The 144,179-nt window shown below is 40.0% G+C and overlaps 1 protein-coding gene across 1 annotated transcript; it reads left to right on the top strand.

The window, feature by feature from the left end:
- The first annotated feature begins 51,781 nt into the window (after nucleotides 1-51,781).
- TFAP2D (transcription factor AP-2 delta) lies at nucleotides 51,782-110,697 on the top strand. Its single transcript, XM_055574657.1, has 8 exons — nucleotides 51,782-51,820; nucleotides 52,845-53,342; nucleotides 56,807-56,867; nucleotides 67,393-67,558; nucleotides 67,894-68,012; nucleotides 84,703-84,844; nucleotides 89,405-89,518; nucleotides 110,370-110,697. The coding sequence occupies exons 1-8, from the start codon at nucleotides 51,782-51,784 to the stop codon at nucleotides 110,587-110,589; spliced, it is 1,359 nt and encodes a 452-aa protein (XP_055430632.1). The 3' UTR covers nucleotides 110,590-110,697.
- The last annotated feature ends 33,482 nt before the right edge of the window (nucleotides 110,698-144,179 follow it).

The following is a 144,179-nucleotide window of genomic DNA, read 5'->3' as shown; positions in this document are numbered from 1 at the left end:
CAAGTCTTCCACGCAGAGTCGGACATGACTGAGTGACTGAACTGAACTGAACTGATACCTGCTTTCTCTCATCTGCCTTTAAAAACGAAGCAAGAACATGCATCTCCAGAGTCTCAGCTCTACCACCAATTATGTGACATAAACCAAAGTAAATCACTTTTCCTGTTTTGGTCCTCATTTCTTTACCTGCTAAATTGAAACAATTATATTTTCTTTACCTCAAAGGATGGATGCAAAGATCAAATGACACAGTAGATGTCACAATGTTTATAACAGTAGAAAGTGTTATTTAAAAACAATATTAAAGCATATATGGACTTCCCTGGTGGCTCAGATGGAGTAAAGAATCTGCCTACAATACTGGAGACCCAGGTTCGATCCCTGTGTCTAGAAGATCCCCTGGAGAAGGGCATGGCAACCCACTCCAGTATTCTTTCCTGGGAAATCCCATGGACAGAGGAGCCTGGGGGCTACAGTCCATGGTGTCACATAGAATCGGATATGACTGAGTGGCTAACAAAGCATACATTCTAATGACAAAAAAGAATAAGACACAAAGTTTATCTAGATGCTTTGACGTAGGGTTATCACAATATTGAAAAGAATGGTTATACATTCAACCCACATCCATAAGCACTTCAACCTACTTAGTCTTTATCCAAAATGACTATGGAGTGTAGAATATCCTTTATTAAAGTACACACACGTGCATGTGGACATGCGCACATACACATACATATTTAAACACATTGTTGCCGCTGCTAAGTTAGTGGGCAGATTTTCCACTGTCTCTACTCTAGACATCACCAAATGATACAAGATAACAAATCTAGATATTTTTTTATTGTGGTGTAGTTTTCTTACAGTGTTGTGTTACTTGATGCGATACAAGAAAGTGAATCAGCCATATGTATACATGTATCACCTCCCTCTTGGACCTCCCTCCCACCTCCACCCCATCCCACACATCTAAGCCACCACAGAGCACGAGCTGAGCTCCCTGTGCCATATACTATCTGTTTTACAGGTGGTAGTGTACAGATAGGTTAACACTCAAGTACCCATTACTCTTACTGACACTCCTACCAACCCACCTGGGCATCCCCAGACCCCACAGTGGTTCCTTTCTCAAAGATAGGGACTTCTACCATCTTCTTCCACAGCAAAAAGTTTCTAAAATAATTGGTATGACAAAAGAGACTGACACCAAACGGGCACAGCTTGACTTCATGGCACACCACATGGAGTTTTTCTAACAATGAAGAAACTTTAGTATTTCCTTGTTATTTGAGGGTATAAAGCCATAAGCCTCCCATCTATCCCGTGTCGACTTTGAAATGAGCAGACTGGCTGGAAAACAAGAGGCAATTTGCATGTGAAAAATAAATAAACAGAACTCTGTGGCAAACCATGTTAAAAAAAAATTATGTCTTTGTTTAGAAAAGAGGAGCAGCAAAGTTTAAGATGGGGAGACAGTAAGTTAGTAACACAGCACCTTTCTCTTTCTGACTCCTAATACACAGTTTCAATAACCTGACTTGACCTCAATACAGCATCGATAATCTTCTTTCCCCACAGCTCCCTGATTCAAAGTTTTTCCCCACTCCAATGCATCAGACACACAACTTCAATTTTCTTCAATAGTGTTCTCAGTTCAGTTCAGTTCAGTCGCTCAGTCGTGTCTGACTCTTTGCGACCCTATGAATTGCAGCACGCCAGGTCTCCCTGTCCATCACCAACTCCCAGAGTTCACTCAAACTCACGTCCATCGAGTCGGTGATGCCACCCAGCCATCTCATCCTCTGTTGTCCCCTTCTCCTCCTGCCCCCAATCCCTCCCAGCATCAGAGTCTTTTCCAATGAGTCAACTCTTCGCATGAGGTGGCCAAAGTACTGGAGTTTCAGCTTCAGCATCAGTCCTTCCAATGAACACCCAGGACTGATCTCATTTAGAATGGACTGGTTGGATCTCCTTGCAGTCAAAGGGACTCTCAAGAGTCTTCTCCAACACCACAGTTCAAAAGCATCAATTCTTCAGTGCTCAGCTTTCTTCACAGTCCAACTCTCACATCCATACGTGACCACAGGAAAAACCATAGCCTTGACTAGATGGGCCTTTGTTGGCAAAGTAATCTCTGCTTTTGAATACGCTATCTAGGTTGGTCATAACTTTCCTTCCAAGGAGTAAGCGTCTTTTAATTTCATGGCTGCAGTCACCATCTGCAGTGATTTTGGAGTCCAAAAAAATAAAGTCTGACACTGTTTCCACTGTTTCCCCATCTATTTCCCATGAAGTGGTGGGACCGGGTGCCATGATCTTTGTTTTCTGAATGCTGAGCTTTAAGCCAACTTTTTCACTCTCTCTTTCACTTTCATCAAGAGGCTTTTTAGTTCCTCTTCACTTTCTGCCATAAGGGTGGTGTCATCTGCATATCTCCCAGCAATCTTGATTCCAGCTTATGCTTCTTCTAGCCCAGCATTTCTCATGATGTACTCTGCATATAAGTTAAATAAACAGGGTGACAATATACAGCCTTGACGTACTCCTTTTCCTATTTGGAACCAGTCTATAGTTCCATGTCCAGTTCTAACTGTTGCTTCCTGACCTGCATATAGGTTTCTCAGGAGGCAGGTCAGGTGGTCTGTTATTCCCATCTCTTGAAGAATTTTCCACAGTTTATTGTGATCCACACAGTCAAAGGCTTTGGCATAGTCAATAAAGCAGAAATAGATGTTTTTCTGGAACTCTCTTGCTTTTTCTATGATTGAGCAGATGTTGGCAATTTGATCTCTGGTTCCTCTGCCTTTTTTAAAACCAGCTTGAACATCTGGAAGCTCATGGTTTACGTACTGCTGAAACCTGGCTTGGAGAATTTTGAGCATTATTTTACTAGCATGTGAGATGAGTGCAGTCGTGCGGTAGTTTGAGCATTCTTTGGCATTGCCTTTCTTTGGGATTGGAATGAAAACTGACCTTTTCCAGTCCTATGGCCACTGCTGAGTTTTCCAAATTTGCTGGCATATTGAATGTAGCACTTTCACAGCATCATCTTTCAGGATTTGAAATAGCTCAACTGGAATTCCATCACCTCCACTAGCTTTGTTCATAGTGATGTTTTCTAAGGCCCACTTGACTTCACATTCCAGGATGTCTGGCTCTAGGTAAGTGATCACACCATCGTGATTATCTTGGTCGTAAAGATCTTTTTTGTACAGTTCTTCTATGTATTCTTGCCACCTCTTCTTAATATTTTCTGCTTCTGTTAGGTCCATACCATAATGTTCTCACCATCAATTAAATCAATTAATTTTTAATCAATTTATTTTTAATAGCATTGAGTTTATATTCCTCTATGTGGTATTCATTGCCCTCCATATAAACCTTTCCTCTGTCAAAGTTCCAATTATTCTTCCATTGGTATTTCATCTCCCCCTTACTCCATCCCTCAACCTACACCCATTCATATACATCCACCCATTTCAATAAGGCCAATATCTTCACTGTCTCCCAATTCAGGAATTCTCATCTCTGCTTCCTTGTTTCCTCTGATTTTTCAGATCAGTCTAAAAATATTTATTGAGATTCAGCTTAAATGACTTACAAAGCCCAGCAAGAAAACTGTCAAAAATGTTAAGACTTAAGGAGCTGGTCTCTAACATGGGTAACAAGACATGTATTCACACACACACACACACACACACACACACACACAAATACATACAGAAAAGACAGCCTATGTGATGGTTAAAATCCATTTTCTAGGGATTTCCTTGGTGGTTCAGCGGTTAGGATTCAATACTGTCACTGCTGTGGCCCAGGTTTGATCCTGGACAGGGAAATACGATCCCACCAAAAAAAAAAATCCATTTTCTATTTCTCTTGAGCAATAGCGTCTCTTGAGCTGGGACACTTACCTTCATGTCCCAGCCCTCCTTCACCAAAGTAAGACCACATGTCAGTTCTGGCCATGGGATTGGGATGAAAGGGACATATGTCTCTTGCAGGCCTGCCTCATAAAAGCTTATTATACTCATCAGCACTCTTTTTCTTCCTCTGTCTTTCACCAACTACAGAAGAACCAAGAGAACTCTGGAACAGTGCAATCTAATAGAAATTCAATATGGTCACACGTGGAATTTTAACACACACAAAAGTAAAATTAATTTTAATACTGTATTTTATTTAATTTAAAACATACCAAATATTGCCATTTTCACATGTAATCAGTAAAAAAAAGTACTAATTCGATTTTTATCACACTAAGTAAGTTTTCAAAATCCATGTGTATTTCACACTTGCAATACATCTCAGTTTATTAGTACATCATGTTTCAAATGCTTGATAGCCACATGCAGGCCCCTAATGACAGTTTTGGACAGCATGGCTCTAGGGGACAGTAGAGACCTAAGATGGAAGGAGTGGGGTCTCTGAGTCACTACATCAAAGGCCACTTCCAAAGTACTCTCTGTGAATTATTACATGAGCAAGACTAAACTACTTTGTAAAACTACTAAGATTTTGAGGTTGCTTATTACAATAATTAGTCTGTCATATTTAATACATTCATTCTTATTATATGAAAAGGAATGCATTATGATACTTTCAGATACTTTTACCATTATATCAATGGTACAGACAGAGGGCACTCTACAAGTCTAGAGGAGACAAGATCTCTGTAGACTTGGGTAACCCTGGGTGACTTCACAAAGGAAAATGGTATTGGAAAGAAGAAAAACTAAAATAAATAGGAAAAAACAAGGAAGGCATTCTAGAGATGAGTCAAGGGGGAAAAAGTCTGTGCATATAGAATTTAATTTCACAACAAACTAATCTAGCATAGTAAAGCGTTGTTTTAGGAGAATGATGAAATTATGGTAAAAGACATACTTTGAGACCTTATTGGTGCCATCTTCACAGAAAGACTGAGTAGATTTGAACTTTAATTTCCTAAAGTACATCTTATAATATTACTCTCTAACTCAAAAAATGTTTTAAATCCTATGCAGAGTAGTCTGGTAGAACTGTTTAAATGAATTAAACGAGAATGACTTTAAGCAGAGAAGTCCATTTGGAGAAAATTTCAGTAGTTTTGGCAGAAGAAAATAAAGTCTGAAGTAGGGAGTTTCAGAAACAAAAGTAAACAGGAAAACATTTAGGGAGTACCTATTATTCACCAAGTTCATTCACATATAATCCCCCTTTAAATGTTTTGGGAGTAATATCACCATTTTTACTAAAGTAAAAGTAGGCTTAGTGAAGTGAATTAACGTATCCAAGCTTTCACACTAGTCGAGGCTGCTGCTGCTGCTAAGTCGCTTCAGTCGTGTCCGACTCTGTGTGACCCCATAGACAGCAGCCCATCAGGCTCCCCCATCCCTGGGATTCTCCAGGCAAGAACACTGGAGTGGGTTGCCATTTCCTTCTCCAATGCATGAAAGTGAAAAGGGAAAGTGAAGTCGCTCAGTCGTTTCCGACCCTCAGCAACCCCATGGACTGCAGCCTTCCAGGCTCCTCCGTCCATGGGATTCTCCAGGCAAGAGTACTGGAGTGGGGTGCCATTGCCTTCTCCGAGTAGAGGCTAGACCTGGGATTTAAACGTATTTCACTTCTCTTTTCATCTTGGAGTCATTGTGGACTAATAAATCGTCTGTTAAGTGTACTCAATTAGCACTCAGAAGAGTAGTATAAAGTATGACAGGAGAGGAAACAGTCAGAAGTTTAAAAAAATAGAAGAGCAAAGTGTTACTAGAGTGAGAAGGAGAATGGAAGCAAAAAAATAACTTTAGGAACTGCCTTAGTGGTCTAGTGGCTAAGACTCAGTAATCCCAATGCAGGGGGCCTGGGTTTGATCCCTGGTCTTGGAACTAGATTCCACATGCTGCAACTAAACTCAAAAATCCTGCATGCTGCAACTAAGATCCAGCACAGCCAAATAAATAGAATAACTAAATAATTTTTAGAAAAATAATAAGACTTTAGTTAGTGGAGGTAAGAGGATAGAACACAGTTTTGTTGAAATAGAGAACAAATAGTGCTTATTTGTAGACAAGGAAATTAAGCAGAGGCCTGGACTGGTGATCTGTTAGGGAGAAGAAGAATAATCAAGGAAAACCTCTCTTACCTTGTTTAGTTTTTCTTGCTCTTGTTCTCCTCTAAACCCACAAAGAGCTCCATAGTTTATTCCAGGTTCAGTACAGTATTCATCTATCTTATAGTGGAAAGAGCAGAGAGGGAACATGTAACAAACATTTATATAAGACCAAGACAGCTGAGTGAGCTTGGTCAAGTTTCTTAACAGTGATAGTTTTTAGGGCTTATCACAGATATTCCAACTCTTTGTAGGCATAGGGTAGGATTTAACTTTCTTGCTCCCTTTGACGTGAGGCATGCCCATGTGACATAGGTTAGCACTGCAATATGAGCAAAGATAACAAAGATGCTTTAAGATCCTGCATGTGATTTACCACATTTTCTTCCTCTGTCAAATAAATCCTAAAAGCACGTGTTAAGATAAAGCTTCAATCAACTTTGGTTCTTGAATAGCAATTTTTTAAAGATCCTTCTTGCTAATCTAGAAGAGCAGCAAGGATAAGCAAAAAAATAAATCTTCACTATGTTAGGCCACTGAGATTGGGTTTTGTTTATTGTTACAGCATAATCAAACCTGTACTGATTGATATAATAAACATTCTCACATTCAATCTATGTCTCATGAGTAAGTGAGATGATTGGATAAGTTTAGTTTTTGTTTCCCATTTCTAAAGCCAAGTGAGACTGTTAAGATGAAATATTACTCACTATGAGTAATATATAATAGTAGAGGCACATTGATTAAAGCAGACAAGGGTGCCCAATCTGGTTTTATTGCTAATTTTTCTCTCTTTCTGCCGCCTTCTTGTTTGTGCGATTTTAAAAAAATAATAATTCTATTATATCCTCTTTCTTAGTTTATTGGCTATGACTTTTTAATCACTTTATAGTTTGCTTTAAATACTCATATTTTTAACTTATTACATCTTTATAGATCTTTAACTTGTCATAATCTACTTTCAGGTGAAAGTATACCATATGCAGTGTGAGAACGTCAGATTATTGGATTTCTGTTTGTTCACTTCCAACCCTTATGCTACTGCTGCCACACATCTCACCTTAATCCTGTTATAATCCCTCACAACACTGTGATTATTTGTGTTGAAATAGCCAATAGCCAGTTATCTTGTAAATTGATTTGAGTAACCAGAAGAAAAATTGTGTTTATCTATGTTGCTACCATTTTTTCATCCTTTTATGTTGATTCATATTTCCATCTGATAATCACTTTCCTTCTGCCTGGAGAACTTGCTGCAATATTGTGAAGGTCTATTGCTGATGAATTGTTCCACTTCTGTGTGTCTGACATATTCAGATACTCTAACACATTCTCAAATGGAACTTTGTAAAATTCCTTCTTGCTTTTGTCTATAATTTTAAGATTGATTGATGGTTTTTCTATTATAAATATTGCTCTTACATATCAAACCTTGATCCCCACCATCATCACAACCATTTACAGAGTACTTGCTGTTCTCTAAGAGTCACATGAGTACTGTAACATACATTGTCATTGAGTATTTGTACCTAGAATGAGGTATTGTTATCCTCACATAATCTGCAGGGAAACTAAATTCAGGCAGGTTGTCATTGCCCAAGGGTACTAAATCACTAAAACTCTTGATGACACAAAGGATGATATTATTTAGAAAAATACTGACATCGACAACCCTAGGTTTAAGTCATCCCAAGTAGACTAGATTTGGAGTGTAAAAAGACTTTAGAAACATCTTGAACAACTCATCTTGAATATATTTTTATATGTTGTATCTGAGTATGATAAAATATAAAATTTGTGTCTAAATAGATATCAAATTCTATTTTTGATAAATAGAAAATAAACATTTTAGTAATAAGAAACCATTGTATCATAAATGCTTAGCATTGTATTTTTCTTTCTTTATGGTACATGAAATAAAGGAGCGTCTTATATGGCAACCCACTCCAGTACTCTTGCCTGGAAAATTCCATGGATGGAGGAGCCTGGTGGGCTAAAATCCATGGAGTCGCAAAGAGTCGGACATGACTGAGAGACCACTTATAATCAAAAGACATTTTGGATACACTAAAATGTGGTATGTCACTGTCTTTTGATGTTTTTTCTTTAACAAGATATTTGTAGAATCAATGGTATCTCTGCACATTACAGCCCCTGCACACTTATAAAAAGGGCATAATTTCTCAGGATAAAGAATCAAGACTAGAATTAGACTGTGCTCTGTAGCTATAAAACATAGCAATGAAAACCAGCTATTTAAGATCCCTAAACTTATCCTCATTAGTTTTACATTCAGTTCAGTTCAGTCGCTTAGTCGTATCCGACTCTTGGTGACCCCGTGGACTACAGCACGCCAGGCTTCCCTGTCCATCACCAACTCCCGGAGCCAGTGCTTACATTAATCACTGGTAAAAGTCATTTTTTCCCCACATAAAAAAATTGCTTTACCAATTTTTTTGTTTTTATTTTATTCTTCCTTGTTGAACTTTAAAACAGAAATTAAAGTATAGATCAGACTACTTAAATTATTAGTAAATGGACTCCTTTCTTTACCAACATACCCCCTAAGCATGAAACTTTGGCAGGAAACAAACAAAAAACCAGAATGAGCAAAGGGGTGGGGGGGAACAGCTAAATGAAATTCCCTAAATAACATACCTAACGTGGAGTGCTATTAAAAGGGGACTTTTCTATTTGTCAAACAGTCATCTTCTCATTACTGAATTGACCTTCCAATGATATATTTCAATATCTCTTAAGAAATTAACTGTGTCAAGCTATCAGTAGTGTTCAAGGAAGAGTAGGGAGTTTGAATGATCTGCCCTGGATGCCAACAAGAAGAGATTGTGTTGTCTATAGAAAATCTTAAAACAGTGATAAAAAAAAAAAAAAAAAAACCAGCTAAAAGTTGATCTGCTTTTCTTTATTACCATGTACTTGATTCTGAACAATGTCAGTAATAGTCTTACTCCCTGCCAAAGTGGGCTGCTCCCACCTATGTTTTCCCTTTGGTTCCCAACTGGGTCATCAGATGCAAAAAAGAAAATAAGGTTAATATGGAGAAATATGGGACAAGATATTTGGGAAAACTAATACAATTATGTAAAGTTTAAAAATAAAATAAAATTTAAAAATAAAAATAAAGGCTACATGGAGAAGCTTGTCAATCTTTCCAGGTACCCTACAGGGGAGTTGACTGATTCCCAGTACATAGAAATTCAAATATTCACAGAGCTAAGGGCTTCATACAGAAGCTTTCTTTAAAGATTTTCCTACTCACACCCAATACACGAATAAGAAAATGATAACATTCAGCATTTGCATAATTAATGAATCAAATTAAAACTGGCAATGACACACTTCCTCCTTGTTCTTTTCTGTCATACACCACACCCTAAGGCAGGAGCAGATCGCACAGAGCAGCTTTCTCTGCAGCCTGGAGGACAGCTTGGCACCTGGATTATGAGGCAAAAGCACTAAATGCAAGGTTTCTGAAGCTATACAAATTGAAGAGTAGCAGAATCATTGGTCAGGAACCAAAAAAAGTGAAAAAAAATTGTGATTTTTGTACAGAACATGTGTGTTCCTCTGGCCCCTGGGGTTACATACACAGTAGACAATCCACGCTGACAAACTATCTTTTATAGACTTTGTGGGCTAGTTGCATAGGGCTTTATTTTTGTGGGTGTTTTTTTTTTTAATTTACCCCTCTGAAACCATGTGGGTAGACAGGTGTTAGGGTTAAAAATTCATATGGTATGTGATAGGATTTTGGTGAGGAAATGGAGCAGAAGGGATGGACATTTGAACAGCTTGTGAGGTTTTAGAAGTGAAAAGGGAAGGGGGAGAAGGATTTTTGCCTATTGAAAAAAAAATAACTGAAATATACAATTGTGCATATTGAAGAATCCAAAGGTCTAGCTCTAAAGTTAGAGAAGATATTTTATAATATATATCAGGACCAGGAATCTATGTACTGATAAAATGGGAATATTTTTTCCTCCAGAGATTTTCCTAATTAGCCCAAGGACACATTAATTCCATTATTAATCAATAAATCAATGTGAGACACAGAGAGAAAGAAGGAAGCAGGCTCCTGTTACAATTTTAGTTCTTAAGAGCCTGTCTGCATCTATTCATTTATTCAGCAAACATTTGTTGTACTCTTAATAAGTGCAAAAATTCTACTAGCAACTTTGGAGGATGTACAGATATTTTCTTTTTTTAATCAGTGACATTCCTTTTAATTTATAAATAGGAAATACTATTTAATAACAATAGTTATAGTATTTGTAATTCTCCATATGCATCTTTGGGAAGGTGTTTCATATGAATTATTTATAAACTGACAATAATGACACAGTGAGGCAGAGATTTTTTTTATTTCCATTTTATAGGGAATTCAGGATCAAAGATGACAGAAATGGTACATATGGAGTCAATATTTGAACTCAAATCTTTTTGTACTTTGCTATATGAAGAACAACAAGAGCACATGTAGGAAGCAGCAGCAACACAGTACAAAATAATTCAAAGGTAGAAGTGTAATTTCAGCCCTCTTCTCTCCGCATCCTTTATGTGTTTCAACATCTTAACATCAATTTCTATTTATTCAATAACTCATTAATGAATATTGATTGAGTTCCTAATGATATCTGGCACTATTCTAATGTTGGGTGGCAGAGGTAAATAAAACAAAATCTTTGCCCTTATGGAGCTTACCTTCTAATGTGGGAGTTAGGCAGAAAATAAACAAATAAGCAAGTATATATAAGCAGATAGTGAGAATTCCCTGGACCCAGCACATTGCCTGCCAAGGGTCTGGGTTCCATACCTGGTTGGGCAACAAAGATACTGCAAGCTGAGAGACACAACTGAAATATAAAAAATTAAATAAAAACAAATTAAAAACAGTATTAATGTCAGGTAGCCAAATGTGCCATGAAGAAAACTTAAGCAGCATAAGAATAGAGAAATGGTTCTATTATAGACCATTTACAAGAATCTTTCAAGAGAAACCTCTCTGGGGAAATGACATTGGAGGAACTGCGGTCAAGTGAGCCATGCAAATACCTGGAGATGGACGCTCTGAGTAGAGAGAAACACTATTGGACTAGAACGTATTTGAAGAATTCAGGGACAGCCAGGGTCCAGTGTGTGTGGCTACAGCAGAATGATGCAAAGATTCTGGTGGAGCATGAGGTCAAAGGTGATAAAGTATAAATCAGATACTGTAGATTCTTGGGGGTCATGAGATTCTCTGATTTTATTTAAAGTGTGATAAGGAGCTATTGGAGAATTTTCAGCATGGAAATAATATCATATGATGCATGATTTTTAAAAATCACCTTGATTGCTACCTGGAGAACTGACTCTATGGGGGGAAAATTGGGGGTGGGGGGGAAAGAGAGAGAGAGATTGTTTCATTTCTGTAAGGAAAGGATGATCTTTCAATACATGGCACTGGGACATGGATATCCATGTTACTAGTTTAAAAAAAAAGTGAATCTTAACCTCCTCTTTTTTTTTTTTTTTTTTAAGTTTTTGGCCATGCTGCACAGCATGTGGGATTTTAGTTCCCTGAGTAAGATCAGGGCCATACCCACCGCAGTGAAAACATGGAGTCTTAACCACTGGACAACCATGGAAGTGCAAATACTGATCTCTGATTCACATCTTACACAAAACTTAGTCTAAGAAGTCTTATAAATCTAAATGTAATGGATTGTGCACCTTTAGTACTAATAACTGTTGAATTTTGTCAAGGATCTTTTTTCTTGTCAAATGATAATATATTTATTCTCCTTAACTCTATCAATATTTTGAATTATATTACTGGTTTTCCTCTTGTTAAACTACCCTTGCACTCCTGAAGTAAACTTCACTAGGTCATGATGAATTTTTAAGGGTCCTCAGAATCTGTTTGCTAACATCTGATTTACAAGTTTGGCATTGATAAGCTATAGTTTTATTTTTGGTTCAATTTTTTTCAGGTTGTTATATCAGTTTATATTTGTTTCATTATAAGAATTATGGAGTTTTCCTTCTTTTACTATGACCAAAAGAAAAGTATAATTAGCTTTATGATAACCTTATCTTTATATATTTTGTAGAATTTTGTATTAATATCTTGCAACCCATACTTATACCTAGACTAGAAACTTGAGAGATGCGGTAGAAAAATATCATGATATTAGAATTTGCTGGCTACTCCAGTGAGGAATTACAAAAAGGGAGGCTCTTCAGGCTGATTCATCCCTTGAAAAGAAAGAAGGTAACAGTAAGAATCTTTTGTTGCAAGAGAACTTTTTTGCCAGGAGCGAGGAACCTAAAACTGCTAAGGGTTATATTAACCATGCATTTTCCAGCCCATTAGGCAGCTTTGAGTCAAATAAGGTACAAGCAAAAATTAGATGTGGGAGGGTAGAAAGTGGGGAAAATTAAGTTGTGATATGGGAAGAGCTAGAGAAAAGGGGGGTCAAGATCTGACAGGCCCCTCTAAACTCCAGCCATGTGCACCAGCCTGACAAAAGTAATACTTGTCTACATTATAAACACTGTCTATGCAGACAAAAAAAAATGATTGCATGATATCACTTATATGTGGATTCTAAAAAGCCAAATTCATAAAATCAGAGAGCAAAACAGTAGTTACCAGGGGTGAGGGTGGGGGCCAGAGATTAGGAGTAGGAGAGATGTTTAACGGTACGAACATGGAGCTAGTGAAACCGAGCAGGACCCTGTGGGGCTCCTGGGCAAAGAAGCCTTCCTGAGTCCCCCAGTGCTTGTTTGATAATGGGCTTCAGCCTCCAGGAGCTTCCCTGGGATCCAAAGGGTAGGTTCAAATAGTCATTACTCAGGGGAGAGAGAGGATGCAGTGAGAAAGGAGTGCAGTCAAGAAACAGGTTGCTGTTGTTCAGTTGCTCAGTCATGTCCGACTCTTTTCAGCTCCATGGACTGCAAAACACCAGGCTTCCCTGTCCTTCACCATTTGCTTAAGCTTGCTCAAACTCATGTTTGTGGAGTCTGTGATGCCATCCAACCATCTTGTCCTCTGTTTTCCCCTTCTCCTCCTGCTTTCTATGTTTCCCAGCATCAGGGTCTTCTCCAATAAGTAGGCTCTTTGCATCAGGTGACCAAAGTATTGGAGCTTCAGCATCAGTCCTTCCAATGAATATACAGGGTTGATTTCCTTTAGAATTGCTTCCTTGAAAGTCCAAGGAACTCTCAACAGTCTTCTCCAACACCACAGTTCAAAAGCATCAATTCTTTGGGCTTCAGCCTTCTATGTGGTCCAACTCTCATATCCGAACATGACTCCTGGAAAAACCATAGCTTTGACTACATGAACCTTTGTCGGCAAAGACCTTTGTCTCTGCTTTCATTTTTCCAACCAGTTATTATTTCCACACACACACACAAAATGATCATCCTGTGACATGATAGAGGTGCTAATGCTACAATGGCAATCATATTACAATATATAACTGTATCAAAGTAACATGCTATATACTTTAAACTTATTTAAGCCTTTGAGTCTGTGGATCACAACAAACTGTGAAAAATTCTTAAAGAGCTGGGAATAAAAGACAACTTTACTTGCCTCCTGAGAAACTTGAATGGAGGTCAAGAAGCAACAGTTTGAACAGGACATGGAACAACGGACTGGTTCAAAATTGGGAAAGGGGTAAGTCAAGGTTGTATATGGTCACCCTGCTTATTTAACTTATGTGCAGACTGTGTGTGTGTGTGTGTGTGATCACTCTGTCACTCAGTCATGTCCAATTCTTTGTGACCACATGAACTGTAGCTCGCCAGGCCTTTTTGTCCATGGAATTCTGCAGGTAAGAATAATAGAGTGGATTGCCATTCCCTTCTGCAAGGGATCTTTCTGACTCGGGGATTGAACCCAGGTCTCCTGTACTGCAGGCAGATTCTTTACCATCTGAGCCACCAGGGAAGCCCCTATATGCAGAGTACATCATGTAAAATGCCAGGCTAGATGAAGCACAAGCTGGATTCAAGATTGTTAGGAAAAATATCAATAATCTCAGATATGCAGATGATACTACCCTTATGGCAGAACATTAAGAGGAACTAAAGAGCCTCTTGATGAAGGTGAAAGAGAAAAGTAAAAAAGCTGGCTTAAAACTCATTTGAAAAACGAAGGTCATGGCATCTGGTCCCATCACTTCATGGCAAATAGATGGGGAAACCATGGAAATAGTGACAGTTTTATTTTCTTGGGCTCCAAAGTCACTGTGGACAGTGATTACAGCCATGAAATTAAAAGATGCTTGCTCCTTGGAAGAAAAGCTATGACCAACCTAGACAGCATATTAAAAAGTAGAGACATCACTTTTCTGACAAAGGTCTGTATAGTCAAAGCTATGGTTTTTCCAGTGGTCAGGTATGGATGTGAGAGTTGGCCCATAAAGAAGGCTGAGACCTGAAGAATTGATGCTTTCAAACTGTAGTGTTGGAGAAAACTCTTGAGAGTCCCTTGGACTGCAAGGAGATCCAACCAGTCAATCCTAAAGGAAATCAACCCTGTATATTCATTGGAAGGACTGATGCTTAAGCTGAAGCTCCAATACTTTGGCCACCTTATGCAAAGAACTGACTCATTGGAGTAGACCCTGATGCTGGGAAAGAAAAGAAGGAAGGAGGAGGAGATGACAGAGGATGAGATGGTTGGATGGCATCACCGACTCAATGGACATGAGTTTGAGCAAGCTCAAAAAGATGGTGAAGGACAGGGAAGCCTGGCATGCTGCAGTTCACAAAGAGTTGGACATGACTGAGAAACTGAACAACAACAATACCTTAAATTTATACAATGTTATATGCTAAATACATTTCATTTTGATAGGTAATTTTATTGATTTTAAACAACAATTTCTATATTCCTTCCATATAGAAAAAATCTGGGGAAGCCTATCCTTTCCTGTTGACCGAAGGAACAAGTCAAGATTAAAGCCAGTGTTAGAAAGATGAGAGAAATGGGCAGAATTCTGAAGCTGATTGCTAAGGAGGAGGAACTACAAAAGGAGACAAGGGTGAGGATTTTGATGGCAGTCTATATTCATGGACCACAACAAGATAAGAACACCCTGAACAACTGACAGAAAAGAATTTCAATAAAGTAGCAGTTGATCAGACTGGCAATACAGCATTTGCATTGCCAAAAAAAAAGAAAGTCCAAGTCTGACAAACAGAAGTTTGTCACCCATTTCCCATTCCTGGGCTTAAGGTAATTCATTCTCTATCTGTTGCCACACCACCAACAAACCACATGTTATAGAGATGAGAGTCTAAAGAGGTTCAGCTCCTACAAGAGAAATTCCTGTCTGTCTAGTTCTGCTGCAGTCCTGGAAAACAAGGAGCCAGGTAGAATCTTCTGTTGGACTCACCAAGAAGTCATCTCCCTTGCCAAGGCAGAGATGCCTTGTTCTTCCTGCCCAGGAGAATGTTAGAAAGAAAGAAAGAAAGATAGCACAAAGTTGTGTCTGACTCTTGTGATCCCATGAACCATAGCCCACCAGGTTCCTCTGTCCATGGGATTCTCCAGGCAAGAATACTGGAGTGGGCTGCCATTTCCTTCTCCAGGGAATCTTCCCAACCCAGAAATTGAACCCAGGTCTCCCGCATTGCAGGCAAATGCTTTATCGAGTGAGCTACACAGGAAGCCCAGGAGAGTGTTAGGGACAGTTAAATTTATATTTTATTCTTTGTCAAATCTTGAGAAGCCATATCTGGATCCACATCAAGGAAAACATATCCACTGGAATGAGGACTAGACATAGTAGCCAGAAGTGACAACATGTCTCCCACTGGGGAGGACTGAGTTCTTTTCTGTTTGCAACTGATAAGATTCTTAAAATCATAGCTGGGAAAAGCACACACACATGTGCCATTGCATGTATGTCCCAGTATGATGGGTTAGGAAACCACAGTGCAATGCTGTGTGTGCATGTCCGACTCTTTGCAACCCCATGGACTGTAGCCCACCAGTCTCCTCTGTTCATGCATTCTCAAGGCAAGCATATTGGAGTGGGTTGCCATGCCCTCCTCCTGAGGATCTTCCCTACCCAGAGATCAAACCCGTGTTTCTTACGTCTCCTGCGTTGTCAAGTAGGTTCTTTACCACTAGCACCACCTGGGAAGTCCCTCAAATACAGTAGACTGCTATTTTATCTGTTTAGCAACTCAATTCGTGGAAAAATTCCTCTTGTCCAATGGAAAATCTATTATGTATTGTTCAGATAGGGCCAGCCTCATTCCTCCCTAGCCTCTGTTCTGTGTACTATTCAGATATAGTGGTCAGCAAAATATTATTAGACCATATCCCTCTGCCTCTCGGAGCTCTCATTCTAGTCATTAGAGAACGTCAGTAAACATAAAATGTAATATATAAAAAATATGTCCAAAAATCATAAATGCTAAAAAGAATTAAGAAATATAATGGAGATGAAGCATATTGTTTAATGAGTCCATACATGATTTCAAAATAACATCTATTGGATTTTTATACATAATATGTTCCTTAATTTCGGAATAAGGAGAAACTCAAGTAGAAAACAATAATCACCTATGAGTAATGTTTGAAAATCTGTTTCCTTCTTGTTTTTCAAAAAAGTTCTTAAAGTTTTCTCCTACATCTCAAGCTTATCTAGTCAATACTGAAGATACTTTCAAGCTGATGTAATACAAGCACCAAAATATGCCTTTTATTTCATTTATGAGATGGTGATGAAATCTGCAAATACTCCCAAATTCACTTTTCTTTGTGTGGAACTGTCAAAGCAGAATCAGTGACTTTAAAGTATTTTAAATCCACCTCTGAGACTATTTCTACTTTTTCAAAAATATATCATTCATATGTAATCATTTGACTTTTTAAACCATGTGCAGAGGAAACAATAGAAGGAAAGGTTTGTCGTGTAATCATTTTTAAAGAATATATTTTAAACCATATTCCCCAAAATTCATGAAGCTTTAAGAAGAAAAGAAAGATTGTATGTCATCAGCTTAGCCATACCAAATAAGAAAACTCATGCATTAAACATCGCAAAAGGAAGTAATACAGCTTTAGTTCAATCTGTAATTTGTGAGCTATCACAGAGATTCTGTCTTGGCACCACTCAGAATTGTTCACTGAATGTCATTGTAAAGGTTTGAGAGGACTCTCCAAGGACCAATTAAAGGATGGAGAGCTAGGAAGATTGTTCACCAGGAGGAAAAGCAAGAATAATGGTGCAAGATGGATGTGGTTTTCCAATTTTCTTGTTCTGTTTACAACTAGAGAAACACAAACCAAAAATTAATAATAATAATAAATATCTCATTCAGCTATTTGTTTATGATCATTAAGATGAGGTTTTGGGAGACTTCCCTAGCAGGCCAGGGAGGACTCTGTGTTTCCGGGAATGCGTTCTATCCACAGTTAGGGAACTATGATCTCACATGCTGTGTGGTGTAGCAAAAAAAAGAACTCTTTAAGAAGGGGTTTTCATGCACTTCATGCTGACGTTGTCTCTTTAATTCCCAGCAGCTTCCACTGCGTGTGTGTATACATACATACATGTGTGTGTGTAAACACACATGGGCTTCCCCAGTGGCTCAGCAGTAAAAGAATCCACCTGCAATGCAGGACCCTGGGGTTCAATCCCCAGGTCGGGAAGATTCCTTGCAGAAGGAAATGGCAACCCATTCCAGTATTCTTGCCTGGGACATCCATGGGCAGAGCAGCCTAATGGGCTATAATCTACAGTGTTGCAAAAAGTCAGACATGACTTAGCAACTAAACAACAGCATATATACACAAACATACATATATATTTCCAACTTGTGTTCATTTTGTTATGACTCAAAAATAGAAATCAAAGATTCTTACCTAAGTGTAGAAACCAAAAATTTTAAGAGATATTTTTATCAACTTAGACTCATTATCAATCTTCAGTGCTCACGTTTTATGTATTCTATATTATGCATGGATAACTGATACATATACTCTAGCTTTTAAAACAGTTGAGCACCTATAATGGACACTCAAATGTTGATTTACTTGTTAAATAAATGTTGATTTAATTCTTTAATAATTAACTAATTGAGGAATTGGGCTGATTGGACTGTCATATGTACTTATTATGACCTTTAGGCTGAAAAAAAAAGTCTTCTTTTCTCTGGTGTATTTTTTACCTAAACCTAAAAAGCCTCTTGATAAAAGTGAAAGTGGAGAGTGAAAAAGTTGGCTTAAAGCTCAACATTCAGAAAAAGAAGATCATGGCATCTGGTCCCATCACTTCATGGGAAACAGATGGGGAAACAGTGGAAACAGTGTCAGACTTTATTTTTTGGGGCTCCAAAATCACTGCAGATGGTGACTGCAGCCATGAAATTAAAAGACGCTTACTCCTTGGAAGGAAAGTTATGACCAACTTAGATAGCATATTCAAAAGCAGAGACATTTCTTTGCCAACAAAGGTTCGTCTAGTCAAGGCTATGGTTTTTCCTGTGGTCATGTATGGATGTGAGAGTTGGACTGTGAAGAAGGCTGAGCACCAAAGAATTGATGCCTTTGAACTGTGGTGTTGGAGAAGACTCTTGAGAGTCCCTTGGACTGCAAGGAGATCCAACCAGTCCATTCTGAAGGAGATCAGCCCTGGGGTTTCTTTGGAAGGAATGATGCTAAAGCTGAAACTCCAGTACTTTGGCCACCTCATGCAAAGAGTTGACTCATTGGAAAAGACTCTGATGCTGGGAGGGATTGGGGGCAGGAGGAGAAGGGGACAACAGAGGATGAGATGGCCGGCTGGCATCACTGACTCAATGGACGTGAGTCTGGGTGAACTCCGGGAGTTGGTGATGGACAGGGAGGCCTGGCGTGCTGCGATTCATGGGGCCGCAAAGAGTCGGATATGACTGAGCGACTGAACTGAACTGAACTGATGTTTTCAGAGAGTTAAGAGAAAGTTACTGAGTTCATAACAGATAATGCTTCCTTTTACTTAGGAGTGTCTGTAAGGCTGGAGTATGAATGGAGAAATCTACAAAAGGAAGGAGGATGGAATGGAGGGATATGCAGGTTTGTTTGCTAAGCCCATGGATTTTAATTTTCTCAAAGGTGTCAATCTTCTGTATTTTTCTATATGCTCACAACACCTGATGAGATATCCTGAAATAATATGTGTTCTGTTGAGGAAAAGCAGAAATTTAGAAAAAATTTAAATCCCCTGTAATGACTCTGTCCTGAAGAGCTTCACACATTTTCTTTTGCCTCTTTTTCACTTCTGGGTTGCTTTCGTACTTTTCGAGTTTAATCTCTGAAGTAAACCACAGCAATTTCTGTTCTGAAACTATGAAAGAGTGGAAAGTCTTGCAAAGGAGAAAAGTTCAGTACCAAGTCCAGTTAGAACAAAACTGGATAGAATAAAAATTATTATAGTGCTTTGGGTTGAGTGAAGTCCTGATCTGGAGCTAGCAGGTGGTGAAACAGAAAGAGTCCTGGTTGAGAGTCACCAGGCTTGTCCTTTTAGGCAATTTGCTTTCCCTCTCTGAGATCCAGCTTCTTCATTTGTAAAACTAAGAGACTGAATCATATGTTTCAGTCCAACTCTGATTTTCTGTAACCCTAACAATTTCCCTAAATTTCCTTAAAGCATGTATTTTGCGACCATTTACAAATACCATAGATATGTTTTATACAGACATGCCAAATATCAAAGTGAATAAGCATTCTCTGAAGATCTTTTTTTTTTTTCATTTTGCTATGACCAATTGGTATGTAAACAACTGAGTTCCATTCAGTGTAAAGTAAGTCATGAGCACACTTTATATTACTATAATTACTATAGAAATTGTCCCAATATTTCTACTTTTTGGTGCTTTAGTCACTGAACCCTGTCCGACTCTTTGTGACCCTTTGGACTGTAGTCTGCCAGGCTCCTCTGTTCATGGAGTTTTCCAGGGAAGAATACTGGAGTGGGTTGCCATTCCCTTCTCTAGAGGAACTTCCCAACCCAAGGATGGAACAAACATCTCCTGCATTGCAGGCAGATTCTTTATTGTCTGAGCCACCAGGGAAATATCAGTTTAAAGGTCCTTCAAATTCAGTAGACTATGAGCTCCTCAGGGGTAGGTATGCCTGCCTAGTCGTTTTTATATCCCCAGTACATGACATTTAGCATGAAAAAATAACGTTTTAAATAATTGACCTGAACAGTGTATTCAGGCTGAAAAAAAAAAAGCCTGCTGACTTGATCTCACTTCCAGTGTATGACCACAAATCTCAAGCAGATTCTCCGTACTGCTTGGAGATTAAGTAAGTAAGTAAGGTTGCTCAGTCATGCCCAACGCTTTGCGACCCCGTGGACTGTAGCCCACCAGGCTCCTCTGTCCATGGGATTCTCCAGGCAAGAATACTGGGGTGGGTTGCCATTTCCATCTCCAGGGGAACTTCCCGACCCAGGGATGAAACTGGATCTCCCGCATTGGAGGCAGACGCTTTAACCTCTGAGATTATACTGTCTTTTCCTGGTTCATTCAAGCAACACTTGTAGATGTCTATTTCAGACTTTATGTTCTATCCTCAATCCTCCAACACCCCCTGCTTCATATTTGCTTCAAAAGAAAACATCCACAAGTTACCATACGCTTCCTATGAACACGTGTCCCCTTATGATATGTCTTCCTGCTACTATTAAGGATGAGCCATCTATGCTCCTGGGCAAGTCAACCCATCCACGTGCACAATATATCCTATCCTCTCTCACCAATGTGAAAATAATTGCTCCTTTGGTAACTTCCTTTGCTCTCTATTGAATCATCATGTCCTCCCTGTCTACTGGGTCTTTCCCATCAGTATATAAACATGTTATTACATCTCTCAGCCTAAAAAGAAAGCTTTACTTAACCCTACTTCTGCCTCTTCCTGCTGCTCTATTTCATTTTGGAATCCAATCAGATCTCTGTCTCTCTTTTTAAAGAAAATCTGCAGTTATCAAAATTACCAATGGCCTGCACCTGCTGTTACAGTTGGTACTTCTTAATCCTCCTCCTGGATCTGTCAGCGGCAACGGGCTTCCTTAAAACACTTTTCATATTTATCTTCTGAGACACACACTCCACTGGTTTTACTCCAGGCTCATTGCATTCCTTCTCAACCCCTTTTGGTCTCCCCTCCTTTTCCAAACTCTAGACAGTGGCGGATACCAAGACTCAGGTTTGACTTTCTTTTTTCCTATCTTTGTATTTACCTGAGCCATGTCTGTGGGTTTTAAAATGATCAAAATGTTGATCATTCCAAAATTTTATCAAATATACACCTTGAGCACCAACCTTCCTCCTAATATTAAATTGCCTCCTTTACACCTCCACTTTGAAGTCTGGCAGGCTTCTTAAACCCAGTTATTCCTGGAATCAAAGTTATAAACTTCTCCCTCAATCTGTTCCTCTCTTAAGCTTTCTATCATAATTCTCATTCAGTAATTCCAGTTATCATACCAAAATCTTTGGTGTCTTGCTTGATTTCTCTCTTTCTCCCCACCCCATTCTGTCATCAAGTCCTGTCAGCTTTAAAATATATCCTGAACCGGACCTTTTTTTTTTTTTTTTTTTTACCACTTTCACCATTCTTGGCCCAAGACACCATCATCACTCACCTGAATCATTGTAATAACTTTTCTCACCTGAGCTTTCCTAGAGAAAATACTCGGCACAGCAGCTGGAGTGAATCTATTAATACTATGTCACATGAGGTCAGAATTCTTCAATCTTATCATATCTCATTCAAAGTAAAACACAACGGGTAGGGGGCAGGGGCAGCCTCATCAAAATGATCAAGCCCATATAACTCCTCTCATCTCCTCCATTCCTCCTTGCTATCTTCCCAGCTGACACAATGGCCTCCTTGTTGTCTCTTGGAGGCTCCAGGTACACTCCTACTCAAATTTTTTTCTTGCTGTTTTCTCTGCCCACAACGTTCCTCTCCCAGGTGACTTGCTTCCTCACTTCCTTCAGGTCTCAATCACATGTCAGCTCAATAAAATCTCAATCCTCCCTACCTAACATTTCAGCCCCGCCCCACCAACCTCCAGCAGTCTCTAACCCCCCTTTTCTGCACGATTCTAGAACACAGTAAGATCCTGTTAAATATATATTTAATGAGTGAACCAAAAGAAAGGGAGCAACATTAACACAGAGTGTGTACTGGACACTTTTCCATTTTATCAAATATCTCAGATATCTCAAATATCTCCCTAATGGTCCAATGGTTAAGACACAACACTTCCACTGCAGGGGGCCCAGGTTTGATCCCTGGGGGATGGAACCAAGATCCTGTACGTCTCATGGTGTGGCAAACACACACACACACACACCTACATATCTCAGATTCATGAAGCATTGCCTAAGTTCTCTAAAGTCTTTCTATAATTAATAGATAGAGCTATTTGTAATTAGCACATAAGCCTTTTGAAAACCACTGGATGCTATTGGGCTTCCCTGGTGGCTCTTAACACCTTACTTAAAACAGTTTGAAAAATCATTTGGAGAAAAATGCTTCTTGAGAACAGATGCTGCTCATAGAGCTGAGATAGAAGGAAGGATTCCCTTTCTCCTCCACCTGTGGGCCTGAGTCACACTTGTTGGAGAGGTATGTTTGAGGGCCCTCAAAATCACACCGAGGTTCAGTGATTTGTGAGGACTCAAAGAACTCAGATGAGCTATTGTACTCAGGGTTACGGTTTATGAGAGTGAAAGAATATAGATTAAAAACAGCAAGGAAAGACGCACTAGGGCAGAGTCCAGGAAAGATAATTATCTTCTTGAGAATGAGAAATATTAACCAGTGAAAATTACCCAGAAAAAAATAATTGTTCATCTTTGCTGCACACTTAAGCTGGAATTCATTTTCTTTTTCTCTAAGAAGACCTAGTAATAGAAAGAAGAGGACAAAATTTAATTGTAATTTGAATTGGATCTTTATTCCACTAAAGAAAAAAAATTAAATAACACACCAAAACCTACAGTACCTACCTAGTACACTCATAGTAGGGAAAAAGCAAAAAGCACATCAAAATTCCCTTCCTCATTATTATTCTGTAAAGTATTTTTTATAATTTACCATTCAAACCATTTTTCAGATCATAACCACAGTATTTTCCAAAACAATTTAAAATATCTACCCCAATTATATAATTTTCTGCAAGAAACAGATTTGATCACTAAATAGAATAAAATTTAAGGCTTTCTTTTTTGCTTGTTTTACTGTTTTTTTAAGGAAGGATGTTATTACTTCGGCACTGCCTTCATGAATTACCTTATTTAATTACTACTGCAGATATTTTAAATATTGAAGGTTCTGAAAACTAAAAGTCATGAATACAAGTTGAATTTAAATTTTAAACCACACTCTGGATATTAAGGGGTGAAAGGGTGGCAACTTGGTTAGTAACTTATCATCATATAATGTAAGTGGACGTTAAATGAAAAGAAATGCAATCATTATTTTTTTGAGGGAAGATGATGTTTGGCCACCTTCAGATGATTTCTTAGCCTGGAGGGAAGCTTCTGAATATAAGCTGCTAGAATGACAGTGGAGAACTGAAGTTCAGCAAAATCTGGAGAGATTTAGGAAAACAAAGAAAAAGGGTTTAAAATAGAAAAATAAGTACGAAATTAGTTCTTAATCCAGAGGGCCAGACTCTCCTGGTTTCAAATGAGCTCTTGAACTGCCGTCAAGCTGCTCAAAATGGGGGTTGCTGATTGAAATTTGGGGGGAAGCGACTTGCTACTTCTGTTTGTTGGTGATTTACCCTTCCTCCGGACATTTTGTTATTTTCTTTCAAAGCTCCTGGTGAATCTATTGTTTAGTAGATGGTTTTTCATTTACCCATCAAAGCACCCTCCATCCTTCTTTTCAGAGTATTGTCCAGGGGTGCGTACAGGAAGATGAAAGGAAGGATATAAGGTCGATGGTCACAGGCAGAAATTAGCTACAGTTACAAAACTAAGTAGTGGATATCTAGTGGTTTAGACTTTCTTCTCTTTGAATGTCTCCCAGGAGAGATGGGGCAGGGAGAAGAACATCCCTTCAGTTCCTACAGTTTTCCTCTCTAGTTAGTCATAAACCTGAGTGACAGACAAAAGATACTGCAAGGCCCCTGCTGCTCCCAGGAAAAGAAATTCATACAAGAATGCTTTTACATAACCTTACACAGAAACCATCATTATGTGTACCACCTCTAGCTCCACCCAAAACCAATCCCAATTAAAGTGACAACAGGACTCAAAATCATGCTGAGAATCATTTCTCCAACCTCTGCAGCCCTCCTTTTTTTGGCACTGGTGGATGAGGTGAAAACCTTGAACTTCTGTACTTTTAGAGCCTCCACTCCAGGGCAAATTGCCGTATAATGATGGTCACATCCCCTATATTTTCATACAAGGTCATACGTCTTTCTTAAGATTATAAGAAATATAAAATGTAAACATTATATTAGCCATTAAGATGGGTGAAGACACTTCCCTGGCGGTCCAGTGGCTAAGACGCTGAGCCTCCAGTGCAGGGGACTCTGGTTTGATGCCTAGTCAGGGAGCTAGATCCTGCATGCCAGTAACTGAGAGCTTGCATGCTGTGACTGAAAGATCCCATAGGCTGCAACTAAGACCCAGTGCAGCCAAATAAATAAATAGTTTTTTTTAAAGATGGGTGAAAATTGATTTTTCAAACTTATTAGTCTGTTCTATTTGTGCTGTGATATGCCAAGAAAGGAGATGAAAAAAAAAAACCTATCTAGAGTGGTAATAATTGTCACATGACTAGTTTTGCACTCTCAGACCCTAAATCACAGGCTTGTGACAAGCTGAGCAAAGGGAATAATCATCTATGCATGCTCAGTAGCTTCAGTCAAATCCTACTCTTTGTGACCCCATGGACTGTAGCCCACCAGGCTCCTCTGTCCATGGGATTTTCCCAGCAAGAATATTGGAGTGGGTTGCCATGCCCGCGTCCAGGGGATCTTCCTGACCCAGAGAGTAAACTCATGTCTCCTCTGTCTCCTTCTTTGTAAGGAGATTCTTTAACACTGAGTCACCGGAGAAGCCCATAATCATCTATATTAGTAGTCTAATTGACAGGGAACACAGGCCAAGTATGGATGTGTGCATGTGTGAGTGTGTCTATGTGTATCTTGCTACTTTCTGCTGATATACTTTGGAAGATCTCGGTTCTGTTCAGTCACTCAGTCATGTCCGACTCTTTGAGACCCCATGGACTGCAGCACACCAGGCTTCCCTGTCCTTCACCAACTCCCAGAGCTTGCTCAAACTCATGTCCATTGAGTCAGTGATGCCATCCAACCATCTTATCCTCTGCCGTCCCCTTCTCCTCCTGCCTTCAATCTTTTCCAGTATCAGGGTCTTCTCCAATGAGTCAGTTCTTCGCATTAGGTGATCAAAGTATTGCAGCTTCAGCCTCAGCATCAGTCCTTCCAATGAATATTTGGAAGAACTGATTTCCTATAGGACTGACTGGTTTGATCTTGCTGTCCAAGGGACTCTCAAGAGTCTTCTCTAGCACCACATTTCAAAAGCATCAATCCTTCAGCGTCTACTTCATCCCTGTGTAAATTACAAACACATTTCCACGTGAAGCAATGGGAAACTAAATAAGTCATAATTAACACATTCCATCTTGAACCAGATCCCATCCCCACCCAATCTGTATACTGGATTTTACTCTGCTGTCAAATGTGCATAACTGCTTTCATGGGCCAGAGTAAACAGGACTCCCACCTGACTACCGACATGGTATTTGTGTGTCCTCCATTGTTTCTGTTCTGGCTGTTAAGATCGTAACCAAGCAGAAATACAACACTCTTCTCATTTTCACTCTACAACTTGCCATCCCCACCTAACATGGTGGTGGCAGGTTTAGTTGCTAAGTCGTGTCCGTCCAACTCTTGCAACCCGTAGACTGTAGCCTGCCAGACTCCTCTTTCTATGGGATTTCCCAGGCAAGAATACTGGGATGAGTTGTCATTTCCTTCTCCAGGGCATCTTCCCAACACAGTGATTGAACCAGCATCTCCTGCACTGCAGTTGTATTCTCGACAACTGAGCCACCAGAGAAGCCCCCTAACAAACATACACTTTGGCAAAGACATGCTTACAGTCCTCTTATTACAAGGCATTTGTAAAGAGTGTTTCAAAAGTACCTATAATATATATGAATACTCCCTCAATATTTGCATTATCAAGGCAACAAAACCATGCAATCTGGGCATCCTTACTACTAGAGAGAGAAAGTAACTCAAAATTGACTCACTGTCACTATAGAAGACTCTTGAGAGTCCCTTGGACTGCAAGGAGATCCAACCAGTCCATCCTAAAGGAGATCAGTCCTGGGTGTTCATTGGAAGGACTGATGCTAAAGCTGAAACTCCAGTACTTTGGCCACCTGATGCGAAGAGTTGATTCATTGGAAAAGACTCTGATGCTGGGAGGGATTGGGGGCCAGAGGAGAAGGGGATGACAGAGGATGAGATGGCTGGATGGCATCACCGACTCGATGGACATGAGTTTGGGTAAACTCCGGGAGTTGGTGATAGACAGGGAGGCCTGGTGTGGTGCGATTCATGGGGTCACAAAGAGTCGGACACAACTGAGTGACTGAACTGAACTGAACTATAGAGAACTTGTTTTAGGAAAAGAATAGTAACATTGGTGAAATATGGCCTAAGTGCTGCTGAGTATTTTGGAAAATCTAAAATGTACACATTCCTAAAGATGATAAGGGCAAAAGCTGAAGGTTCAGAATAATTCTGGAGATCTTCCAGAAGACAGTAGGAAACAAAAGCAAAAGTAGTAATTAACTCTAGTGCAAAATAAGGACTACTCCCTGAGAAAGGGTTTGGAGGAAATACAACCCAAGTAACTGAAGTAAGCAGGACATGGGAGAATCTCAGGAAAACAAAACTTGAGAAGGTGTGAAGGTTTGCAATTTATAGAAAGTTATGAGTAAGATTAATCAGACTTTGTCACCAAATTCAAAAATTTCAAAACCAGGACCTAAATCATGAAATTTGAAGGAGTTGTTTTTAGGATAAACCACTCACCACTGTGAGCAGTAAATCTATGATACAGATTTCATCAAGTACTGGCATAAACTAGAAGATTTATACGTTGGAAAGAGATAAAAATGATAAACCTACAGCTAGAGAAAAGAAATCAGGTTATATATCATTGAGGTTTCTTTTTTTTCCTGCTGAAAATAAATGAAGACCATGATGCTTTCACACAAAACACTATTTTATGTTCTTATCAGTGTGGTATCACTGGACATGCATAAAGAGATGTTTTACTAACCTAAAGAGATGTTCCCTTATTAGATCAATGTCAAGAGTAGGTCTTAATCCCACTTGCCTATTTGAATCCTAGATCCACCATTTAGGGCTTCCGTTGTGGCTTGGTTGGTAGGGAATCCACCTGCAATGCGGGAGACCTGGGTTCAATCCCTGGGTTGGAAAGATCCCCTGGAGAAGGGAAAGGCTACCCACTCCAGTATTCTGGCCTGGATAATTCCATGGACTGCACAGTTCATGGGGTCACAAAGCATTGGACATGACTGAGCAACTTTCACTTCACTTCACTGCCCCCATTTAACCAGCTAATGATTGTGGTAAAGTTACTAAACCTCTCTGTGCCTTCATTTTCTTAGCTCTAAAACAGTAATGACTTGGTCTACCTCTCAGAGTTATTGTGAAAATTAAATGAGATACTCCAGGAGACTTCCCTGACAGTCTAGTGGCTAAAACTCCACCTTCCTAACGCATGGGGCCCAGGTCTGATATCTGGTCAGAGAGCTAGGTCCCCATATTGCAACTAAGAGTTCTAATGTTGCAACTAAAAGATAGAAGGCTTTCCCAGATGTCGCTAGTGGTAAAGAACTTGTCTGCCAGTGAAGGAGACTTAAGAGATATAGGTTCGATCCCTGGGTCGGGAGGATCCCCTACAGGAGGGCATGGCGACCCACTCCAGTATTGAAGATCCCATGTACCCAACTAAGACCTGGCATGGCCAAATAAATAAACTCAGTGTTTTAAAAAACAATTTTTTGATAAATAAGGTACCCCATATAAAGGATCTAGTACAGTGCAGAATATATATTATAGTAAGTACTCGATTAGTTTTGAGCATCATCCACAATAAATAAAATAAGCAATTTACTCTCAAAATAATAAAGTGATAGTCCCAGTGTCACAACTCATGTATGCTCTGAGAATCCTTTTTCCTTGCCTTGATGTATCTGTCACAAAATGTTAGATCAATGATTTTACCCATCCGTATAATCAGCTATTGCCACAATAATGTTGAATAACAACTAATCGCATACTCTTAGTGTCTTATATCAACAAATACTTACCTTTCTTGTTCCTGGGAGTTGAAATTTTTTGCTGATCTCAGCCAGACTCAGCTGGGCTTGGCTTTAGGGCAAGGGCTAGGACAGACCTGTTCCATGGGTCAGATTTTGGGGTCAGGCTGAGGGTCAGCAGCCACCAGGACATCATGGTCATGGTGGAAGTACAGGAACAAAACAAAATTGTGAAAGCATATATTACACTTCCAGAACACTCTGCCGGCCAAAGCAAGTCACATGGCCAAAGTCAGTATTAAACAGGGCAGTAAAGCATCCTCCACCCTCAGTGAGAGGAGGGAATGAATGCATGTTGAACAATAATCCTGACTATCATGACAACTGATAGCGAAGGTGAGAATTTTAAAATAAAGAACAGTATGGAGAGGCAAGCCTGCCATTTGTGACAACATGGATGGACCTTGAGGGCATTATGCAAAGGAAGGCAGTATGCTATGCCAGACAAAGACAAATACGTAAATATGGAATCTAAAAGAGCCAAAGCTGTAAAACAGAGGGGGCTGGTGGTGGTCACTAGAGGCTGGGGGTTGGAGAATTCGGGTACAAACTGACAACTAGCTGATACATGAGTTCTGAAGATCGAATGCACAGCTCTGTCACGATAATCGACAATACCGCATTATAAACTTCAGAGTTGCTGAGAGGCTAGGCTTTGGGTCCTCACTGCAAAAAGAGGATAATTATGTGCTGCGATAGCAGTGTTAGCTAATGCTAGGATGGCAATTGTATTACAATGTATCAAAGTATCACACCAACAGATTGTGAAGCCAAATCCAACCTCTATACCCCAACATCTATTTAAATCTCAGAGACAGAGTTTTGCGGGAAGTCTAAAAGAATTGTTTTATTGCTTTGCAGGCAAAGGGGGCTACAGTGAGCTAATGGCCTCAAACCTATGTGTACTAACCTGGAGGGGGTAATGAGTGAGTTTTATTGTAATGATTCAAAGAGGGCATGATCAGCACATGGACATTCTTCTGATTAGTTGATGGGGAGGTGAATGGGTGTCAACATTATCAACCTTCTGGTTCTAACAAGGTCTGGGATCTACTTGCTTGTGGGCACTTACCATTAATTTCTCCCACCTAGTGGAGGTTTAGGTATCTGCCCAACAACTTAAAGATAATGCTATGTATAGTCCTTGAGGGAGAACCAGGACCTTAACCCCAAGGCTGCTCTATTGTTTCTTTTGACTGTTCCTTGTCTCAGCTTCCCTTCCCTTCTCTAATAAGCAACTATTTGAACCTGCCACATTTGAACTTAGGGAAGATCATGGAAGCCAAATGAAGCCCATCCTGTAATCAAGAAATGGGAGACACAGAAAGGCTTTTGTGCCCAGGAGCCCCACAGGGTTCTGTTTGATATCAATTATATGGCTTAAACTTAAACAATGTTATATTTCAATTATATCTCAATCAAAAATAGGGGAAAAAAAATAAAAGGAATCTGGAGAAAGATTCTCATTGTAAAGCAAATAGCCAGAAATCACACTCTAGATGCATTTTTCACTTTAAAATGAACAGAGTCAAATTTGACAAATATAGACAAAAAATATAATGGGAGCATTAAGCTATTCCCAAGGAAATCCAATAGACCCTAGCATCCAGAGCTTTCCAGAGGGAAAGTGGCATGATCTCAAAAGTACACATTCCATTGACAAGATGAAAATGGTAACATCATTATTCACTCAAGGAATATGCTCCATTCAATAGTGTGCTTATGTCTGTCAGCTAGTATTTATTAATGGAAGGATTTATGCTGTTCAAGAAATAACATGGAGCCTGTGGAACCATAGCATGGCTTCACTAATCTTTACTATAAAACACCTAGCTAGAGTTTGCACATCAGTAACAGCAGCAACACAAAACAACAATACATCTTTAGCCCCACTGTGAAAAAATGGGCTTCCCAGGTGGCTCAGTGGTAAAGAATCTGCCTGCCAAGCAAAAGACGCAGGAGACGCAAGTTCAATCCCTGTGTCGGAAAGATTCCCTGGAAAAGGAAATAGCAACCCACCCCAGTATCCTTGCCTGGGAAATCCCACGGACAGAGGAGCCTGGTGGGCTACAGTCCATGAGGTTGAAAGAGTCAGACATGACTTAGCAAACTAAACCACCATCATCAAAATGTATTGGAAAGACGCAAAGTCCTGAAGGAGATAAAAAGATGCAGGGATCATTTGTCCAGAAGCAAATGTACTGCGAGGGTTCTGGTCAAGGACATCAGTTACTTTGTAAGTGAATTGGAAGTCCTAATTCTGCCGTAGTTTAGAAATCTGATTATCCCAGAGCTTGTAAGAAATCAGCTTTAATCCTCTTTTAAATGTCATTCAACAGGTTCTCTGCTGTACATGGGATGCAAATGAATTTTCCTTATCAGATCCTTTCTAATTCATTTTCCTTCCACAGGACATTCTCAGAAATAATTTAAGACTGGACTCTGAAAATTGTTCCAATCTTGAATAACATATGTTTGAAGCATATTGTCTCTCCAACCAGCAAATCACTCCTGAATCGTTATTCAAAAGCAGAGATTCTTGTTACTCCACATAAAAATTAAACATGAAATTTTTCTGACACATCGTGTCCACATCTAAGCTGCTCTCTCTACATTTCAGTGTTGGCTCAAAATTAAATTTAAAAATCTCATCATTATCTATGCTATTCATAAGAAACCAGATATAATTCCTTATTATCATGCGATGATAGCCAAGTTTGCAAGGAGGTGGGGGACGTAAACCAAGTTTCACTTTCTTTAGACATACACACACAAAAAATAGTGCTAGTAATTCCCATTCAAGCAAACCAAAATGAAAATGAGCATTGAAATGGAGTCCAAATCCTGGTTTTGACCTCCATTGGCCTCAGCCTGCAGTAGCTTAAAGTAGGGCTTTGGTTCCCTGCCACAGATTGAGGTCAAGTCATGGTGGTAATAGCACCAATACTAGCCACTAAACCAATGGTCAATGACAAGACCTTGGCTCTTCAACTTTGTAGACAAAGAATTCCCACAAAGACAGAAAGTAGAGAAACAAGGAAAGTGTTTATTGGGAGGGAAGAGTACAGTATATGTGGGAAAACTCAGAGAGACAGTCACGAAGTATCACCCTTGCAGCAGGTTAAGTCACTTACATGGGGCTTTTCTTCTGGGTTTCTTTTGTTCGGTCTTTTGATTTGCCTGGTTCAGAGTCCCTGTTTTGTATATCTCAGGATCCTCCCATGTGTGCGCAAGCGTCTCTTAGAAAAGATGAGAGATACTTCAAGAATGAGAGATACAGGAAATCTCTCCAACTACACTTGTGCAGTGAGGCTCCTTAGAGGTCAAAAGAGAAGTGACGCTAAGTGATGCTAATTATTCATAGACCTCTTCAGTGGAATCCATCTTTCCTAAGAGACGCTTGCGCACACATGGGAGGATCCTGAGATATACAAAACAGGGACTCTGAACCAGGCAAATCAAAAGACCGAACAAAAGAAACCCAGAAGAAAAGCCCCATGTAAGTGATTTAACCTGCCACAAGGGTGATACTTCGTGACTGTCTGTCTGAGTTTTCCCACATATACTGTACTCTTCCCTCCCAATAAACACATTCCTTGTTTCTCTACTTTCTGTCTTAGTGTGAATTCTTTGTCTACAAAGTTGAAGAGCCAAGGTCTTGTCACTTCTATTTGGGCAGGGCTCAGCTTTCTCCCGGAGAAGGCAATGGCACCCCATTCCAGTACTCTTGCCTGGAAAATCCCATGGACATAGGAGCCTGGTAGGCTGCAGTCCATGGGGTCGCTAAGAGTCGGACACGACTGAGCGACTTCACTTTCACTTTTCACTTTCATGCATTGGAGAAGGAAATGGCAACCCACTCCAGTGTTCTTGCCTGGAGAATCCTAGGGACGGGGGAGCCTGATGGGCTGCCGTCTATGGGGTCACACAGAGTCCGACATGACTGAAGCGACTTAGCAGCAGCAGCAGCAGCAGCCTTCTCCTTCAACTGTCCTGATATTTTCATCTTGGAGTATCTACCCTAAGAAGGGGTCCATCTACCTCCTGCCTCAAGACAACAGCTCAAACATTATTTAAATGAAACTATTATATAGCAAGTAGTATATATGTATATATATATATACATATATACTCTTAATTAAGGCATCTTTTACCCTAAATTCTCTATTTCAGAGTTTGTAAATATGTACCAAATGTAACAGAATATATTAGCAAAAAAGCATTTGTCATAGTAAGGACTTTCTCAAAATAATTGTTAAAAATACAAATTAGATGTAAATGCTATGTATTTTTGTAGACAACAGATGATATTAAATAGTCTTGTAGATTACAAGTTTCCCCAAACTTCTCTCCCTAGAATTTCCAGTGCATTGGAAATGATGGACTTGTTAAAAAACAATATGCTTAGTTTAAAATCTCATCTAATCAATTCTATGGTTCGCATATTTTAGTTGCCATTATTTTAATTAGGAGTTACTCATTTCAATTTGTTTCAGATCAAGTCTAATTTCTGAGTCTGTGGTACTCTGTGTGCTAGTTTATCACTTTAAAAGAAACTCAATTGAACGTTCAGTGGCAGGAATATTATCCTTATTTAGGAAGACTTAAATTGCAGAGCTGACCTGAAAATGATCAGATACAAACAAAATTCACTAAAACTGACTCTCCCCTCATGCTTTTGGTTTGATATGATATGACCTGCACTTCTGCCCTAATGTAATTCTCTTATCCAGTTATCATCCAAGCTATCCCATGGGAAGTTCAGGTTTATGCTTTGAATGTGAGTATCACTTCCTTCCTTAGAGCAAAGAGAACATGAGAGTTTCTTGGGAGAAAAAAAGGCTTTATATAAAGGACAAAATAATAGCCATGTTCTAATATAAAAGTGGAGAAAATTTTATCTGTCAAAGAAGAATTAGAGGTTGAAAATGTGAATAAATTATTATGATTTTGTAACTTGATTTTAATGCCGATAATCAATGCCTAGACTATGACCATGTTGTTTTAGAATGTCCCTCTTCATCAAATCCCAAAAAACTAACCTATGCCATTCTCTGACTCACCTCATGAGTCACACTTTATTATCACATTTTGCCTTTCATTATAATTGGTTTTGTATTCTTAATTTACTTTTTTATGTGAATACTGTTTCCCCAACTAGATTGTAAATTCCCCACTGAAAATTATTTTTATATACTTCCTAGTGCTTGCCTCACTATTTAATAACATATTAGATATAAATATAATAGGTTCCTACTAATTATGTAATTGTTTTATTGGAATTTAATTAAATTATTGAGAAGCAACATGTTAAACTTACATTTAAATAGGGTCAAAAATAGCATTGAGCATCAGAATCAGTTTAATTTTGTGTAACAAATGTTTTCAAAGTAAAACAAAACTTTGATGATAAAAACATCAAGTCATAACCTTGATTGACTATTAAGAAATCAATAATAATCATTTTATGTTTGACAAACAATTAATTATTCAGCAACAATACCACCTAAAGGAGATAGGAGTAAAAAAATAAGAAAGTACATGTCAGAGACAATAAGTAAAAACGGAAATAATTCTGTTTATTTCAGCTCTGTTAACTAAAATCTCCATTTAATTACATCTTTATTAAAGATAAACTAAAAAGAGTGACTCAAGAAAACTTTTAACTTTGATAAGAATATCATGATGGGCCATGGAATGAAAATTTCAGGAGCTGAATTCAAAGAAGATCAGAGCATGAAGAAATCTGAAAAATGCCTAATATACTGGCCTGACATCAGAGGTAAGTCATCAGAGACCAAGAGATTTGTTATAGATGGAAAAATTAGAGACTAAACCAAGAATGCAAAAAACTCTCTATACGTTTACAGGCTGTTTTAGCACAATATACAGATATTCACTCATCTATCATGAATAGTAATGCACATGGGCTCAATTGTAATGCTGCTGTTTTGAATCAACTAAAACCATCTACTTTTCCAAGGAATGTCTGAATGTCCATTTATCATCTTTATTCTCCACCTGCACAATATGTCAATAAAGTATTACTGCTAATCTTCCAAGTTGTTAGAGGAAACATTTGTTTATGTCATCCAGCACATCATGGACAAAGGAAAAAATGGGATTGAAATGGACTCTTTACGAGTCTAAGGCTATATGCATGCATACTAAGTTGTTTTCAGTCACGTCCCATTGTTTGCGACCCTGTGAACTGTGGAAAATTCTGAAAGAGATGGGAAGACCAGACCACCTGACCTGCCTCTTGAGAAACCTATATGCAGGTCAGGAAGCAACAGTTAGAACTGGACATGGAACAACAGACTGGTTCCAAATAAGAAAAGGAGTATATTGTCACCCTGCTTATTTAACTTACACGCAGAGTACATCATGAGAAACGCTGGGCTGGAAGAAGCACAAGCTGGAATCAAGATTGCTGGGAGAAATATCAATAACCTCAGATATGCAGATGACACCACCCTTATGGCAGAAAGTGAAGAGGAACTAAAAAATCTCTTGATGAAAGTGAAAGAGGGGAGTGAAAAAGTTGGCTTAAAGCTCAACATTCAGAAAACGAAGATCATAGCATCTGGTCCCATCACTCTATGGGAAATAGATGGGGAAACAGTGGAAACAGTGTCAGACTTTATTTTGGAGGGCTCCAAAATCACTGCAGATGGTGATTGCAGCCATGAAATTAAAAGATGCTTACTCCTTGGAAGGAAAGTTATGACCAACCTAGATAGCATATTCAAAAGCAGAGACATTACTTTGCCAACAAATGTCCGTCTAGTCAAGGCTATGGTTTTTCCAGTGGTCATGTATGGATGTGAAGAGTTGGACTGTGAAGAAAGCTGAGTGCTGAAGAATTGATGCTTTTGAACTGTGGTATTGGAGAAGACCCTTGGACTGCAAGGAGATCCAAGCAGTCCATCCTAAAGGAGATCAGTCCTGGGTGTTCATTGGAAGGACTGATCCTAAAGCTGAAACCCCAATACTTTGGCCACCTCATGCAAAGAGTTGACTCATTGGAAAAGATCCTGATGCTGGGAGGGATTGGGGGCAGGAGGAGAAGGGGAGGACAGAGAATGAGATGGCTGGATGGCATCACCGACTCGATGCACCTGAGTTTGAGTGAACTCTGGGAGTTGGTGATGGACAGGGAGGCCTGGCGTGCTGTGATTCATGGGGTCACAAAGAGTCAAACACAACTGAGTGACTGAACTGAGAACTGAACTGAACTGAACTGTAGTCTACTATGTTTTCTCTGTCCATGGGATTCTCCAGGCAAGAATACTGGAGTGGGTTGCCATGAGCTCCTCTACAGGATCTTCCTGACTCAGGGATTCACCCCGGGTCTCTTCAGTCTCCTGCATTGGCAGGGGGGTTCTTTACCACTAGTGCCACCTGGGAAGCCCCAGGCTGATGCTACTTATTACCAATAGATAAAGTTTGGGCAATCAAGTGCTGACTTCATATTCAAATCTCTCATACCCTTAAAAACTAGTTTCACTAAAATTAATACAAACTTTAAATTTTAAATGCATATTTTAAAAATACATTAGCTTAATTCTGTGTGCATTCTGGCAAGATAAAGCAAGAATTAACCCAATTTAAGAGCTTCTTTCATTAATTTAGGATTGTCCAAAATATGTAATCAAAAAATAAGTTTGGAAAATACATCATGCGTAAAATCAGCAAAGTGAAGGCTCACACAGAGCATGTGATCAATAAATATGTATTTAATAAGCTAGACTTTTTTAAAGATAGTGTTAGAGCTTTGATCTCTTTTTGCCTAGCGATTTACTGTCTGGTAAAGTGTCTTCCCTCATAGCTCAGTCGGTAAAGCATCTGCCCGCAATGCGGTAGACCTGGGTTCAATTCCTGGCTCAGGAAGAGCCGCTGGAGAAGGAAATGGCAACCCACTCCAGTATTCTCACCTGGAGAATGCCATGGACAGAGGAGCCTGGCAGGCCATAGTCCATGGGGTCCCAAGAGTCGGAATCGACTTAGCAACTAAACGATGATGACGAAAAGGGCTTCCTAGGTGGCATTAGTGGTGAAGAACCTACCTGCCTAATTCAAGAGATGTAAGAGACACAGCTTCAATCCCTAGGCCAGGAAGATCTCCTTGAGTAGGAAATGGCAACCCACTCCAGTATTCTTGCCTAGAAATGGAAAATTTCATGAACAGAGGAGCCTGGCAGGCTATAGCCCATGGGGTCACAAAGAGTTGGACATGAGTGAGCACACATACACAAAATTATAAAAACCTCACACAGAATTAAGTAGGAGTGCCAAAAAGTACATTATCAGGGCCAGATGTAGATGCATAATACAAACAATATGTGCTCTAGTAGTTCAGTGGAAGGAGAAACGCTTGGCAGGGGGTGGGAGGAAGAAATAACTCACATAACTGGACTGGATGTTGTTGCTACAGGAACTCTTCGGAAAAAAAATAAGAACGACTCTACAATTAAAGACTTTGAAGAGTTGTTTCACTGTTTCCATATAGAAAGCTTTTGAATGCTCTGTGTCGGACAGCATACCCAACTGAAGTGCAAAACCCCTTTTAAAAAAAAACGCCTTTTCCTTATTACCTTAGGATCAAATAATAAATAATAATAATAAATGCAGCTTGAGGAGGAAAAGCCACACTCCCATTTATTCTTTTTTGTGTTTTACCTTAAAAGAAGCTTTGATATTTTTATACATCAGTCAGCATCCAGCTCATTTCCGTGCTGGTGTGTTAACCTTCTCCCTCTGGACACGTGCGATATTAATATTATCCCCTGCAACAGTGAGCAGAAGAAATAAAGCACTTACGCAAATACTGCAAATTAGATTAAACTGCAGTTCTGATGTAACCCTGTGACATACAGTTTCTTGCGAATTAAGCCAAATGTACAAGCATTTAATGACTAATCCTTTTAGGTATTTTAATGCCCAGATGAAGATTTATTGAAGAGAAAGGGAAAGCATATGCGGTTTTCCGTTAGAGCCTGCCTGCGGGCGGAGGATTGAGCAGATTGGCTTTTTTTAATTAATATTTCAGTTCTTTGTGTTTTGGCGGGCAGGTTGCACGTGGCCCTGGTACTGAACGGACAGCTCCTTTCTCTCAGGCTGTGTGCTGGGGGCTAGCAGTGTAGGAGGGCAGTGGCAGACCCAGGAGAGAGAAGAGAAAGAGGGAGCGGGAGAATGAGAACAAGTGCTGACTCTCCCCTCACCCCCTTTTTATGCCCCACACAGCCATAGGCTTGCCTCCCCCAGAAATTAACCTACTGATCTATATTGATAAAATTAGTCATACTAGAAGCCTGCTCAGTTCAGCCACAAAAGGGGAGGAGAAAGCTTGTCAGACCCTCCTCTTTCCCCTGGGCTTACTACAAACAACTTTTCTGATGCTAGGAGGAGACCTTTGAAGATAAGAAAAGGCAAGTTCGCCTGCATTTTAGGAATCCCTCCTGCAGATGGGAGGATTCTTACTAATGAAATCTCCAGGATCACATTTGTTTTTAATGTTATGAATCCTTGTTAAATAAAGTAATACATGCAGGTGAAATGTGTCTCTGTGTGTGTGTGTGAATACATATATGTGTGTGTGTATATATATATATATATATATATCTGTATGTATATGTATAATGAGACATGGAAATAGAGTTGATATAAATATAGATATAGACATAGAGCCTGATCCCCAATTGAAGAATATTAATGATCTTGAAAAGCTTCTTCTTTTCTATTTAATTCAATTATATACTGCTTTCAAGCAAAGTTTCAACTTTCTTTTAAGGTTCACCTAGATATAAGAAAAAAGATGTAAGGAATTGTGAGCTATTGGTAATTACATGTTGTGTTCATTTAAAGGGAACTTGAAACTTTAAAATGTTATCAAAGAAATGTGAGTTGGAAAATTTAAGCATTTTTTGGACCATGTGTCAAACATTGCAGATGCTCTCTAAGTCTAGATCTCCTAAATAAAATACCTTAGGCATGTATCAAATATGTCACAAGTTTGTGTTGAGACCTAGAACTTGTATCTCTATTTATATTTCTCCCCTTATGGAGGGTATTAATTACTATTGTTTCTCATTTTCAATTCTCCCCTCTTTCTGGGCATATGGGAAGGTTACACTCTCTTTCAGCCTTATACTTAACCAGTGCCACGTGACTAGATCTGGCCACTGTTATTTCTGGAAAAAAATATCACTTTCAGTTCAGTTCAGTCACTCAGTGGTGTCGAATTCTTTGCAACCCCATGGACTGCAGCATGCCAGGCTTCTCTGTCCATCACCAACTCCCAGAGCTTGCTCAAACTCATGTCCATCAAGTCGGTGGTGTCATCCAACCATCTCATCCTCTGTCTTCCCCTACTCCTCCTGCCTTCAATCTTTCCTAGCATCCGGGTCTTTTCCAAAAAAGGAACAAAGGATAATTTACTTAATTTACTAGTGCTAGACCCTAGCAGAGCACTCCCAAACCTCCACCTTGAGATACTGTAGAGATAAGGATCTCAGTAGGTCCCTCAGGCTATGGAGATAGAGGCTAGCAGCAGGAGGACTCCAAACCCAGGATCAATTGTGTATTTGAGAGAAATAAACTTTTGTTGTGTTCAACCACAGAGATTTTGGAGTTATTACTACATTGAAGCATTTTGTAATTTAACTAATAAACTCCTTTAGAAGAAAAAAAAAAAAAAAAAACCCTTCAGTAAGCTGCCCATGGTTGGAATTCTTAATAATTGACCTTTGGGGGGACATTATAAATCAACACTGCTCAAAAGAATAAAATGTAAGTCACATAAGTAATTTTAAATATTTAGTAGCCACATTTTAAAGCAAAGAAACAAATAAATAAACATTTAATAATGTATTTACAAGTGTGTCCAAAATATTATCATTATAATTAGTACAAAAATTGAGATATTTCACATTATCTTTTTTATACTAAGTATTTGAAAATCAGGTATATGTTTCACACTTTATAACACATTCAGTTTGGACTAGCTTCATTTCAAATTGCCAATGCCTTCTAGTCAAAAACCACAGAACACACCTCTGCAGCTGAAGAAACTGGGTTTATAACTTGTAGCAAGAGAGGGCATACATCACAAGGATCATGGAACATCCAACAAAAGGTATTAGGAAGAACTTATTATAGGATATATGTCTTGGTTGGGTGATTTCAGGGATGGGCAAGGAAACAGAGGTTCACACTAGATAAAGTGCTCTCAGAAAGAGGGAGAATTTTATGTTTGGGTATATCAACAAACCTTTTATTTTGCCATGCCACAGCTTGTGGGATCTTAGTTTCCCAACCAGTTTGGGCCATGGCAGTGAAAGCGCCAAGTCCTAAGCACTAGACCACCAGGGAAGTCCTCCAATGAACTTTTTATAGAGAGGAAAAACTAAAGCTAAAGTTGTATTGGTGAGGAAGCAAGAGTAATCCACATTAACCAAGAGATGTATATGCTGGGTGCTTCTGTGTTCTGTGTTCAGAGAGGCTTCCAGAGTAGCTTTATTTCTGTCTTAATCCATCATGGTCACAGTGTGGCACTGTCTGATGTTGACATTCTGTGAAGGCTTGTGTTCAACGGGACACCAAGATCTGACTGTGAGTATCAGTCAGGCCGGCCCATAGCAACACCAGGGCCTAACTGATAATACTAGTCCAACGCTTGAACAATGGAGGATCATTTTGCTTTTTTTTTTTTTTTTTTGTCTTCCTCAAAGTGCCTGTGTTAGTCTGGTAAGTTCACCACAATAAAATATCAGTGACTGAGTAAAAGACAGAAATTTATTTTTTTACAGTTCTGGAGGCTGGAAGTCCAAGATTAAGGTGTTGGCAGGTTTAGTTTCTCCAGGAGGCTCTCCTTAGCATGCAGATGGCTGAGTTCTTATTCTTATTCTGTCCTTACATGGCCTTTTCTTTGCAGGTACACATTTCTGGTGCCTCTCCCTCTTCTTATAAGGACATGAGTCATTCTTATGGCCCATTTAACCTTAATTATCTTTTTAAAGGCCCCATCTTCAATTATAGTCACATGGGGGTTAGGGCATCAATATATGAATTTGGGGAGTGGGGACACAATTCAGTCCATAACAGTGTTCAATAGCCACATGTGGCTAGTTATTACCGCATAAGACAGCAGTTATTTCAGACAATCTGAAATTGATTGTGTCTACTTGTTAGAGAGTCACTTTGACTGGAGATATTTTCCAGTAGAATCAAAAAGATTTTGCAAATTTCATTGCTAGTGAAGAAGCTCTGGATTTTCTTTGGTCTCTCTTTCTCATCAGCTTTTTTTCCCTATCATGTAATGTACTGACTACATAATGAAGAGTTCTGTAATTTGGTGTGTGAAGATGGCCCAGTTTTCTGTGTTGGTGTGGAATTACATAAGCAGTTCAATAAATGGGTGAAACATCTTTCTACTTTTTAGCATTTCTGAGTGTCCAGTCAATGAATCACTTCTTAAAAATAGGTTCTATGATGTCATAAAACACTAACTCTGTCATTTCAAGTCACCCTACTGACATTCTTCTCAACCAAGTAAGAGTCCTAACATAACCTCATCTCATGTTAGACACATCATCTTGGGAAGAGGTAGGATGACCTTCCTACAGTTATTTTCTACAATAATGATAAAGACATTGTCAAGGTATACAATTTCTACATTTCAAGGATTTTGAATTTTGCTACCAACTGTATCTGAAATGCACTTGATCTCATGAATGAAAAGAAACATTAAAATGATGTCGCTCTAACATTCTGCATTACTGCAGCTCCCCCACCACCAGAATCCAAATAACTGATGGAAGAGTTTCTCCTCTAAGTCAAAACTGAATGTGCCAAAGCAGAGCAGCTACATGTGCTTAGTTCTGTCACCATCTAAATCTTAGCATTCAGATTGGAACACACTCCTTTCAACGTATTTAACTAGGGAAAGAAACCTGTTCTCTTTAACTGCTGCCAGATAAATATATGAGAAGTAGATAGTGTTCAGTCATACAAAGAACCTTACACTGTATTATTTATCAGAATGTCTGCATTCATTACAGATATTTCTAATATATGGCACATATTTAATACATCACAGTCTATACATGTTTCCAGTGTCTTGTACCAGAGAGAAATCTCAGTGCTAGATTTAATCTCTAATTCCTCCAAAAGGGAAGGCTTGAGAGGTGTCATTTTCACATCTGAAGATCATAAAACATTAACCCATACTGTCCCACTTTACTAAACTTCTTAAAATGGACCTTCCATAACATGATCTATTCCCAGGAAGATTATCGGGGTACCCCTCAGGGGTCAAAGCCCCAGGTGGGTTGCTTCTTTCCTGAGGTAATTTCTTCCATCAGTTAAGACTCTCTATCTGAAGACAAGGAGAGAGAAAGGGAGTAAGTAGTTGAGAGCGGAAAAGGAAATTGATAGGGAGGGGATTACCAGAGGGCAGGAGTGCTGATGAGTTGTTTCTGGGACTGTAAGCTCCATCTTTCAAAAAGCACACTAAGATCCAGGGAATTGGGACTTCCCTGGTGGTTCAGTGGTTACGAATCTGCCTTGCAATGTAGGGGACACAGGTTCCATCCCTGGTTGGGGAACTAAGATCCCACATGCTATGGAGCATGTGTCGAAACTAAGCCCACGAGTCACAACTACTGAGCCCGAGAATTATGGAGCCCATATGGCACAAATAGAGAGTCATGTGCTACAATGAAAGCCCCCACATGACTCAACAAAGATCCTGCAAACTGCAACTAAGATTCATCGCAGCCAAATAAATAATAAAAAGAGACCAGCAATTTAGAGGGTGCATATAGGTTCCCTTGAGGCTTTCTGTGATTCCAGAATGGAGAATAGACTTGAGCAAAAAGTGTCTCCTTCTGACTCTAGACTTCTGGAACACAGTCTTCTGATATGGAAATTAGTAGAAATGTAAACATTTCTACAAAGACAGACAAAGCAGAATTTACTGTTGGAAAGGATGAGTCATGGAAGAGAAACAACACTCTTCATCACAATTAGTAAACTGAAAGTCACTCAATCGTGTCCAACTCTTTTCAACCCCATGGACTATACAGTCCATGGAATTATCCAGGCCAGAATACTGGAGTCCGTAGCCTTTCCCTCCTCCAGGGGATCTTCCCAAACCAGGGACTGAACTTAAGTCTCCTGCATTGCAGGCAGATTCTTTACCAGTTGAGCCACAAAGGAAGCCCTCATCCCAATTAGAGCTGATACAAACCTAATGAGGCAACTTGGCTTATCAGCAAGAAGGTAATTTGCAGAAATAAATCATACCCAACATTTTAAAGCACATTATCAGTTACAATGCTGGTTCATACATATTTACCCCCCGTTTAACATAACCTGGTTGTGAGAGAGAACAGAATGGTGAAGTAACTTGTCTAAAGTCACAGAGCTAATCTGTGGCAGGATCTATGCATTCTTTATCATCTTCCACTTGCTCAAAGGGAAATCAAAAGAGAGAAATTTAGCAATTGTCTAAGGACCACATGAACCCTATAACCAGAAATGACTTGGAAAGAAGGGGCATTATCACAGGCTGCCAAAAATGGCAGGACCAAAGTAGGAAAAAAAAAAAAAATTTTTTTTTTTAAACAAAGCATCCTGTTAGGTAAGATGTGCAATAAAGCAGAATTGGTGCAAATTTCTGGACAATATCCGTGGGCATTCCAGGCAGCAGACAGATAGTAGGAAACAAAGGAATAAGGTAAATATGGATGGACTAGGAGTTTCAAAACAAAACTATTCAAGGGTAAGTAAAAGACAGACGTGAGGTCTAAACAGCATGCACAGAGCGTGGAGATTCGGCAAGATTACATAATGAAGTCAAGAAAGTGTAAAGGCAAACACTAGCACAGCCAAGTTGAAGAATAAAAGGGAGATTGCACCAGAGATTAAGATAAATAAAATAATAAGGCATTGTTCCAGTACATAAGGAAGAAAAGGTCAATGGAAAAATAAACGGGACCTCTGAGAGGCTGCTGGGGTAATTGACAGAAGAAGCAGACAAAGCTCTGTTAGTGAAAAAAAAAAAAAAAAGGAGGCCTTGGTTGCCTGGATGCCTCAAAGCTCCCCAAGGCTACTAGGAGGGAGAAGAAGCAGAGGCAGGGGCTTGGGGTCAGCAACTAGGCAGACCCACAGGGGGTGGTTAGAAGGTGGGAGGTGAGACAGGTACTAGGGTGACCGGAACTTGAAATACTGAAGTTGGAGAAGCACACGACCCTCCTCTCCCCGACCACATCACTGAGAAGATGCCCAGGATATTGAGCCCAAGGTGAGACAAAAGCCTTTGGAAATTAGAAGTTGTTTGCTCTTGTTCTTTAGTTGCTCAGTCATGTCCGACTCTTTTGCAACCCCTATGGCCTTCCAGGTTCCTCTGTCCATGAGGTTTTCCCAGGCAAGAATATATTCAAGAATACTGGATCCTTCTCCAGGGGATCTTCCCTGACCAGGGATTGAACTCGTGTCTCCTGCATTGGCAGGCAGATTCTTTACCACTGAGCCACAGGGAAGCCAGAGATTAGAAAGGAGGGAGATAAATGAGTAGGATCCCAGGAAGCATATGGGGACTCTGGGGCAAAAGTAGGGTGAGAGGAGAAGGAAGGGGAGGAAATGAAGAGGGGAGAGAGAGTGAATGAGTGAATGAGAAGAAATGAAATTCAAAATTTTTTACAGACCAACATGTTAATTAAATCAAGGGAAAATGCTTATTAGCCATAAAAGAAAGTGGGGTGGAGGGAGTGAGCTGTCCATTCCCTGGATCCTGAATGAGAGGCCCTGGACTCCGTGGATGCAAGCACAGGCATCTGAGTTGCAGCTCTGGCCCTGGCCCTGTGGCTTATTTAGTTGTGTGACTTTACACTTTAGCAAAGGATAGGATCTTGTGGCCTCTGGAGTCCCTCTCAGCTAGATTTTCTTTGGTGCCATCTGTCCAAGGGCTGCAAAAATGGACCCTAAGGAAGCGGGGATGTCCTACTAACAAAACCTCTCTTAACAATTGCCCTCCTTTCAAATAATAATACCCAACACTTATTAAAAGTTCCCCTCGATCCAGACTGATCAAAGGGACAGATAGATAATAAGATTATTTTTCCACTTCAGCCTCACAACAGGCAGAGGAGCTAAGTGTTAGTAATTTATCTTCCGTTGTACAAGTGAGAAAATGAAATAACTTGCTTAAGTAGAATCGGGGATTGAAGTTCATATTTTGTGGTTCCAAATCCGGCGGTTCTACAGCAGCACTATTAGCCATCTCAGTTACAAAGGGGCCCGGGAGGCCCGCGGTGGAGCCAAAACCACAGCCGCCGCAGAACTGGGAAGGACGTAGAAGAGGAGCTTGGCAGGCACCTCTGGCCGCCCCTGCGGCCTGGCTCCCGGGTTCGCGCCGCAGCCTCATAGCGTACATGCTGGGGCCGGCCGGCCAGAACCACTGTCTCCCGGGGATAGAGCCAGAGACAGACCGTCCTGGGGGTGGGGAGATGGGGGGCAGACTCAGGAAGCCTCCCACACCAGTAAAGGGAGGGGCCAGATCTGGGAACCTGGATTTGCAGCCAAGAGTGTCAAGACGACCCTCTCTTACTACTACAGAAACAACTTGGACCGGGGGCCTCGATGTGGGTACCTCGTGTGGGTGCGTTCTGTTAGACATCTAGAAAGGAATGGAGACTGGGCATAAAAGGAGGAAATTAAAACCCGGTAAAAGTTTAGATGCAGGAGAAGCCAGAAGATGTAGTGAGGAGGGGGACGGGGGAGAGAGATTGGATTTGAATCCGAAAGTCACTGAGTTCAAAGCTCCTGTGACCCAGGCGATCACTCAAATCTCTTTGAACCTCACTTTCACCGCTTGCCCACTTGCTGGGCGAGGGAGAGTCTTGAGCAGCCGAGCGCTTCAGGGTTCTCGTTGGCACGCACACCTGTCTCACACAGATAGTAACACACTGTACCCACCTCATGATGCTTGACTCATACGGATGCTGGAAGGATGTGTAGGGTGACAACGCTCCTGAAGAGCTCGGAACCGAGCTCACACGTAGAAGTGCCCGGTGTTAGTGTTGCTGTTATTTAATTGCTATTCTTTGCTTTATCAAAAGAAAGTAACGGGGAGAGAGTGTGCTCTCGGAATCAGAGCAGTCAACACTTGTAAATGTGCTTTAGTAAAGGAGGGCTCAGGATACGGGAACTCCGGCCGGCTGACTTTCCAAAACCCCTAACACTCTCCAAGGTTAGACCAACGGAGGGAGGAGCGAGCGACGCAGCGCTGTCGTTTGCGAACTCACGCGTTTCTTAGCTAAAAGAGGCAAGTTTCCCTTGGGAGAGCAAGGCCTCAGCTTCCTGCCCAGGGAGAGCGCAGCCAGCCGGGAGACCTCCGGGCGCCGCGCCCTCCGGGGCTCGCCCGGCTGCCTAGGGTGAGCGCCCCCAGACCGCGCGGGGCTGGCGCCCCTAGACCCGCGGGGCTGCGGCTGCCCGCGGGGAGAGGGTGGGCGCCCCGCCCCGGCCCAACTTAGCAGCTGCTGCAGCAAGGCGAGGAGTCCGCCCTCTCGGATGAGGGCCTCCGCTCCAAGTTGCACTGTTATCAAAGGGAAGACTTCAGACGAGAGAGTGCTGCCGCTTAATTTTCGACTAATACGTTCGCGGGGCTTTTTAATTGCTTGCAAATGCATTTTCTCTGTACGATTACGGAATCCGCGTTGCCCGTGGGCTGCAAGGCTACGGCGGAATACAGATCCGCGTTAGGCTTTGGACAAACAGCCGAGAGGGCGGGGCGGTAGGGTCCTGCCTGAAGGTTTTATAGTGAAAAAAAGAAAAAAAAGTTTACAAAAAGGAAAGAAAGAAAAAGAAAACAGAATTTGTTTGTTTGATTTTTAAATCAATGACAACCCTTAAACTGAAATGACTGGCGAGTCTATCAGAAATGTTAATTTCTCCTAAATACCCCACAGTTCTTTCTAAAAATAGGCTGCCTTTCCTCATTTGCAATTAAGGTAACGTTTTTTCTAAAAGTGGCCCTTTTCTTGTGGATGGATGGATGAATGGGGTTGGGGGTAGGGAATACCCCCATGAAGAAGATGAGTTCGCAAATCCTCACTGGAAAGGCAAGGGGAGGGACCCTTAGAAAGACTTCAGACTCAGCACCAGCTTAGGCAAACAGAAGTAAGAAAGCAAGTTATTCATTTTTCTCTAGGGGTAGGGGGAGGGGAATCTGACCCCCAGCGAGCGCTTTACCTACTCAGGTTGCCATGACTTTTCTCCTGTAATATCCCGGTCCATGTAACTGGGTCAAGTTTTAGATTCCTGGCTCCCACCCGAATTTTCCTGATATTTGGAGCACTCTTCTCTCCCTAGGTTGTCTAGTCAGGAAAACTGAATGAACCAGGGACTATGATACTGTCTGGTGGGCCCAGCTTGTCTCCCTTTCCACCACCTGAAGGATTATTCCCCCACCCACCCACCTACCCACTATGGGGAGATGCCAGGAGAATCACACCAGAGTAGGTCCTTGGATAAGAAGATGCTTTGAGGTCAATACAATCCTGAGGGACTGTGAAACAAGGACCCCTGTGTCGTTGGCTCTTGGAGACCCTAGGCTGATGTCTTAGAAGACTATCCAGCTCAGAGTGCTCAGAAGGTGAGAGATTCACAGGGTGAGGGCAGATAGAACCAAAACACCACCCAGATAAGACACCACTAAGATAGGACACTGTTTTTTGTTGGTTTTAAAAATCTCTAAAGGCACCTCTTCTCCTTATGTGCATCCAAAATAAAAAGTAAAAGGAGATGGGCTTGAAAGCTTGAAAGGGCCAGGAGAGGTACTGATGAATAGGTTTAACACCGCCTGGCCACTCTAGAGAGAAAATATTGGATCGTCAGTGTTTTGCTGTTTTCCTGTACAAGTATCGTTCTGAAGCCAGGGTCTTTGTGATCGTAAAAATTGTCTCCTATTCTGCCATCTCATATCTGGGTTATGGAACCACATTCCCCCCACTGGGAACAGACCACACAAATTTCATTATTAGAGAATGTACACAAGACTGTCTTAAAGCTTGATGAATTCAATCTCTACCTTCCTCTAAGGAGGAAGGAAGAAAGAAAAGAAATGAGGAAAAATGGAGAGAGGAAATAAGAAATCTTGGTTGGTGTATGAATATACAAGGAAGGTTTTTTGTTGTTGTTGTTGAAAAATGCCTATGTAATTACAGTCCTTAACTACTCTACTTCACTTAGCATTATGCAAGCAATTTTGTAGGGAAAGTCCGTTCAAGCAACAGGGAAAAAAATGTCCATTTGGAGGAGCAAAAGAAATTCCAAATAGGAAGAAGCAGGAGGAGGAGGAGAAATATATTTCAATAAAATTAGGCATAGGCCCTTGCTTGTTGCTAATTGTCTACAAAACTCAAACGCACAGTAGGTGGCAGACCTTTTCCATGGAGATGCTTGGGATTGGATGAAAACTGAGGTGACCTATATGCTACCAGCCTAGAAGATCCCCTGGAGAAGAACATGGCAACCATTCCAGTACTCTTGCCTGGAGAATTCCATGGACAGAGGAGCCTGGTGGGCTACAGTCCATGGGGTCACAAAGAGTCAAACTCGACTGAAGCAACTTAGCATGCATGCTCTCAGAAGCCCAGGACAGGTCCTGAGCTTCCTGTATCAGAGTCTGAACTATAGGAAACCATTCAGAAACTCTCTTCTCCAGCTCTGGATCCCAACCAAAACAGTTAGTATAGATATAAAGATTTCCCTGCAGATCTGTAAAGCGACTGCAGTGGAACAATCCCTCCTGGAGTGAGGAGCATAGAATCAGAAGGCAGAACAGAAGCGCTGGGTGCTAAGAGAAACCCTCTCCAGCTTTTAGGGTTCCAGGCTGGTGCTCTGTGCTTTTATGAGCCATCTCGAGTGGGCGGGAGCCAGCCGAGCCTCGGGGCTCAGGCTGGGATGCTCACTATCGGTTTCCTGAGGGAGGGAGCCCCAGGCGATTGTCACTGTGTCTCCAACTCGCCTTGGCCAGTTAATTCAATTACGCCGCCCGCTGGAGAATGTGTGGCCAGTTGCTCTCCCGGAAAGGGCCCAAGCAGAGAAAGAGGAATGAGCTTTGCTGAAAAGCCCAGCCTTTTAGATCAAGCAGGATGGCATTTATTAATTGCTTAAGACTATTAATTGGATGGGAAGGGAAGATGGGGGAGGGGGCTGTCTGACAGAAACAAATCCTGTGTTCTCATATCACACACAAACACATACACACACACAGCACACGCACACACACACTCAGACACCAAGCACAGCACACACCTGCCTCGATGAGTTTCTTTAGAAAAGGGGCGCGTTGAGCAACCCCAGAGCAGATGGAAGGGAGTTGCTGACCAGTATGTGCATATGGCACACATGATTCCCCCAACTTCTCTTTCAGGGACAAACAGCTTTTTTTTTTTTTTTAAGTTGGGATGAGGCGAGAGGAAGCAGTTGGTCAAATGGGGTTTCCCTACAGTTTTGAGACGCTGGTGCGGGAAGCTGGGGCAGTCGGGTGAGAGGAGCACTTTCCAAAGAACACGTGGGTCCTGGCAAAGTAGACTCCTAAGCAAAAAGAGAAGCACTTTATCCTCCACACTTCATCACCTTTAAATACAAGTTATTATTATTATTTTATCCTCATCCTTCATGCTCTTTAGTTTCCTCTAATATCACAGTGAGGGCGGCGGTGGGGAGTTGTCTTGTTGCGGGGAGGTCTAGAAGCATAGTAAATGAAGCCCTGGGCGTCTTTTGTCTTGGTACCTAGAAGTCACTCCGGAGAACAGAGAGGGGTTAGGGAGTGGAAGGGAGAGGTACATTCGCCAGGACTTCGGTGATGTCCAGAAGGATTCAGATGGCCGAGGCAATCAGAGGTCATTCTGTGGATGTACTCATCTCGAGGCAAAAGCTCATCACCGGGAGGATCAGAAGTGCAGGGGCTGGCTGTGGATCTTTGCCTTGACCGGGACAAACACAGGGCCAAACAGGCTGGGACAGCAGGCAGAGCAGGCGGCCAAGATATCTTGGGCCTCCTGGTAATTCCTGAGGGACACGGTTTTGCGTCTGCTGCCTGGACCTAAGCCGGGGAAAGAAGGTCCCTTCAACTTCAATGGAGATGTATCTGACAGTAGGGGAGCTGGGGGAGGGATTTGCAGCTTGTCTGAGAAGGGGCCATCCTTCTCAGCTGGGACTTACTGGGAAACCAACAACAGTCACCCAGGGAAAGAAAGGGTGTCTGGCCATTCCCCAGGTAAGCTTCAGGCCCTACATATTCTTCTTCTGCGGGGGAAGTATTGTAGGGGTGGAGGTTCCTGCTAGAAGGTCGTGGGAGCAGGCTCCAACGGACACTTGTTTTATCTGTGGGCTGAATATAGAGGCCTTTCTTGGTCCTGCCAAATAAAAGGTTTCACTGCAAGCATTTTTGGAAGTCATCTTCTCAGTGGCAATGGCCCTTATCTTACCCCTCCCACTTAAAGATCAAGTTGGTCATTCTTGCTTTTCATCTGCATTGGGCTGGTTTCATTAAACCAAAATATGGAATTTCAAGAAGTTGGGAGGGGGGCACGTGCACACCTTGAAAAGGGGAGCAAGTGTTGGCAGCTGACCCTTGCTCAGGACTGAAGCATCACGGATCTCCATTTCAGAAAGTGCATTTCAATTCTTGTCGTGTGCCTTTGTCCATTTATATAAAGCGAAGAGCGCTGAGTGACAGCCCCAGTTAGCCTGCATGAGCAGATCCTAATAAACCCTCCCAAACCCCGACCTAAAAAAAAAAAAAAAGCCACATGCCTGTTTGCCTGCGGCTTATTATTAAGACACCTTCTTAGCTTAAACACTTAAAAGCTAACCAAATGAAATGGCAATTAAGACCAAATTACCCCTTCTATCTCTGAGATGAGTCTGTGGGGCCAGCCAGTTCTTAGGAGAGAGGCAGAGTTGGCTAGCGGATCAGCAGAGCCTCAGTATTGAGGGCCTGTAGCCACGGCTACCCGCTCCAGGCGCTAGAGCACTTAGTGTGGGAAGCTGAATTTTGAACGAAGTAAAGCTCAAATACTGTTTGGAAGTTGAGAAAGCCACCAAAGAGACCAAGCTAGGTGTGCACTGCCTCCTTTCTGCCCTCTCTTTGTAAAATATTACACTCAAACATATAAGGGTTATTTAGGGGGTAATGGTGTTTAAATACCTTGTGCCAGTGCTAAATGGTCCACACCCCACCCCCTATTTGGAAGTCATTCTGAAAAAGAAGAAGGAAAATACAAAAAGAGGGGGAAACGGGTTGGGTTGAGAAGTAGAAGGCAACATTTCACCTAAATGTAGAATCTTGTCACAAGTCTTTATTCTCTTATATTTTTGTTAAATATATTGCCAGTTACACTATTTCTTTATGATGGAAACTGGGGACTGCCCATCATAGTTATTTGTTTTAAAGCTGCTGAAAGTGTAAGCTACTGCCAGGTGTAGCCTTTCAAAAAAAGGGAAAAGAACCCAAATTCATGTAAATGTGGACAGAGGAGTATTGTTCCCACTTGGGCAAAGGCAGATACCCCAATCTGGGTGAAATTGATTTGGGTGCTCGTTGGAAAAAAAGCAGCTTTCAGCAACCAGGGAGTGGAACCAATAGGAATGAACACTTACTTGGAAAAGGAAGCTTTAATTAATATATATTTCTATCTCTAATATACACACAGCGGGGATAGATCTTTATCTTCACAATAAAATGTGTGCAAATGCTCTCTGCAGAGATGAGTCCCCACCTCAGTCGATATAGAAAAGCATGATAAAGGTTGGAAAAAATGGATAAAAATGTTGAAAGAACCTCCAGTTCCTTATTAGGCGAAGATACAATATTTATTCCTTGTCTCCTGGGATAAATCTCTTCTGCCTATTGTCCTCCCAGTTCTCAGTGCTGATGCTTAATTTTCAAAACTTCTATATTACCAAGGGACCTACGACATCAGCCAAAGAAATACTCAGCAAGTACAAAATCTGTTCCAGGGAGCTGCTTTTGTGCAGAGGGAAAATTTTGTTCCTACAGGTTTTTAAGTGAGTACGAGGCAAGGAGCTATCTGATCCGGGCAAAGCCATTACAATTTAGATCTCTATCTATAGAACATTTTTCTTCCTTAAAAAAAATTGGAAAATACAAGAAGTTTGGATTTTTTTCCTGATTCTTTTTTTGGAGGGGGAAATTGCATCGTAAGCTTTCGGAGAAACCCAACATGTCAACTACCTTTCCGGGACTAGTCCACGATGCCGAGGTATTATTACTTTTTTTTTTTTTTTTGAGCGCGCGTGTGTGTGGCGGCGGTGGTGGCGGCGGCGGTGGCAGCTTTCCCTGTCTCTAATCTATATTGGACCGTTACGTTTAATTATAATCTGGCTTTCGGGGGGAAGTTAAGGAAGGAAAGGGAGGAAAGTTCGTTATGACATCTGTCGCCAGGAAGGGCAACTCTCTGCCACGTTAAGAAACATTTGCCATAATGAGGGGGAAAAACATAATCCTAATAATAAAGAAAGGGAGGAGGGGTGAGGAGAAAGAGATAGAGATGGAGAAAAGATACTCAGAAACGCAAAGTAAAGAGATTGATGAGGCGGGGGGGCGGGTAGGTGGCCAAGGGGGGTGGGGAACACGCACCTCGTTTGGAATGGGCTTATTCTAGAAAGTAAAGCAGAATAGGGGGTGGGGGGCGTCGGATTCCTTGCCCCAAATGGTTAAGAAATGAGCAAGTTGGACGATTTGCACAGACTGGATTAACAAAAAAATACATAGATAATGATTTTGAGAAGCTCTGGCAGACCATCCCGGCAGGGACCGCCAAGCCATCTCGCTGTTGGGAGCGGGTTGGAGTGGCTCCGAGGCGCCTGTGGACTCGCTGGTTCTGCTCCGGGCAGCCCCGGAGTCAATGGCAAACCTGGCTCCCGGAGCCCAGCTCCCTGCGCAAGTCGGGCAGGGACTGAGTGTGTGTGTGTGTGTGCGCGTGTGTGCGCGCGCGTGTGTATGTGTGTGTGTGTGTGTCACCCGCACCTATATAGGGTGGGGGATTTTTTTTTTTCTTCCGCGCTCTCGACTGTGAGGACGAGGCCGCCCACCCCCAGTCCGCCTGCTCGCAGCCGCTCCCTGGCAAAGGCGTGGAGCCGGGCTGTGGCTCGGCCCGAGCCCTGCGCGCTCGCGCCGCTTGGCGAGCCAGAGAAAGCTCCCGGGCTCCGGGAGAGCTGCGCCTCGGTTGCAAAATGACAAACCTCAAGTTTTTCTGCTCTCCCCTTTCCCCCTCTTCCTTCCAGATACGTCACGACGGATCAAACAGCTACCGTTTGATGCAGCTTGGCTGTCTGGAGTCCGTAGCCAATTCCACTGTCGCCTATTCCTCCTCCTCCCCTCTAACTTACTCCACCACCGGCACCGAGTTTGCGTCCCCCTACTTCTCCACTAACCACCAGTACACCCCGCTCCACCACCAGTCCTTCCATTACGAGTTTCAGCACAGCCACCCGGCCGTCACTCCCGACGCCTACTCTCTGAACTCGCTCCACCACTCGCAGCAGTACTACCAGCAGATCCACCACGGGGAACCCACCGACTTTATTAACCTGCACAATGCGCGGGCGCTCAAGTCGTCCTGCCTGGACGAGCAGAGGCGGGAGCTGGGCTGCCTCGATGCCTACCGCCGTCACGACCTGTCCCTCATGAGCCATGGCTCTCAGTATGGAATGCACCCAGATCAAAGACTCCTGCCAGGGCCCAGCCTGGGGCTGGCCGCCGCGGGAGCCGACGACTTGCAGGTAAATAAGCATGCGGCGAATTTGTCTGCGCCCTCCCCTCCTCTCCCTCCCCCTCCCGCACCGTTAATACTCCGGCTGTAAGCCGTCTCCTCTCTCTCTTCCTCTCTCTCTCTCTCTCTCGCTCACACACACACACACATACACACACCACTTATGGAAAGTTATCAAAACAATTAGAGGAGGCGTGTGCCATTCTGTCCCTCTCATTGGAGCAGGCATTTCACCTGGACGCTCGGGAGTCCGGCTAGCTGCGGGGCCCCTACTTCCCGTCGGTCTGCACCAAGTCTTTTGTGAATCCGCATTTCTGTCCCTGAGGGGATGGGGTGGGGGAGATCAAGGAGGCTGGGGTTGAGCCAACTGGACTCAGAGTAAGACCCGATAAGTTGATGACCAATCGCACCCTCAGTCTCGGCGCTTTGCTGGGTCTACCTTCGTATTTCAGGCATTTGTCCCAGACTGAGCTTGTGGGGAGCTTACTATGAAGTAGGGGAGCTGGTTTGCTCCAAAACTTTGCGGAGCGGGATGGGGGGGGGGAAGCCCTGAGCTCCAGCGAAAGTTTCACCAATATTCTAGATTGCTGTGAAAAGTGAAAGATCCCAAATGAAATCCTCAAAAATGAACCCCAATAAAAGCCTCTGCACGGTGCGTTTGACCCGAGTGCAAGCTTGAACCTAATTCTCGCTGCCTGAGGAGTGCCCACTCTCGTCACCCGCTGGACAATTCACAACTTTATTATTTTTTTTTCTCCTGTCTCTCCAAGCCATTAACTTTTACATAAGATGCAACTCCTTAAAGAGAAGGAAATGAAATAAGAAAAGGGGTGGGGGGAGAGAAGATGAATAAGAAGGGAGGAAGAAAGAAGAAAAGGTAGATAGAGAGGAAAAGAGGGAAAAAAGAAAGAGGAAGGAAGGAATTCACATACAGTGAAGGCCATGACTCTATCAGATGATGTACTTTCTCTCTTTATGTATTTTTGCACATTGTTTGCCAACAATAGAATTTATAATTATGTAGATACACTGTCACAGCCATATTTCCAAGTCTACACATGTCCCAAACAGACCCAGAAGACACAAATTTGTAACTTCTTTTGGCTGAAATTACAGCTTTGCCTGTGAGTCTGCACAAAGCTGGCTACTTTCTCTAAGGTCCCCAAAGTGAAAAAGGAGATTCTGGAGGAGCAGGATTTGGAGACAGAAGAGATCCCTCGTTGCGCACAGAAAATCTTTCCCCCTCACTTACCTCTGAGCAAGGGATTATTTTAAAATTAAAGTGAAAGCCCTTACAGTCCCAACAAAGAGCCCAAGCCACAAGATCGGTGCACAAGAAAAAAGATTTGGCTCCATAAACCTTGACTTTCTACATTTACATTCACGAAATAATTTTATACGCTCAGGGCATTTTTACATTTTTCACAAGGATCTCCTTATGTCTCAAGAGGAAAAAAAATCTGCCATTCAATGCTTAGCTCAACTAAAACCTATTTACTTCTTTTAATAGCCGCGTCTGCTGCTGATTTTTTTGTATCTGTACAAATTTTTTTTCTGTGCTAGGCACAAAGCCGGGCATTTTTCAAAAGAGGGGATTAGAACATTTGCAAGCACCAGACAAAGAGCGAATCCCGTGCAAAAGAACACCGTAGTTTATCCAATTTTCGACTTAGTGCCATTCAACTAGTCATTTATGCAATGTCATCCGACCAAACAACATGTTTTACTTATGAGGGGGGAAAGTTTGTTAAGTGAAGAGACCAAGATTCGTTTCTTCTAAGAAAATAAACATCTTAACGGTGCGCCAGAGCCTAGGAGGAAAAGCGGTTTCCTCCCTTGGAGAGCTTCTGGGCCTCTACCGTCTCCATTTCAGATATTTTGAAACCTTTATTTCCATCCTGTTTGTTATGGGTTTTTTTTTTTTATTTTTTAACATTCTTAACCTACCTTTTCCCATTTATTGCTCACACTGAGGGAAAATTCATACTGAGAGACACACTCCAAGATAATAGCAGAAATGGAGAACAGAGGTATATGATATATTTATGTATCTATGTCTATAGAAGTGTGTATATACATTTTTGACATAGATAGGGATATATGGAGAAAGTTGTAATTCTGGCAAGTTATTTTCTTCCACTCCTCCTGGACTTAGTTGTCAAAATGAAAAAGAAAAACAGTCATAGCTACTTTTAAAAGAGAAATGGGGAGGGGATGTGTGGGAGAAACCCGTCTCTCTCCTTTTATTTCTTCCTTTTTAAAACATTCATCAGCATATGCCTCATTTCCAATGCAACAAATGTAAATATACTTTTCCCTGCACAGAATTTTAAGTGAAAGTCCAATGGTTTGGAGGGCGGTCTAAGTCTGCCTAACAGATGCAAACAGTCTTGTGGCTTCAGTTCCATCTTTGAGTCCCCTAAAAAGATTTGCTATGGCCAACAAAGGAAACTGTCACACCTTTTCCCATCACCGCTTTAATTTATGCTCAGTCTCTAAGTTTTTTTTTTTTCATATTGATTTGATAATCACTTTAAGGCAGAACAGTTAAAATAAGAAAGAGCTCGTGAGTAAGTTGAAAAGGGGGGTCTTACAGGCCTGCCTCAATATGGTGAAAATGGGGAAGCAAAAGGGAGCCAGGGCTGTAAAGGTTGTTTTGTAAAGTGGGTTTTTATTATGCACCGACTCTCTCCGCATTTACTTAACTCTTCACGGGCTGTTGGGTAGGTTAACACCCTTCAAGGCCTCTTTCAAGTCCAATACCTCGTTTGTTTGTAAAGGAAAATGAGCCTTTAACACATTTCGACTCAGGAAAAAAAAAGAGAGAGACAGAAATTTTTATTTTTCTTAATCAAAAATCAGCAGGCCTTTTCCTTCTTCCCAGCTCAAATGATCCCTCAATCCACTAGGAGCTTGAAGATATACAGTGAGTGACTCTGAAGGTGTTCCCTCCATAAGACACATTTTGGGTAGCATGATAGGATATTCCTACATCTGGGGTAAAACAGTACCTTCATAAGATACCTTGAATCCTGCACTTGAAATAGCTCCTCTGAGCTCCCAAGAAACCTGCAGTGCCAGACTTGACACTTCCAGTGTAATTTGCTCCATGCAGAAAGTGCTGTGGAAACTGTCTATATATATGCTATGTGCCTTGATGGAGACTTAAAGGGCTTCTCATTCTCTTATGCCAAGATAAAAGGCACTCAGGTGCTTTGAAGTGTAATATTGTATGGTGCTGTAAAATGCATACCTTAAGATTTATACAACTTTTAGATTGTGGTTTTTCTGGCAATTTTTTTCCCCTTACAATAGTGTGTGCTGCCAAAGTTGCTTCAGCTCAATGATTGCTTTTAAATGTCTACTATGGGGTAATGAGGATATGGGGATCAGAGTTGGGGCAGATTGAAAGACTTAACTCATGTATCTGTTAGTATCCATATGAGTGATTGTATTTCTTTTTCTTTCATTAAGGGCTCTGTGGAAGCCCAATGTGGGCTTGTTCTCAATGGCCAAGGTGGTGTGATAAGAAGGGGTAAGTAACAACATAATGAAACTAAACATTCTTCTCTCATGTGTTACTTTGTTTTCAAAGTCCAGCAGTGCTTTTAAACATCAGATCCCCACCTGATGATAAAGAAAACAATGACTCTTGGTCAATTACGCCTGTCCCACACAGGCATACCCACATTAAAAAGCTTCCCTTACTCCACTGAGGCTTGAACTAGCCTGTGCCCAAAAGAGAGTGATAGAAGAGATTTGCTCTTCCTCAATGAAAGAGTGACAGAATCAAAGTTAGAGGCAAAAGAGAAAAGAAAAAAAAAATCTTTCTCACAAACCCTTCCCCCATCATCACATCCTCGAGCAGAATTTCTGGTCTCTTTTAGCCCTAAATGTGCCAGCCACAGCCTGGGTGTTTGAGGTGTTGGTGTTAGCTTGAGGCTTTGAAGGATTCTATGAAAGGCTAAATTCATTGGGCTTCAGGGAAAACTAATGAAACACCAATATTGTAGCTGCCCTTATTTTTCTAAGTGTCCAGAACATTTCTTTCTTTAAGGGAGGGTGAGAAGAGGAGGTGGTGTTAACTGTACTGGATAAAGCTTTCTTGTTCCCATCTGTTGAGGAAAACATCTGAACCCAGAGTTACCCATGGAATGGGAAGGTGGGGGCAAGGCAAGAATGGAGAGCTGTTGATTTCAGCCCAGACACTGAAGAGGGCTGCATCTCAAATGTTCCATTTTGACAAAAGGTTTTGAACTATGACATTTTATGAGCCTCAAGGCAATGCCAATTTCACTGGCTTCCTCACTTCACTGTACTCAGAGCTTCTGAGGCTTATTTTCCTAGCAAGCTGAGTAACCCGAGGAGCACACAAGGCAAGGGGGACCAGCTGTTATCCCAACTTCATACGAATTAATAAGACATGGCCTATTCACCAGGACTAATTCCAGCTCCAGGGCCACGGTTGTCTCTAGTAACTGAACCACTAAAAACTGAGTCACTCCTGGTGGCACCAAATAAATGTTCTTCAGTCCCTCTCCATCCCTTTCAAAGCTTGTTGAAAGACTACAGTGCTTTTCCAAAGAAAGGATTGCATGGATAGGAAGCATTGTTTTCTTTCAAGTTTAAACTGCAGGTTTTACAACCCAGTGTCCAGTGTGAAACATCCATTTAAATTGAGGTGGGAAGAAAACAGAATGTTTTCCTCTGAGAAGCTATTGTCAGAGTGGATATTTGGGATTTCCATACATGGAAAATGGCTATTTAAATCTGTTATTTCACCCTATGGAGATTTGAAAGTTGTTTTTTTTTCCCCCACTGCTAGCGTTGTTCCACGAAGATTTTTTAAAAATGAGCCAGATTTAAGCTTGTCAGCTAGGCCAATACTCAGCCATATTGAAAAGACATGAAATAGGCCTAGACTCGTGAAAATTGAAATAAAATATACATATTGTTGGAGCGAGGGGGTTAAAACACACAGTGAAAGAGGGACCAGGTGACAATTGTGTTGAGGCGGCCACCCTAAAGGTGACGCCAAGCAGTCAGGGCGCACGAAGATGTCGGTGGTGCTGAAGGACAGCGCCACTAATTAGCGCCCGGAGCCGGCTCCTCGCAGAGCCCGACTCGCGCTACTGCGTTTTTGCGTTCAGTTCCGCGCTTGCTCCAAGATCACCTTTTCAAATGCTTGGAAATTGCATCAGATCATACAATAGCTGACAGGGGGTTAGAATTATTTGAGATCCAGGCGGGGAGCTGGAAAGTCTGCACAGGCTGCTGTGCAATGAGTTGAATTTTTGAAGAGATTTACGGAATAGACTTCACCAGCTATTCAAGAAAGGCCAACGCTCTCCAGTCACCACAAGAAGGGAACTGCGTTCCTATCCTCTCAGAGCCACGGAAATGGTTTTCCTTAGGTGATGTTTGATTGCTCTTGTAGAATTCGGTGTCATTCACCTAAAAATCACAGCTGAATGTATTTTAAACCAAATATTGATCTTTCAGAAGAACAGCAGGGCTCCAAGCAAAAATGGGAGGTGATTGGGGTTTACATCTCTATTGTTTGGCTAAACTTGATCCATCCCCCTCCATGCGAAGGAATTCAGAATTTAGCTGCTGAGTCTATTCCATTTCCACGTGTCTTAAAAAAAGACCAATTACCTTAGTTGTGCCTCAGAGACCAGGGAGTGTGTCTCTGTGTGTCTGTTTACTCTGAAACGATCAATGTTCATGACAATTTACAAATGGATAGCAAGGAAGTCTTGCATTAAAAGGCGGTGTTTCTCCTGCTGCTGGCCCAGGTCCTTCATCATAGGACTCGTTTTTCAAGAACAGCTAAGGAAGTTTGTTGTCTCTATTGTCATGGCAGCACACAGCATTCTAATATCCATAGCTCAAGTCACCTTTGTTCATCAAGAATTGGGAGGACTTTAACTCAAGCGCTTTGCTATATGACCACACTGTGCAATGTAGCTCAGATGGAAAAGTCTGTTTCTCTTCTAATTCATGCTTTGCAGGTGACTCACCATATGAAACATGATTTGAAAAGCACCACTTTTTGCCATTGTTTCTTTCCTGCTGAGCTCTTGGATAAACTTAAATTTCTAATGATTTCTAAAATTTGCAATGGGAGAAAAAAAAATAGAGATTCTCTTTTACTTCTCAAGACCCCCGGATGCTCTTCTAGAAAAAAAGATCCCTTAATGCCCTACACAAATTCACCAGGGAGAAGCTGTCCTGTTTACAGTGTTGTGTGTGTGCGCTTGTTGGGGGTAGGGGTGTCTCAGTTCTTTAAATTTAGCCACTTCTGTTTGCAAATAACAAAATACCATTTCCTTGACTCACTTTGGTAAGTAGCAGTTACATTGTTTTTGCCTATAATGAAGCCCTATAGCCAAAGAAAGCGGAAGAGGGGCAGCGGCGAGGTAATTACCACCTAGATAAAATATTTGCCACCGCCTCGGAGGTGCAGCTCCCCGCGCGCTCACTCTCGGTTAATGGTGTGCACGATTTTGCCCGCAGCTCCGCCACTCCAACCATCAGAACCAATAATCTTTACTTTACCCTGTGCTCGCGTATCGATAGCTTCTCTCGCCTCCGGCATCGGCTTTGATATGTTAATATTTCTGAGTAGCAAATTCTGCAGAGATCATATTAATGTTGTACGTACAGAGTGGAGCTTTGCCTTCGTTGAATATTCAGATAGTGGGTTTCAAAAGGCATCTCTTGAAGAAATGAGGCTTCTATTTACAGGAGTCGTCTGTGTTTTTAATCATTAAAAAAAAGAAAGAAAGAAAGGAAAACCCACTCTTCTTTTCCCCATGAATCTTCTGAGGCTCCCTCATGGCCCCCTCCCCTTTGTCAGATGCTGGTCCCTTTCATTTCTTGCTCTGAGAATTTAATAGAGGGAGAACAATGTTGATGACGACGATGATGATGATGAAGCTAATAATGAGTGTATCCAGATTGAAATCGCAGGGGTAGGGGTTCAATTGGGTAGGGGCTCCTGGTTTTCAGAAGAGAATGGAGATTAGAAGAGAAGACATAGCTTTTCCATATTTGGGTGAAAAAGTGACATTTTGGCCCTGGTCTTTTTTGTGTGTGAAATCGGGATGGCAAACTCAAAAAAAAAAAAAAGGAAGAAAGAAAAAAATGAAAAAAGTGAAGAGGGGAAGCGCCCTTGTTTCGCTTTGTGATCACTCTGCCTTGCAGCCCCAGGCTAATTTCAGAAGCTTAAATACCGCCATAGCCTCTGGGCCACGCGGAGAGGGAGCGGACCCGGCCACGGGCAGGCAGGAGCGCTTACCGGATTGCCCGTGGCTACACAAAATACAAACTACTTTGAATCAAAACATTTTTGGGGAATTAATATGATCTGAACTCTGCACGTTTTAAGAGAGTTGGAGTTTGTCAGATCGCTTAGAGGTGACTGGCACGCCAGCGGAGGCATTTACGCTGCGGTACAAACATTGTCAGATCTGATTTAATTTCAAAAAAAAAAAAAAAGCTTCCGTGAAATGGAGCTTAGCATCAGTCGCCCAGTCTGCCAATAACAGTGGATGGGCCTGATCGCTCTTCCTGTCTGCAGCCTTCATGGCTGCCCACAGGCGGCTTGGGCAGGAAGATGAACTTTCTTCTGCTTTTTCGGTTTTCGTGAGGGTCCTGAGTTTTGGAGCTGGAGTTAGAGAGAGCCTTTTGGCTCTTTCAGCAGTTCTTGAAAGGAGTAAGATTGAAGCGGGGTGAGAAGCCTTATTCCTCTTCTTTCGTCAGAGCCCAGGGAATCGCTCTTAAACCGTCAAAACTCATTTCTGTGGCTCATCCATTGTGAAAATATTGTCAGAAACACACCAGGAGCCTTACCTGTCTTGCATTACCCAAATACAGATGCTGCAGATCCAGAATTCAGTCTCCTTTAAGAAGTTTAAAATTCATGTAGGAAAGGATCTAGAGGCCTGGTTTGTGGGAAATCTATTTTACGGGGAGGGGGGACTACTTTCCATAGCCTACCGCCGCCTCTCTTAATTTCGTTATTGCTTTGAACATCCCCAAAAGCCCAAGCACTCTCTGCGCTAGGGAATGGGGATTAATTTCACCCTCTGCTCCCCACCCCCCGCCCCCCGCTAACACACACCATTAAACATCCATCGCCACCTTAAGACAGTAGTCTGTCTATGCAGACTTCCCTTTCTTTTGTTCTGCGTGGAATCCGCACCCGGAGAAGCGCACTCAGACCTGGTAATCCAGTAATACCTGTTACTACATAGCCTTCTCCTAAACACTGCAACTCGCTGCAGATACAGCATCCCGAGGCCTATTTAATTGCAGTTAAGCCCCTATCCCTTTGGTGTTTGATTACAATTAACATCCGCTTTGCGTGGAGGAAGGGGATTCATGGGGGGGGGGGGGGGGTTGGGATGGAGAGGGTCGAGAAGCTAGAGAGGAAGCAGCCGAGAACGATCCCACCTCATCCCATTTATACGCGCACCTCGCAGAAATGCAGCCGAAGAACAAACAGGGACAGGAAACTCCTGTAATCGCTTACACATTTTTTAATGTGTCAGAAAAAACGAGCGATCACTGGAGATGAAGAAGGAGAGAGAGAGAGAGAGAGAAAAATCCCTGCCGTTTGTATTTCTTTCATTTGAATTGTAAACATCTGTTTGGCTGTAAGGCGAACAGAACATTTATTTTGCTCTCAAGATTTGGTCTAATTATGTCAACACCGAGGCGGCGGCGATTGGGGCGGCGCTGCGGCTTTGGAGAGGCTGCGCGCACGGGCCCGCGCCCGGAAGCCCGCCGGGAAGTATTGATCGCACCTGCAGAGCGCGTGGGGCCTCTAGCCATCACCCGCTCTGTTCCAAGACGGGAAGGCACCTAGTGGGGGTGAATAGCCTAGAGGCAGCTTTAGGGGTTCCAGGGGAGCCGCAGTTCCTGGGAGAGGGCCAGGGCTGTTTCCTCGGCCCTAATTGCCTGGGAGGAGAAGAAAAAGCGCGCCCAGGCAGCGGCGCCTGGCTTTCCGATTCCGTAGCCGCGCACAAAGTGGGCGGAGTCTTGTCGCGCTCCACCGCTTGCACCCAGCGCCGCGACAGCTGCTCAGCACAATGGTGGGGTTGAGTGGCCTAAACTCAGGATACTGAGGGCGTGTGCCTCCGTTTTGCCTGTTTACCTCCTTAAGTTAAATAGAGCAGGTGTGAGCATCCCATTTTTCAGATGGGCAGACTGAGGCCCAGAACTACTTCTCTAAGGTGGCATGGTTCACTAGATGGCCAACGTTTTACTTCTTTCCCGCCCGACACCGTCCCCGGCCACACCAGGAGAGGCGCAGCTCCCTCCCCGCGCTGTTTCTAGCTTCATAGGATCTGACAAAGTCTAGCAGCTGGAGGATCTGCCTCTCTGTATTTTGTGCTGGTTTTGCCCCACATACCGTCTTTGGCTGACTTTTCAATATAGCTGTGGCAAAGTTATCCCTTTTATGATAGCCATGTCCTAGACAAGTGACCTTGAGTAGGTGATTTCTTATGCTGTTACTATAGCTACCCATCTGAGTTTGAAGCCTCACTGGAAATAGGAATCTCTATTTCCAAATTTCGATTTTTAAAATAGTAAGTCCGGTGGAAGTAGTATTGCCTCTGCACACTATGAATGGAAAAGAGATGTACTCTATGGTAAAGAGAGCTGGGCATGAGGACTTTGGCCATGGCAGCAGAGATGCCCCTAACCGGAGTGCTGAATCTAGAATGAATATTGCATGATTTCAATCAGAGCTGACATGCAATGCAGGTACCATGAGGAACTTCAGCTAGAGACACTGGGGAGGAACATTGTCAATGGCTTGGCATCCTTGACCCTGTCATCCTTTCCTTCTTTGAAATCTCATCATTGCCATCTGGATCCCCTTAGAGATGTCCCACCTTCATTCCAAATGCAAAACTCTGGTTATGTTGACCTGTGACTCTTTTCTTCCTCCTTAAAAAATAAAGCACTGGGAAGAAAGACATCAGGTTCCTTACGCTGCTGTAAACTCTACAAGTTGCCAAATCTTCAGCCAGGACAAGAGAGTTCCCCAAGGCTGCAGCAATGCCAAGTATCAAAGTAACAGAAATTCCCTTTAAAGATGCTGTGACATAAAAAATAAAAGACTCTGGAGTTGATGGCTAATCCTGAATACAAAATAAATCCTCCAGGCAATTTGTGTGTGCATAAAACATATTCTTAATATGCAGCCTGTGTGACTTACCTAATAAATGCTTATTTGAGCATAAGCCAGAAGACTAACCTGGATGCAGGAGAGAAGGCCTAGGGGTCAGGGATTTCACCTTTGGTTAGGTAGCAAACTCAGTGACTTCCTTGAAAGTAGCTGGCTTTTAGCATGCGGGTTCACTTTGTCCAAAGGGAGCAATTTTCCAGTTGGAGAAAGCCCAATTTAACTTTTTTTTTTTAATTTTTACAAAAATTACAATCTTCTGCATCTCCCTAAATTTCATGTCTCACCTACCATAGATTAGCCAAGATAGGAAAGGTCTAAAACTATGCCCTTTCCTTTCTTGGAAAACAGCACATACACTTATAATAAACTTGAGACCAGTTGAGTGAGATTCCTGTGTCTTCCACTGTGTACTGGCTACTGTGCAAGAGAAGATTTATGCAAGAATATAAATTTGCTAATGATTCGTAGTGACCACAGGGAAAGGCTCATTTTCAGGTGAAAATGTGTGAATTTTTAGTAAAAACATTATCATTTCTTTTTTGTTTGTTTCTGGCTCATGGGGCCCCCAGCAGTGCAAATACAGAGTCCTAACCCACTGAACCTCCAGGGTATTATCTTGTTAATATTTCTGCTTCAGATGAACTCAGTATGACCTAAGTTCTGAAGCTCACTGTGTCGTGATTCTTACATGACAATAAAATCCAGATTCACTGATACCTAACTTACTTTCTTATTCATCTCAACTTTTGAGTGGTTGCTTGAGTTTATTTATTTAATTTTGGTTGCATTGGGTCTTTGTTGGGCTTCCCTGGTAGCTCTGCTGGTAAAGAAACCACCTGCAATGCAGGAAACCCCTGTTCGATTCCTCGATTGGGAAGTTTCCCTGGAGAAGAGATAGGCTACCCACTCTAGTATTCTTAGGCTTCCCTGGTGGCTCAGATGGTAAAGACTCTGCCTGCAATGTGGGAAACCGGGGTTCAATCCCTGGGTTGGGAAGATGCCCTGGAGGAGGGCATGGGTCTTTGTTGCTGCATGTGGGCTTTTTCTACTTGTGTTGAGCGAGGAACTACTCTTCGTTGTGGCGACATGGCTTCTCATTGTGACGGCTGCTCTTGTTGCAGAGCGCAGGCTCTAGGCACGCAGATTTCAGTAGCTGTGGCACATGGGCTTAGTTGCTTCACAGCATCTTCCTGGACCAGGGACCAGGGATTGAACCTGTATCCCCTGCACTAGCAGGTGGATTCTTACCCAATGTGCCATCAGGGAAGTCCTTAAAATACATTTTGCATCTACAAGTACAAAGTGAGAGCATCAGTGAAAGTATAATGGTAGTTTCTAGAGCATTGTGTGCAAAGTCACTCTGTCCTGTCTGAGTCTCTGTGACCCCATAGACTGGAGCCCTCCAGGCTTCTTTATCCCTGAAATTCTCCAGGCAAGAATACTAGAGTGGGTAGCCATTTCCTTTTCCAGGGAGTCTTCCTGACCCAGGATCAAGGTAGGGTCTCCTGCATTGCCGACAGATTCTTTATCATCTGAGCCACCAGGGATCTACTTCTAGACATCTGGGGAAATTATTATTATTGCTATTATTATTATTGGTTTTAAAATCTTCTCTGAGAATATGAGGTGAAGAAGCACAGTTGAATTTGTGTTCCCTGCTCCTGAGGCAGGCATTTGTATGTTTTTTCATTATATTGGCTACAAGTTTAATTACCAAGAAAAAGATTCCAATCTGATCATTGAAACTATTACCTTTCAGATTTCAAACTGAGGGCAAGTTTCCAAACTCTAGCATTGGGAATTTAGCGAAGTGTACATGGCCCATCTTCCAACCTGTAGCGAGCTGGCTGCTTGGATATTCTCGTTATCTTCTCTTGTGTTTTGGGGTAGGAGGCATTCAAGGTGATTTCCAGCCTTGGAATGCTTCAGGAGAAAGACCTTGTTGGGTGCCAGCACTTTCAGGGGAATCTTGGATAACCCTAGGAAAGCAGGAAGAATTCCAGACAGCACAGGGGTAGAAATCCCCTAAGAGTGGGGCAAAGTTAGTCTGTTCTCTGCACCCAGGTCCAGGGCCTCTTTTAGCTTTTTAAAGATCTTCCCAGGTTCCTTAACCCCTGTGCCTAGAAAACACACCTGAATCTGAATGCCACAGACCTGATGGACATAACATTCCATCTGAGTTGCTTTGTCAAAGAAAGGAAGGCAGGTGGTGAGTCCTAGACCACCGCTTCTCAAAACTTAAGGTGCACATGAACCGCCTTAGGGGCTTGTTCAAATGCAGGCTGTACTCAAGATCTGGGGCTGGGCTTGCGATTCAGCATTTCTGACAAGCTCTCAGGAGATGCCAGTGCTGCCGGTTGAGAACCACCCTTTGAGTAAAAATACTAGCCGACACTCTCCTGCCCATTTTTCTTTAATCATTGTCTCTCTCTCTCTCTCTTTTTTTTTTTTTTTTTTCTCATTAACCTCATTGAACTTGACCCTTTTCTGGAAATGGGTCTTAAAATTGCCCATAACTCAAGAAATCCAGTGTATGCTCAGAAAAGTAACCTTTGAATTTGAACTTGCTACTGAACGTCCAAAGCTCTGCCCTTGGTGCCTGGGGAGGCAGCCTTGCATCCTGGGGCTATGCAGTGGTGTGGACACTGGCTCAGGATTTTTGCAATAAAGGAAGGTCAGACCATAGGAAGCTTTGCCCACTGATGATTGACGGATTGCTCTGGGTCCTCAGTCTACTTCAGCTGCCTGAAGTTTGGGGATGTTCTTTGTTATTCCTGGAGAACAGAAAAGCTCCAGGGGCTTTCTGGATCCTGGAGACAGAAGGCTTCTGCTCCAGAAGCACCAGCAGTGGGATATTGCTTTGGTGATTTTTGCCAACAGCAGTTATCTTTGCTTTGTTCCCTAGTAGTAGTAATAATAACAAGCACAGCAGTATTAGTTGTGGCTAGTGGCCACTAGCATTTTATATGTTACTATTACTATGTTCTAATGTTAACTCAAGTTTGTGTGTCCCAGGCACAGTGCAGGGCTTCCCCAGTGGCTCAGCAGTAAAGCCTGTAATACAGGAGCCACAGGAGACACAGGTTCGATCCCTGGGTCCAGAGGATCACCTGGAGGAGAAAATGGCAACCCACTCCAGTATTCTTGCCTGGAAAATCCCGTGGACATAGGAGCCTCGCAAGCTACAGTCCATAGTGTCGTAAAGAGTCAGACAGGACTGAAGCGACTTAGCACGCACACACGCATGCACATATGGGTTGGAGGTGTCTAGCAATGGGCACGCGATTTTTAACGGTACCTGGGGACTAACTGACTTTGATGCCTGTACTTGGCAGATAGACGAGGAAAGAGAGATGGCAGTTCTCAATCATTTTAGAACAGAGCTTTCAAAACTTTTGTGTATATAGTAAGTCATGGATACAATTATATCTATTCATTGTGTATATGTGTGTACACACACATACACAGAGCCATGACTATATCATACCTATCCTTTGTGGGCTAGTTGGTATAGTTTGAGGTTTTTAACTAATTGAAGTGTTTCTTGGTGTGGATGATGGCAAAATGAACATTGGTGGGCCAGCCAGCACTTCATAGGATGCTAACTTTGGCTAAAATGAAAATCATACCCTCACAAACATTCTCTGTGTGATATTTGAAAACCAAAGCTTGAGTGTTATTGGATGAGACATCTTCAGAGTAGCTTTCTGAGATGACCCAGGTGGTGGATGTATAAGAAAAATCATACTGTGTATTTCCAAATCCTAAGTACCACCATGATAGTAACTATGTTTTATATAGTTATTAGTATCTGTGCTCATGGTCATTAATATATAATATACTTTTCCCTCCAAAGGTGGCACCTGTGTGGTCAACCCCACAGACTTGTTTTGCTCTGTCCCTGGTCGTCTGTCCCTTCTCAGTTCTACTTCCAAATACAAGGTGACCATTGCCGAGGTGAAGAGACGCCTCTCACCCCCTGAATGCCTCAACGCTTCACTCTTGGGAGGCATTTTGAGAAGGTAAGACAAAGGAGTTTTCTGATACTGTAGTTTTGAGGGGTGGGGGGGGGGGTTGGTGTTTTATCCTTTGGCCGCACTGTGTGGCATTTAAGATCTTAGTTCCCTGACCAGGGATTGAACCTGCACTCTCTGCATTGGCAGCTCGAAGTCTTAACCACTGGGCGGCCAGGGAAGTCACTGGCACTGTGATCTTCTAACTGTATGGTACCACACTCCTCAACCCTCAGCCCTCATGTCTTCTGTCCCACGTTGAACACCTCAGATGGTCAAGTCTTCTCATTGTTTTCCTCTAAATGTCAACCTGCAAAACCTAGCTTTTGTTTGTTTTTGGACAGAGCAAAATCCAAGAATGGGGGTCGCTGCCTGAGGGAGAAGCTGGATAGGCTGGGTCTGAACTTGCCAGCGGGAAGACGGAAAGCAGCCAACGTTACCCTGCTCACTTCCTTAGTTGAAGGTAGGACTTTTCAGCACAGCAAAGTAATGATGGAAGGTTAGCAGTTCTTTGAAATTCAGGTTTGTTGATGAAGCCATTTCATTTTTGTCTATATGTTAAAGACAGTTGATTTACAGGTGAATTTCCCAACTAATTGTGATAGTGATGATTCAATTAGACTTAATAGAAGGCTTAGATGTAGACTCATAGACTATCATTGCATTTACTAATCTTAGTAGTAATAGAAAAGACGATAGCAATGGAAAATTTTGATATTTAGACAAGTATTCCCCACATAACAGCAACAAAAAACTGAGCTTTTTTTTTTTATTATTGTTTATTTTAAAGTTCAGATCAATCTGGCTTAACTAATTGTTATTCAGTGCAGCATGATCTACAGGATAACCAATAATCCTTTATAAGGAGTTCACAGGACTCAATGCATGGTCACGAGTCTGAGAGCACATTGTATTAATCCTGTAGACATCTCTTAAGGTACAGTGAAGTTCCATGGCTTTATGAGCGAATGAGCTGACCCACAAAGGCTAACCAATGGGGTTAACACAGAACATATTCTGTGTTATAGAATATGTTCTATAACATGTTTTCTATAACATATTTCATAAGTTTTTTTTTCAATTTATTTTTTCTTTTGTGTTTCTTCTGTAAGAACTATACATATTCTCGTTCAATCTTCTAAGAAAAGATATCACTGGACATCTTTCACACTTTGTAGAGGAGCAGTTGAATGTCAGGGAGAGTTGTTGTATAACCTAGAATGCTATTGTTTTAAAAATGAAGGAAAGAACCTTTTTGCCAAGACTCACCTGTACACACCTGTGACACTTTCCTTGCATTGATTTCCCGATGTCTATAAGGCACTGTAGGAGGTGAAAAGTCAGTGAAACACAAAAACAAATATCTTGTCCTTTTCCAGATTATCAACACACACTATTTATTGAACAACTCTGTGAAGTAGTGTGTTCTTGACATTGGTCTTGACAAAATCACTTTGGTGATTTTGCTTTTAACAGGTATCTTTGCTTTACTTCCTAGTTGTAGTAATGATAACAACCACAATATTATTATTGGCCATGAACATTTAATAAACATCACCGACTCAATGGGCATGAGTTTGAACAAACTCCGGGAGATAGTGAAGGACAGGGAAACCTGACGTGCGCAGTCCGTGAGGTCACAGAGAGTCAGATGTGACTTAGCGACTGAATGAAAACAACTGTTATTATATAGTACGTCTTGTACTACTTGCCTGTGTGTGCTGATACTGAGAGCTGGCATATGGTAAGGAAGTTGACTCATAATCCACTTATAGGGGTCAAAGTAGAAAAAATGACTCATGGGTTCATTCAAAAGAGAAGCAGATTCCTGCTTAAGTAAAAAACATCATTAAAATTATAGCTACCTAACAAAAGAACAAAAGTATGTTCAAAATATAATGGTGAATTCAAGAATTACATGAACAGAAGAACTTGATTGGTTCTCAAACCCAATTCCACAGTAAAATCAGCTGAGGATGTTTATTAAAAATCCCTGGACCCCATTCCCAAACCACTTGAAATGTAGTCTCTGGGGGTATGGTGCACCTATCTTTATTTTAAAATACCCCCTGATATATAATGAGGTTTAAGGATCCTTGATTTAAATGTTCCTTGAGATACTTTTCATGTAGCTAGTACGAAAAGCAAAGACCTCTGGTAGCTCAGATGTTAAAGCGTCTGTCTCCAATGCGGGAGACCTGGGTTTGATCCCTGGGTCGGGAAGATCTCCTGGAGAAGGAAATGGTAATCCACTCCAGTATTCTTGCCTGGAGAATCCCATGGACGGAGAAGCCTGGTAGCCTACGGGGTCCATGGGGTCCCAAAGAGTCAGACACAACTGAGCGACTTCACTTTCCTTTCACTTTCAAGGAAGACCTTTATCCACAGTGTCTGTATATATGGATATTCACATGCTGGAATCCCGGCACACACAGGCAAATAGTACAAGACGTACAATATAATAACAGTTGTTTTTGTTCAGTCGCTAAGTCACATCTGACTCTCTGTGACCCCACGGACTGTGCACACCAGGCTTCCCAGTAAAACCTTGAGAACCCTAAAAGCACATATTCACATTTCTTCTTGTTGATTTTTATGGTATCCTGAAACACCAAGTACCGGTGAGAGACTCCTTGAGCAATGCTACCAGAAAGGATACAGGTTAAATGTGTGAAATTCTAGGACCAATCTCATGCTTTTGGCATCTACTCTTCCAGCAAACCTCTCTTATCACAAAAATGCCTAACTTGGGTTCTGTTCATTTGACTTCTGGTCACAGAGGAGTTATGTCAGCCTAGGCTGATGAAACTTAAAATTTTATTCTTCCCAGATACATTTTACTTTATGTTTTTCTCTTTTAAACTTTTTTATTTTGTTTTGGGGTATGGTCGATTAACAATGTTCTGACAGTTTCAGGTGAACAGCGAAGGAACTCAGCCGTTCATATACATGTGTCCATTCTTCCCCAAACTCCCCTCCCATCCAGGCTGCCACATAACACTGAGCAGAGTTCTACAGACACGTCTTACTTTTCACTGGATGCTTTTGAAATCCCCCAGATATTCACGATGTAGAGAAAGAAATATTTCATTGGTGAATTCCAGGCCAGGCATTTTGATGGAACTGAAAAAATGAGATTTAAGGGCAAAAGGACTGTTTGTGTCTCTTAACTCCCCACATATTATGTTATGACCTTCAAATGTGTGTTCTGTCTCTCTCACACATATGCACACACACACACATCTTAAGTTTCATTTATATACTATATTATATACATTAATATGTATTATAGTATTTTTATTCTATTCCATATTTTTATATTATTTTAGAATGCTAATTGTAGACCCACTACTTTTAAATGTTGAACATAAGCCCACTAAATTTATTTCAAGACTCACTGTTGAGTCATGCGTCATGACTGACAGTTTTAAAAACTACAAGTTGTCTTAAAGTAAGAGGAGAACCTAATACTTTGTGACCTTGGTCCTTTTGGTGCTAATGTGAATTTGATTTAGTTATTTCAAGAGTGTTTTGCTTATATAATTTTAGCTAGTAAATATTAAAACTTTACCATATTTACTAGTTGGTATTCATGGACCTTTCTTTGACCATGTCTTTGGGTAATATTTTTGCCCCTCAAGCAAACATTTTTACAGGAGTCAGCAACATTTTAGAAGCATTTCTCCAGAAATTCTAAAATGAGATTTCTAATTGTCAAAAATAGTTCATCAGCTTTCTTGTAAACCTCTCGTTTTGTAGGAAAGAATACTAGTTTTTTTTTCAATCATTTGGAATTTTTTTTTAACTTTCAATCAAGTTTATTTGCATTTTACAAATACACTGTGATTGTGAATGCTTTTTTAAAAAATATAAATTTATTTATTTTAATTGGAGGCTAATTACTTTACAATATTGCAGTGGTTTTGCCATACACTGACATGGATCCGCCACGGGTGTACATGTGTTCCCCATCCTGAACCCCCCTCCCTCCCCATCCCATCCCTCTGGGTCATCCCAGTGCAGCAGCCCTGAGCACCCTGTCTCATGAATCGAACCTGGACTGGCGATCCTTTTCACATATGATAATGGAAATTTTTTAACTTCCTGATGGCCCAATGCATTCACCAATGGTTCAGCCCTTTCCCATTTTGGTATAGCACTTGAGAACAAGATAAGTAATATCTGATTGGCTTTATTCCTCATTGACCACACTTAGAAATACATCTCCTGAAGGTCCATCTTCTGTGACATTTCAGTACTTGTCTGCTGCTTTCTGGGAATGATTTGAATTTAGCCTTTCCATTGTTGCTATTTTGATAAAAATCCCAAAGAAAGAGTGGTATATGCGGACCCAACTAGACTCTCCATGCAGACATAACTTAACCATTGTCAAGATACAAACAATGAACAGTAAGGTACCTTATGATGGGGATTGAAATTAGCAAATGAAAGTTTATTTATCAAAAAAAAGGAACCAACAACTAACTTGTCCCTAATCTAGTAGTGGTTTCATCATGATATTCCTAGATTTCCATGTTTGCTTTGGGTTTTCAATCATTTAGTTTTTAATTATTTTTATAATCATTCCCTTCTATATTTCTTTTAAATGGAATCTCTCTATTAATAGTGCCATCCTAGCATCGTTGTCAAATCAACATATTAGAGTCATTATTTTAGGGACTGTTTTAAGAATGTATGAGAGGGTTGTTTCATGCAAATTTACAATATTTAAATTATTCACAACATTTGTTACAAATATCATTGCACCTAGTAACCAATGGGATAAACTCAAAAGTAGCTGACTTTTTTCACCTTTAAAGCTGTTTGAAAGGGGACATTTTAGTAAGGTATGTCTTTAGAATGGGGATTTATTTTTTGGTCCACATGTACAGATATATTTGATCTATAATAAAATATAAGTATTTGAATTCAGAATCCCCTGAATGTAATACTAACCCCCTGAATGTAACTGTTTCTTTGTTACCTATATACCTTAATTTAATGGAGTTTAAATATATAACTAATGGTTTGTACAGCTTCTTTTATCCACTTTATTGCAAGCCTGAAGTTCTTTTTATTTACCCTTGTTAATCACATTGCTATGACTTCTCCTTAGTCCACTGTAGTATCTATAATACCAAAGAGTTGTCATTCTCTGGAAAATTCAGATTAGACTTACTTAACCCAATTTACTGATCTTCCTGAGATCTTGGGATAATCCCAGACTCTCTTAGAGTGGGAAAAATTCTATCTCTGGAAAGCATTCCAAGAATTTGGCCAATATTATTGTCCTAGTTCTAATATCCTTGCTATATATTTATTATTTATGAATCACCAATTAACTGCCTCCCCTACATTTTACTCCAGAACAATCTTTGCAGTGTTGGTGGTGTTAAAACAAATATGAGGAGTCAGGTATGTAGTCATTCTTGCTCATCGCTCCCACCTCACTTGAGGTTTTCCAAGATGGTCAAAGTTGCAGAGTGTTGCTGAAGGGAAGTTTTGTTTACTTGAGTGGGGCGCTTTCCTGGGACAGTTTTGCTGAACTTGCGAAACTCACATAGCATTCTCAGGCAACACCAGGAGTTTGAAGCACACTTTAAGTCCTTAAACATAAATGCCTTGGCTTTCAGTTTGTCATGTATGTAGTGCGTGCTAAGTTGCTTCAGTCCAACTCTGTGTGACCCCATGGACTGTAGCCTGCCAGGCTCCTCTGTCCATGGGATTCCCCAGGCATGAATACTGGAGTGGATTGCCATGCCCTCCTCTGGGGGTCTTCCTGACCCAAGGGTCGAACCCGGAGTTTCTTATATCTCCTGCCTCAGCAGGCAGGTTCTTTACCACTAGCACCACTTGGGAAGCCCTTTCAGTTTGTCATGGCTAGAGGTCAAATTCTACTCATTAGAAAAGACCCCGATGCTGGGAAAGATTAAAGGCAGGAGGAGAAGGGGACAACTGAGGATGAGATGGTTGGATGGCATCACTGACTCAATGGACATGAGTTTGAGCAAGCTCCAGGAGATAGTGAAGGACAGGGAAGCCTGGCCTGCTGCAGTCCATGGGGTCACAAAGAATTGGACACAACTGAGCGACTGAACAACATATATATTTAAAAAAAAAATATGGGGGAGGGAAGGGCATAAATATCCATCAGCAAAAGAAGGGACCATTTACAAATATGTGTATGATTTCTATTCACTCTTTCAAATCTAAAACCTTTGTTGCTATTGCTTCCTTATTTAGTTAAAAAGAAATCAGTAGGCTTCTAGACCCTATCCTGTACACCCCCCATAATATCACTTTTGACATTTTGTCTGACTTTGGGTCAGTTGCTTAACCTGACTAAGCTTCATTTTCCTAATATACAGATAAAGGTCATACTATCTGTAATGGTTAGGGTAGTGCTATCTGTTATAACAGTTAATTTCTAAAATTTCAGGGGCTTAACACAATAGAAGCTTATTTCTCAGTCTTCACAGATGACATGAGTGTTCCTCCTTGGGACCCTTCCTTCCTCTCATAGTCTCATTCAGGGGCCAGAATCCTTCTGCCTCTAGCTATGCCCTCTGCTAGGTTCTGTGCACTCAGCTCACAATAAAGAAAGATCGGATGGTAAAAGGACACAGCTTCCTACCCACGTGGCCAGAAAGTAGCCTACATGCTGCTGTCTACGTTCCATGACAGCCAGTCCCACGAGCACACCTAATTACAGAGGCGGGTGTGAGACATGCTAGAAAATGTCGTGTCCCGACCCTTCTTAGCAACAACTCTGTAGTGTAAAAGAAAAGACAGACCTTGGACAGTCCAGCACCCCTTTCTTCCATAACATCTGCCTTATGTGTCTTTTGTGGCATTAAATCCATTTGCTAGATTAAACACTTGATGCCATGGGGCACAGAGGCAGTTGTTAAAAATTAGTACCTGTCCTCTCGTTTTTTTCTCCTTAAACAGTATTACTCTCCTTAACAGTATTACTTCATAGCAGAATTTACTCTGAATCATAAAACTTTAGCCCTGGAGGGAAATGGAAGACTGAGTAGTCCAAGACACTAAGTCATAGTACCTCTGGTTAACAGTGTGCTTCTGGAGTCAAATAACCTTGTATGAACCCACTTCTACCACTTACCACTTGCTAGCTGTGTCGTATAAGCAAAGACACACAGCTTCTCTGAGCATCAGTGTTAAGGAGTGTTAATAACAGTTCAGTTCAGTTCAGTCACTCAGTTGTGTCCAACTCTTTGCAACCCCATGGACTGCAGCATGCCGGGCTTCCCTGTCCATCACCAATTACAGTACTCTCCTCATAAGATTGTCATGGGAGTGAAATCAGAATGTTTGTAGAGTGGTTCACAGGGTTCCCAGCACAAAGTTAGTGTCAATTAAATTTAGTGATCATTATTCTCAAATGAGAAAACTAAGGAAGGTACAGTGAGATTCACCATTTTGCACAGGATTATGAGAACAGCAAGGACGAGAATCCAGGTCTGGTTTGCAACATTATCATGTGTTTTCCACTCAGATTTATGTTAGTGATATAGATTCTGAACAGTTGCATTGCTGAACTACTTCTGAATTCAGCTATATATTTATAGTTATAACAGTGTAACAGTATAACCAAGGAATAGAAAGAAGTTGGCCTGTTTTTCACTATGGATTGGACATCCCATGCTGGTAGGAATCCTGAGCACGTTTGTTGAGCTTTCTTGTCCTTTTTTGTTTTAAAACATCCTGATATACCATCTGCTGCCACTTAATCCCTCAAAGTTAGAATAACATTAAATCTTGGTTCTTTCCATTTTTATGGAATAATTATAAAAAGTATCTCTTGTCCTTTCAAGAGGATGCCAATCTAGTTAGTTAGACTATCTTACAAAATATTTTCTTTCCACTTCAGCCAAACCAACCAAAGATAGGAGAAAGGAGTGCTATCACTTGGCACTATTTCCCTTTTGTCTCTCATCTTGAGTCAATATGATTGCATTTCCAAGAAAACAGGGAAAAGAACCATCAACTTGACAATGAACTCTTTTCCTTTAAAAGAGATAATGGGGAGCAGATTTTTTTTTTCTATAATTAGTTTATGGCTGTTTAATTTAGAAAGAGGTATTGTTCATTATTTGAGGCTTCAAAACACCAAAATCCTTTAGTATCAGTAATAATACACTTACGGGGTATGCTCAGGATTGTTTGCTCTTCCCAGGGATTTTAGGACAAAGCTGATATTACCATGATATTCACACAAGTACCACAGTGGATTTCTCTGGGTATGTCGAGTTTAAGGGTGACCTCCAGGGACTCAGGGCATGTTTGTAGGTCTGAAAAGACCATCATCCTGATATAACATCTCCACCACCCACTCCAGATATATTTCCGCTTTAGTCCCTCCTCTGGGATAACAAGGTCTAGCTTTCTTCTAAAACTGTATATGATATTAAAGAAAGACCATAAATTGACTCCTTGTTATATTGTAACTGTTCTCGTTGGTGCTCCTTTTGGTGATATGATCCGCTGCCGCTAAGTCACTTCAGTTGTGTCCAACTCTGTGCGACCCCATAGACCGCAGCCCACCAGGCTCCCCCGTCCCTGGGATTCTCCAGGCAAGAACACTGGAGTGGGTTGCCATTTCCTTCTCCAAAAGCCCAATCGCTAGGGGACCCTGCTGTCTCCTTTTGCACACACTCTGGAGTTGACAGTGTCTTCTCGGGCACAGTTTTGCATTTCAGAGATGTCAGTGGAGTTGGACTCAATAAGTAAATTCCAGTGCACTCTATGTTAGTCATTTTAAGGTCTTTCTTGGAAAAATGGCTCTTTTTCAGTAGGTATTTCCTTATCTGTAAATTTCTTATTCTAAGTCATGGAATAGTTTCTATCTGAGAGGCTCTGCTTTGACTATTGATAGATTACAATCCAATATCCTTGTCTAATATTTGAGAGCTAATATTTGTCAGAATTGTCAATGATTGGTCTCAGTGTCTTATAATATTATGCATAAATAGACACAATCTCAGAGGGATTTTCTTAAATGGTTTGCTTACTTCCTAACAATACTTCTCTGACCTGCGTCTTACGGTTCTTACATTTTCAGAGAGAAAGGTGCTTACGTGTAGGGGTAGAGGAAATAGGCTATTATTACATGCATGCCTTTGTGTCTGACTGTGTGCTTGTGGGGTCCTTAGAGTCCTACTCCTATTCTGGCCCAAAAAGTCAAGTTTATCCAAGCCTGTTTGGCTCAGTCCTTCCCTACCCCTTAGGTTCAGCTTAGTACTCACTCTCATGAATCGTGATGCTCCTTGAAAGCATGTCTCTGCATTACTTTCCTAGTTGTTGTTTTTTTTTCTGTTTTCTATTATACTCTCTTTCAAAGTTTATGCCAACTAATGTGCTTTTCAAACACTCCTGTTTCTGCTTATTTCCATTGTTTAGATTTATCAAAATTTGTAGGTATTCTAATAAAACTGTAAACTGTATAATTCCTAGTGCTGTCTAATGCCCATTGAATAGTAGTGGAAGTTTTGAAATTGCTTAGGTTTTAATTTGCAACAAATATTTGAGTTTTGAATAAAAACTTTCTAAGATCTAGGTCAGAGAGTAGTTTTGTTTTTAATTAATATAATTTTAAATAGATAATTTATATAGATGGTAAAAACCCAAAAGTTACAAAAGAGTGAAATAGTTTCTTTTCACTTTATCCTTCGTTTAGTTCCCCTCCTGGAAGAAAGCAATGTTATTGGTTTGTCTGTTTTCTTCCAAGGAGGTGTGTGTGTGTGTGTGTGTGTGTGTATGTGTATTGTGTCTGTGCATAGTTTTGGTTTTCATTTTAAAAATTATAGCAATATAAGCCAATGGGAATTTGCTCTATGTTTCAGGGAACTCAAACAGGGGCTCTGTGTCAACCTAGAGGAGTGGGATGGGGAGGGAGATGGGAGGGAGGTTCGAGAGGGAGGGGACATATGTATACCTATGGCTGATTCATGTTGATGTTTGACAGAAAACAACAAAATTCTGTAAAGCAATTATCCTTCAATTAAAAATAAATTATTTTTAATAAATAAAAAAATTTATAGCAACCTATACATACTGTCCTACACATTTTTTCACACCTTATTTTAGTGTTCTTTTTATTTCAGTTTTTCAAGTTGTTCATTCTTTTAAACACTCACAGTATTCCATTGTTTAAATGCATCATAAAGTATTTAACCAGTACTCCACTAGATATCACATAGGCTCTCACAAATAGTGCTACAGTGAGCAAGCTCACATTTATATAAATAATTCTATGGATATGCAAGTACATCTATTCAGTGAATTCCTAAGAATGCGTTATAGGATCAAAAGATATTTGCATTTGTAATTTTGGGAGATTATTGGAAGATTGCTCTTTACAGTAGTTTTAAATTTATAGTTTTATCAGTGATGGAGATAAGAAGTATTGATACTTCCCTCTATACACTAGTCCAAAACGGGTACTATCAATTTATTTATTTTTTTAAAATTAAATTTATTTATTTTAATTAAAGGCTAATTATTTTGCTACTTTGGAAAAAAATGAACTCCATCTTTTATGAAAGAGATTAAGTATATTCTTGGGAAAATCTCATGAGCTTTTTTGTCTATTCACTTTGTACTGGTGGGGTAATTTTTGACATATCTCTCATTCATCTGTAAGTGCTCATTATATACAAGGAAAACAGGTTGTATGTTTCTGATATGAGCTGTGAAGCCTCTCCACCCCGTCTCTGGTTTGTCTGTTTGCTATTACGACTTTTTTGTTTGGTTGCTTATTTGATCAGGTCTATATCATGCAGAACTTTTTTATATTGATATAATCCTATTTCTCATATATTTTATTCCATAGCTTTTAGTTTTTATTATAATACTTTGAAAGTCCTTTTTTTAATTCTAAGATTATAAAATATTTCTCCTACCTTATCTTCTAATTACTTTGTGGATCTATACTTTAAATCTTTGATCCATCTGGAGGGTTTTTGTTGTTGGATATATGATACAGATATAATTTTATTTGCTTTTTCGGCCCAGATGGCCAGCCAGTTGTCCCAACATCTTTTATTGATAATTCATTTCCCCCTACTGTTATGATAAGCAAGTTTTATCTTACATTAAATCTCCTTATACAAATGTAGTTTTTAATAGACTGATGACTTTTTTCCCCCAAGAATGCTATGTCTCCATTACCACCACATAGCTGTTTTTGTTTCTATAGTGTGTACTGTGTTAAAGCCAATAAGGCAGAACACAGAGAACCCAGACAGACAGAGGTCTTTACAGTTTAATATTAACTCTGTGGCAACTGCTTTCTTTTGCATAAGCCACAGAATCCTGGTTTGGGGGAAGCTGTAGAGTTCCTTCCCACATAACGCTTTCCTTTCACCTCAGGACAGTAATTCTCAAACCTGGCTAGAGAGGCGGTCGGGAGCTTTCAGAAAATGCAGATGCCCTGGCTCCAGAGATTAAATGATATAGGATGAAACCCTGATGTGTGTATGTGTGAGTGTGTGTGTGTATGTGTGTTTGTGTGCACTTGTATATACACCTATTAAACAGACCCCCTGGTTGTGGGAATAGCAAGGGTTGAAAAACAATGGCTTCACTGATACAATGATATACTCAGTGTTTTTTTTTTATTTCATTCTTTCTAGCAATTCTCTTTTGCTCTAGTTTTTCATTTATATTCTTTGTAAAGGGTACTTCTCAAGACTGTTATAATTTGCCAATAAAATATTTGAAAGCTTTTCCATTTAAGAAATGTTTACTAAGTACCTATTATGAATCAGATACTGTACTAAGTACAGGGCATGGAATGGGGAATAAAACTATCACTTTGAAAACAAAGTATTGGTATTGAAACAAAATCATCATTAAATAGAGAAACTACCACCTTATAAGACCCTTATCTATAACCCAGGTTGTATGATATATAGTGTTACAGAATGCACTCCTATTAGAATCTTTCTGGATGCCTATAACAGATACATTAAGCCTGTTCTTCAGCTTTAGGATTTACTGCAGCTTGATGTTATAAGATAACTTATTTAATATAATATCTTATCTAGATTTGAAAATACTCTCAAATTTGCTTTCCAATAGATACTTCTTGGAATAATCCCAGAGATAGATTTGAATGTATTATTTTCCATACATGTAACTAAAATTGAAATCACAGATATGTGAGTAGAATTTAACACATATGAATTATTGCGTCCATTGAATACTACTGAGTATTACAGTAAGAAGTTAAACCTAAATAGTTTCTAAGGCAATGCAGTTAGTGACGTTTGGTGAGAATTATCCAGTGAATAATAATGTAGAAGTATCTTTAGTACAAACTAGTTTTATATATTTATTGATAGTTGTCTAAAATATATTTACCTCTAAAATACAGTAATTGTAAAGGAAGAAAAAAATCCTTAATGACTGGATAAAAGGTTGAAATCAGATGTGTTCATTTCTATTTTAAACTACATTTAGATGCGAAGGAAAAGAATATATGTACACATGTGGCTGATTTCATGTTTGTTGTACAGGAGAAACTGACACAACACTGTAAAGCAACTATACTCCAATTTTTAAAAATCTTTGAAAAAGATGCATTTAGATCTACTTCAGGTAAAATAATGGGGAAACCCAGAATGTCAGGAAAATGAGCAATTCACTTTCTTCATAAAACATTTTTCCATTAACTGCCCATTTCTGGGCTGCATCAATAATTGCCATTTACATTTTTCCTAATATTTACCCTTCAGTTTTTTTTTTTTCCTTTTTGCCTTACAGTGTGAAAAATGAATGCCCTGAAACCAGGGAGCAAATTCTCTCTTTATGTTCTTCCCGTATTCTGTAACTTTGCTTGTACCAACTTTTGGAGAGAGATCCTCAACATGGGTCGTCAACTGCTACTGTTCCTGCTGAAAAATCGAAAACCCTGAGTGGTTTCCCCTTTTTTGGAAGGGGAGGATGGCACTCCTTGGCCTAGAGAGCCTAAAGCCTTGCACTGAGAATACTCTAAGCTCTCTTACTATCCCCATGTAACCTACTTCTAAAATAGTAAGTCTTGCAATGGCATGAAATAACAATGGAGGTGTTCGCCAAAGTTACTGTGTTGCTTCGGTGGTTTAAAAAAGTGGGGGTGGGCTAGCACTGGTTTGTCAGGTGGCACAATGCATTGAAATAAAGGAAGAGATTAAATCCACTTTGGAAAACAGCCACCATGGGGCAGCCCACCTCGTCATGCCCAGAAATGAGGCAACAGCAGCCATGTTTGCTGTATGGGATATAGCCCTTCAGGGATCACTGTCACCCCAGGTTACTGCACCTACTTGTTCACATGGGTACTTTGTCCCCCCACAGAGACAGAGACGCTTGTAGATTTTTATTGTTACCAATCAGTTGAATCCCCCAACGTCTTATTCACATGCTTTTCTGCTCCCCCCATTTCATTTTTCTTAAACCTGTTCACTCTATGATGCCTGTGGTACAGGATTGAACTATAGATTTGTCATTGTTCCTGAATATCGTGTGGCTTTTAATTCATGGACCCATTTAGTCATTCATTCTTGGGTTTTCACACCCACAGCTTTGTGGCACAGTCTACACCTTTTAACTACACATCAGAGTGTCTTCACTTGCCACTTCTTTTGATGTAGGACCCCTGTACATCCAGTAACAATGTTACCTCACAAGCAGGAGAAAGCAGTAAACAGAGCTAAGGGAAGAAAGTGCAAATGTAAATAGCAGCTGTTCCATCCAAAGTGTTTTTAAAACTTCTCCACGGTGAGAGCTTTGCATAAAATGACCCAGATCCCCAAGAATCAGGTTTTAGCATAAAATTTAAGAGGCATGCTGCCATTCCCCTGTATGCACTGTTTCACTCCTCCTTCTATTGCACAAACAGTAGAGGAAAAAAATGTACATATATCCATATATATGTGTGTGTGTATATCTATAATAGTCTCTTAAATTTTTATTTAAATATCAATTTCTGTGTGAATATCGCAATATGAAGATGTATCAATTTAAATAACTCAACTTGCTCTACAAGGATGAAGTTATAAAAGGTGTTTGTGTTAGTTGCAAAATACTTCTGAGTCCTAAGGTCACATGAGTTTGTTCTCTGGTCAGGTGCTATAGCCATTCTTTGCTGGGTCAAGCTTTAAGATTGTTTACCTCACATTTGAAATTTCTTGAATTATCTCCCTTCTGTCATTTTCTTAGCAAAAGTCATCATCCTACATGGCATTACAATGTCCTTTTTTTTTAAGATTTTTTTTAATGTGGGCCATTTTTAAAGTCTTTATTGAATTTGTTGCAATATTGCTGCTTTTGCATTTGGTTTTTTGGTCACGAGGCATGTGGGATCCTAGATCCCCCACCAGGGATCGAACTTGCACCCCTTGCATTGGAAAACAAGGTCTTAACCACTGGACCTCCAGGGACATCCCTACAATGCCCTTCTTTAAAAAAACCTTTGTGCCTTCTGTCAAATAAGCACACATTTTCTTTCCTAATTGGTTAGGGTGATCAACTCCTATGATAAGCACTTTTAAAATATTACTCATACCTTGCAGCTTTATCCAAAAGTGTGACCCTCCAATAATTAGCACTTCCCAGGCTAGTCAATATAGAGACCTTTTTTATCCATTTTGTCATCTTTCTATTTTGAATGGAGGAAAAATGATGTTTTCTACCACATGAATATAAAAGTCTTAACTTAAGACCTGCCACTGCTTTGAAACAGACTAAGGGGAAAATTATGACTGGATCATTCACAAAGCATTATCTGATCTAGCATTTGACCACATTATCATATTTTTATATTAGACTCTTCCAAGGCCTAGAACAGGGCTTTTCAGGTTTGGGGAATGAAAAAAATTGTTAAAGACTCAGGGAATGAATGAAAAGGATGAATTGCAACATTCATGTCTCATAGTAGCATAAATAAAATTTAAACACACTTGTATAAATGGAAGTCTGATTTTGATGTATGGTTAATATTTGTACACATTGAAACTTCAAATCAGGGTATTAACTAATATCTGCACAGTGACAGTGGAGCTTTCCATAGGCTAAGTGTGCCTTTCTGTGAAATAAACAAGAGCAGGAACCCTACCAATTTCCATTAGCTCTGTGGGCGTAAATCACATAACTAAACCATCATTAAAGAACCCTTCGTCTTGTTCCTTTTTCTTCTTAAGACAGATAAGGAAAAACCTTTGAGATAGAAGCTTTTAGGGAAAAAAATCCCACAAACAAATATTGAACATTATTATTTACATTTTTGCAACTAAAGATCCTAAGGGAAAAAAATGTGTCTAAGAAAAATTTAAGGGAAAAGTACTCTCAGGATTATATTTTTTCAGCTCTATACTATCCTAAAATGTTTTCCTGTTTTCTGTTGTTGATAATTTTGGGGTCATTTTTATAAATATGAGCTTCCCAATCTGAAAGATTAATATTTCTCTTTTTTTCTGGAGGGAAAAAAATAGTATCTTTACTAAGGGATGTTTCATTGAAATTAGTTAGCCTATTATGTGTATTTATCTATAAGCTTTTCCTCCTTCTCTGTAGTAATATTAATCGTTTTTATTTCTTCCTGGTATTGATTTATTGACTACTCTTTATTCTATGAATATAAAACAGAATCAAATACATTGCTTTGGCCAATCACCAAACGAGTGACATGAGGTTTGACACATCAAACCTGACTATTTTTTAATTTCTTCATGGCAAAATTTGATTGACTGTTTGGTCACCTTTCCATGAGTACCACCTTCTTCTCCTCTGAAAATCTTTTATCTCTAATAGTCACTTGATACTTGTAATACAATATGACAGCATTCATTATATACAATATTAGAATAATGTTAATGAACATGTACAGATTATAGATAATGCTTATATAGATGCAATATAATTTATGAAGTGCTACTAAGGTGTTTTCTGGGTTTATTGTTGCTGTGACTACTATCACTGATATGATTGTCATCTTCCCAGAAACAGGGACAATCTTTGGTGTCTTTTTATACCCCCTTTACTCCTGCCTAGCATTGCACCTTGAGCAAAATAGATGCTTAGTACATATGTAGCAAGACCTTGCTTTTTTAAAGTTTTAATGGTCAAGTAAGAATTGGCTTGATTGAGTTTTTAAAATACTGTTGTTTTCCAAACTGACAGCCGTGGCCAAATCTTACTTTGCCGATAAGTCATTTTACCCTTTGTCTTAAAAGTTTGCTCAGGGTTTAGATTATATGAAAGAACAAACATTATTCATCATTATACTGTACTTTAAAATATTATTATTTCTAATAATGTACTGAAGAAGCACTGTACATAGTGCTAAAAGGCACTGAGGCTCCCCATAAAGCCTGACAGCGCTAGTTCTGTAATTCTGCAGTATGCTTTCTTTAGCAACATAATGTTATGAAATTGACATAATTCGATTATTTGCCTTTCCAAAGTGTTCCAACTTCTTTGAAAAATTATGTGGACCCTTTGTCAATGTTTTGATAGGTCTCATGGAAAAGGCAGTGAAGTGAAAGTGAAAGTTGTTCAATCGTGTCTCTTTGCGACCCCATGGAATTCCATGGAATTCTCCAGGCCAGAATACTGGAGTGGATAGCCTTTCCCTTCTCCAGGGGATCTTCCCAACCCAGGGATCAAACCCAGGTCCCCCGCATTGCAGGCGGATTCTTTACCAGCTGAGCCACAAGGAAGCTATTATGGAAGCCACAAGGGAAGATATCATGGAAAAGATATCTGAATATTTCAGTGACATTGAGAATAGGTTATAGGTTGAGCAGCAACAAAATGACATGCCCATAGAGCTTTGTGCCCAGGGCGCTAAAATGTAGGATCTCTAATGTCCGTCTGGTCTAATGGTCAGCCTTGCGGGGAGTCAGAACTGCTTGACGGTGGTTCCGGTTTTCCTCCTACAATTTTCCACATACCCCTGCCTGGTAAGTAACTTCTGTTTCTTCACCACCCACCCCCCCAAAGCTCCTTTCCTCTTGGATTGTTTACAATGAATAGGAAAAATGATCCATTTGACCCACAGCCAGGAATGAGGCTTGAGGAAAGAGAAGGTGTTCCTCTTGTTGAGTGTGGACATCAGTGAGAAACTGACTTTTATTGTCTGCCAACAGGGGAGGCGTTACACTTGGCTCGAGATTTTGGCTACACTTGTGAAACAGAGTTTCCAGCAAAAGCAGTAGGAGAACATCTTGCCAGACAACATATGGAACAGAAAGAACAGACAGCAAGAAAAAAGATGATCCTAGCCACCAAGTAAGCAGAATGGGGAAGCCTCTGTGTGCTTCATCCTGTTTTTTCATTTTCTTTGAATGAGGGAAAACAGTCTAGAAAACACCCATTCTCTAAAACAAGAGGGTCTCCCACACCAGCAGCTAGATGTATTAAACAAGGACCTCCTCAACATGGTACCCGTAGCAAGATTTGCCAATTGTATTAGTGATGGAGCTACCATTGACCCTGATGAAAGTTCTTAGAAGACCTCTTCAGAATAACAGGAACTCTTAGGAGAAAAATGTGTTTAGAAGATGTAAGTTCCAGGCAGATATGGCAGTTAGTTGGTATTAAACATGTAATTTGGTCTAAGCCACTCACTGTGCCATAGTAAATGAGGATAAAGATCTGAGACATTAGAAGTGTTCAGGGAGTGTGACAAAAATTGAGGACCCAGATACATGAGAGGTAACAGGGAGACCTCTGGGATCCAGGATTGGCGTCAGTGCCCTCATTTTTTTCCTGTATGTGATTAAGCAAATGATCACTGTACTGTCCCAGCTTTCTTGTGATATTGTCAAAAAGAAAAAGAATGTACGAGAACTTATGCAAATTGTAAAAAGCTCAATTAAAATATGAATTAAGATAATGAGAGAAATGATGCAGAAAGGAGGAAGCTTGCATAAGATGATTCCATATTCCCTCAAACTTGAAAACTTTTTGATAATTAAAGGAAGAACTACCATTTACTGTGTGAAAACCCAGTAGAAGTACTGCTTAAGTACTTAAGTACTGCTCAAGTCACATTCAGATTTTTAGACCAAAATCTGTCAAGTGGTAGCTAATTCTTGTTCTCTTCTCTTTACTAAAATAAGTTATTGCTACATATAGACTGTTAATAGTCTTGTTTAATTTCCTAACTCTATGTTCAGATTTTAGAACTAATAGTTCCAGCTGATTAACTTATCATTTATAAATTAGTTTCTTTTTTATTTTCTTTTTTTAAATTGTTTTATTTTATAACTTTACAATATTGTATTGGTTTTGCCATATATCAACATGAATCCGCCACAGGTATACACGTTTTCCCCATCCTGAACCCTCCTCCCTCCTCCCTCCCCGTAACATCCCTCTGGGTCGTCCCAGTGTAAGCCAGAAAGAAAAACACCAATACAGTATACTAACACATATATATGGAATTTAGAAAGATGGTATAAATTAGTTTCTTATTTGGGGGAAACTTCTAAAGAGAAAGTATATGCTAGATAGCGTTGGAAACATTGTTTCAAAAAATGATCTTATGATATGTTGGCTAAAATGTAAATGGTCTCAAAATGCATAAAACAAAAACTAAATATTCCTCCTTCTACCCCATCCAATGAAAGATAGGTCTTTTTTAAAATGTAAGGTTTTATATGGGATACCCAACAGGCTTGCCCAAGAAATGCAGACCCCTCATTTGGTGTTTGTGCTGCTCATGGCTGTCACTGCTTGGGTTTCAGATATATTTACTCATTGCTTTTCTGAGAGGACTAGATAGCTCTCTCATCTTGCCCCCAGAGAGAAGGGAAACATAAGGTAGGGCAAAAGAAAAGACAAAACAAGGAGATAAAGGGGAAAGGAATAGCAGAAAGAGAATGAAGACCAAGAGTTAGAGAAAGAACGTTGTGAGGGATGTAGCATTTGGACTTAAAATTTTGAGATGAGCTTTGTGGCGGGGAAGTTCCTGATACTTGTTAGTGAAAAGACCTAAACCTCGATTTTTTTGTGCTGTTATCTCCCTGGGCATCTTCACTTCTGCCTTGTTTCTACTCTTTCCCTCTTCCAACAGTTTTGGACTCAGAGGGGACTTTATCCACCATATTTCAGATTTTCCAGAAGGAACTCAACATTGCTACAAAAAACCCTGAATGAATTTTGTGGCCAACCCAACACATGTCATTTGTTCATTTCTATCCTTTCTATCTATAATCTCAGGAGACTATAACAATTTGTTACAGATTAAGAGAAACCTATAGTGCTAGAAGTTAGGTCCCATCTTCTAGGTGTTCCCAAAGCATTGTAACTGGCAGGATTTTACAGATTTCCCAATATGTATAGCCATGTGATAACCTCTGAATGATACTATTATCCCCCAATACTAATTACCCAAAGTAAAACACCTTCATATTTTATACCTCAAAATCACTTCATTGTGGTTTTATCATGCATATTCCAAGAATTTCACTCCCTGATCCAGAGAAATCCTTCTTGTCCTCCTTCTTCCAGAAATGTCTTTATAACTGTCCACCCCTACCATCCACAACAGTGCTACCATTCCAAACACAAGTTCCATTTTCTTAAGAATTCCCATCACTCTGAGTGTTTGGAAGCCAGTTCATTCAAATGGATGCTGAGATTTTATTTTCATAGAAGTAAACATTAGAAGAAGTTAGGAGAAGTAAGGGAAGCATCAGTACTTTCATATTTGTCAAAGTTATACAGAGACATCTGTCTTATAGTAGTGGATTCAATAAGGAGTAGTATTTCCCTGTTACCTGGGATCTAAATAGTATATATTATTTTAGGTAATATTTTGAACTTTGATTTCAAAAAATATTTCAAGAACATGTAGTTCTCTTTGATCCCTCTGCCCATAGCTGGACATTAGCAGACCATTAAATGTTAAGCAAGAATTGAATTCACTAATTCAAATTACCTTATTTTATACAAGAGTAGATAGGCTATAAACATCTAGAAATTAAGAAACAGACAAAATAATTTGTCTTTGTGGTTATATATATCCATTCCATCTTTTTTTAGACCTTATGAAGAATTGAAGAACCAGAGACTATGCAGTCATAGCAAATGTACTAAATACAAGTAGTCATTAATATAAGTAGGTGAAGTAAGGAGAGTTTTGGAATTAATGCCTTTCTGGAACATATTAGTACATCCAACATGTGTTCTGAGTAGTTTCTCATTTTTCCAGCAGTAAAGTACTGGCTGTTTTCAAATAAAATGTTCAAAGTTGAAATGAAGTAGTCTATATGGATATTCATTACATTCTGATTAGTTCACCTTTGTTCACAAGACTGTGACAGCTGTATCCAAAATATATACAAAATTCAAAATTCTTTAGATGAGAGACCCAGTTACTGATCTGCCTTGGCACATTGGGCTGCATATTTTTTTTAACCTCTATGAATAACAGATTCTGTTCTTTTTAATTATATTGCCAAATATACAATTGTACGAAGGGCTTGTTAAATGCCCTTAGCCTCCTAACTCCTCATAGTTCCCAGGGCTTTGTTGATTAACCAAATATTTTGATTAATTAGACAGTTATTTAAAGAGAGGAATAGAAATGAGTTAGACAGTTTTGGGAATCGAAAAATGTACCCGACAAAACATTTATTTGATTTATGAAAAACATGAGTAAACCTCTTCATTGAATTTAGAATTCAGTATGATTAACACTAATCTGTGTTAGGGTAAAGCTAGGGAGTTTTAATTGATAGCGTAACATTGATGGTCAAAGGAAAAACAGAACTTTAAATTCAGACATCAGCTAAAAAGTTATATCCTTAAGGACAATGACGTAAGTGATAAAGTTAGAATTTATGATTCATCAAAGATCATCTTGTGCATTACATAATTCATAATGTGACATTTTGCTTAAAAAATAAGAATATTTCTTACTGTAGCTTCATAAATAACAATTTAAATAAGAATGAAATCAAGCATAAAAATAATAACTCAGTAACTGTCGTAAGATATAATAATTGCCTAAAGGAAACCTACAAAGTTGTCATCTGTTTTTAAGTCTGGAGGCTCTCCTAAGTCAGTGAGTTAAGAAGAAGAATCAAACATCAAGGTTGAAATTCTGAAACTTCTCTGGATACAGCTTCATGTGTGATGTACTTGAATTGCTTAGCATAAGCTAAATTTTTCCGTACTTGCTTTTTCCTCATTTCTTCCTCAGCTTTAACTTTATTGTAACTTGTTCTATTGTTTAAACAGTACGGCAGTTGATTTGCCAACTTATAAATTAGTTTATTCAATTATCAAAAATATTCAAATATCCTAATACAAGAACTAAAGCAATGTTTTAACCTCCATTTAAATTTTTTGATATATTTAAATGATCATCTTATAGTACTTGAGACATAGTTGCCATTGTGAACCTCACCTGTATTTTTTTATGTTTCTTTTTAATAAGAGAATAATTGCTTTACAATATTATGTTATTTTCTGCCAAACATTAAGATGAATCAGCCATATGCGTGCATATGTCCCCTCCCTCTTGAACCTCCTTCTCACCTCCCACCCCTTCCCACCCCTCTAGGTTGTCACAGAGTGCTGGGTTTGAACTGCCTGCATCATTATAGCAAATTCCAACTGGCTGTCTATTTAACATATATTAATGGATATGTTTCAGTGTTATTCTGTCAATTCGTCCCTCCTCACCTGTATGTTGTAGATGGAACTTCGGAGGTTGTTTTGTGAAATTTTATCAAGCCTTCTTTTAAAAGAGAAAACAAACTTTTGGAAAGATATCATGCAATGAAATTAAAACCCTGTTTAAAGAGTTCAACCTTAATTTTGAGTCTTTCATTTTAGACAAATTTGTAAAGAATTTCAAGACCTCTTGAGCCAAGATAGATCACCGCTGGGATCCTCCAGACCCACTCCAATTCTAGACCTTGACATTCAGAGACACTTAACACATTTCAGGTAAGACTGGTTTTCCAATTTGGTTGGATTCCCCTTTTTAAAAAAACTGTTTCTTTTGTATTGGGGGATAGCTGATTAATAATGTTGGGATAGTTTCAGGTGCACAGTGAAGGGACTCAGCCATGCGTATACATGTATCTATTCTCCCCTAAATCCCCTCTCATCCAAGCTGCTGCATAACACTGAGCAGAGTTCCATGTGCTATACAACAGGTCCTTGTTAGTTATCCATTTTAAATATAGCAGTGTGTACATGTCCATCCCAAATTCCCTAACTATCCCTTCCCCTCCCCTCTGTTGACTCTCTTTTCAATTGTTAGAACAGTCTTTACTAACCTAGGCATGTTTGTAGTCCTGCCACAGTTCCATTTAGAGATAACATATATATTTATATGATGTTGCCTGAATTTTTTGAAATTCCAAGCATCTGAGATCAAATTGTAAAGATAAATAAAGCATAAAGCACTTTGGATTAGAAAATTTATATTTTTGTGTGACTTCCAAGAGTTTGTGACTTTGAGAGTGAGCACTATTATTTCAAACAATAACACTTTCAGATTAGGATACTGAAATCCTTTAAGCAGTTCTTTATCTTGATTAGATAAATTGTTGAATGGACAGATGAATTTAGTAGGCTATCATAGACTGATTTTTCCAGGACTATGTTAATGATTTCTCTGCAGTTAGAAATTGTACACCTCAGTTAATGGTTCTTAAGCTAGACCACAAAAACATATTTTAAAGAACCCAGGATTATTGAAAGCATATCTTTAATTTTCTGAGATACTTTGAAAGAAAACAGACTATTTTTCCTGATTAATTTATACCCTGAATGCAATGTGAAAAAGATTGTGATAATTTTTCAGGTGACTTCCAATTGTAAAACTCTAGAATTCTAATGCCAACATGGTATTTCTCACCAATTAAAATACTTATCCTGTTTTTTTATTACTATCATTTAGTTTTTTAAAAAAACAATGGAAGTTTTTGATACCTCTCAATGACTATAATGCCTTTGAAGATGATATTCCATTATATAAAGTAGTGAGTATTTAAGTAAATTGGAATTTTATATGCAAGTCCAGTTCAGTTCAGTTCAGTTGCTCAGTCTTGTCCGATTCTTTGTGACCCCATGAAACTGCAGCACACCAGGCCTCCCTGTCCATCACCAACTCCCGGAGTTCACCCAAACTCATGTCCATCGAGTTGGTGATGCCATCCAACCATCTCATCCTCTGTTGTCACCTTCTTCTCCTGCCCCCAATCCCTCTCAGCATCAGAGTCTTTTCCAATGAGTCAACTCTTCGCATGAGGTGGCCAAAGTATTGGAGTTTCAGCTTTAGCATCAGTCCTTCCAAAGAACACCCAGGACTGATCTCCTTGAGAATGGACTGGTTGGATCTCCTTGCAGTCCAAGGGACTCTCAAGAGTCTTCTCCAACACCACAGTTCAAAAGCATCAATTCTTTGGCACTCAGCTTTCTTCACAGTCCAACTTTCACATCCATACATGACCACTGGAAAAACCATAGCAATTTAGAGATTGTCAAAAAAGAATATTTAAGTTTTCATGCATCACAATGCTCCTCAAGATGTAACAGATACATCTCTGAAAACTAAACTTAGAATTTATCTTCTAAAAATGAATCAAATGTAGTATATGTTCCCAGGACTTTTTTCCTACCATTCAATTGGATTAGTGAAGGTGAATGTGCTAAAATTGGAGAAAGTATAGTGCCCAGAGGTAAGAGCAAAAGGTTTTGGAGTCAAGAGAACTTGTCTTCAAATCCAGACCCCTAGTACATTTGATCTGGGTTATCTAGGATAATGTATGTATTCTTCTCAAGCTTATCTTTCTCTAGCTTTAGATGGAATAAGAACCCCTCCATTATATAGTGGCAGTGGGCTAAAATGAGAAAGTGAACATACAGTAAGCATTTGATAAATAATACACTGTTTACTGCACCACTGATCCAAGTTTAAAGGTTTCTACTATCATATCTGTACAAATATTTTCCATATTTTTATTGGTGTACATAATAAAAAGATAATTTCAACAGAAGTTCAGTTCAAAACTTAATAATTTTTATACAAGTTTAATTATGGATTTAAGGAACTTTGTTGAGTTACGAATTTACGCTAAGAAGGAATTCACTGTTCAAATACAGAGAACTGGGGCTCTCTGTCATGTCTATTAGGTCATTTCCAATCACAGATGTTGCAGCTTTTATTGGACAGTGGTCTGTTCTTTATCAGGCTCAAAACAGACTACACATCAATGTGTAAATTGAATATCAGCAACCATTTTTTTGTTCAGCATAGGCACAATCTGCTGATTTGTTAATAATTTTTAGTCACTGCCAGCTTAATGTCTCAGGACTCTTTAGAGAAAATGTTCATTGCTACACTTGGGCTGAATGTTTTCTAGTGTGTTTTATATGCTATTTGGTTCCTACCCATGCAGAATATGATAACAATCTAGCCTAGAATTACCCAGAGAAACTAATCTGATGTTTCCCGAAGAAGAGCTAAATGTATGGTAAATTACCCCCTCCTTATTCTCAGTTTAAAGAAAAAAGGGAGAGATTACATTTGGGGTATAAAACTCTCGAGAGGATGTATGGCTGCAGATTCTCAATCACAGCAATTTGAAATGTATAACCATGTCTTAAAACATTCAACATTACCTGGTATATCTACTTATAAAAGTATCACGTATAAAATTTTGGTGGTGTTATTTATATGCTGAGTAATTAGCCATCAGAAAGTTTTAACTCTCATTTACTATACTTTTTTAATGTTTGTCAGATTTTTTCATTTATTTTGCTTTAACTACATCCCAGATTATTTATTTAGATGAAATCTTCTGGATTTCATAATGGCAGATAGTATGACACTAGAAATCACTTAACCAAAATTTAGCCTATAGCAAATTTCCTAAATTATATCATTTTTAAAAATGTGATTAAAAAAATAACCACACAACACAAAATTTACCATCCTAATGATTTCTAATTCAGTAGTATTCAGTATAGTCACATTTTTAGGCAAACAATCTCCAAGACTTTTTCATTTTGCAAATCTGAAACCCTGTAATCATTAAACAACAAATTTCCCCTTCCTCCCAACCCCTGACAACCACCATTCTACTTTCTGTCTCTATGAATTTGACTAAATACTTTGTATAAGTAAATTGGTAAGTATTTGTCTTTTTGTGACTGGCTTATTCCACTTTGCATAATATCCTCAAGGTTCATGTATGTTGTAGCACATGTTAAATTTCCTTCCCTTTAAGACTAAACGGTATTCTTCTGTATGCATAAACCACATTTTGTTTATCCATTCAGCCATTAGTGGATACTTGGGTTTCTTCCACTTATTGGCTATTGTGAATAGTGCTACTCTGAACATGCATGTGCAAATATGTCTTGGAGAGCCTGCTTTCAATTTTTTTATATATATGTCCCCAGTAGTAAAATCACTATGGCATATGGTAGTTCTATTTTTAATTTTTGAGAAAATGTCATATTGTTTTCTAATGTGGGTGTACCATTTTACATTCCCACCCAGAGTGCACCGGGCCCCCACTTGTTATTTACCATTGTGGTTTGATTTGGGGGCTGGGTGGTAGTTACCCTAGTGAGTGTGAAGTGATATTTCATTGAAGTTTTGATTTGTATTTCCTTAATGATTATGATGTTAAGCATCTTTTAATATGCTTGTTGGCTATTTCTGTGATATCTTTGGAAAGATATTTATTTACATCCTTTGCCATTTGTAAACATGATTGCTTTTTGTTGTTCAGTTGTTGTTCTTTATGAATCTGTATATAAACCCTGTATTAGACATATGATTTGTATTTTCTCCCACTCTGTAGGTTGCCTCTTTATTCTGTGGTATTCTTTGATGTACAGAAGTTTTGGATGTAGTTCAATTTGCCTATTTTTACTTTGGTTGCCTGTGATTTTGGTGTCATATCCAGGGAATCCTTGCCATTTCCAGTGTCATGAAGCTTTCCCCCTAGTAGGTTTGCTTCTAAGAGTTTTATAGTTTTAGGCCTTATGTTTAGGTCTTTGATCCATTTTGAATTAATTTTTGTATACAGTATAAGATGTGTCCAACTTCACTTTTTTGCATGTCTTAAAGAATTTTCTTTTAAACAAAGGGTTTAAACATGGTTGACATTTCCAATTAAAATCCAAATTTAAGTTTCCTGCTGTAAACTGAATTTAAATGTGTGTTTTTTGGTTTTTACTATGCATTTATTAAAAGTAGCCTCAATAAAATATCTTAATAGGACTGTAAAGTCCAGCTTGTTGACTGTAGCTCTTAAATGTGGCTTCATAGTGGAATTTCTCTTGAAGCTTTTTAAAAATCTTGAAACCTGATGTACATTCTTAAAGATCTGATTTAATAGGTCAGGTCTCAGATTGGAGTCAGGCATCTGTATAATTTGCAAAATCTGAAGTTGATTTTCATAGTTAGACAGCTTGAAAGAGCCACAGTCCTAGGATATTCCTAGGCTATTAGCTTTTATTCCCTTAGAAGAAAAAATAATTCTAATTCATTTTTAAAGTGACTGAGGATCATGTAAAGTTCTATCTTGTACACTAGTGAATTAAAGGAATTCTACATCTGTTATCTTACTAATAATCTGGGTAGCAATGTGTTAGTGTAGAGGGTATCTATTTCATAATTTCCTGGTAGTGGTAACTTTGACAGAAGCATCAGCTCAAGAGAAAAATGACTTAGAAAGGAAGTATATTACATCTGACATTGAAAGCAGTCCATTGGGAGAGACTGATTTCCATTGTTTTTGCTGAGTGCTGGCTCGGAATGAGTGCTGGCTTGGAAAGAAGTAAGGAGACAGTGTAATTAGACAGGCATAGAGACAACTCTGGTAGCATCAAGTTGTGCTACACTATTTTATTTGATCAAAATCTCCTTCCCAATGTGAACTTCTTGAATTACACCTTCCAGGGTGGCTGCTTTGATATCTGGAGAACTCTGGCTTACTCTCAGCAGATTGAATATGTCCAGGTAGAGCTAGGAAATGAACTGGCCTTGTGAAGCCCAAATAACTACTTCCAGTTTTCTGTGGTAGCTGACATATCAGGGTGCTCTGGGAAACTGGGCAGAGCAGTGACCCTTCTGCTGATTGACTCACAGCCTGGGATGCTGCTTGTTTCTATCAAAATGACAGGAGGCAAGTTTATTCGTTATTTGTAATTTACTGAGTGCCATCCAAAGTGTATATTGCTTTAGAGAACATAGCAGACACCACACACCTACGGGAAAGGGGAAGACGATTGATAAAAATCTGCAGACGTCCCTACAGACACCATTCAGATAGAAACCAAAACCCTGATTTTCTGAAATGATAGGGATTCCCTTCCTGGAGAGCTCAAGAAATTAATAGCTTTGCCCTTCTTTGTTCTTATGTTCTCATAATATCCTTGAATCTGAAGTCAAGTGAAAGCGCAGCAAACATAAAGGGAGGAAGTTAGACTGTTTCTAATGGGATTCTCCAGGGAAGAACACTGGAGTGGGTTTGCCATTTCCTTCTCCAGGGGATCTTCCTGACCCAGGGATCGAACCTGGGTCTCCCACATTGCTGGCAGACTCTTTACTGACTGAGCCACCAGGAAAGCCCTTTCTAATACTTAGTTTAGAGAAAACAGCCTATCATAAAAATAAGGACATTTTCTTTCTCAACACCCACCTTGGGAGCCTATTTTATTTTTTCTTGCATTTTTCCACGCTAATGGCAGGTGGTACAAAGATGGCTAAAGAATTGTCCCATCTTTAAGAACTTCTAATGTGGAAGACAATTACATACAAAGATTTAAAATACAAGAGAGAGGGAGCTTATAATAGAGGGTTAAACAGAGTGCAGGTAGTTACCTGGGGTAATTCGGAAAGGATTTCTTCCTTTTTTTTTTTTTTTTTTTACTGTAAATACTTTTATAGTTGAAGTGCAGTTGAGTTACAATCATGTTAGTTTCAGGTGTACAGCACAGTGATTCAATTATATATACATATATGTCCTTTTTCAGATTCTTTTCCCTTATAAGTTATTACAAAATATTGAGAATAGTTCCCTGTGCTAACAGCAGGTACTTGAAGGATTTCCTCTTTAGATCCACAGTACTTAGCACTAGTAAATGAATGAATGTGTGTGCTCTGTTGTGTCCAAATCTTTTATGACCCTATGGACTGTAGCCCGCCAGGCTCCTCTGTCCTTGGGATTCTCCAGGCAAGAATACTGGAGTGGGTTGCCATTTCTTTCTCTAGGGGATCTTCCCGACCCAGGGATTGAACCCGTGTCTCCTGCATTGCAGGCAAATTCTTTACTGCTTGAGCCACTGGGGAAGCTCCTAGCACTAGTATGTGCCCAATAAATATTTTACTAAATGTAGATTATGATACTAACTCTGTTAGGTCTTGTATGTATTCTCCCTTGGTTCCTTCCCAGGGCCATAGTATTTTAATTGAACCATAGGCTGGGGAAGTGAAATGATCAATGTACTTAAATTCTTCTGTTTGAGTCATAAAGTGTACTGACATCACATCTTCTTAGAAATAGACTCTCCTACAAATCCCATAATACTTGGAAATAAGAAATGCCTAGGCTTCCTAGATATCTGTGTTTGCTGGTGATTAAATTTTCATCATTGATTCTCAGTGTTGGAAGGCCCCTCAAGTTGCCCACTCTCCTTCAACATTTGGATCGTCCCTCCAACATCCCTGTCAAGTTGTCACCCATTCCAGGCTGAAAACCTTCCCATGATAGGCGGCTCTTTTCTTGCCTCGGCATCCCTTCTAGCTCTGACAGCTCTATTAGAAATGCCTTCCTTCCACTGAGGCAACATCTGTCTTCCTAACATTCCACTCCTTAGGGGCCCTACAGAGTCAGTTTAATCCTGTTTCCCTTCCAGTTTCTAAAGGCAGCTCTCATGTCTCTCTGAGTTTTCTCTTTCTGGGCTATTCATCTTCCTTTTCTTTGTGTTCCACACATAACATGCACTCCAGTCAACTTGACTAGTGCTTTCTGAGTGCTCTGGCTTGGCGACACGTGGAAGATAGGATATGTGTCTCTACTAAATGTGAGCACGTTTAGTCTTCCTCTCCAAGGTGCCTAAGATATATACTGTTTTTGTTGTTTGCTTTTATTTTTTAAATTTTCTCGGGATGGAAAAATGGTGGGGAAGGTAATCAGGAGGGGCTATTTTATTAATCTTGTGAAAGCATTTTTATTGGCAGAAGAGAAGTAATTTCAATTTAAATTTCAATTAAATCTCCAACCTCCAATCCCCAAAGAAAAACATCATAAAATAAATTACATGACTAAGCTTGGATTTAAGAAATAGAATCATTAGGCCTCCTTGAGGATGTTTTGCCAGTTCAAGGCGACTTCGAAGACCATTTTATTTAAGAATATCAGAAATAATAGGCCTGAATTGTAAAGGAAAAAAAATCTTATGCTTTGCAAACTTAAACTCCTTTTTGTAAGGTTGAAATTAAACTTTAAAACTTAAACTCAAAAAATGTACTTACATTCACAACTGCAAAGAAAAACATACGTGTAAGTGGTCAAGTCTTATTCACTACTTAAGTTAAAAAGGATAGTCTGTATTTACATAAGAGAAAAAAACCCATTTCCCTTGAAGTAAAACTTTCAATAGAAGGAAATAGAGACTAAAAAATAAAACAGACAACTGTTTTCCTTAGCAGACAAGTGAAACCATGATGCCTTTCTTGTGTGAATCTACATTAAATTACTTACCTTCATTTAATGTTAAGCAGGAAATTAAAGTGTAAATCAGTTGCCAATATTTATTATACTTCATAAGGTGGCGGTGGTTTAGTCACTCAGTCGTGTCCAACTCCTGCAACCCCATGGACTGTAGCCTGCCGGGCTCCTCTGTCCGTGGGAATTCCCAAGCAATCACACTAGAGTGGGTTGCCATTTCCTCCTCCAAGGGACCTTCCTGACCCAAGGATCGAACCAGGTCTCCTTCATTGCAGGCAGACTCTTTACTGACTGAGCCACTAGGGAAGCCCACTTCCCAAGGTGCATGACCCCAAATCAAATGCTGCAAGAGATCCGAACATTCAACCATCTATTGCAGGTCATTTGATAACATTTTAGTGGAGTTTTAGGTTCAGCATATAGCAGACTAGTGTTGTGATAGTTTCAGATGAACAGCAATGAACATACATATACATGTATCCATTTTCCCCCTAAATTCCCCTCCCATCCAGACCACTGGCATTTTTAAAATAAGGCCCCTGGGTGATTTTTGCATGTATCCAGGATTGAGAACCAGCACCCAAAGGAACCACAGAACATTTGTGAGTGCTGACAGGCCTTGCTAATGAGTGGACTATAAGGATTCCTCACTACCAGAGAACCATACACCTTAATTATGCACCTCAATCAACCTCCATTTTAAAAGCCCTTGGGGCTATGGGATAATATAATTTATGTAGACAATAAGCACCATCAGCCAGTTCCCTTTTTCTCTGCTTCCTCTGCCAGTTAGGCTACAAAGGATAGATGTCATCAAGCAGCTCTGGGTGCAAAGGCCCCAGCTGCTTTTCTCAGGCTGAGGTCTCCCTCCATGACCTATATTCAGGAGACATGAAACATCTTCCCCTCATGGTTCTGAAAAGAACTAAGGTTTTACAGAGAAGCCCCACAATCCTTTGCTGGTGTTCTCCAGTGGCTGTTTCCCAGCCTCCTGCCCTCATGGCTTTTCTCACGAGTGGAAGGAGGCATTTTTCCAGCTGCTACCTAAAACTGTAGTGAGGAGTACAGACTGAGCCTCAGGCTACAGTTGGACCCAAACCTGCAGTCCCTGAATAATCCAGGAGAGAAAGAAAAGAAGACTTATCTTCCCTTTAAATCTTGCTACCTGCATGTCTCCCGGAGGCCAGAAAGCAGAACTGAGGTTGGTGACAGTGGCATCCGTATGCTATGCAGGACATCAAAGATACATGAGAGCAAGCACACGCTGGAATGATGCAACATAACAAAATAATAGGAGCAGCCCAAACTATTTCAACCTTTACAGACACCAAAACTTTTCCAGATAGAAAGTTAAAATTTGATAAAATAAAATCAGGTTTTGCTCTAATTATCTAAATGATAATTTTCTTTCTTTCTTTTTGTTTTTGTTTGGCCGTGTGGTTTATGGGATCTTAGTTCCTGGACCAGGGATCAAACCTGTGCCCCCTGCAGTAGAAGCACAGAGTCCTAACCCCTGGACCACCAGGGAAGTCCCAGAATATTTCCTCTTGAATTTCAGTCTTCTAGTTTGTAGCATAATAGTATCTACTACACCCAGCTTTTTGTTTCCCAAAAGAAAGCCAAAAAAATCTGTCCTTGGTTGTTGGACACAACTGAGGCAGTCTTCAGTGGCACATAGTAATGAGACTTTCATTTTCCTTCTAATCCTGTTAAATTAGTGTTTGCTTGTTGTTGTTGTTATTGTTCAGTTGTTTAGTTTTGTCTGACTCTTTGTGACCCAATGGACTGCAGCACCCCAGGCTCCTCTGTCCTTCACTGTCTCGCAGTTTGCTTAAATTCATGTCCATTGAGTCAATGATGCTATTTAACCATCTCATTCTCTGCCACTCCCTTCTCCTTTTGCCTTCAATCTTTCCCAGTATCAGGGTCCTTTCCAGTGAGTTGGCTCTCTACATCAGGTGGCCACAGAATTAGAGCTTCAGCTACAGCATCAGTCCTTCCAATGAATATTCAGGGTTGAGTTCCTTTAGGACTGACAGCTTTGATCTCCTTGCCTTCCAAGGGACTCTCAAGAGTTTTCACCAGCACCACAGTTTGAAAGCATCAATTCTTTGGCACTCAGCCTTCTTTATGGTCCAGCTATCACATTGTACATGGTTACTGGAAGAACTATAGCTTTGACTATATGGACCTTTGTCAGCAAAATGATGTCTCTGCTTTTTGATATGCTGTCTAGGTTTGTCATAACTTTCCTTCCAAGGAAAGTAAGTAACAAATGTCCTTTCCTTCCATGCGTCTTTTAATTTCATAGCTGCAGTCACTGTGCATAGTGATCTTGGAGCCCAAGAAAATAAAATCTCTCACTGCTTCCACTTTTTCCCCTTCTATTTGCTATGAAGTGATGGGACCAAATGCCATGATTTAGTTTTTTAATGTTGAGTTTTAAGCCAGCTTTTTCACTCTCCTCTTTTACTTTCATCAAGAAGCTCTTTAGTTCCTCTTCAATTTCTGCCATTAGAGAATGTTTACTTAGTAGGTAGAAAGGATATGTTGGACCTCAGGCCCAACTTTTTTTTAAATTCAAGTACAGTTGACTTATAGTACTATGTTAGTTTCAGGTATATAGCACAGTGATTCAGTATGTTTAGACTTTTTAAAATGTTATTATAAGATAATGACTCTAATTCCCTGTGCTATACAGTGTATCCTTATTGCTTATCTATTATACATAATAATTGGATCTCTTAATCCTATAACCCTAACCTGCCCCTCTCCCCTTCCCTCTGCCCTCTGGTAACCACTAGTTTGTTTTCTATATCTGTGAGTCTGTTTTTGTATTGTTATAGTCATTTATTTGTATTATTTCATACAGTATTTGTCTTTTTCTGACTTATTTCACTAAGCATGATATTCACTAGGTTCATTCACATTGCTTAAAAGGGCAGACCTTATTTTTTCCTGCAGTGGCTATACCACATCGTCTTTGCAAATTCATCTGTTGATGGACAGTTGGGTTGCTTCCATATGTTGGCAATTGTAAATAATGACGCTGTGAACATTGGCATACATGTATCTTTTTGTATTAGTGCTTTCATTTTTTTCTGGATATATACCCAAGAGTGGAATTGCTGGATATCATATCATAGCTCTATTTTTAGTTTTTTGAGAAACCTCCATACTGTTTTTTACCAAGCTATGTTCCTATCAATAGTGTATAAGATTTTCCTTTTCTCCACATCGTCATCAACATTTGTTACTTGCAAATGATAGCCATTTGTTGATACTTTTGTTGATAACAATTCTGAAAAGTGTGAGGTAATGTCTCATTGTTGTTTTGATTTGCATTTCTCTAATATTAGTGGTGTTGATCCATCTTTTCATGTGTCAGGCCCAACTCTTGCCAAGATAGGAAGAATTCAGGGGAAGATTCCATAGAAATTTGCTTTAGGCCATGCTTTAGAAAATTACCTTAGTAGCTTAATTTAAATTACTTTAGACAAATCAATTAAAGTAATGATAAAGCATTTCTGAAGGACAATTAGGGCAATATGGAAAAAGCTTTGTAACATGTCTCTAGCGGACAGCAAGGCTGTTGAAATGTAAACTATATTTACTTGTTCCTCTGGTAGATGTTTATTCAGATCCTATATTAACCTATATTCCAAGTAAGCACTGAAGCTTTGGAGATTTTAAAAATAAATACGTAAGGATGTAGCCACAAGCAAAAAATATTCATTTAGCCAGATATCACAGGGAGTTTGTGAAATTTCTATTATATAGAAGTCTCCTGATAATTCCTCATGATTAATGTCAAGTAGTTTATAAACATAAATACTGCTGGAGTTAAAGATGGGTTGTTAATAACATCTTATTAGAAAATTGCACAGGGAAAAAGAATAAAGAATAACAATTTATTCTTTTTCAAGCAACAATCTCTTCTCTACTATCCTCTATGACCGCTTTCATTTTTCCTCAATTTCTTATTTTTTTAAAAAATATTTATTTCTTTATTTGGCTGTGCTGGGTCTTAGATGCAGCATGCAAACTCTTAGTTGAGACATGTGAAATCTAGTTCCTTGACCAGGGATCGAATCCAGACCCCCTGCATTGGGAACTCAGAGTCTTAGCCACTGGACCACCAGGGAGTTCCTCAATTTTTTCATTTTTAATCTCACTAACAAAGAGTACAATTTGAACTGTTGCAATATATTTTCCTTTAAAAAGTTAAAATCTATCTCTGTAGTATGTGTTCAGGTCAATAAAAATAGTATAAGTCAATTGTGTGTACATGTGTGCATACACTAATGCAGAGTCTCCCTAGAAAAGGTGCTTCTACCATTTGGTGTCTGTCCCATTGCTGAGATGTGAACATACTTTAACACTAGGGGCAATGTCAAAAGTAGGGTTTCACCTCTGGATCCAGCAAACTGTTACCTACCTTCCTAAACTGAGCCAATTAGAATATGGTTTATGTGGCAGAAAGATGCTCAGCTGCTGCTGCTGCTAAGTTGCGTCAGTTGTGTCTGACTCTGTGCGACCCCATAGATGGAAGCCCACCAGGCTCCTCTGTCCCTGGGATTCTCCAGGCAAGAACACTGGAGTGGGTTGCCATTTCCTTCTCCAATGAATGAAAATGGAAAGTGAAAGTGAAGTCACTCAGTCGTGTCTGACTCTTAGCGGCCCCATGGACTGTAGCCTACCAGGCTCCTTCGTCCATGGGATTTCCGAGGCAAGAGTACTGGAGTGGGGTGCCATTGCCTTCTCCGAGAAAGATGCTGTAGAGAATGTCATTAAGAGGTCTAGCAAAATAGGGGTTTTTAAAACCATGAGTAAAATTAAGAAGATGACTGTTAAATATAAGTTACATTTTCTGGAACATTGGGTGCTATAAACTACAACAGTCTGGGTTTTCTCAGCAGGTAGTTGTCAAAACCTGTCTGCTCCTCAGTGTGAAATTAGTCATGGGAAAATTAAATCAGTGAGCCGGAATCTACTTAGAAAATAGTTCAAGGTGAATGTAGTTATAAGCCTGACTAGCTAGCATCCAAACTTCACATTTTGACCCTCGTTTTTTGGTTTGACTGACTGTTTGGTGAGCCTTTTCCCTGAAAATTGCTCGAGTCAGCTGTCTCCTTTTCTCAATATACTGCAAGGGGATGTGTTTTCCTTAATCTCTCCTAAATTTCACATCATTGATTTAGCCCACCAACTAAGCTTTTTACCACATAAAGGTATTTCAGAACTTTGGTTCTGTTATCCAATACAGCAATTTTCCTCTCTATTCTAATGCCAGCCATTAAGTTACAAATCCATGACGCTGTCAATCACGTTGTCAATTAAGATGTGGAGCAGAGTAGGATTAATGAGAAAGTCTTGCGGCATTCCACTGGAAACTGAGGAACGTTTAGCTTTTGTTAACTCAATTATTATTACTGAATCCATGCAGCGCTGTAGTGATCACTTATATTTTTAAAAAAATATTAGCCCCTTAGATGTATTCATTACATGAACAAATTGCAATAATTCCATTTAATGGAAAACCTACCAGCAGTAAAAAGAAATCGTCTATTGATAAACACCACAATCTGGGTGAATCCCAAAATTATTAGGCAAAGGGAAAAGAGCCAGTGATAAAAGCCTGTAGACTTCATGATCCAATTTATATGACATTCAGGGGAAAAGTAAAAGCTATATAGATAGAAATTAGAACACTGATTCCCAGGCTCTTGGGATGAAGAAAGTGTCATTGACCAAAATGAATTACAAGAAAATGTTTTGGGTAATGGTAGTCATGATGCAACTTTGTAAGTTTGTCAAAATTCAATAAACTACATCCCTAAAAAGGATTAGTATTACTGTATGTAAATTCAAACTAGGTATACATGATTTTTTAAAATATCTCATTATAAGAAATTTACTATGGGGCTAATTAAATGTAATTTAATAACCTAGAATTTCTAAAATCTGTCTCTTTCCCCCCCTGCTTTGATTATTAAGGTATTTGTTGTTCAGTCGCTCAGTGGTGTCTGACTCTGCAACCCCATGGACTGCAGCATGCCAGGCCTCCCTGTCCTTCACTATCTTCCGAAGTTTGCTCACACTCATGTGCATTGAATCAGTGATGCCATCCAACCATCTCATCCTCTGTCATCCCCTTCTCCTCCTGCCCTCAATCCTTCCCAGGATCAGGGTCTTTTCTAATGAGTTGGCTCTTCGTATCAGGTGGCCAGTGTATTGGAGTATTCTATTTCACTACTTCTGTTCCATCTTCTATAATTTTTCAAAGATTACTCAGCCACTCGAGTGTCTCAGAAACGAACACTTATGTTTTCTTTATCTTTAAATAGGAATTTCCTATACTTAAAAAAAAAAGTTGCAGTTCCACTAATACCCTTGCCAGTTTTAAAGATTAACCTCTTTGAAAAGAAAGCAAAGTATCTTAATTACCACTTAATCCTTCATTTGCTTCACTTGCTAACATAGTACTCCCTCACCTAAGCCTGTCTCTATATTGTTCTTCTTCCTCATTCTTGGAACAGAAATTCAAACTACAGGTCTTAGACTTCCTTGGTGGTCCAGTGGTTATGAATTCACCTTCCAATGCAGGGGACACAGGTCCCCTGGTCGGGGAACTTAAATACCACATACCTCAGGGCAACTAAGCCTGTGTGCCTGCAATGAAGACCCAGCACAACCCAAAAAAATTAAATTCTACAGGCTGGGGTAACAGAGACTCCTGGACGAAACCAAGGAAACTTTAGTCTTTGTTAACTCAATTATTCCATACATGGGGGTCCTGCCTCCTCTCCCTCAAGTCCCTCAAGACTCTGCCTCCTGGAAGTGACAAGTACCCAAATGGTGGCAATCAGACAATGTCAAGTAGAGTGTGAAAGTGAAAGTGAAGTCGCTCAGTCGTGTCCCACTCTTTGCGACCCCATGGACTGTAGCCTACCAGGCTCCTCCCTCCATGGGATTCTCCAGGCAAGAGTACTGGAGTGGGTTGCCATTTCCTTCTCCAGGGGATCTTCCTGACCCAGGGATCAAACCTGGGTCCCCGTATTCCAGGCAGACACTTTAACCTCTGAGCCAAGTAGAGTGCAAGTTGACAATATTAGTGCCCCGGCTCAGTCCTGTTTGTTTTAGTTGTTGTTGGCTGGTGGTTTGGTTCTATTTTGGTTTTTTTTGAAGGCTAGACTCTAACATTTGATTACCAGTTTACAGTAAGAATTCAAGCCACAGATTGTTGGAGATACATTTAACATCTTATTTGCCACTTACATTAAAATGTATGTTAATATAGATTTTATATTAATATACTAAATCTTATATTAATTTTTTTTCTCACTACAAGCTCTTTATTAACAAGTTGAATAAAAAAGGAAGAGAGAGAGAGGTGTAAAAATACTTTTCCTGAAGGCCCCAGGAAGGGGAGGCACTGTCAGAACTCACTTGGCCAGGGCAGGCAACCCAGCCAGAGGCAGAAGGGAGATCAGGGCCCGGCCTGGGAGCAGCCCGCGGCCCAGGGTGCTGAGAGCAGGAAGGCTCAGGCCTCAAGCAGGGGCCATGCAAACACCAAGGCCCTGCAGGGAGTGATGGGTTGAGGGCTGCCTGGAGGAAGCCACGAGCACCATCTTCCCCTGCATTGGGTAGACACACATGTACGCATGAGCAGAAGGAGGGGTTCCAGAGTTGAGGAATAGCTTTGAGAAGTCTCTAGAAACCTGAGGGCAAGGGCAGAACCTGGAGGCTGCTGTTCCCCTCGGAGCCTCAGGAGCCCAGGCCCTCCTGCTGGCATTGGAGGACCTCCATGACTGCCCTTTCGGGCATGGTCAAAGTTGAAACTTGGATGATCACTTATGCTGTAACTGATATGGCTCCATATAGCTTCCTCTTTGATGATGAGATCTTGCCCTCACTTATTTTCTTTTCATTGTGTTCTCTGGGCTCTAGTTTTATATTTTGGGGTGGGAGTGGGGTGGGGAATGTTACTCCTTTCTCTTCAGAATTCAAGTTTTCTCATCACTTTGGGCAAGTTTCTGTCCTTTGGTAGAAGCACATCCTTTTCAATGTCTTAATCAGGGGACCAGGAAACTGACTCCTTTTTTCAATATTATCCAAGGAGCTTTGAAGGGTGAGTGGTTTTTAGATTGGCTGGAAAAAAAAAAAAGGGAGGATAAACAAACACAAGTGGGAATGACCACTATAGGTTTAAGGATAGAGAAGAGATAAGCCTTTCAAAAATAAAATAATAGAACATATGATTATAAAGAGTGAAGAAAGAGCAGTAAAATGCAAATACATTAAGAAAGCTGATACAACCTTTGTATTGTCTGCCAGGGTTGAGCAAACTGTGTTAAATGTGGCATGTGCTAGAAACATCTAGCACAATGTTGGTTGTCTTTCTTACTTGTCTACTTGAGGACAAACTTTTAGATGAATATGAATTTATAAAGACTTTTATATTTTGATAACCTACTTCAAGCCATCATGGCTGCTACTTAGCCCAGGTAATATTTACTTGTGAAATGCTCTCTGATATTTTATCAAATTGATAAAATAGATGCAAATGCCAAATATAACTTAAGCATTAAATCTATGGCTAAAAATTATTTTCTAAGGGCAAAAAAATGGCCTTATCAAAGATTTTGAAGATTTGACTATGGTGTGTTACCTTACACATGACTTTATTTTCTGTCTAGGACTGAAAGTCAGCCTCATCTTTCTGTTTTTCCCGTGTTTTTCTGTAGACTCTACATTATTCCTTTTCTCCTTTTTGCGTGTCACTGTAAATGAGACATATACCTATTTTTCTAAAATGGTTGGGGCCAAAAGAAAAACATGATGTCCCCAGAAATTCTTTTAATCATCCTGTGATTTTACACTTTGTTCTGTGATTCTCATACAGTATCAGATTACTTTAATTATTTGGGTTCATAAACCTCACTGAACACTGCTAGAACAGAGCTATACTTTGCATTTAGCATTATCCTATGCAGTGTTCCATGCATATTTTTTGATGTGCAGGTAGTGTGAAGTCAAGGAAATTAACATTTACATTATATTTTTTGTTTTGAAGATAACACCTCAGATCCTTCCTTTTCTTACATCGAATATTTCAGTTTTAGACTTCTCTGTTGAGCTGAGTGGTTTTTCAATGTCCATAACCTTCTGTCATGTCCTTGGTTTTAAGAAGTGCATCATAAGCATTATACCAGTGAACTGCAGCTTAGAGCTGGAAAGAAACTTGCAGATGTTTTCATCAGACCATCTTACAAGGCTCTTTGTAACTTCCCACAAATTACACAGTGCCTAAGGTCAAAGGCAGTGTGAAGACTCTGTGCAAAGAGTTCTCAACCCAGGGCACATGGGACAATGCAGCTTACAAAAGACCAGGTACAGATTTTAGAAGCAAGAAAGACCATCAGCCAAGGAGGGATGCCAACCTGAGAATCTTTCATTATGGCAACCACGCTTCTCAACATGGAGAAGTAGAGCATTTATATAGACCCATCTACTTTGTATTTGGCCTTTGAAAAGATTTTTTTAATATTTATTTTTATTTATGTATTTGGCTGGACCAGGTCTTAGTTGTGGTGGGCAGGATCTTCGAGCTTCATTGCTGTACGTGGGATCTTTAGTTGAGGCATGTGAACGCTTAGCTATAGCATGTGTGATCTAGTTCCCTGACCAGGGATCAAACCCAGGCCCCCTGCATTGGGAGCAGAGTTTTAGCCACTGGACTACCAGGGAAGTTCCTGTAGTTGGCCTTTTAGAATCCTGGTTTTAAACAGGAAAATGAGTAAGAATGATCTTTCATGCTGCGAGCCGGCCCATAGAACAAAGCTCAGTTAGAGGAGTTGAGCAAAAACAGCCAATAGACTGATTTCTCAAAATGAAGTCATAAACACACCCACAGCCTGAGAGGAATGTAAATAAGCACAGAGTCAATACAGAATTTCTCAGGCAAAAATTATTTAATATGTCTGAGTATCTGTTTCTTCATCTGTAAAATGGACATAATAATACTTCTTAGAGTTGTTGCCCAGATTATATCAGAGGTGCAGAAGAAAGCACTTAGAACACAGCCTGGCATATGGTCAGAACTCAGATATTGGCTACTAACCTTAATATTTACCCAAGTGGAACTAAATTCTGTAATTTCTGAAAGAGGAGTCAAAACTGAGAGGACATGGCAATAGAGAGGAAAATAAATTCATCTAATGGGCTTCCCTGGTAGCTCAAATGGTAAAGAATCTGCCTGCAGTGCAGGAGACCCTGGTTTGATCCCTGGGTCAGGAAGATCCCCTGTAGTAGGAAATGGCAACCCACTCCAGTATTCTTGCCTGGAGAATTCCACGGACAGAGCAGCCTGGTGGGCTACAGTTCACGGGGTCACAATGGGTCAGACACCGCACAGGACTAAGTGACTTTCACTTTCACTTTCAATGGTACAAGGAGTCCTGAACAGGAATAAAGCATGAGAAAAGAGGTATCCCGTTAGCATGTATAACATCCTATGGAAAAAACTGAACGAACTTTTTGGTCAACCCAATAGTTTGAGCTCAGGGCCAAGCATCTAGACATTAATAGATGGCCTCATTTGTTCTTTATGCGGTTGCCGCCATGATTAATTCTTCTACCACTTTAATCAACTCCATTTATGTTCTGTCTTCCTGATAAGTTCTAAAACATTTGGATTCCCCTCTAACTGTTATCATTGTAGAAATGGAGCCGAAGTCAGTTTTCCTGTTCAGCAATGTGAGATATGTATATGTATATGCTTCAACAATGGTGATGCCTTACTCATAAAAGGCAAACTTTGGTGTATATAGTTACCCAAGCATTAACCAGTCTTGTTTTCTAAATAATTGGTGACTGAGGTCTGGTTTTTTTTCTTTTTAATGTATGTTAGTTATGACTTAGGCATAGGGTAGGCTTTGTAAAATGCCAGCATGAAAGATAGTAGCAACCTGTAAAATATAATGGACATGCAGAAAAATTCACCCTCACCATGAACATTCCACAGCCAACAATTTCTATCATTTGCTGAAACACTTCCTAATAGTCTGGCATCCTCCAGACTCCTTTGTGTGTATTAATATAAGCAATAACTCCATGTGCTCGATCTTACTATTATCACCATTGAGGCATATCAGTAGCTGCCTTGATCCTAAATTCATCATTTGCAATATTTTAAGAGCTTGTCATTTTTGTCCCTTAAGATGACATACCTTAAGAAGGATAACTAGCAAACTAATATATTGTGAAGGATAGTACTATCTGATTTTAAAACTGCTAATGTCACAGTGGGCTTCCCTGGTAGCTCAGCTGGTAAAGAATCTGCCTGCAATGCAGGAGACCTGGGTTCAATCCCTGGGTTGGGAAGATCCTCTGGAGGAGGGCATGGCAACCCACTCCAGTATTTTTGCCTGGAGAATCCCCATGGACAAAGGAGCGTGGAGGGCTACAGTCCATGGGGTCACAAAGAGGTGGACACAACTGAGCGACTAAGCACAATGTCACAATAACTATAACAACTAGGGCTTGTAAGTAGTTAATGACTTCATTTATCAGATGTACCATTTATCAGCCATGTTATTTATAGATAAATGGATATAATAACATGTGCAAGATATACATCAAACATGTTTTTCTATAGTTTATAAGATATGAGTAATGGGGAGCAACCTGACAATGTCACTTCAGGAACAACAGACACAAGTGAATAATCTGGGTGGGTTCTGTTTGCAGAAAGAGTGAATCTATGCTTAGGTATTTGTTCAACTAGAGAGGATGTTTGTTACGGTTGGATGGGCTACCAATGCTGAGGTTGCCACAGCCCTCCCTACATGACTCATTAGTTATGGTTATTAGTGAATTAGTTACCTGCTGAAACCCCAAAAAAGAGATAGGAGACAGGAGGTGAGTAGATCCTGCCATCTTGTTCCATTCATATCTGCACAGCTGCATGGCTATTTTGAGAGAAAATAGAGGGCAGTACCTTTCATTTTAAGCAGATGGAAATTGCAAACATCACTTCTTTTGGTCTGTTGTGGAAAGGTTAGTCCTGGGTCCAACTTACCTGCAAGGGAAGCCTGGGAATGTGGCCTCCAGCAGGATGCCTTATGCTCAGATAAAACTTCATAACTTTGAAGAAAAGAAGAATGAAGTTAGAAGAACAGCTAACCGTCAGGCACACTCAGCCACTTTTGGTCTCTTATTGTGTGATCTCTGCTTGTGTAGGTGTATGTGCCATTCTTAAAAGCAATGATTCTCACAATGCTGCTGCTGCTGCTAAGTTGCTTCAGTTGTGTCCGACTGTGCGACCCCATAGATGGAAGCCCACCAGGTTCCCCCATCCCTGGGATTCTCCAGGCAAGAACACTGGAGTGGGTTGCCATTTCCTTATCCAATGCGTGAAAGTGAAAAGTGAAAGGGAAGTTGCTCAATTGTGTCTGACTCTAAGCGACCCCATGGACTACAGCCTACCAGGCTCCTCCATCCATGGGATTTTCCAGGCAAGAGTACTGGAGTGGGGTGCCATTGCCTTCTCCAGATTCTCACAATAGAAAGATGTATTTACTGGCTTTCTTAATGATATAGAGACTCAGAGTCAAAGCATGTGTCAAACCCTTGGAATTGCTAATAATTAGTGCCTACCAAGTCTATCAGGGTTTCCCTGGTGGCTCAGTGGTAAAGAACCCACCAGTACAGGGGGTACAGGTTCAATTCTGGGTCAGGAAGACCCCCTGGAGAAGGAAATGGCAACTCACTCCAGTGTTCTTGCCTGGGAAATTCCATGGACAAAGGAAGCTGGCGGACTGCAGTCCATGGGGGTCAGAAAGACATGGGACACAACTTAGTGACTAAACAACAACAAATCAAGTCTATTAATGACATATTATAACAAATAGACCTAAACTTCTTATCATTCAGAGCATTGACTTGCGTCTACCTTCCACAATGCTTGGCACCATTTAGGAATAATAAATGCTTTTTAATGTAATGTTCCAGATTAAATGGGGAGGGAGGGATGATTTGTTATCCCATATCATACTGCAAATTACTCATCTCTTTTTCCTACTGTTTCTCATTTCCAGTTTGATCACTCATGGCTTTGGGACCCCAGCAATATGTGCAGCCCTAAGCACTTTCCAAACAGTCCTCAGTGAAATGCTGAACTACTTGGAAAAACACACTACTCACAAAAATGGTGGAGCAGCAGATTCTGGCCAAGGACATGGCACCTCGGAGAAAGCCCCCCTGCGGAAAACTTCAGAGGCCGCCGTGAAAGAGGGCAAAACCGAAAAGACAGACTAACTACATCAAACAGAATCTATTTCCAGAGAGTCTTGCTGCTGATATTTTTTCTAATTTATATATCATTGAGGGTGATTAATCTTCAGTGGACAAAATCTCTGCCCTCCCCCAGCCCTCCATAAAAAAACAAAAATGGAAATGAAAAATGAAACAAAAAAGGACAAAATCAAAAAAAAAAAGACAAAAAAAAGGAAAACAGCAGTGTAACTGTGTGATAAAGTTGTCACTTTTTAATTTATGTTATGATAAACTCCTTTTGTGCACGTAATTTATTGTTCCGAATTATATACATCACAATTTTTAAGCACTTCTGGACTTTGGAGAGGCAGCACATGCTTTTTCACATCTAACTGATGCACTTTCTTATCCAACTCTGTAGTTAGGGATCAGAAAGCATGACCAGACTGGAACCCACCACCAGCGCCTACAGCACCCGTCTTTCTCGACTTAATCCCCTATAAACAAAAGAGTGCCTCTTTCCACTAAATAGACCAATTTGGCGATCAATCCATCAATAAATGCTTTGGGAACTGAAAAGGGCATTCATGAATCTTTGTCCTGTGAACTGACAGCAATTTTAAAATCTTGGTCACCGCTAGCCCACTTAACTACCAGTGCCTTGGTGGTATTTAAAAACTCCAGAAAACTCTATCCCCTCTTCGTGTGATTATTCCCACCCCATCCTAAGACCAATTTTTTAAAAGAAAAGACTCAGCAGAATGTTTAAGAGATAAGAGATGACCTCTTCTATCCAATCTCCTCACATCCCCAGCCTAACAGTTTAAGGAAGCAGACGGCACATAGCGGGTCAGGGCAAGATGGATATAGGAAAGGGTAGCTCGGCTACTTAGGCTTCCAAAGAAAAGCTGTGGTAGTGTCTCACCTGGAAAAGCATGAGAATAGGAACAGCACTGTCCAGGAAGCCCTGCCCCTCAGAGACAGGAGAGGAGCCCAGGGAACTCGTGGAGGCCCCTCAAAGTGTTGGCGGCCAATGATTGTATGGTTATAATGACAGCCGCTATTCTTTTTCTACCTTTGTGGTTCTTCTACCTGCCAGTAGCTGTGTTCTAAACCTTTAGAGGCTCAAAGCATTCAGGTCTGTGTTCAGTAAAGAAAACGAAAACACAGTGATCAGAGAAGACTTTTGCTTTTAAGATGCTTCCTTTTTTCATAGCTTGTTCTTAAGCCTTATTGTCCTTTAGTTAAAACACTGAGAACAAGAGGTTCCTGGCTGCAAAGTCCAGGGGCTAATTGAAAGTTCAGTCCATTAAAACCTGAATGTGTAGAGAAACCTAACTGGCACCACGCAGTACTAACCTTTCTACTGTTAACAGTTTTCAAAGTTGTAAGCAAATAAAAATGTAGGTCATCGTCAATGAAAAATATCATTTAAAAAATATGTGAACCCCTGACATTGTTTAGCATGAAAATATTCTCCTCTCGTTAACATACATCAATTACTTTCAGAAAGTCTCGGCCACAGTATAACCCCATAAGGAATATTATTATTATTTTTAATGGAAAGGAAATTGCTTGATAGTTTTCATCAAGAGATCACAAGAAAATGTTTTTTACCTGATAATTCTTAAAATCATTTAACTTTTATCTTCAATCTTGTACAGAAAAGAGGAACATAACCAATAGATATTTAAATTTTCTAGATTAAATTCCGTTAACAAAAGACCCTAATAAGGGATTCTATAATAAAGCGGTTTTATAGTTACACAGTAGAAGAGTTTAAAGAAAATGTAAAAGTAATGCATTGTGACTTCGTGTGTTTCTCTAGTTCCATTTTTTAAAATCTTACCATTATTCATGGCTTTAAATTTTTTTAATAAAATAGAATAAAAGCTGAGATTCTGCTGCAGTTCCAAATTTCATCACAAAATAAATTGATTCCATTTTACATGAAAATTCCCATATTGTAAAATATATACATGAAACAAAAAATGATGACTATTTCAGTTTAATAAGTAGTAGGAAAGCTATATACAGATAATGCGGGCTACTTATTTCCTTAATGAAATTTCCACATTGACTTTTATTCCTTTTATTATTAACATACATATGTACTTAATATGGCATTTTGATATGCATATCTGCTAGGTGCTTAATGTAGTTATATACCATGTCAAATGTTCACCCATAATCAGACAAAAAAATTAGATCCGGCTTATAGTACCAGCTTACTTCACCCATAGATGTAACTAGTTGGGGTTCTTAACACCTCATTGGGGTGTTATATTTATTAACTTTGGAAACAGAAGTATAACTATAACTACAGTGCATATTATTTACCAGGATTTTGGGTGTCTTCAGAGCCTTAAATGGACAGCACCCATCATTTAACTTAACCAGCCATTAGGACATAAATGAATTAATGGACTGGTCATGTTCAGAGTAATTATTTATCATATTTAATAGACATTGTTAACATGCCAACTTTTACCTTGTATATAATAGGTACTCAACACTTTTTAAATAAATGAGTAAATGAATGTGTGTGTGTTCTTTGTCCAAAATGGGCCAAAGGACCTTTTACTTTTGATTTTTTTTTTTTTTTTTGATACCCATTGCTTCAATCTGGCTGGATTCTTCCATGGTAGTTTATGGATAACACTTTTTATTTGAGTAAGAAAATATTTCCACTCTATCACATTAGTTGCAATTAGGTGCCTTTAATATAAAACAATAAAAGCAACAAGGTAAGTATCAGAATGTCCACAGAAGTAAAATTATGATCATTATCAGTATCATAATTTATAGCAAAGGAAGAGAGTTCACCAAAATCCGATTTTCAGTGTTTTAGTAAGAAAGCAATGAAAAAGCTTTCTAGATTAACTATTACTGGCCCAGGCATTTTGTCCAAACCTGTCACTGCTGCTGCTGCTGCTGCTGCTAAGTCGTTTCAGTCGTGTCCGACTCTGTGTGACCCCATGGACTACAGCCCACCAGGCTTCTCCGTTGCTGGGATTCTCCAGGCAAGAACACTGGAGTGGGTTGCCATTTCCTTCTCCAGTGCATGAAAGTGGAAAGTGAAAGTGAAGTCACTCAATCGTGTCCAACTCTTAGCAACCCCATGGACTGTAACCTACCAGGCTCCTCCTTCCATGGGATTTTCCAGGCAACAGTACTGGAGTGGGGTGCCATTATTAGAATTAATAAACTTGTGAAAGATTGAGCCAAACTCCCACAAAAAGAAATGTTTGTTTTAAAGCCGTTTCAGTAACCAATTTAAATGCCATTTCCATGGTTATTTCACTGGAGTTATTTTTTAACTTAAGTTTAGGGTTCTCTCAAAGTAAACTCTGAATTATTCTATATTTTCTTCTCTGGAAAGATCAAAGCACAGGAAAAATATCTAGTCTATTCTCCTGCATCCTTCTTTCCAGATGCTTTTAAAAAGGGTAATTCTTTCTAGTTTTGTAGTCCTTTTTCTTTCCCATCTGTGAGGGTGTGTTCTCTTCAGTGTCTAAGACCAAACATGACCTTTAGCATAGATGAGCGTCCAGACCCTAGAGTGACAGTGGTAGGGATTTGACCTTCTGTCATCTGGCGCTTTTAAAGTAAACGTGTCAATGAATTATCCTTGTTAAGATGACTAAAGCAATGTAATTCCATTGCCCTATATTTTCTTTCTTTTGGGTTTCTTTGGAGGTGTTTTTGACCAGTAATTTTTTAAATGTATCAGCATCTTTTACACAATGAATATGCCATCTCCCTATGAAAGCCAAGTTAATATATGAGAGGTGGCCTGAGATAGTGACTAAGAGCATAGACTCTAAACAGCCAAATTACCTGGGTTCAGATCCTGGACCTTTCGTTTGCTTCTGTGTGATCTTGGGCAAGTTGCTGAAACTTTCTGTGTCTCCACTTCCCCATCTGTAAAATAAGAATAATAATAGATACCTATTCACAGAATTACTGTCTGAATCAAAGAGTTGACATATCCAAATTGCCAAGAGCAGGGGCGTAGCAACTGCTACTTGAGTATTAGTTGTTGTCATTCATACTTAGAGTTGGGACAAACCATACTTTTTATCTCCTCAGTTTATTGGATCCTTTCTATTATGTATGTCAGGCTCTGTCTGAGAGACTGAAGATGGTGGAATTAAGTGTTTTTCTTGAGGGTTTCTTGTGGTCTCCTATGATGATCCCAGCCATTAGAATATGGTTAGCATCCTGATGTAAATGTGCTCAAGTTACCCCGACACAAACCAGACCCAGGTCCAGGAGATTGTGGGGAGGGAGGGAAATCAAGGAAGGGGTTGTAAAGGTGGAAGGGAAAGGTAGAAACCAGAAATAGGAGATTTTACGGTTCCGGGTAAGTTAAAAACATTTAGGGCAGGATGTGATTTTTGAAAACTAACTGATGTTGCTTGTATTTCTAGTTATTTTTTCCCTCCATTTGCAAGGGCACCTAACAAGTTGCCCATACTGCCTCAGGGAAGGACCAAGTGGATGCAGGCAGCAGAGCCGTTGCACCTCTATACAAGTTTTCAGTTGCAAAACCCTAGGCCCTGAGGAGGACTCGAGGGTTTCTGTTTCGTTTTGTTTTTTCAGGTGTGGCACACAGGATCTTTAGTTGCAGCATGCGAGGTCTAGTTCCCCGATCAGGTGTGGAACCTGGGCTCCGTGCATTGGGAGCGTGGAGTCCTAACCTAGGGAAGTCCTAGGACTTCAGGTTTAAAAGTCAATCAGGACCTTTATCTTTCTCCTCATACACTCATACACACACACAAACACACACACATATGGCAGCCCAAAAAATAGTCCTCAGGTTGACAAAAGAACGAGAGGATAAAAGAAGCATTGAAGAAAAGTTAGTGATCATTGCATCCCTCTAAGATGAGACCACATCCTGGGGGTGCAGGAGGGAGAAAGAAGACCCGGCCCTGAGCAGAAGCTGGGATGCTATGTGGAGTGTGTCTAGGCAGACAGTTCTCGGACAACCTCACTGGGTTTTTCCCAAGAAGAGTCTCTCAGCATGGGCAGGAGAGACCAGGACGATGCGCATGTGTGCAGAAAACAAAAGCAGTAGCTATTCTGGCAACTCATAGAGATGAAGCAAAAAATGGATATTTCAGGCACACCCACAAGGAACCCAGGTAGCTGGCAAGCAGGGCAGGTTGGACTCTAAGAAAAAGGACAATCATAAATTATTGGGTGCCCTAGAAGTGTTTTCAGATTCACAGTGCCAGAACAAAGAGTGATAGTAGCAAAATATCTCCTGCATTAACACAGAAAAAGTTACTGTCACGTTCATAAATCCTGTAAGCACTGTCACATTCATAAATCCAGTGCATAAATCCTATAAGCACGTTGCTAAAACCAAGATTTTAAATGAAAAAGCAATGCAAAACAAAACTGACAACTTGTTGTCTCATGCACAGTAGAGCATTCTTGATACATAGTATCATATCCTCAAAAAGCACTGAAATGGGTATAAATGCTTATTGTTCCTAATTATCCTAATTATAAAGCCTATTTACTAGCAGTTGAGATGCTTTTTTTCTGGAGTAGTGGAGAGGGTATGGCAAAGCTGCATTTTCTTTCTGACTTCCTAAATGTTTTCTCTAATTAGTTAACTTCCATTTTATAGTGGATAAATTTTGCTTTCTTAATGAATAACAGAATTTCACTGATAATTATAGTCTTTTATCCTAGAAGATATAAAGCTATTATAATGGATTTGAAACAGAAGACTTACAATGATTTTATTGAAAGGTTTGGCGAAGATTGCCTGTGACTTTCTTAGAACACGTAAGAAAAAGCTGTATTATGCTCAGAGCACACTGTATATAAGTTTTTCCTCTATCGCCTGGCTACCCTGAACGAAAGCATGTATTTAATTGCTATACAGACATGTAACTCCTAGAACAAAAAATAGTAACTTTGGGAATTCCAGATTTCTTTATAAATTGGTCAAGCTAAAATTCTAATTTTCAGCAATAGATTATATTGAATAACAGACTTTCTTGAACCCAGAAATTCTTCTTATAAAATCATTTCACTGTCATGATGAAAACGGAGACTAATCAAATTCATCCATCTATTTATTCAGTCAACAAATACTTATTGAGAACTTAGTACATGCTAGTCACTATGTTAAATATTTAACAGAGGATTCTGAATAAGCACAGTACTAGAACTTTAAACCTTTTTTTTTTGCTTGTTTTTATTGGTCTCATTTCTTAAAGATTCATATTAATTTCAAGTCCTAGACCTGAGATACTCGTGCTCATTTCCAGTGGCCTTGTAGAATTTCTTATTATGTACTTATTTTTTAGTAAGTCCTTAATCACAGAGTGAAAATACCTTATTTTGTATTATGCATTTATTCATTTATACCCCTAGATTCTTTAAAAATAAGATTTAATACAGTTTTCAGGAACTTATACAGATAATAATATACTACAATTTAGAAACAGCTGGGAAACACAAATTGATCATCAAAAGTAGAGCCAGAAATGAAGCTAAAATAAAAAATAGAGTTATGAGTATTTACTATAAGTGTGCTCTGTCACATTCAATTCTTTGTGACCCCATGGACTGTAGCCTGCCAGGCTCCTCTGTCCATGGGCTTTCCCAGGCAAGAATACTTGAGTGGGTTGCCATTTCTTCTCCACTGGATCTTCCTGACACAGGGATCGAACCCACGTCTCCTGCACCTCCTACATTGGCAGGAGATCTTTACCACTGAGCCACTTGGGAAGTCCCATTTACTACAGGTAGGTAACAAATGTAATTCTAATAGTAAAATGGAAATTGATCATTTATTCAACTCACTGTGTTTGCGGCTAAGACTAAGCCAAAACAATTGCTAGGCAGAAATACAACTATTTCTGACACTTAGATTAAGAGGGGGAAAGTCTTTCAAAAAAATCTTCGGGAAAGGAACAATGAACAACACTCTTTCAGCAGATTAGAGTTTCTCAGACTCAGCACTTCACTAATTTGAAATGAATTAACAAATCAACAAGTAATGTAAAGTACTATTATGGAGACAAGATGACAAAGATTTAATTTAGGCAAGGAGAGAGAAGGTAAACCTTACTAATGAAACGGAGAATAACTTGAAGGGTGGTGGTGTTTAATCCATGGGGACAGTGAAGATCATTTCTGGTGGGGGAACAGCATGTGCTGAGCCCTCGAGGAGGAAGAGAGCTTGGCATCTGCAGGAACAGTCAGAGGCCAGTGTGGCTTCCATGGGGTGACTTAGGACCAGATGAGCCACTGTAGGGGTGGGGATGAGATGGCAGGAATATTCTAGACCTGTGGTCCAACTCTAGATTTTGTGTTTCATAGTATGTGCAGTAGAGAGCCAATGAGAGTTTTTAATCCAGAAAATGATGAGACCAGTTGGGGTTTTCAGTCCTCAAAGCCTCTTCCTATCTGTCCTTTAGAACTCTTACGTTTTTCTTTCTTTTTAGGGCTCCCTTCTAGTTGGAAACAGGTAAATAATTTTGGGAACTTGGAAATAAATGTTTTAAAATCATAATCTGCATCTTCAAAATCCTGGATTGCTGAAGTCCTCAGTGAAGATACCCAACCAAAGATCATGGCAGAGCCACTCTCTTTGATGTCTGAAGTTTCAAATTCCCCAGGAGCACTTGCTAAGAGGGGGTCTGGCAACCAATTGATATTCAAGTATTTGCCACATCATGTTTTATCTTTAGTATATGGCTTCCTTAGAAACTGAACTTGACTTTTCACTAGCAAGTATTCAGCAGCAGAAGTTCATCTCAAATTTTTATTTATTTATTTTATTTTTTGGCCGTCCTGTGTGGCTTGCAGGATCTTAATTCCCTGAACAGGGATTGAACCGGGGCCCTCCACAGTGAAAGCATGGAGTTCTAACCACTGGACCCCCAAGAAATTCATATGAACTTGACATTTGCGATGTATTCCAAGCATTTTTGGAAACCGTAGTCAAGTGTGTTTTTGTTTGTTTTGCCTTTAATTGAGATATAATTTACAACATTTTATTAGTTTCATGTGCCCATTATACTGACCGGCTTTTGTATGTATTGTGAAATGAGCATCATGGTAGTCCTAGTTAACACCCGACCATCCACAGTCTAGTGTTTTGAATGTTTTGAACATGTCTGTGAATTGAACTTAATTTTCTATGTAAACGAGGTTGACAATTTCCTCAAAGAGGGGTGAAAAGAACAGTATTGGAGACTAAACCTGTGTTAAATAAAAACTGATTTGAACTTAGTTAAGGAGAAACTTCATTCAAAGAGATCATTGCAGGATGGGAAGGGGGGCCTCTTGCAGGAGGGAGACACCCCAGCTGGAAGATCTGCAGGATTTTTCAGTGGTCCAGCAGAAAAGGACTTTAATAAGAGATGGAGAATAAATAAGGCTAGAAGGAATCTGGGGTGGGTGAGGATGTGGAGTGATCGACAGTTCATCCAGGAATGCCTCTCCTTTGGGTCAGCTGATTCTTGGAAGGGTGGTTAAGGAGGGCTTGTACACTGGCTCAGGTTGAGAGTAACCCAAAGTTCAAGAGTTTGTGGGAAGAAACTAACTTTACTTCACTTTGGTCAAGTCAGGTATTTTGTTCAGATTAGTCAGTGGGTACAAACTGTTCAACCCATCATTTATGAGACAAGGAATGAGAATGTGGAGGGTGTGTATCTGGCATGGCCAAAGGTCAGTGAGGGGATACCTGGGTCTTATCAAAGTCACATGGGGAAGAGTGTTTCTTGGCAGTAATGCATTTCCGGAAAGCAGAAGAGAGGGAGGATTTCTTAAACATTGCTGTTTCCCAAGAACACGGGTTTCCCATAAAGTTTAACACTGTTGGATGAATGTTAGTTGCTCATTGTGACCCCATGGACTTTTTGTGACCCTATGGACAGAGAAGCCTGACGGTCTTCAGCCTGAAGACCGTCAGGCTCCTCTGTCCATGGGATTCTCCAGGCAAGAATACTGTAGTGGGTGGCCAGTTCCTTATCCAGGAGATCTTCCCAATCTAGAGATCGAACCTGGGTCTCCTGCATTGCAGGCAGGTTTTTTACCACCAGAAAAGCCCAATGAGATGCATGAGATTGCCCTCTGAATATGGAGACTGGCCTAAGAAACTCCAGCTCACATCTTCTTAGTTTTTAAAACTATGAATATTCCTGTTGTAACCAGTCAGGGCCTTATGGGGCCAGGACAGGCCTTCCCCCATATCCTCTGCTTTAGCTCATTTCTGAAGTACCTCAGTTCAGTTCATTCACTGAGCCATGTCTGACTCTTTGCAAATCCATGGACTGCAGCACACCAGGCTTCCCTGTCCATCACCAACTCCCAGAGCTTGCTCAAACTCATGTCCATTGAGTTGGTGATGCCATCCAACCATCTCATCCTCTGTCGTCCCCTTCTCCTCCTGCCTTCAATCTTTCCCAGCATCAGGGTCTTTTCCAATGAGTCAGCTCTTCGTATCAGGTGGCCAAAGTATTAGAATTTCAGCTTCAACATCAGTCCTTCCAATGAGTATTCAGGACTGATTTCCCTTAGGATGGACTGGTTGGATCTCCTTGCAGTCCAAGGGACTCTGAAGAGTCTTCTCCAATACCACAGTTCAAAAGCATCAATTCTTCAGCACTCAGCTTTCTTTATAGTTCAATTCTCACATCCATACATGACTACTGGAAAAACCATAGCTTTGAGTAGACCAAATTTTGTTGGCAAAGTAATATCTCTACTTTTTAATATGCTGTATAGGTTGGTCATAGTTTTCTTCCAAGGAGCAAGCGTCTTTTAATTTCATGGCTGTAGTTACTATCAGCAGTGATTTGGGGGCTCCCCAAAATAAAGTGTCTCACTGCTTGCATTATTTCCCCATCTATTTGCCATGAAGTGATGGGACCAGATGCCATGATCTTAGCTTTCTGAATATGGAGTTTTAAGCCAACTATTTCACTCTCCTTTTTCACTTTCATTAAGAGGCTCTTTAGTTCTTCACTTTCTGCTGTAAGTGTGGGGTCATCTGCATATCTAAGGTTATTGGTATTTCTCCCGGCAATCTTTATTCCAGCTTGTGCTTCATCCAGCCTGGCATTTTACATGATGTACTCTGCATATAAGTTAAATAAGCAGGGTGACTATATACAGCCTTGACATACTCCTTGACTAATCCTTGAAGTACCTAGATTATAGTATTTGATGCAAATTTCCTGAGTTGTTTTGCAGATGTGAAAACACCCACCAACTGGAAGATGTTAACTACTTGATCACCATGAGCACATAGCCCCAGGTCTGCAAGAGCCAGGGACTGACAATGATAACCTCTGTGATGTACCATTAGCTGATCAGAGAGTGTTGCACAATCTAATAAAGTACCCTGGGACACCTGCTCCCTCATCTGACTTTTAAAAATGCTTTGCCAAAACCCTTGGGGAGTTCCAGGCTTTTTAGGGCATGAGTCACATGTCTCCTTGCATGGCTCTGCAATGAACTTTTCTCTGCTTTCAGTTTCTTTGTCCTCACTGTGTGTTGGGCATATGAATTTACATTAACTCTGTGATATCAAGAAATAGAAATATTGATGACATTCATCTAAAAATGCCCACCCTACCTTCTTTAGAGGAAAAATAAGAAAAAGCTGCTGCTGGTGCTGCTGCTAAGTCGCTTCAGTCGTGTCCGACTCTGTGCGACCCCATAGACGGCAGCCCACCAGGCTCCCCTGTCCCTGGGATTCTCCAGGCAAGAACACTGGAGTGGGTTGCCATTTTCTTCTCCAATGCATGAAAGTGGAAAGTGAAAGTAGGAAGTCACTTGGTCGTGTCTGACTCTCAGCGACCCCTTGGACTGCAGCCTACCAGGCTCCTCCGTCCATGGGATTTTCCAGGCAAGAGTACTGGAGTGGGGTGCCATTGCCTTCTCCGAAGAAAAAGCTACTCCTATTTAAATAGATAAGTGCCATCTAGATTTAGCATACAATAGTTTATCCAAAAAAAGAGGACAGGGACTTGGGGTAAAATCAACATTCAACTTTGTGAAGTTGAATGTTCTATTGGATTGATCAATGGTTTTAAATAAAGTGGATCTTTCAAGTGTGAGGTTTTTGCCAAAAAAAAAAATTCTGTGCTTAACTAAGTAAGACACTGGTCCTGTCTCCTTTAGTATTTTAAAATACTTTTATCCATGCAGCTCCCCAAAATGGTTGTTTTGTATGTTTGACAAGAATAGCATTTCTCATTTTTAAAATTTACAATAATTATTGCATAAGAAACTAAATATATGTTGTATGAAAATACTATAACATTAAACTTTAACGTAACTAGAGTTCTAGAGTTAAAGTAACAATTAAAATATTATTTATATGATTGAAAATCACTTAGAAGCACTGACAGAGTTAAGTAGCCATCAAAAAGGATACTCAGTCTTAAATATCTACTAAAAATTTGGCTGGAGAATTCTCCACGATAATTTTTTAAGAGCTACCACATTGACAATTTTTAAATTTTTATTTTATTTATTTTTTTTGAAATTTTTATGAGTATAGTTGATTTACAATGTGTTGATTTTTTAAAATTGAAGTACAGTTGATTTACAATGTTATGTTAAGTACTGTTGTACAACAAAGTGACTCAGCTTTATATATATATATATATATGTATCTTTTCATGTTATTTTCCATTATGTTTTGTCACAGGATACTGAATATAGTTCCTTATGCTGTGTAGCAGGACCTCGTGGTTTACCCATTATACACACACACACACACACACACACACCAGTTTGTGTGTGTTTGTGTCCTCAATCACATCCAACTCTTTTGTGACCCCGTGGACTATGGCCTGCTAGGCTCCTCTGTCATGGAATTTTCCAAGCAAGAGTGCAAGAATACTGGAGTGGGTTGCCATTTCCTACTCCAGAAGATCTTCCCCATCCCAGGATGGAACCCACGTCTCTTGAATCTCCTGCATTGGCAGGCAGATTCTTTACCACTAGTGCCACCTGGGAAGGCAAGACACACCAGTTTGCGTCTTCTAATCCCAAATTCCCAATCCCTCCCTCTCCCACTCCTCTTCCCCTGGCAACCACCAATGTATTCTCTACAATAATTTTACTAATTAAGCTATTTTTGGGTATATTTTATTTTACCTTGTTCTTATCTTTATACATAAGCATGTAAATGCCATGCAAACAGGAAAAGCAGCTTTGAAGTTTGCTAAAAGGTGTAACAAACTTCCAACAGTCACAAAAGTTCAGTTCAGTTCAGTTCAGTTGCTCAGTCGTGTCCGACTCTTTGCAACCCCATGAATTGCAGCACGCCAGAAACCCCTGTCCATCACCAACTCCCGGAGTTCACTCAGACTCACGTCCATCGAGTCAGTGATGCCATCCAGCCATCTCATCCTCTGTTGTCCCCTTTTCCTCCTGCCCCCAATCCCTCCCAGCATCAGAGTCTTTTCCAGTGAGTCAACTCTTTGCATGAGGTGGCCAAAGTACTAGAGTTTCAGCTTTAGCATCATTCCTTCCAAAGAAATCCCAGGGCTGGTCTCCTTCAGAATGGACTGGTTGGATATCCTTGCAGTCAAAGGGACTCTCAAGGGTCTTCTCCAACACCACAGCTCAAAATCATCAATTTTTCGGCACTCAGCTTTCTTCACAGTCCAACTCTTCACATCCATACATGACCACTGGAAAAACCATAGCCTTGACTAGATGGACCTTTGTTGGCAAAGTAATGTCTCTGCTTTTCAATATGCTGTCTAGGTGGGTCATAACTTTTCTTCCAAGGAGTAAGTGTCTTTTAATTTCATGGCTGCAGTCACCATCTGCAGTGATTTTGGAGCCCAAAAAAATAGTCTGACACTGTTTCCACTGTTTCCCCATCTATTTTCCATGAAGTGATGGGACCGGATGCCATGATCTTCGTTTTCTGAATGTTGAGTTTTAAGCCAACTTTTTCACTCTCCTCTTTCACTTTCATCAAGCAAGAGGCTTTTTAGTTCCTCTTCACTTTCTGCCATAAGGGTGGTGTCATCTGCATATCCGAGTTTATTGATATTTCTCCTGGCAATCTTGATTCCAGCTTGTGCTTCTTCCAGCCACAAAAGGGAGGATCTAAAACTCCAAACCTCCTGGCCTCTCAGAACAGGTCTGCAGGAAGGACTAAAGTCTGCAGATCTAATGTATAGAGGTCAGAAGTCACAGAAACTCACCTGTGCAGACCCACTAAGGATAGATCCAGATATACTGTTACTAAAAAAAAGAAGCAGATGCACTTTGGTCTCATTTTGCCATATAATAATATCATGGCCCATGTTTAAGTGGACTGGAACAGAGACAAAGCTGTTGGAGGACTGTCCTCCATGGATGTCCTGTGTTCCTGTCCTTTGCACTGAGTATACTGGTCTGAACTAGCTCTTCAAGGTTGCTTGTACTGTGCTCCATCACAGGAGATAGTATAGTGTCTCCCTCTGGAGCAAGGGATAGTCCTGCTTCTGTTCACTGTCTTTTATAAAAGATTTGAGTTCAGGAAGCTCAGGTTTCCTCCCTTATAACACAACTCACTGCATGTATAGGTATTACCCGACCCTTTCCACATTGTCCTGTGGGAACGGGCACAAATGCTTATGTTCTGGCTCCTAATAAAGTCCTTTGTCTCTGACCCAGGATTCTCATATTTTTTGCCAGCTTATATGAAATCAAGCCAGACTAAGTCGTTAGCTTGTGAGTATAGTAAAATCTTAGATTCTACATAGTTCTTGACAACAGTTCCCTGAGTAATTTTCTCCTATTTATTCCTTCAAATGAGCTTCCATGTGTGGGAAAATTTAATGTTTCGTCCCTGATAGCTCAGTTGATAAAGAATTTGTCTGCAATGCGGGAGACCTGGGTTCGATCCCTGGGTTGATCACCTGGAGAAGAGAAAGGCTACCCACTCCAGTATTCTGGCCTGGAGAATTCCATGGACTGTATAGTCTATGGGGTCACAGAGTCAGACACAACTGAGTGACTTTCACTTTCACTAAGTGTTCAATTAAATATTAATGAATAAATGAATGAAATTAAAAGTATTCTTTGGAAAATACATGTTTAATACAGAACCCTTACAAAAGGACCATATGCAAAGCAAGAATTTACAAACTTGAAAATGGCAACCAATATCAAAGCACATCTAGAAAATATTTCTTAAAACATTAAGCAATTCTATTGAAATGAATTGTTTCCCAGTACTCTTGTGACAAAGCCCAGACACCTTAACAAAGCAGAGGGACCTTCGATTCTTTTGCTCTGTCAGCCTTTCCAATTTTTCCAGCTGCCAAATTTACTCAGAGATCCTGGGAAGATTCCAGACATTTTCAACAATCTGAAAGGGCAAGTCATCCCATCTAGATCCTGCACGTGCTGGCATGCTCTTCACGCAGCACCTTCCCCTTTACCTCTTACACCGTGAATCCTTTGGTTCTTTGTTTACATATCACACTCTTTGGGAAGCTTTCTGTGATGTCCCTTAGCACCACCAAAACTAGTACCCACTAGTACATAATACTAGATATGATGAGAGCAGAAGCTTCTCACACTCACTCCATATTTGTAGCGTAGTCATCTCTGATTGAGCTTCCCTGGTGGCTCAGATGGTAAGGAATTTGCCTGCAGTGCAGGAAGCACCGATTTGATCTCTGGGTCAGAGAATCCCCTGGAGAAGGGAATAGCTACTCACTCATTGAAGAAGGAAATGGCAACCCACTCCAGTGTTCTTGCCTGGAGAATCCCAGGGACGGGGGAGCCTGGTGGGCTGCCGTCTATGGGGTCGCACAGAGTCGCACACGACTGAAGCGACTTAGCAGCAGCAGCAGCAGTATTCTTGCCTGAAGAGTTCCATGGACAGAAGAGCCTGGCGGGCTATAGTCCACAGAGTCACATAGGGTCTCAAAGAGAGTCCATAGGGTCTCAAAGAGTAGCGACTGAGTGACTAACTCAAACACAGAATCTCTGATTACTTTTTTCATAGCACTTTCCACTCTCTGTAAGTATCTTATTTATTTGTTGAGTGATTTATTTCATGTCTCCATGGAAGTGGGATACCTGACACAGAGTAGGTCATCAATACATGTCAGTCAATTACATAAAGAAAGGCTAAACAAAGGGGAAATCCTATAATTCTTGATTGGGTTTATCTGTTCACTGTGAGTTCTGCTGAGCTATTAAGTCCATGAGTTGGCAGGGATTTTATCTATCTTATTCCTACAGCACCTGGGGCAGCATGAAAAGTTATTGAAGATGTTGCATCAAACCAACCAGACAAACAGGTAAGAGGAGCTACTCAGAGAATTTGGAGTTGGAATAAACCATACATGTAAACAATTCAGTCTCTTAGTCCTAAAAATAGGAATGAATAGAGTATTTGAGGTGATACAGACCTTAAATCTTCGAAAGAACAGCTACAAAAACTTTTTGTGACTTTGCTCAGCAAACTTTCCCATCTCTCCTATGATGGCCCACCCTTCTTTCCTTCACATTGTTTCCCCAAATTCTAGTTTCGCCTTCATCATGGCTAGCAAACAACGAAGAGCCTCCAGCACCAGGAGACCTCAAGGAGTTGCGACCTGGGGGAACGTTTCCATTTTCTTACTTCCTGTCTTCTTAATTGAAAATTGGCACTGACATTGATCACTGCAGTGGAAGGAGGGATATTTGCAAATGGTGGAGATGTGTACATGTGGGTAACAGGTAACAAAAATATGATCAAACAGGCAGTGAGATCCAAGGACTGAGGGAACTTCCTGTATATCCTCACACACTTACAGGAATGGCACAAATAAACAAGGTTTGGGATAAAATCATCTATAGAGGTGGGGCTCTGGAAGAGGATCTCTGGCTCTAAAACATTTTAAAAGTTATTTTACATGTTTCTTGAATAAAATGGGATTCCCTGGTGGCTCAGATGGAAAAGAATCTGCCTGCAGTGCGAAAGACCTGAGTTCCATCCTTGGGCTGGGAAGAGCCCCTGGAGAAGGGAAAGGTTACCCACTCCAGTATTCCTGCCTGGAGAATTCCATGGACAGAGGAGCCTGGCGGGCTACAGTCCATGGGGTCGAAAAGAGCTGGACATGGCTGAGTGACTTTTACTACTACTTACTACTAATAATTTAGAGCACAGTTTTCTCTGACTACTAATTATTTTAGTAACTATAAAGCACAGATTTACCTTACTGATTAAACTAGTAACCATAGGTGTCTTGGGGGCTTCCCAGGTGGTGCTAGTGGCGCCTGCAAATGCAGGAGATGCTTTTTGCCTGGAAAATTCCATGCACAGAGGAGCCTGGCCAGCTACAGTCCATGGGGCCACAAAGAGTCGGACACAACTGAGCGACTGAACACACACACACACATGGGCGTTATATTTATACTAACCCATTTCACAAGGAAATACAAAATGGATGAAATATTCAAATATAGAAGATAATTCACAAAGATACAGGAAAAGTACAGGGTTATGTGATAATGAAGGCTTTTGAGTCATGCAGCAGTTACCAATTCCCTGAAGAAGAAAGAAGTTATAATAAAAATAATTTTTCATTCTTATGACAAGAATTAATGTAACCCCTACTTTTCCTCTAAATTTTTTCACCTAAAACTTTCACATTACCTTCTCTCCAAATGAATACTCCCTTTTCCAAATATTAGCCGTAGCTCCGAAGGCGTTGATAAGCAAGAGACCGTATTCTACTGCCCTCTGCTGGAAGATAGAGTTATCACCCATCAACTGGAAAGGAAAGGGGCTCTCTCGGTTAACCAATCCAGGTTAGTTATCATCTGTCAGCCAAAGTGTCATCTGAAACGGGTGATGGATATGGACATAGACAGATAATAGATGAATAGATGGGTGGATACATAGATAAATAGATGGATAGATGATAGAGACAATAGATAACTGATAGATGTATAGATAGATTATTATTCAGAGATAAGATTGATTATATTCTGCAACTGCGTTAGATCTATTTTCCGTTCTAAGTCAAACTTATACAAACTTGAAAAATAAAACTAGGATAACACTTTTTAGATGGTAGGCATTGGACAAGGAGGGAATGTGAAAGGAGATGTCCTAACCCATATACAGATAATCGATACACTGAAGATGCTCCGCAGAGGGAAAAGATTTAGGCTAGAAACTGGAAAATGGTTGTCAAGTAAGAAAAGCATAACTGGATAGATAAAGAAGGTTTTATCACAGCATTATACTTTATTTCATTTCTCTATTCTATATGTATTCCGTGAGAGCCCTTAACACATTTGATAAATAGTTGCATCTCTTTGCGCCTTAGCTTACCCATCTAAGTTTTTACTCTAATATTGCAAGTACCCTGGGGGTGACAAACTATGTGTGCTTGACTTTTCTTAAGAACAGATGTCATATTTAATGTCATAGTTTTATTAGAACCGTAGGTTTAGCTCAAAGTTTCCAGAAACTTGGAAACAAAATAGCTTTAAAATTTAAGCAGGTCTAGTTTAGGAACCGGAGAAGGCGATGGCACCCCACTCCAGTACTCTTGCCTGGAAAATCCTATGGATGGAGGAGCCTGGTAGGTTGCAGTCCATGGGGTCGCTAAGAGTCGGACACGACTGAGCGACTTCACTTTGACTTTTCACTTTCATGCATTGGAGAAGGAAATGGCAACCCACTCTGGTGTTCTTGCCTGGAGGATCCCAGGGACAGGGGAGCCTGGTGGGCCACCGTCTATGGGGTCGCACAGAGTCGGACACAACTGAAGCGACTTAGCAGTAGCAGCAGTTTAGGAACATGCTGGTATCCTCCCTTGCCAGGTACTGCTGACACTCACTTCTGAATGAGGCCTCCGTGACTCACTGGGGTCATGTTTGGACAGAAATATTGACCCAAGGATGGTATTCTCATCATCATGCTGCGAACAGGCCTAGGTTTCAGACTCAGACAAACTTGGAATTTTATCTCAGTTCTAACAAAGCACTGAATATCTGTTAGAGCAAATATGTGCATAGTATATACCATGTTTAAGAGACCCGGGAGAGGGGTGCCAATTTTACCCATGATGAAACTCAGGCACAGAAAGTATTAAGTAACTTTCACTGACTTCAATCATGGAGTTCGTGAGTCATGAAATCTCTTCCCTGCACTGAATTTTTCTCATTTATAAAATGAAAGTAAAGAAATTCAACTTGCCGAATTTAGGGGAGAACGTGGGACAGTGCATACAGAGTGTGAAGCACAAGTCCTGGCACCCAGCAAGTGCTGAAAAAAGAACTGTTGCTGGTATCTTGTCATTTAATGGCTTGGTCCTTATGGACTACCCGGCAGTATTTCAGTTTCTAAAAGCAGTGGGTCACTCATTGAGTTCACTGCAGAATCTTCCTGCAGAACACAGCACTAGAAGAAAAACGATGTAAAGTAATTAGACTCCAGTTAAAATGAAATTAAAAACAAAAAAATCCAAAACCACTGTTGGAACTGTAGTTTCAGCTCAGAAAAATAGAACTGCTGCAGATTTGTGTTAGAATGAAGATCTTGCTTCTTGTTTTAATTTTTTTAAAACTTGTTGTAACTGAAGTGTATAAAGCAGCTTGATATTAAAAAAAAAAAGAAGAAGAAGAAAACTGAAAAATCACCTTTCTTAGACCCTCCATTTTGAGGGTGGAGACCCATAAACAGGTGACCAGCTGAGAGAAACTGGAGCCCCTATAGAGCATTGAGGGGAGAGAGAAATACCCTTGTCTTTACATGTACCATTGCTTCTCTAGCTCCTTTCCCCTCTTTTATCCATAATCAGGTTGGTTAGAGCCATAGGATAGATTCCCCTTCTTGGACCTAACTGAATTGATGTTTACAACCAGAGCAGCTATGAAGGTGAGGATTTTTTTTTTTTTTTTTTTTTACCTCCAGCGCTAACCTCTAAACTATTAGGGCAATCCCATGACTTACACAGATCTGGACCAGCCTCCTTGTTATCTATTATAAGAATCCATGTGTCCAAAATGCAAAGAGAAAATCAATTCATTCTCTTAAGTCATTATTTAGAAAGAACATAAGATCCGGGACCACAGTAGAGATGGATTAGGCTGTCATTCTTGATTCTCAGAGCCTCTTGGGCAGTGAGGTGACCTCCCTGCTGGTCCAGTGGTTTCAGGGTAGATACCTTTCGTTTCCTTTCAGCAGGCATGTCTTCAGCCCAGATTATTCCATTAACCATTTTATAATGTCCTTCCCTCTAAGAATGTTTGCCCTTCTTGGTTGCTTTAACCAGGTGAAGCATTTCCTTCCAGGGATCAAAGTGTTATCCTTCAAGTCTTTCCTCATATGTCTGCAACTCCAACCTGCATAAGTAAGTAACAGATGGGAAGGTATCATGAAAACACATTACTTGTGAACCACGAAATTATATGGTTCATTCATAAACCCCCTGGTGAAACAGGCTTTTATGACTCTAAGCTGGAAAATTTGAGGGAATTTCCACTTAACTTCAGGTTAGTTTCCATGATACTAATCAGTACATTCCAGCTGCATGTGGTTATCTCTATTTTTAAAACAATACTCTAAATCACTACCCCTGAAAATATAGTACAAATTTATATGGCAATAAAGTCACATTTAAGAATTCTTCACTTCTCAAAATAAATTATGTCTCCTTTTTTATTTTAAACAAATGATCTTTTTTAATGTCTTAAAAATATTCTTTGTTTTACAAATCCAAACAAGCAGCAATTTTACTAACCTGGATTTTGAAGACTCATTTTATCAGCTAATTAAGAACATAAGAAAAATAGGTGTTTCATATATGTATATTTACTTGATGGAAATAGACCTTGTATTTTTATTTGCTTCCTGCCATAAAATACACGAAACTTCTGACAGTCTTGAAGATACGGGAAAATAGCTTATATGTCTATGGTCTTTTTTTAAAATTCAAGTACAAATGTTATATTAGTTTCAGGTGTACAACATAGTGATTTGATATTTATATATGTTACAAGAGAGATGTTTACCACCATAAGTCTAGTTACCATCTGTCACCATTTAAAGCTCTTACAATATTATTGACTGTATTCCCTATTATGTACATTATACCCCATGACTTATGTACCTGCAAGTCTGTGCCTCTTAATCCCCTTCACCTTTTTTTCTCTCCCCCACATCCCCTGCTCTCTGGCAGTTACCCATTTTTCTTCTCTGTGTCTATAAGTCTGTTTCTGTTTTGTTTATTTATTTTGTCTTTTAGATTCCACATTAAAGTGAAATCAGACAGTATTTGTCTTTGTACGTCTGACTTGTTTCATAACACCCTCAGCTCCATCCATATTGTCACAAATGGCAAGATTTCATTCTTTTTTTATGGCTGAATAACATTCTATTGTATATATGTGTGTGTGTATATATATATATATATATATATATATATATATATATATCACATCTTCTTTATCCATTCATCTATTGATAAGCACCTATTGATTGCTTTCATATCTTGTCAATTATAAACAATGCTGTAATAAACACAAGAATGCATATATATTTTCAAACTAGTGTTTTTATTTTCTTCAGGTAATACCCAGAAGTGGCATTGCCCGATCATATGGTAGTTCTATTTTTAATTTTTGAAGGAAACTCCATACTGTTTTCCATAGTGGCTGCCCCAGTTTTTATTCCCACCATTAGTGCAGGAGAGTTCCCTTTCCTCCACATTCTGACCAACACTTATTTGTCTGTGGTCTTTAAATAAAGAGCAAATGATTATCTAGGCTCAAAAGCTCCCATCAGTTAATCAGTAAATGTTTACTGAGGACCTACTGTGTTCCAGACACTCTTCTAGGCACTGGGGATATATCAGCAAATAAAGCAAACTTATGTCCCTGCCTTCATGGAGCGTATATTCTAACTTGTGTTACCTAATGGATGAGGAAGATCTAGAAAACAAGATTTGGGTTCTAATGTTTATTGTCCAATTTATTTTCCGTTAACCATTTCACTTTTCTTAGCCTTACGGCTTTTCTTCCTATTAAATAATTGTTTTTTAAAATACCTTTTATCTACCTCATTTGGGTGTTTTGAAATTGAAAACAACAAGGAGGGAATTCCCTTTTGGTTCAGTGGCTAGGACTCTGCACTTCTATCTCAGGGCACATGGGTTGAGTACTTGGCTGGGGAGCTAAGATCTCACAAACTGTGAGATGCAGACAAATTAAAAAAAAAAAAAAGACACTTAAAAAAAAAAAAAAGAGCAAGGATACAGAAAGCCATGTACACAAAAGAAGAGAAGAGGCAATTATGGCACTCACTAAGGGATAAGCTGTATTGTCTACCCTCAAGCAGGTGTTAATCTTGTGCAAGGAGAAAGCTATGCCATGAGACATATAATAATCAGTCACTAACCTGTGTGCTGCCGACTGTAGCCGCAGTTGGAGATAGCAAGGAGCACTAACTATTGAGGGACGATTCAAGGAGAAGGTGAAACTTGGATTGATTCTTAAATACTGTTGAAATTAGGCAGAGAGTAACACAAGTCAGATATGGGAATTGGAATGATGTAATTGATGTACAATTATGGAAACTGGTTGATAAGGACTGAGAGAAACAACCCAATAAAGGGCATGGAGAAATATTTTGGAAGTCTTAAAGTCCAGACAGAGGGTTTGATACAATACAGTGGAAGTCTCAAACATGAAGGGGAGATGTTGATAGCGCTGTCTTAGGAAGGTCTGAGTCTACTGTAAGTTTCCCTCAAGAATAGGCATACATTGTCAGCCTCTCCCAGGGATCAGAAGCCTTCCCTTTCCAGACCTAGTGAACTTCTGAAGTCTTGGGAGGAGAGGAGAAATATATGCATCCCTTGTGCACAAGAAGAAAACTAAAATCACTATACTTCTGGGTCCTCCACCTGCAGCTCTTTGGGAAGAACCAAAGGTATAGCATAAGTCTTGACTCAATCTCCCTCAATAAATAAACCTAAAGAATAGCTTGGTCTTTGGCCATGTACTCATTCCATAAGGCCTGCCAAACTTGAAAGACTTAAGATTAACTTAAGTTTGGTATCTTTAAAAAGTAAGTGCCTGGAGAAACTGTCTTATTGAGAATCTCACAGTAACATGGTCAATCAGGAAAAGGTTTAACAGAAAATCTGAAATATCAATGCCTTAAGTAAGATAAAAATTACTTCTCTCTTTGATAAAAGGAATCCAGAAGTAAGCCACCCAGGGTTGGTGTGGTGACGCCAGTCATCAATGGCCCAAGCTCCTTCTATCCTTCAAATCCACCATTCAAGTGCTGGTTTCCATTTTTAAGATTCAGTTCATGGTCCAAGATGACCGCCACCATACCCACATAGCAGGCAAGAGAAATGAGGAAGACAGAAAAGACTAAATGTACTCTTCCAGCCTAATCTTTCTTTGAGCATCCATCCTGAAATTTCACTGCATGTTTAGTTTACTGGTCATATACATATATGACCTTCAGAGGCTGGAAAAGACAGCCTCTCAGCAAAGTTTACTCCTAGCAAAACTGAACTCATTAAGGTTGTAAAGTAAGAAAGTGAATAGAAAGTCTAGAAATGCATTAGAAAGCAAATATGAAGTCTTTACAAATGAGAACAGACCAAGGTGAAAAATAGTGAGAGTGATGGTTACGGTAGTTAAAAAGTAAGATGCCCCAGGATTTTTCCCAGGGTTAGACAATAAATCAAAACAAGGACCAGCTGCCAAAACTGGGCTTTTTCTTCTGCCTTATTGATTGCTGATGGGTATGTTAATATACACTTCATCATATTCTCCAAATACTAACCATCTAATTCATTTGCTTTTTGTATATCCATTTGAGAACAAACAGCAGACATAACGCTGCTTTATCCTGGAAAACTTCAGTGTGTTTCCTAAGTGTGATGGTATTCTCTTTTTTCATTAAGTTTTCTTTCTTTTCTTCTTTTCAAAAAATTTTTAGTTTTCTTAATTGTTAAGATCATTTAAATTTTTAATGGAGTATAGTAGATTTAGAACATTGCGTTTGTTTCTGCTGTATAACAAAATGAATCAGTTATACACAGACATATATCCACTCTTTCTTAAAATTCTTTTCCCTTATAGGCCATTACAGAGTACTGAGTAGTGTTACCTGTGCTATACAGTAAGATTTTATTAGTTTTCCATTTTATATATTAGTAGGTATAAGTATTTGCTTACAAAGCCATAACACAACTTTCAAAATCAGGAACTTAATATTGCTAAGATACTATTTATAATCTATAATCTTATTTAGATTTCACCAATTATACCAATAATGTCTTTTAAAGTGAAAGAAAATATCAGATTATGCACCCCATTCAGCTGTCTTATCTCTTTAATCTCCTTTAATATGGAACAGTTTCTCCCTCTTTTATTACATGAGCAGTTATTTTGTCATATATCTCTCAAATTGCATGTGTCCAGTGTCCCTTCCTGATAAGGGAAAAAATAACTTTACAGTGGAGACATGTGGCAGACACCATTTGAGCCAATCAATCAACGTTGATAGCACCAATCATAGCACAGGCTGACATCAATCATCTTCTAATAGGATGCAGTGAGAACACGTGATTTCTGTGCTGTGCTGTGCTTAGTCATTCAGTCGTATCTGACTCTTTTCGACCCAATGGACTGTAGCCCTCCAGGCTCCTCTGTCCATGGGATTTTTCCAGACAAAAATACTGGAGCAGGTTACCATTTCCTACTCCTGGATCTTCCTGACCCAGGGATCAAACCTGGGTCTCCTGCATTGCAGGCAGATTCTTTACTGTCTGAGGCAAAACATTCAAGCAAAATGTCTTCACTTGCACTCTACCCTTGCCTATCTGTCACAATTGCAGGATGAATCAGGTGACATTAAATCACAAGGACTGTTTTACCATCGTATTTACTTCACAATCTGGAGAGTTTGCAAGAAACGGGTGAGTGCTACAAAGACAACTTTTTTTTTTTCCACTTGTAATCACATATAGGTTTCAAGGCTCCCACCATCTCTCCATCCTTTGTATCGAACCAATTATGTTCTCACTATTTCTTTGTATGTACATATGTAGACCCATAGCCTGGAAAGTTGAAGGGAATATTTAGTTCCCATCCGATGTTTCGGAATTTGAAAAAAAAAGAATATTGCTTATTGTGTTATTTTTTTGTCCAATTCCTCGAGTTAGTATAGACATTTTCACTTGTATCTTGTGCTGAGTCACTCAGTCATGACTGACATTTCGCAACCCTTTGGACTGTAGTCTGCCATGCTCCTCTGTCCATAGGATCTTCCAGGCAAGAATACTAAGAGTGGGTTGCCATTTCCTCCTCCAGGGGATCTTCCTGATCCAGGGAACCAACCCGCAGCTGCTGTGTCTCCTGCATTGCAGGTGTATTCTTTACCCTCTGAGCCATTGGGGAAGCCCTTCACTTGTATTAAAAGATACAAAAAAAAAAAAAAAAGATTTAAAAATATTTGTTTGAATGAATTTCTTTTCCCATGAATGCTTAAAGTATAACATTGCTATTATTTGCATAAAAAATGAAAGCTATATTTTTCCCATTGTCTAACAACAAATTATGCCAAAATTCAAATTTGCAGAGCCATATGAAGTTTCATTCCACATGAACCCTAAGCCAAATGTTAACAAAAAGAAACATTTCCTTTATCAGTTTTTGCTACTTATCTTCCTTCACCATATTTCACTCATTTTATTTGCTCCATTTTGTATCAGGGATTAATCTGAAATGTTTGATTTTAATTACAAATCCTCTTTATACAAAAACTTTTAAAATATGACTTTAGTATAATTTATTCCTAACTTCAAATCTTGTAGATAGGAAATGTCAAGGACATAACAACTTGCTTTTGAAGATTACAAAAGCAATGATCCAGGGAAGAGGCAAATGAGAACCACTTGGAAAAAAATCAAAAAGGTGAAAACAAATAAACCAGTAAGTAAAAATAGAGCCAGATTTGCTTTGCAAATAGAACCAGATTTGCTTTGCAAAAATCTACTCCCTAATGACACAAGTCCCTGCATAGACCCAGGAGCATCCCTGAATCTGGCCAATCCTCCTGATTTCCTTAAGTAACAAAGATGAAAACTGGGCCTTTCTTGTGATAGTTCAACTAGAGGTAGCCCCCCCACCAGAATATTATGGTAAATTAGTGGACTATATTTTTTTAACCAAAATGATTCTTTTTCAACATATTTTTAATAACCCACATAATGAAATTTCATACCTAGGTTTTAGGATTTTGTTATAGTGTCTCTAAAATCGTCAATATTATTTTAATGTAATGAAGTAGCATTATTAAAACAAGGGTGGTATTATTATTCCTTTTTAAAAATCAGCCCATATATATAATGTTTGAGTGAGATACACCTTTGAACAAAAATATTTGACTACATCAGTGAGCCTATTAGCCAGCATCCTATGCACATTTCTGGTCACCTGGGAAAATAGATAATTTTTTTCCCTTTTTTTTCATCTCACTGAATGAGATTGCTAGCTAGATGAAAAAAATAAACAATTGAATGCACTGTAGAGGTATGGACATCCATTTCTACATCTGAGAAGGGCACAGTCCCTCTGCTGGAGCCCCTTGCAGCTCAGACTGCCTTCTGTCCGGCTTACACACAAAGACTTCAGGTCCCAAGGTCATGAGGATCAAGTTGAATTAGATTCATCTTGAGTCACTTCGTTAGCTTTAGAACTCCACCTTCAGATATAACCATGGAAAACAATCCATCAACCAAGGGCATATTCCAGTATCTTTCACAGGATTTCTCAGCTGCTGTTGGGAGGAGCTATCTTTAGATTTTCAAAATTCCTGCACTCCCATTCCTCCTCTTCATGTTTTTCCTTCTCCTCTGCTTCCCCGAAGTTTTAGCTGCGTATTCACCTTCTCCTAGAAATCCTTTCTGATTAAAATCATGTTCTGACTAGTACTAGCTTTCCCTTGTATCCTTTTCTCTTTTAGACTGAGTCAGACACTTCCATATACAAGTGGGTTTCAGGCTCGTATGCACTGCTTCTCAATTAAATACATATTCCCAAAGGATGAAGGACTCTTGCTTTGATTTCTACTCATCTCCAGATCGTCTGGTGGCTGCTACAGTACATGGGATAACATCTATAACACATACACTTAGAACTTTGCCTGGCACAGAAAAGCACCTAGAAAACGTTAGCCATCCTTATCATCACCTAAGTGCTGATGAGTCTGGACATGACTGAGCGACTGAACTGAACTGAACTAAAGCGCTGATGACCAGTAGTAGGTATCTCATGGACATTTAGGGGTTTTTTGCTTTTTTGTTTTTAATGGCCACACCATGTGGCACATGGGATCTCAGTTCCCTGAGCAAGAATCAAATTCTGCATTGGAGTTGTGGAATCTTAACTTTAAGTGAGCTCAACTAATTACTGTACTTAGCTTAGGACATGGGACGTGAGAAGGTCTCAACAGGTGGCAACTATTACTTACTAATAGGAGGTTACTAGGGAAAAGGAAGCCATACCTCAGCTACCGTGAAGAGATTTTAAGAGTAGAAGAGCTCACAATAGCAGTTAAGGCATTATTATTGTTAGTTGTCAAAACAGGTACAATCTAATTAGCCCGGAGAAAATAAATGCAGAATAAAGAGCAAATTTATTGATGGTCAATCAGTCTTTGAGTCTTTCTGCCAAGTTACACCAAAAAATTGCTAATTCCTTCCAAGTGTCTGTCATGGGACCATTTCACAGGAACAACTGAGTTTATACTTAAATGTAAGTGTGTGGTACTAGAAATATGGGATTCCCTGGTGGCTCAGACGGTAAAGCATCTACCTGCAATGCTGCAGACCAGGGTTTGCTCCCTGGGTCAGGAAGATCCCCTGGAGAAGGAAATGGCAACACACTCCAGTACTATTGCCTAGAAAATTCCATGGATGGAGGAGCTAGAAATACATTGATATAATAGTCATTCTAAAAGTAATGACTCCCTTCTACTATTGAAGAAAAAAAATGATGCCTGGAAACAAATTCACCAAGTAATGTTTGGAGAATATTTCTGAAACACCCTAATTTCAAAAGGCTAGAGCTGATATGTTGGTTCCCTTCATATCAAATATGACTTGGGAGGCCTCTCTTTGTAGTCAAATTCATTTTTGTTGTTTTTGGACTCCTTTGGGTAGGTAGTAGGTTGCTTTGCAGACAACATCATCACATCTAAAATTGTATTCCTCATTTTCTACTACTGTCCTCATGACTGGAGCTGAAATGAAAAGTATTTTCAAAAATAACATCAAGGCCAATGATTAAAAAGAGCTGTTGTCCCAAGTAGTACATGGAAGCAACTTAGAATGTCCATTGGCCGACGAATGGATAAGGAAGTTGTGGTATATATACACAATGGAATATTACTCAACTATAAAAAGAATGCATTTGAGTCAGTTCTAATGAGGTGGGTGAAACTGGAGCCTATTAAACAGAGTGAAGTAAGTCAGAAAGAGAAACACCAATACAATATATTAACACAGATACATGGAATTTAGAAAGATGGTAACAATGACTCTATATGCCATGTAGCAAAAGAGACACAGATGTAAAGAACAGATTTTGTACTATGTGGGAGAAGGAGAGGGTGGGATGACTTGAGAGAATAGCATTGAAACATGTATATTACCACATATAAAATAGATGACCAGTGCAAGTTTGATTGGAGAAGGCAATGGCACCCCACTCCAGTACTCCTGCCTGGAAAATCCCATGGATGGAGGAGCCTGGAAGGCTGCAGTCCATGGGGTCGCTGAGGGTTGGACACAACTGAGTGACTTCACTTTCACGTTTCACTTTCATGCACTGGAGAAGGAAATGGCAGCCCACTCCAGTGTTTTTGCCTGGAGAATCCCAGGGACAGGGCATCCTGGTGGGCTGCCGTCTATGGGGTTGCACAGAGTCGGACACAACTGAAATGATTCAGCAGCGGCAGCAAGTTTGATGCATGTAGCAGGGCACTCAAAGCTGGTGCTCTGGGATAACCCAGAGGGATGGGGTGGGGAGGGCGGTTCAAGATTTGGGGACATATGTACACCTGTGACTGATTCATGTTGATGTATGGCAAAAACCACCACAATATTATAATTAGCCTCTAATTAAAATAAATAATTTTTTTTAAAGGAGCTGTTGTCCCATGAAACCAGGTTAAGAATAAACCAAGGTCAGACTTGAACTCAAGATTTGTGAAAATCAGAAAAGCTGGTAAAGATGTTAATCCTGGAACATAACCTCTTTAGCATCGCCAAGTAACTGCCTAGTTGCTGCCTGACCTAGCTCTCTCCACAAGCTGTCATTCAACACTGAGTCACAGAATACTTATCCTGGATTCTGAGGCCCAGGGAGGTCAAAAGACCAGGTAGTGAGTACTCTGGTGTCCAGGCCAGGACTAGCCTCCTCTTGAGTTCACAGTCCAAAGCTCTTTGCTTTCCTTGGGCCAAGTGTCAAAAGTTCTGATGATGATAAGAGATGCGACCTTGAAGATAGACTTCCGCTAGTGTTAGTAGTTCAGTCGTGCCTGACTCTTTACAACCCCATGGACAGTAGCCCACCACACTCCTCTGTCCATGGGATTCTCCAGGCAAGAACACTGGAGTGGGTAGTCATTTCCTTCTCCAGAGGATCTTCCCAACCTAGGGATCAAACCGGGGTTTCCTGCATTGCAAGCAGCTTCCTTACTGTCTGAGTCCCCAGGGAAGTCCAGGCTTCTGCTACTGAGTGTGTAAACAAGACCTCGGGTGCTCAGGCTGAGACTTCATGGGACACAGTTACCACTGGCAAAATATGGGAACAGTTCTTCCTATTAAGAAATGAAAGCTCAGGGATCATAGAGCCTGATAGGGAACAAATAGACCCCACCTACACACACACTTCATGGCAAATAGATGGGGAAACAATGAAAACAGTGACAGACTTTATTTTCTTGGGCTCCACAATAACTGCAACTGGTGACTGCAGCCATGAAATTAAAAGACACTTGCTCCTTGGAAGAAAAACTATGACCAACATAGACAGAATATTAAAAAGCAGAAACATTACTTTGCCAACAAAGGTCTGTCTAGTCAAAGCTATGGTTTTTCCAGTAATTATGTATGGATGTGAGAGTTGGACCATAAAGCTGAGCACCAAATAATTGATGCTTTTGAACTGTGGTATTGAAGAAGACTCTTGAGAGTCCCTTGGACTACAAGATCAAACCAATCAATCCTAAAGGAAATCAGTCCTGAATATTCATTGGAAGGACTGATGCTGAAGCTGAAACTTGAATACTTTGGCCACCTGATGCGAAGAACTGACTCATTGGAAAAGACCCTAATGCTTGGGAAAGATAGAAGGCAAGAGGAGAAGGGGACGACAGAGGATGAGATGGTTGGATGGCATCATTGACTCAATGGACATGAGTTTGAGCAAGGTCTGGGAGTTTGTGATGGACAGGGAAGCCTGGTGTGCTGCTGTTCATGAGGTCGCAAAGAGTTGGACATGACTGACTGACTGAACTGAACTGAACCCACACACATACACACACAAATGCATTTCATTTACTAACACTAATCACAGTTTTTGTATATTAAAACAAAACTCTTAGAAAAAAAAGCAAAATTTGTCAGAACTAGGTCTTCTAAACTATAGATAGGATGTGATGTTATTTAAGGCTTTACATTAGAAAATAAAATAACACTTAATGTAGTTTCATCACAAAAATCACAAACTCTTCTCATCTTATTTCACTTCCTTTGCCAGACAGTAAAATATTTCCAATTAACTTTCTTCTCTGATTTACCTTTATAACTGTATAAAGCACTGCAAACAATAGACCCTTAAAAAACATTTACTGAAAGGATGGGCCCCATAAAAGCATCGTGAAGACGCTCAGTCGTGTCCAACTCTTCCTGACCCCATGGACTGTAGCCCACCAGGCTCCTCCATCCATGGAATTCTCTAGGCAAGAGTATTGGAGTGGGTTGCCATTTCCTTCTCCAGGGGATCTTCCCAACCCAGGGATCAAACCTGGGTCTCCCATGGCTTCAAAAGTTGAAAATATGACCTAGTGGAAGTTTCCATTTTGATTCCTTGGAAGCTTCCAGATAGTTTTCAAGCTGAAAACTCCGTATTTCATGTATTGACCAAAATTTCGAAGGAAATTGGTAAGAAAGAAATGATTAAAAACATGCTGTCCATACTTACTTGGGCTTTAAAATACTTTTTCACTCTTTGTTTAAGTTGTGATGGTGGCATTAATCAAAAAATTTTACATACAACAGGAAAAGAATATACTCCATAATTTCTTGAGAAATAATGGTGAAAGCAATTAAAGAAATATTTTAAAAGAATGACTTTTCTGGGCTTTCCTGGTGGCTCAGCGGTAAAGAACCTGCCTGCCAATGCAGGGGGCTTCCCCTGATAGTTCAGTTGGTAAAGAATCCGTCTGCAATGCAGGATACCCCAGTTCAATTCCTGGGTCAGGAAGATCCCCTGGAGAAGGAATAGGCTGCCCACTCCAGTATTCTGGCCTGGAGATTTCCGTGGACTGTATAGTCGATGGGGTAGCAGGGAGTCGGACACGACTGGTTCAATCCCTGGGTCAGGAAGATTCCCCAGAGAAGGAAATGGCAACCCACTCCAATATTTTTGCCTGGGAAATTCCATGAACAGAGGAGCCTGGCAGGCTACAGTTCATAGGGTTGCAAAGAGTCAGACACAGCTTAGCAACTGAAAAACACAAGTTGGATAAAATGGAAAATAAAAGTACTGAACAACACAAGTTGGATAAAATAGAAAATAAAAATAGTGAAAAAAAAAAAAAAGACTTTCCATTATCGTGTGCTTGTTAAACTGTCTAAAGATTTTGCTGTGGTGCTATCATTGTTTAAAATTATTTATTTATTTAATATGCCTTTTCATGAGTTAAGTTGATACAGCATTACTGTAGTATGGAAAGCAAAAAGATTTGCCTGCCCAAAAGAATCCAGAAATAAAAGTTACTGTTCATTGTTTAGAATAACAAAATAATCTCTTAATAATAAAAGAGTTTTGAAACTGGCTCCAAGAGAATTCAGTTTGGAGTGTGGTCATTGGCTAAATCCTTGGCAAAGGATTTACTACTTTTATGGGTCAAATAAATGCCCCTCAAAAATGATTACAAATGAAAGCTTAAGTGCCCTTCGTCCATATTCTAAATAAATTTCCTTTTATAATTCTATAAAACTACCCCCCAGAAATCCAAATAAATAAAGAAAATGTCATTATCATTATCATTCTGATAATGACAGAAGCAAAAGAATCAGAGACTGACAGACCAATTATATTATTGAGTATAATTATTAGGATATTATTTCTACTAGTAGACATTGGGTAACACGCACAGTACCTGGAAACCCAGCTGAGTGGATGTGGGCAATTCCTCAATCAGATGATAGTCATACAGATGCAGAAAAGACAGGGTCTTCTGCATATACCTCTCAATGCCAGTCCTTTACTATGAGTAATCTGTTAGACTTGCAATAGAATGTCAAGCTGAGCACGTGGAGCAGAATCACAATACTTTGGCTTCATTAAGGACCTCCCACCCAGTTCTATACAGTTGGTGTTACCCCATCCCTGACAGAGGTCGCCCAGGCTAAGCTTACATCCTGAAGGCACAGACAGTTCACCACAGTCAAAGCTGTCTTTTCCAGTCCTTTACATTTTTAGAAAAAATTTTTCTCACGTTGAGTTTAATCAGTCTCCTGGTAACATCTCTGAACTGACCTTTATCCCGTATCTTTACAGGAAAAGGGCATGATTTCACCTAAAATGCTTTGAGCACGTCTGGGTGAACCATTTTGCTGTATGCTGGCAATGTAAGAATGAAAGAGACAAATATCAACTTCATCCTCAGTCTACATCTTCCCCAAAACCAGCCCCAAATACTGGAGGATAGGGTTTACAACTCTTAAGTTTTCTCCCTCCTAGGATAAGGATCCCAGTCTCCTCAACTCTTTCTCCCTCAACATGATGTCCAGGACTTTCTTTAATCTGGTTGCTTTTAGGGACATTTGGGTTTACAAATGAGGTCTTAAGCACATCACCCATGATCTTTACTAATGCAATCTGGGATTTCACTCACTCTCTGTGTTTGTCAGTCTCAGTATGTTGTTGGGCAAGATGCTTATGTGATTGTTGCTGTGCTTTGTGGCTTGCAAGATCTAAGTTCCCCAACCAGGGATTGAACCCACGCCCATGTCAGTGAAAGTGTGGCGTCTTCACCACTGGACTGCCAGAGAATCCCCATACTGTACATATTTTCGTGTCTTCCTCTGTCAATTTCTCATCCTCCCCTTTACGCTTACGTTTTTATTTTTATCTTTGTTAAATTATACCCTTGAGGATTTTTTTCAGAGTATTAGCCTGTCAAAATATTTTTGAATCCTCATTCTACAATGCAAGGTACTGACTCTAATGAACACATCTTCTAATTCTTCTGAGTCACTAATTTTTAATATTAGAAAGGATAAGGCTAAGGACAAGAGTCCTACAGCAAATCATTGAAACAACTGTCTCAAATTGGTTTCTATTAGTTAATCAACCTCTTTGGGAGAGAATTATTCAAATAGCTGCAAATCTGGGGTGAAAATGGTATATACAACATATCAATTGATTTCCTTATGCTGGAGGCCATGATAAGCATTTCAAAAGTATTACCTTATTTAATCATCATAACCATGCCCATGCAAAGATTATCGCTATGCACGTTTCATATAATGAATGTGTCTCATATATAGAGGTATGTTCCAAGGGTTTCATACAAGAAAATTATGGCTGAGAGAGGTTATGTAATTTTCTAATATCCAAGAGAGCAAGGGATGGATCTGAAATTCACAAATGTCTGTCCCACTCCAAAACTCATGTCCTTAGTCTAAAGGCACACTGCCTTCACACAGCATGGCATCACTCAACTCAGATTGGAGAGTCAGTGAGAAAGTTTTGAAATGTCTCTGTGTCAGTCTAGTAAATCTGTAGCAGAAGATGTGCAAACACATGGAAGGATCCGTTCTTCCAGAATCCATGCTGGCCCCTAGGGGTGCCCTCTTGCCCTTCCAGAGCGCACGACTAGCCATGCTGACAACCTAAACTATCGTTTTTATGTGGAAACAACACCATGATTCCCCACCTGTAGTTTCTAGAGCCCCTCTTTCCCCCTCTTTATGAAAAATAAGTTTTTTTCCAGCTTCTGCTATTACGCATTCTTCCCATTTTGCATACATTTTCAAAGGTTGCTGCTGCCGCTAAGTCACTTCAGTCGTGTCCGACTCTGTGCGACCCCAGAGACGGCAGCCCACCAGGCTCCCCCGTCCCTGGGATTCTCCAGGCAAGAACACTGGAGTGCGTTGCCATTCCCTTCTCCAATGATTTTCAAAGGTAACTGACCATAATTTCAAGATTGAAACTGCAAACTCTTGACTATATTAGGATGTCATTCTTCTAGACTTGACACTTGATCTCTTTCAAAGCGCCTATTAGGTACTATCAAAATGATTGCCTCTTCCTTCAAGTTTTATTCTTATCCTTTCTTCATTTTCTTCCAATATGATTTTCCTAAAAAC

Source organism: Bubalus kerabau, chromosome 3 (genome assembly GCF_029407905.1).
Source record: "Bubalus kerabau isolate K-KA32 ecotype Philippines breed swamp buffalo chromosome 3, PCC_UOA_SB_1v2, whole genome shotgun sequence".
NCBI classification, from domain to species: Eukaryota; Metazoa; Chordata; class Mammalia; order Artiodactyla; family Bovidae; genus Bubalus; species Bubalus kerabau.
The sequence above is the reverse complement of the archived record's forward strand: the minus strand, read 5'-3'. Positions and strand labels throughout refer to the sequence as shown.

What these genes read in the sequence shown, in the direction of transcription:
- TFAP2D (XM_055574657.1), top strand. Translation starts at nt 51,782, where the DNA reads ATGTCAACTACCTTTCCGGGACTAGTCCACGATGCCGAG. An exon ending in TTGGGAGGCATTTTGAGAAG is followed by an intron (nt 67,559 to 67,893) that starts GTAAGACAAAGG and finishes GTTTTTGGACAG; the next exon opens with AGCAAAATCCAAGAATGGGG. An exon ending in AGACACTTAACACATTTCAG is followed by an intron (nt 89,519 to 110,369) that starts GTAAGACTGGTT and finishes TCTCATTTCCAG; the next exon opens with TTTGATCACTCATGGCTTTG.